This window comes from Phocoena sinus, chromosome 1, assembly GCF_008692025.1.
Source record: "Phocoena sinus isolate mPhoSin1 chromosome 1, mPhoSin1.pri, whole genome shotgun sequence".
NCBI classification, from domain to species: Eukaryota; Metazoa; Chordata; class Mammalia; order Artiodactyla; family Phocoenidae; genus Phocoena; species Phocoena sinus.
Window position 1 is genome coordinate 26,354,022 of NC_045763.1, and position 122,704 is coordinate 26,476,725.

Consider the following 122,704-nt stretch of genomic DNA (forward strand, 5'->3'; position numbering starts at 1 on the left):
ACAAATTACAAATGGACAGATTGGATTATGGTTTGTTTCTTTTTACCTTTATCGATTCATTCAGTTAGCATACTGAATGTGCCTATTATGTGCCTACTATGTACCAGGTAATGAAAAGAGCTAGTGAGGCAGACTTAGACCATGGCATCCAAATAAAGGCAGCTCAAAGAATGACTTAAAGAAAAGTATAGCCAGTTTGTTTGGGTGCCTCTCCCATCCTCTTACTGTCATCTTTTCTTGAGGGCTCCCTTTGAGGTTTCTGCCATGGCCATCCTTATCTACCCCCTCCCATTCAGTAGATGCTTATTCTTAGGAGGACTTCAGTCATTAATTCACACTATGGTGCAAATGACTACAGATCTCTCAAAGAATGGATCTCAAATGACCCCTCCTGTGAAGGCGACTGCCTACTGAAAGTCTGTTCCTAGCATAGAAAGCAAGAGTGTTCAAGGCAGAAGAGCCCAGAGAAATCATTCAGTCTGAGCCCTCTCAGTTCACAGGTGGAGATCAGGCCAGGCCGATGTGACCCTGGTCTCAGCAGGAGGATCCAACCGAGGACTTCCAGCAGTTATGTGGCCAGGCTGGGTGGGGAGCAGAAAATGGCTCTTGCAGACTCCATGGTCACTGCTCTATACCATCTGTGCGCCGAAGATGCTTTGATTAGGTTGTGCAGGGTGCCCTAGGGAGATACCGATGCAGAACAAGAAGTGCCTCTGGCTTTCAAGAAGCCTAAAACCTGACAGGGGACATGAGCACATATGTAAGGCCAAAAGCTCTTTGGCCCCACTGATTTGAAATGCTGCCTTCATTGTGACCAAATTCTCCAATATGCACAAGACTGTTCTAAACTCTGTTCTGTTCTAGCACTGTCTTTTCCTGCACCAGCACCATGATGTTTTAAAGACCATAGCTTTATAAAATATCTTGATGAATTGTAGAAGACGTCCTCTTCTTTTTTAAGAATGTCTTGGCTGTCCTTGCACAATTACTGTTTCAGATGAACTTTTGTATTACCTTTTGAGTAGCATAGATATTGAATCTTCCTCAGCACTCTTTTTTAAAAAAAATGAATAAGGGGCTTCCCTGGTGGCGCAGTGGTTGAGAGTCTGCCTGCCAATGCAAGGGACATGGGTTCGAGCCCCGGTCCAGGAAGATCCCATGTGCCGCGGAGCGGCTGGGCCCGTGAGCCATGGCCGCTGAGCCTGCGCGTCCAGAGCCTGTGCTTTGCAATGGGAGGGGCCACGACAGTGAGAGGCCCGCGTACAACAAAGAAAAAAAAAAAAAAAAAAAAAAAAAGAATAAATTTATTTATTTATTTATTTTTGGCTGCGTTGGGTCTTCGTTGCTGCGTGAGGTCTTTCTCTAGTTGTGGCGAGCAGGGGCTACTCTTCGTTGTGGTGCACGGGCTTGTCATTGGGTGGCTTCTCTTGTTGCAGAGCATGGGCTCTAGGCACATGGCCTTCAGTAGTTGTGGCATGCAGACTGAGTAGTTGTGGCATGCGGGCTTAGTTGCTCAGCGGTATGGGATCTTCTGGGACCAGGGCTCAAACCCGTGTCCCCTGCATTGGCAGGCGGATTCTTAACCACTGCGCCACCAGAGAAGTCCCAGCACTCTTGTTTTTGCCAGGCCCTGGGTGTTCTGAGGAGCCAGGCACTCAGTTGCTGCCCTTGGGAGCTCACAGACTAGCTGGGAAGTGTAACCAAACAAGAAGTGTAAAGCAACAACAGGAATCTCACGCTACGGGTAACAAAAGCCAAAAGAGTGAGGAGTCCACACAGATATAAGTGCTGTGAGTTCCATTGTTCCTCTGGCTAGGGAAGTCATGGGAAGCTCAACAGGGGAGATGACATACTGGACTTTGATGAATGTGCAGGAGCAGGAGTTCAATAGGTATAAAAGAGAAGAAACGCTTTGAGTTGAGGAAGTCAGAGAACGCTTCTTGGAGAGGGAGACATTTTATTTGAGAGGTAAGAGTTTGCCTGATCCAGAAGATGGGATGAAGGGAGGGATTGCCCTGAGCTGGGAAAGTCACAAGAAGGATCTTTGAAGACATTTCATCTGGGTTTTGAGTTGGAGGATGCTGGAAGAGGCAATTAAATAAAAATGATTTTATTAGAAAAGTAAAACAAGGACATCTCCTGGGCCCATTTGACCTGGGCTTCCCGGGATGAGTGGGCAATTCACCAGATCAGAGAGGAGAGGCACCGTCGAGCTGACGTAGTCACAGAAAAGCCTTCCCAGAGCAAATAAAAAACCTCCTGGCTTCCTGCCCACTCTCCAAGATCTAATAGCCAGGAGCTAAGCGTCCCACCGCGTAGACGCTCGGGGTTCTGAGCTAGCAGGCCTGCAGTTGAGATTTCCCAGCGTAGGGTAGCGGCGGAGGGATCTCGGTAGGACTGAGGATCACGTTTGCGGAGCCGGCTAGCAGGGTTGAATGCTTTATGTCGGAATCGACCAATGGGATGGTGGCACCCAGTTGCCAGGGCTACGGAGGGGGGGCCGAGCGGAGGAGGGGCCTGAGCGCCAGGGGCGGGGTCTGGAGGGGCTTATATAAGTGAGCGCCGGGCAGAAGGCGTGGCGTGGCGTCGGTGGCTGCCGGGCCCTAGCTGGGGGAAGCTAGCGAGCGGAGGCGCGGAGGTGCCGTTTCACTCGCTGGGGGGACCTATGGGTCGAAGCCGTGTAAATGCGTTTTAAGGCGAGTGCGGGGGAGAGGCTTGGGGAGCCTCGGGAGCGGGCGTTCTTGGCTCCAGTGCTGACCTGCTCCCTGGCCCCTCTTGTCTCCTCTCAGCAGGGGCCTCGGCTCCGCAGCTGCCACTCCTCCTCGGGGTGCTGCACAAGTTTCGAGGTCACCGGCGACCCCCCCTAGCAGCGTGCCTGACTCTGGCCCCGCGAAGGAGCACGGGGCTTGGTAAGGGGGTTTGGGGGTGGGCGGGACCTCGGCCCTGCACTCAGGAGGGCTCACCGGGACAGAACCTCAGCCTTCAGTTCTTGCCCGGGAGCCCTCGGCCATCACCCACCACGTGGAGCCCCCACGCACGCTTACCGTCCTAGCACGTCAGGACCATCCCGGCCCCTCTTTACAAACGGTTAAACTGAGGCTCCGAGAGGGGACGGGGCCTACCCAGGGTCACGCAGCAGAGAGCGGACTCGAACCTCAGCTCTCAGGCTGAGACTCTTTGGTGGGACCACCTGCAGCCACTTTAGGTGGGCGTGGTCAGGATGGGGGGGTCACCTGGAAACTTCCCCACTCGGCTTTCCTGCTCTTTCTCTCTCATTCTTTCTCTTTAAACCCAAACCCTAATTTCAGAACTGGAAAGGATCTCCAAAACAATGCATCCATTTTACAGATGGGGAAACTGAGACTCGGAGAGGCAGTGACATCTAGGCAGATAATGCCTTGTCCCAGTCCAGGATTCCTGATCGTCCTCCTCCTTCACTCCTCCCAGTGAACCTAAGCTCCCCAGGCTTGTGCTGGGGGCAGGGTGTGACAGGAGTGGGTGCCCTGGCTTGGGGAGGTGAGGGGTGCAGCTGACGCCAGCCCCTCAGCGGGACCCTCACTCTCCTCCAGAAGTGTGTTGCATACTTTCTAAGGCACCGGAGGCAGCGGCAGCTCCATCCAGCCCATCGGCTCCTCCGCGGCATGGCTGGCCGCCTGAGTGAAGCGGACTTCGTGATGGTGGAGGAGGGCTTCAGCACCCGAGACCTGCTGGAGCAGCTCACTCTGGGGGCCTCACAGGCCACCACGGTGAGGGCCTGGGAGTGGGGATGGGTCTTCTGTTCTCCCAGCAGGCTCAGCTGCCTCCTAGGGCCCACATCTGATTCTTTCACTTATTTGGTATTCATTCCTTTCTGTTTGTGAGAGACGTCTCATTTTTTCTCCAAATTCCTGGTCCTTGCCCCCAAACCTGCCCCTCCTGTGTTCCCTGCCTTCATGAACAACACTACCATCATCTACGCAGGCCTCTAGGTCAGAAACTTGGGAGTCCTCACTGCCCCTCCCACACCTGGGCACCCCCAAACTCTGTGAATGCAGCCTCCTGGAATTACCCTTCAGTACGTTCTTCTGGGACCTCACTGTGTAGTTTAGGCCTCATCTCTGTAAAACTCGCCTAACCTTTTCCCTGCCTCATCCCACCCCTTCCAACTCTATCACAGCCCTGCTCAAAATCAGAATTCTTTGGCAGTTTCCCACTCCCTACAGGATCCAGGTCAGATCCCCTCTGCCTTCATAGCCCCATTCCTGGCTTTTCCCACCGTATGTATTATGCTCCATCAGAGCTGAAGTACCCTGCTCATATATCCCGAGGATTCCATGTGCTCCATTATCACTCCTTTGCCCAGGCTGTTCCCTCTTCCCTTCTCCCAGCCTCTCTTGCCTCTTACCTATTTCTACTCATTACTTATTACTCATCGTGTCACCTTTTCCTGATTGCCCCAGGCAGATTTTGTACTTTCCTTCTCCATGGCCCCCTCTGCATTTTGTAGAAACTCCTGCTTAGCATTGATTGAATGGGCTTGTAATTGCTTAAGGGGTTCTTTTGCAGGCCCAAGCATACTTAGCATACTTGCATAGGTATGCTTGGTCAGACACCAGGTGGGCATCAGTAAAAAAGTGTTGCATAAAAGGGAAACAGTCCCAGAAAAGGTTTAATTAATGTGGTCTCACCAATGGCCTCATATGTGTTCAACCCTCAGTAAACAGCTGTCCTCAGGCATGGGTTGCAGTAGCAGTGGGACTACTTCAAGTCTTCATTGAACACCTAAATGTGAAAGGCAGTGGCTGTAGGCTGTGGGTCTTCAAGGAATTTATCTTTTTTTCTGGAGAAAACAGTTGTCTATATACACAGAGTTCTGATACTTTGGAAGCATGTGCAAAATGCAGTGGGAGCATTAAAGGCGGAGTTGCCTTATTGGTTTGGGGGAACGTGGCATTTCAGCTGGAACTTGAAGGTGGATTAGGAACTTGCCAGATACATGTGGGGGAAGGATATTCTGTATGGAGGACATGGTGGGAATAAAGGCTGGGAGGTGGAAAATGATCTAGGATAGAGCTGGAGTTTGAGCTGAAGTGAGGGAAGGGACTGGAGCTGGATCACAGAGCCTCGAATGTCCTGTAGGCTTGGGGATCCCCAGAGAATTTTAGAGCAGGGTACTTGGGAGGACTGTGGATGGCACGCACTAGGAGGAAGCTGGGTGTGATCTCATATTCACCCTTCTTGTTGTGCAGGAAGAGGTCGCTGCCTTCTTTGTGGCCGACCTGGGTGCTGTAGTGCGAAAGCACTTCTGCTTTCTGAAGTGCCTGCCGCGAGTCCGACCCTTTTACGCTGTCAAGTGCAACAACAGCCCGGGTGTGCTGAAGGTCCTGGCTGAGCTAGGACTGGGCTTCAGCTGTGCCAACAAGGTGAGCCCCTGCCCCCCACCTGCACACTGACCCTCACTGCCTACTGAACGCCCACATGGCCCAGCTGCAGCTGCTGTGGGTGGACCTGGGGAAGCAGGAGTGACCTGTAATTGGCCCCTGCCCTCTGGGAAGGGCCACCACATGCAAGGGGTGTAAGGGATGAGGGTGGAATTTGCCAGCCTTGAAGTTCCACATTGGAACCACGTGTGACCCTGGGTAGGTGAGTCACCTTTTTAATGGAGATTTTCAAACTTCTTGGCATAGAGCTATATGTGATATTCTTCTAATTAAAACAAAACAAAAACACCGTTTTATCATTGGTTTTATTTTTTTCTTTTATAATTTTAATAACGTGTGACTGTACATTTTCTTAACTAATCCTTATAGAATTTTGTTGCCAGTTCTGCTGCCTTTCCGATTTGATTAATGCTGTTGTCTTAATTCCCTCCTGCTCTCTTTAGATTTGTTTATTACTGTCATTCTCTATTCATTGAACTCTTGCAGTGTGCTAGACACTGTTCTAGGTAGGGCTGGCAATACGGTGTTGAGTAAAACAGACTCTGTTGTCCTTGAGTTGAATGCACGGCTTATCTATTTCCATTCTGTTCTTACTTGATAAGTCTTTTAGCTATAAAGTTTCCTCAGAGTACAGCTTTGGACATCGTTATTCATTCAGCAACCTTTATTGAGCTACTGGGGGGTCAAGTACTTTTCTAGGTGGGGATTTAGCAAGTGAACAAAACAAAAAAAGTCCCTTCGTGGAGCTTGCTTTCTAAAGAACAAACAAGTGAAACAATGAAAGTCTATGGTATTTTAGATGGTAAATGCTGTGGAGAAAATTAAAGAGGGAAAGGGAAGTAGGGAAGAGACATGGATGTCGAGAAAGAGGATTGTACTTTTAGATGGTTTGGCCAGGGAAAGCGTCACTGAAATTTGAACACAGATCTGAAGGAAGCAAAGGATCCAAGCCAGGTGGATAACCAGGGGAAGAGCATTCCAGGCAGAGGGACCAGCAAGTGCAAAGGTCCTGAGGTGGGAGCGAGCCTGTGGGCATTGGTTTGTCATACTGTTATTACAGTTATTTAAAAGTGTTTAGTAATGATTGTTTTGAGGGGGAATCCCTTTTAAACCCTGGTCAGCAATATAGCTGGGTGTTGTGCGGAGGATTCTAGAAAGGGATCTGGAGGAGACAGGAGGAGAGCTCATCTGGGTAGGAGGCTGGAGGGATTCCAGGTGGGAGAGAGGTGCACACCATGGTGGATGGTTGGAACGAGCAGGTTCACCTTTATCAGAGATGCATGTTAGTGTCCTTATTGGTAGGTGAGTCTCCCTCATGTCACCCGTGAAGCCCCTTTGCATCAGCTCTTGTTTTGCACGCCTGGTTTCACGCATGCCCCACATAAAGCCCCATGGAGTGCCTAGGAGAAGAGATTGCCATTTTGCAGTTGAGGAACTGGGGGTCAGCTTCACACAGCTTGCTGGTAGCAGAGCCAAGACTTGCCCCCTGCAGCATGCCGGGTCTCTGCTCTGACCGAGGAGGAAGGGGACCCTTTTCCATAACTCTTGGTCTAGGGGTGAAGAATAGGACCCAACCTCACTGACTAGAGTCCTCTGCTTCCGGAAACCCAGAGGTGGGGACCTGTGCTGGCCCTCAAGCCTCAGGACTGGCCTCCAAAGGGCAGAGTTGTGGGGTGTAGGGCTTGAAGTTGGGGGGGGGCGGGCGTTTGCTGAGGGCTCCTGTTGTGTCATGTGCTTTGCCAAGCGTTTTCTGTACATGAACTCATTTGACTCTTGAAACAACCCTGTGAGGTAATTATTATCACTGTGATTTTGACAACAGCCCCATGAGGAAGCAGTTCGTGTATAAGGAAAGGAGGCACAGAGGTTTGAGGGATGCCCTGGGAAGGGGCCGCTTGAGTATGGCAAGGGGTCTCTGACTTTATCACTTCTGTCTTTGCCAAGATCCCTGGGGAGGGGATGGCCGAGCTGAGACCCCACCCGGTAGGTGGGATCATGTGGCCCTTGGGTGCATTTCCTGAGGGCTGGCACAGCTTTTCTTGCAAGGCCAAGGCTGCCCTCTTCTGGTTGGTTGGAGCTGGTGGCCACGCTGTACAGCACCATGCTTTGGAGGCCACTGACCTAGGGTCAGGCATGAGCTGGGGCTCGGTGTACAGATATGCATCAGACAGGCTCCAGGGTCAAGAGCACCAGCCACGGAGCCTTACACGGGGCTCTGGTCCACCCACCCACCTTCCCAACGACCTTATGTCATCTCTCCTACCCCATCCCTTGCCCTCTCTGTCTCCCTCAGCATCCTCCCATCTTAAAATGCCTTCTCTGGACACCACATCGTCCCCCAGCCCAATCCCTCGCTCCCTCTTCGTGGCCAGACTGAGTTGTTTACACTTGCCTGTCTGCAGTCACTTGTCTCTTTCCCTTAGCACCCAGTCCTTAAGCCACTGCTTCCCGACCTCCACTCATCATTCCGAGGAATCTCCTCTTGCCAATGTCCCCAGCAATCTCCAGGATCCAGTGAGCACTTTATTCTAAACATTCATTTTGAATTATTCAAATAATACGTTGATTCATCTGCAAAAAAAAAGTAGAACGTCAGCTTTATGTCTCCAGAGATAATCAGCATTCTGAGTTTGAGTTGGGTGGCTACATGGTATTTGAAAAATACTTACAAATACGATCCATAGGAAACATACAAAATATCTTGTGATTTTGTAACAAAATATAAGATGTTCATGTGGTAGGTATTGTGCCACATAGCTTTATTTTTATTTTTTTAAATAAATTTATTTATTTATTTATTGGCTGCGTTTGGTATTCATTGCTGCGCGTGGGCTTTCTCTAGTTGTGGCGAGTGGGGCTACTCTTTGTTGCAGTGCGCAGGCTTCTCCTTGGGGTGGCTTCTCTTGTTGCGGAGCACGAGCTCTAGGAGCACAGGCTTCTGTAGTTGTGGCGCGTGGGCTTTAGAGCGCACGCTCAGTAGTTGTGGTGCACTGCATGGGCTTAGTTGCTCCACGGCATGTGGGATCTTCCCAGACCAGGGCTCGAACCCGTGTCCCTTGTATTGGCAGGTGGATTCTTAACCACTGCGCCACCAGGGAAGTCCCTTACAGTAGCTTTAAGCTCAGCAGATTTTGGAGATCTGTCCATGTTGATGCTTTTAGACCTTGTAGGGGACACTCCTTGGTCCTCCTAGCTTTTGATCTCACCGTGAAAAAGTGTGTGTGTGTGTGTGTGTGTGTGTGTGTGTGTGTGATGGGAACACTTAAAGTGAGATCTACCCTCACAAATTTTTAAGTGTTTAATAAGGAATTATTAAGTATAGGCAACATGTTGTACAGCAGATCTCTAGAACTGATTCCTCTTGCAGAACTGACACTTTATACCCATTGAGTAGCGACTCCCCATTTGAAACATTCTTTATTTTTTAGTATTAAAAAAATTTTTTTTTCTTAATTTTTCTTTATTTTATTTTTGGCTGCATTGGATCTTTGTTGCTGTGTACGGGCTTTCTCCAGTTGTGGAGAGCGGGGGCTACTCTTCGTTGCGGTGTGCGGGCTTCTCATTGCGGTGGCTTCCCTTGTTGTGGAGCACGGGCTCTAGGCACTCAGGCTCAGTAGTTGTGGCGCACAGGCTTAGTTGCTCAGCAGCATGTGGGATCTTCCCAGACCAGGGATTGAACCCGTGTCCCCTGCATTGGCAGGCGGATTCTTAACCACTGCGCCGCCAGGGAAGCCCTAAATTTACGTTTTATTGAAGTAGAGTTGAATTACAATTTTGTGTTAATTACTGTTGAACAGCAAAGTGGCTCAGTTATACATATATATATTCTTTCTCATAGTCTTTTCCATTATGGTTTATCACAGGATACTGAATAGAGCTCCTGTGCTATACAGCAGGACCTTGTTTATCCATTCTATATATACCAGTTTCCATCTGCTAATCCCAAACTCCCAATCCATCCCTCTCCCACCCCTCTCCCCCTTGGCAACCACCAGTCTATTCTCTATGTCCCTGATTCTATTTCTGTTTCATAGATAGGTTCATTTGTGTCATATTTTAGATTCCACATGTAAGTGATTATCATATGGCATTTGTCTTTCTCTTTCTGACTTACTTCACTTGGTATGATAATCTCTAGTTGCATCCATTGAAACACATTCTTTTTTTTTTTTTTTCCGGTACGCGGGCCTCTCACTGTTGTGGCCTCTCCCGTGGTGGAGCACAGGCTCTGGACGTGCAGGCTCAGTGGCCATGGCTCACGGGCCCAGCCGCTCCGTGGCATGTGGGATCTTCCTGGACCGGGGCACGAACCCATGTCCCGTGCATCGGCAGGCGGACTCTCAACCATTGCACCACCAGGAAAGCCCTGAAACACATTCTTTTTAAAAACACAGGCCTAGCCTAGGATATTGTGGGTTGGGTTCCAGACCACTGCAGTAAAGTGAAGATCACAATAAAGTGAGTCACACAATTTTTTTGGTTTCCCGGCGCATATAAAAGTTATGCTTACGCTATACTGTAGTCTATTAAGTGTGCAATCGCATTATGTCTAAAAAAATACTTGAAGTAAAATGTACATACCTTAAGTAAAAACTATTTTCTTGCTAAAAAATGCTGACCATCATCTGAGCCATCAGCGAGTCGTAATCCTTTTGCTGGTGGAGGGTCTTGCCTCCGTGTTGATGGCTGCCGACTGCTCAGGGCGGTGGTTGCTGAAGTGTGGGGTGGCAGTTTCTTAGGAGAAGACTCTTCCTTTCACTTGAATACCTAGAGGTCATTGTAGGGTTATTAACTGGCCTAATTTCGATATGGTTGGGTTGTTGTATGTCAGGGAATAGGGAGGCCCAAAGAGCGGGAGGGAGATGGGGAATGGCTGAGGGGTGGAGCAGTCAGAACACACATTTATCCATTAAGTTCACGGTATGGGCATATGGGCGTGGTTCGTGGCACCCCAAAACAATGACAATAGTAACATCAAAGATCACTGACCACAGATCACCAAAACAAATACAGTAACACTGAAAACATCTGAAATATCACGAGAATTACCAAAATGTGACACAGAGACATGAAGTGAGCAAACACTGCTGGAAAAATGGTGCCGATAGACTTGCTTGATGCAGGGTTGCCACAAACCTTCAATTTGTAAACATCGCAATATCTGCAAAGCACGAGAGAGTGAGGCGAAATGAAATGAGCTACGCTTGTACTCAGCAACACGTGCTCTTGGTTTTAAAGACTTTAGAAACATATTCAGTGAAAGTGGACGCTGCTGGGAGCCTGCTCCACCCTCCTGGGGTGCCTCTGACAGTGGAGAGGTCTCCTTCTGCACAGATGTGAATTGCAAGACGGGGTTTGCTTTGACAGGAATGGCATAAGAACCTCTGCGTTGTTCTGCCTCTTCTGGGGACGCTCTCTCCTCCCCTCGGTCCTGTACCGGCTCTTCCTGCTCTCTAGCTGGGAGAGTTCCTCTGGATTCTGGCTCAGGCTCCCTTCTCTTATAAACTCTCTGTCTTTGTAGGGGATTTCATCTCCTCCCATGGCTTCAAATACCCCTGATATGCCACCACCTCCCCTGTTTTGATCTCCAGCCCAGACCCTATGTATCCAGGTGCTGACTTGTTCACAGGATGCCTGGAACCCAGTGTGTTCAAATGCACTCATGATCTCCCCCTCGAGAGGGGCCCCGGGTCTGCTGGGCGAGGAGTCCCCCCCAGACATCTAACCCCACATCCCCACGTGCAGTCCCTCACCAAGCTTGCCAGCCATGCCTACAGATGTCACCACCCCCCTTTCTCTGCAGCCTGTCCTGTTTCCCAGGGAGGTTGTGACTGTCTCCCAGAATTCTCCTAGGCCCTTCCTTGGTCCATTTTCACACGGTAGCCAGAGTGACATGCATTTAGACCTTGCGTTCAAAATGCCCATCTAATCATGTCCTTTTCCCTCTTGAGACCCCTCAAACTGTTTCCCACCACTGGCAGGGTCAGATATAAATCACATCGGCCTTCTTGGTCTCCCTGTTGGCTCTGCCTGCATCCCTGCAAGCTCATCGTCCCCCACCGTGGTCACCCTGCCCAGGCCACCCCAGCGTTCTCTGTTCCTCCCTCAGGCTGAGTACATTCCTGCCTCAGAACCTCTGCACAGGCCACTTCTCCTACCAGAAACATTCTTTCCTTCCCTTTCAGCCTGGCCCAGGCCTCCTATGGGGCTCAGCTTAAATTTCTTTTTTTTTTTTTAAATTGAAGTATAGTTGATTTACAGTACTGTGTTAGTTTCAGGTGTACAGCAAAGTGGTTCAGTTATACATATATATGTATATATTATATTCTTTTTTCAATTCTTTTCTAGTATAGTTTATTATAAGATACTGAATATAGTTCCCTGTGCTATACAGTAAATCCTTGTTGTTTACCTGTTTTATATGCAGAAGTATGCATCTGTCAATCCCATACTCCCAGTTTATTCCTCCCTCCCTTCCTTCCCCTTTGGAAGCCATAAGTTTGTTTGCTATTTCTGTGAGTCTGTTTCTGTTTTGTAAATAAACTCATTTGTATCATATTTTAGATTCTACATATAAGTGATATCATATGGTATTTGTCTTTCTCTGACTTATTTCACTTAGTATGATAATCTCTAGGTCCATCCATATTGCTGCAAATGAAAGAATTTCAGTTTTTTATGGCTGAGTAATATTCCATTGTGTGTGTGTATGTGTGTTTGTGTGTGTGTATATATATATATATATATATATATATATATATATATATACACACCACATCTTCTTTATCCATTCATCTGTTGATAGACACTTAGGTTGCTTCCATGTCTTGGCTGTTGTAATGGTGCTGCTATGAACATTGGGGTACATGTATCTTTTCAAATTAGAGCTTTTGTCCTTTCCAGATATATGCCCAGGAGTGAGATTGCTAGATCATATGGTGACTCTATTTCCAGTTTGTTAAGGAACGTCCATACTGTTTTCCGTAGTGGCTGCACCAATTTACATTCCCACCAACAGTGTAGGAGGGTTCCGTTTTCTCCACACCTCCTCCTCAGCTTAAATTTCTGACCTTCAGAAAACTGTCCGTCACCCCCTCACATCCAGGTTTCCCCATCCCACATTCTCTAGTATCCGGTACTTTTTCTCCATGGCTCTTATCCATCTGTAATCCTATTATTATTCAGTGTTCATTCATTCCTCCCCTTCTTTCCCATCTGCCTGAAACCTCCTCAGGGTCAGAGACCCTGTCTGCTTTACTCACCACTTGTTTTCATTAGCACCTGTCTCAAAGCCTGGCAACTCAGTAGATGCTCGAGATACACTTGTCAATTCAACATCAAGGTGTCTTCTCCACTGAAGTGCTGTGGTTAAGAGCTGGTGTGCTAAAGTCGGACGGTCCTGGGTTAGAATTATAGCAGTGCCACTTGTAAGCCGTGTGACTTTGGACAAGTCACTTAAGGCCTCTCTGAGCCTCTGTTTCCTGCCTCATAAGATTAATATGGCGATGAAATGAGAATGTCTATAAAATATTTAATGCAATGGCTGGCATACAGTAATCCTTTAATGAATGACAATGGTTATTATTTAAATAATTTTAATCAAAGCTAAACCACAGGTCCCCAAAGTGTTACCATTGCTGCTTCCTCTCACCTCTTGGCTGAAGCAGGGAGCGAAACCACATTTTCATAACTGCTCAGACGTGGGGTCTTTGGAAGCAAGCTGTGATGACAGCAGTTCCAGCTCTGGAGGTGGACCTTTGTGTCTCCCTCTGCTACTCACTGGCTGTGTCACCAAGGCAAGTGGGTTTCTTTGAACTCAATTTGTCCTCTGTAAAATGTGGCCGATAAATATTTCATAGGATAGTTATAGGCATTGCATGAGGTAATGCACATAAATACCTCGTGCTGAAAAGTTGCTACATTAAAATCACAGTCTTATTACAAACTTGGGATGGCTGAAGATGGCCCTGTGTCTCCTACCGTGCTTCCAAACTGACACCTTCTTAATCATAGAGGGTCAGGCTTGAATTTGAAAGTTGGTTCTGCCTCCTACTTGCTCCATAGCCTCTCTGAGCATGTTTCCTTCTCTATAGAATGGCGCTAATACCATCTGGTGGCATATTGTAAGGAGTAAATAAAAGAGTGAGTCTAAAGCAAGGGTTGGAGACTTCCCTGGCGGTCCAGTGGCTAGGACCCTGTGCTTCCACTGCAGGGGGTACAGGTTTGATCCCTGGTCGGGGAGCTAAGATCCCGCAAGGTGCGTGGCGAGGCCAAATAAATAAAAATACATACATACATACATAAATAAGTAAAGCAAGGGTTGGCAAACAATGGATGATGGGACTTGTAGAGTTTTATTGGACCACAGCCATGCTCATTCACTTATGCATTACCTGTGGCTGCTTTGGTGCTACAAAGACATTTGAGTAGTTGTACAGAAACTATACGGCCCACAAAGCCTAAAATATTTACTCTCTGGCCCTTCATGGAAAAAGCTTGCCAACATCTGATGTAAAGCCTCTCGTTCAGTGCCTGCTTGTGGTAGGTGCTCTGTGAGCACGGGTGCTTTCACCATCATCATGATCAGTGTCTGGGTCATTAATGCAGCAATCAGGTGGAGCACTGTTCTGAAAAGGTGAGGAAGAGGAGGCCCTGTGGGGAGAGGGCCTTGCCGGAGCCGCCCAGCACCACGCCATGCACAGAGCAGGTGTCTGGATGTTGGATGTCCTGTGTCAAAAAGATTATTGGTCTGGTGAACTTTCTAATATATCAAGTGATAGTCTCTAAACATTTAAATCTGCCAGGAAAATGTGTCAGAAACCTGTCTTCAGGGCTACCATGAATCTGTAGAGTGCCTTTGTGTGAATTAGAAAATGTATCCCTTCCTTAAGACACTTAATTGTTGTAAATAAATATACTGATTTTGTTAGAGCAAGATGCTTTACTGTTAGGAAGTCATAATAAACATACAAATCTACCATGTATTCTCTGAACGGGACCCCTCCCTCCCTAGGATTGTGCAGTAAACCACCTACACACCTGTACACGGCAGCCCTGCCTGTCAGTGGTGAACCAGTGTGCGTACTGATTTTTGTATACCTGTTGTCTAAAAGTGAGGCCCACTTTTTATGGACCTCCCCAGGCACAGCTATGACTTTGTCCCTCATCTGTGCTTCCTTGGCCTCCGTGGGCCCAGCAGGCTCTGGTGCTTCCTCACCACCACCTTTGGGATCCCACAGGCAGAGATGGAGTTGGTCCAGCATATTGGTGTCCCTGCCAGTAAGATCATCTACGGCAACCCCTGTAAGCAAATTGCACACATCAAGTATGCTGCCAAGCATGGGGTCCGGCTGCTGAGCTTTGACAACGAGATGGAGCTGGCAAAGGTGGTAAAAAGCCACCCCAGTGCCAAGTAAGCTGAGAAGCACTCATGCGGGAGGCTGGGCTGCGTGTGAGGGCAGAGGGAGTGGGAGGAATGGGGCCGGGGCTGAGGACCCTGCCCTGGACCTGGCCAGAGTCACAGGAGGTTGGGGCAGGTACTCCTGGACTGGACCCAGGATGCAGAGCCTGAGTAGGACAGAGGTAGAAATGATGGCTTACAGGCCAGGCAGAGCAAAGCCCACGGTACTACGGAGGTCAAAGTCACGGCAGAGGAAGCAAGAGGGGGTGGTGGTTTCACAGAGGAGATGGCATTTAAAGTTTCACAGAGGAGGTGGCATTTAAGGAGGGCCTTGAGGGGTGACCAGCATCTGGGGAGGGCATAAACAGTGTGTCAGAGTGAACTGCGTGAGCAAACGCATGGAGGCCAGAAGCAGCATGGGGCATTTGAGGGATAAGCAGAGATTTGGTGTGGCTGGAACATACCATGTGAAGGGGGGAAGGAGAAGTGAATGATGCTTGTCACAGGGCAGGGACCCCAATGCACGTGGGCTTTGGGAGGGGTCAGGGCTGCACATCTTGCTCAGGCTGTGCCTCTCACCTGGTCACTGGACACCCTGGGGAGCCAGGTGGCGGGCCACTCTAGTTCACCCAAAGCAGCTTCCATTTTGTCTGTTTTACATATTGGGGATATCGGGGTTCTCAATAAGACTGTTTAAAAAATGGTCCCCCCGATACAAGAGAAGTTGGAAAAGCCTGGCTGGTGTTAAGGCTGATTCAGAGAAGTGGGGCTGCCCAGAGGAGAACTGGTGAGGTTGGGACCAGGGCAGGGGCCCCAGGGAAGGGCCCAGGGACATTTAGGGAATGGATTGGACAAGACTCAGAGGCTGACTGGCTGTGCAGGGAGAGGAAGGGGTCCAGGGGCTTGTGGGGTTGGGTAGCTCTGAGCCATGAGGGTTCATGCCTCTTGACTTAGAGAAGGCTTGGTCGGGGGCGGGGTGGGGGGTGAGGCATGGCGCCCCCTGCAGAGGTGCTGCGTGTCTCCTCAGGATGGTTCTGTGCATTGCCACCAATGACTCCCACTCCCGGAGCCGCCTGAGCCTCAAGTTCGGAGTGTCGCTGAAATCCTGCAGACAACTGTTTGAAGATGCCAAGAGGAACCACATAGAGGTGGTGGGTGTGAGGTGAGTGCCCAGAAGCCCCGCCATCACCACCCACGCCCACTGCCCACTGCCTCTTTTCCCAGGACTTAATCAACTCTGTGTGAGACCTCCCTCAGGGTCTCCAAGGAAGGCCTGTCCCTGGGCCTAGAATTCTGCCATTTGAGAGCTTCCTCCCTTTGGAAAGAAGTTTTGGAGTGTCCCACTGCCCCAACCCCACAGTCTGCAGAAGGTCCTGTCCCAGGAGGTTCCAGGAGGGACCTGGCTTTGCAGGAGTTTTCCCAGCCTGAGGCCAAAGGTCATCCTGGCACACCTTGGCTGTGCCTCTTTTCTGGTAGGGGATATGGAAGAAGCAAGAACTATGACGTAACAATATAGCTTTCCTTTTTTTTGGACTTAGGATGGCCAGGCACTCTGCTAAATGCTTCATGGACACTATCCCATAACTGTGGGATCTTATCCCCTCTTTATAGGTGGGGAAACTGAAGCACGGCATGTCAGACTGCTGAGTGAGATGTACATCAGATCTGGCTGAATCTGGGGCCCTAGCCCTCACCCCAGAAGGCTCAGCCCCAGGGGCAGCATGGAGGGATGGGGGGGCGCCAAGTGCCAAGGGACCTTGGATCTAGTCTCCTGTCCACTCCTCACTTGCCACCTGGCCCTTGGTAGCCCATTTAACCTTTTATGCCCACAGTCACTACATCTGGAAAATGGGCACAGCAACCAGTGTGCTCGGCCAAGGTTGCTCCTGGCTGGGACTGAGGTGGTGGTACTTGGGCCCCTGTGTGTAAGCCGAGGCTCTTCCTCCCTTCCCAGTTTTCACATTGGCAGTGGCTGTCCTGACCCTCAGGCCTACGCTCAGTCCATCGCAGACGCCCGGCTTGTGTTTGAAATGGGTGCTGAGCTGGGCCACAGGATGCACATCCTGGACCTTGGCGGCGGCTTCCCTGGAGTGGAGGGGGCCAAAGTGAGATTCGAAGAGGTAACCCTGGGATTGCAAGTGTCACACTGGGCTTGGTGGGGGTGGGGATGGGGGCAGGGAGGGTTATAATGATCCCAGGAAGCTCACTGTGAGTGGGTCCCATGTGCTACGTGCTGTGCTTAGTGCTTTACCTGGATTATTTTATTATTAACCCTGTGTTACAGCTGAGCAAACTGAGGCTCGCAGACGTTAACTTCACTTCCTGAGTCCATGGAAGAGCTGGCTGTGCACCCAGCTCTTCCTGACTCCGTCCATGCACCTATTTGAGGCTTAACCAGGCCATATTTGCATAAGTCATAAGGCTTTCTGAGGGTCTGGGTGTGCCCTATTCACCCTCCGGCGGACTGATGAGAAGTCAAGTGGGCAGGGGAAGGAAAAGCCAACCTTCTGTCCACTCCTAGTCCCGTCTGTCTCCTTCCCATCTGGAAGGTGAAATCAGGAAAAAGTGTCATTGCAATCCCAACTTGAACCACTAGGGGTCGCTTTTTCTTAGTAAGTGCCTGGTCCTGGAATATTCACATCTTGGAACTGAATTTAAGAAAATAATACGTGATGGACACTAAGAATTAGCTTCAAAGATGAGCATTGCAGCATTCTTCATAACAGAAGTCCAGTGGATTTCCTTGGTGCCTATAGCACTCAGGGATTGGTTAAATTATGGTATATTCTTATGGTGAAAACATTTACACACATGGGGAGGTCATTCAGTTTATTGAGTGAAACAGTTTATAAAAACATATATACTTATAGCCCTATCATGTTTATAATAAAAAAATCGGGTTTTTAGGTTTGTATAAAAAGGAATTAAAGGAGCTACTCCAAAAAGTTAACACTGGTTAGGTTAATCTGGGTAATAGAATTAGGGGTGACTTTGACCTTCTTTTTCCTTCTCTGTAGTTTCTATTAAAAAAATGTGTTATTTAGCATATTGGTTATTTAGGAAAGAAAAATCCACGTCAGGGCTTCTGGAATCTGAGTACCAAGTCTTAGATTAAGAGTGTCTTTTCCCATTGTAGGGTCATTGAAGGGTGATTTACACAAGTGTGAGGGTCTTGACCCAGCTCTGTCTCTGCCTACCTTCTTGTCCAGCTGTCCGTGGTTACCAGCTGGGGTAACCTGAAATCAAAGAAGCTTTCAAGAAATAGACTTGGAGCTGCAGCAAGTCTTCAGCATAAACCCCACATTTCAAACATGTAATTGTCCTCCATCCTCTCAGATTTCTTCTGTGATCAACTCAGCCTTGGACCTGTACTTCCCGGAGGGCTGTGGTGTGGACATCCTTGCCAAGCTGGGGCGCTACTATGTGACCTCGGCCTTCACCTTGGCAGTCAGCATCATCGCCAAGAAGGAGGTTCTTCTGGAACAGCCTGGCAGGGAGGGTAGGTGCCAGGTGGGCAGCGGAGCCCCATTCTTCCCTAAAGCCAGGGACAGTGGCTGGCTGAGCTGGGTCTGATTTTAAGGGGTGGGGGAATCTGGAAAATGGGTCCTTGCTTTAGGGACGTTTACAATCAAGTATTCTCACCCCAAGACACTCTTTAGCATCTTTTTTTTTCCTATGCGTTTATATTTTATGAAGATTGAGATCAAAGCAACCTTAGGGAGAATAGATGCTTTATTAACGCTATCGTACAAATGAAGAAATTGAGAGCCAGAGAGAATACAAGTGAATTGCTTAATTGCTAGTAAGTGATACAGCCTGCATTTCACCCCTTGTTTGTCTTCCCTCCAAAGTACAGGCTCTTACTCACCCTACTGCTTCTCACAACATATTGAAAGTAATTAATGACAACTTATATTTGTCTAAGCCCACTTTATAGACGACAGAACGTAGGCACGGAGAGGTTGAGTCACTAACCCAAGGTCACACAGCTCATAAGGGGCAGTGCCAGAATTCAAGTCCAGGCTGGGCTGACTCAAGGCTCCTCTGTCCACACTGCCAACATCAGCGCTCTTCCCTGACCTTCCAGATAGATCAGTCGTCCCAGCAGCCTCTTGAGTGAGAGGTCTGACTCTGATCTTGGGGCTTTTTTCTCTGCTCTGGGACCCCCAGGCACGAGAGCCTGAGGTCAGTGTGCTCTTCCTCGGAGAGGGGTGGTGGGCTCCAGGTGGAAGGTCTTCTGTGTGTGTGTGTGTAGGGATGGAATTCTGGCCTCCTTTACACATCTGGGGGATTATACTTTCTAGTCCAGCCGGGAGACCTGGCTTCTCATTCCAGCTCATGTGCTGCCCCATCGTGTGCCTCTGAGCAGGTGGCTTAACCTCTTGGGGTCTTGAGTGTGGGTGGGCTGCTCTCCTGCCTTTGCTGGGGCATTGAGGGGCTCAGGTGCAGTCAGGGAGTGTGTCCTGGGCAGGGCTGCTCAGCTGCAAGGTGTTTCCAACACAGTAGTGAACCTCCTCTCACAGGAGGAGGCTGGCCACCTCATAGCTGAGGAAGGGGCAGCCCTCTTGCTTCAGTAGCTTGTCCCCTTGCTGAGCCCGCCACAGTTCCAACCCCTCATGTGCTGCTTGTGCTACCCCGCCCCCTCCCCTCCCTGCAGAGGAAAACGGTTCCGCCCCCAAGACCATCCTGTACCGACTGGGTGAGGGCGAGTATGGAATCTTCAACTCAGTCCTGTTTGACAACACCTGCCCTACCCCCATCCTGCAGAAGGTGAGCCTACCCCACTGGGCCTGTTTTCAATTGGGTGGGTGCATTTAAATAACATTTGTGTGTGTGTATTGTTATCTAATTTAAAGAAACTAAAACATTCATTGTGGAAAACAGACAATAAGAATAAAGAACGTTATCACCCATAATTCCACCACAGAGACTCTCTGAACATTAGATTTCTTTTCAATCTTTTAAAAAATGTATTATACTTTTTTTCCATAACGTTGGGATCATATCAATTTGTAACCTGATTTTTTCCCCACTTAATATGGGGTGTAGCTCTTTGCATGCCATTAACCAGTCTTTGACAATACGCCTCTTGACGACTACATAATATTTTAGCCAATCTAACTCTAGTGATTGTCCATTTGGTTTCCTGATTTTGAGCTTTGTGGGTCTATCTTGACATCCATCTCTGATCACTGCTCTGGGATAAATTCCTAGAAGTAAAAATTCATCTTTAATGAGTTTTCCATGTTAACAAGGGAATAGGAATAGACAGAACATTCCTTCTAGCCTCTGCAGAATCCAGCCCAGGGCTTCTGGCAGCTTTAGCGGGCGTTGTTAAGAGGGGAAAGGAAATCAGACACACTTGTAAGATTTTCATATCTCCAGGCCTTTGTGTGGTCTTGCTTTGGGAAGGAAACTTAAGTGCCTAACTAGTACCTAGACCATCGTGAGCTTTCAATGTGTGTTTTTGTTTTTCTTTCCGTTTCCATGCTGACTAGTTTTTCCAGAGGCAATCAGATGTTAGCTCCTCTTTGTAGCTCTTCCTGCCCCTCCTCTACTGCTGGCAGAGGGAGCCCCTCTCTCCTCCAGGCGCCCCTACCCCACCCGAGACTTGATGGATATTCATTCCATAGCTGCCTTGTCTGAGTAAGCCTTCCCAACGACGTGCTCAGGAATTCAGTTTTCTACGGTGATGCACTAGCATTCCCTGCATTCCTGTGGTCTCCCACATCCTACCACACAGAGGAAGCACCAGGCCTAGGCCAGCCAAGCCCCAGGCTACACAGCAGGCAGCAGCTGCTTCCCAGTTACTCTCCCTTCCAGTCACCCTCCCAGTCCCGGTTCCGCTCCCTTCTTTCTGTTGCAGGCGGTCCCTGGTCCACTCCCCATTCCCTTCATCAGCTCCTCAGAGGAGCGAGCAGGGCTGTAGTCCCAGCCCAGCCCCATACCTGCTCCAGGAGCTCTGGCTGACCAGTCTCTAGTTGGTGTTCCTGACTTGGGCACCAGGATGGTACTGACCCTCTCGGTGGTCTGTGCTGCTCCTCCTCTGGTGGGTGCTGAGGTTTCTTCTTCAGGCTGTCAACCGCTTAGGAGTCCTGCCACGTGACCATACCCAGGGTGGGGCCCGCGGTGTGGCCGTGGAGACAGACACCGTGTAGGTGACAGCACACACAGTCAGTTAGCTACAGTTGTGCTGGGAGTGTGTCAGAGGGACCCAGCCTGGCCAGGAGTATCTGCACTTCTTCCCCAAGGAAGGTGCGCCTCACTAGCCAGGATGGCAGATTTGTACCCTGCTCTTCATGCCCAGGCACTTTGTTTTTGGACCTCAGGGAGAAAAACTCATATTAAACATAATCCTTGGTTCAGGGTTTTTTTCTCATCATTGGAATATGCATGGCTCCTTTTTGTTTCTTTTCTTTTCTTTTTTAAAAATTCAACAAATATTTGAGTACCCTCCAAATGCAAGGCATTGTGCCGAGGTCTGCAGAAGACAGTAGGTGAGGAACAATTGCCTGTGTCTTTGAAATACAATCCTGCTGGGTAGAAACATGTGTGTGTGTGTGTGTGTGTGTGTGTGTGTGTGTGTGTGAGAGAGAGAGAGAGAGAGAGAGAGAGAGAGAAAGTAGTACGCAAACTACAACAGTGTCATGAGAAAAGTACAAAAACTACAGAACAAATGTTATTGAACTTTTTTCAAAAATATTTTAGTCATTGTCACTAAAAGATAAGGACTTAAAAAAAGAACACAGTAACATCACCAAACTAAAAAATGAGCAGTTCCATAGTGTCCCCTGTCGTCTAGTTAGTGTTCAGATCTCCTCTCATAAATGGTTTATATAGTTGATTTTACAGGTGAGAAAACTGAGGCATAGGGTGGTGAAGCAACTGACTCAAAACTCACACAGTTGATAAAGGAATAAACTGTAGACCCTTGGGGGCAGAGTTCATGTCTTATTCATCTTTGATTACCTGTGTGCTGCCAAAGAACAAGCTCTTGACTGTTGATACTTACCTATAAAATGATGGCCTCTCTATAAAATCACCGCCACCTTGTAAAATCTTGCCATTGTTGGGCATTTGGGCATTGCTAATTTTTGTTTATTCTTATTCATGTTTCTATGAGTACTCCCTCTGCCTAGAATGCTCTTTGTTAGTCTCTTTGTATGCTGGCTCAATGCACATGCTTAAAGTATATTCCCTTTTAAAAACTCTTTTCTTTTCTTTTTTTATACATCTTTATTGGAGTATAATTGCTTCACAATGCTGTGTTAGTTTCTGTTGTACAATAAAGTGAATCAGCCATATGCATACATACATCCCCCATATCCCCTCCCCCTTGAGCTTCCCTCCCACCCTCCCTATCCCACCCCTCTAGATCGTTGCAAAGCACTGAGCTGATCTTCCTGTGCTATGTGGCTGCTTCCCCCTAGCCATCCATTTAACATTTGGTAGTGTATATATGTCCATGCTTCTCTCACTTTGCCCCAGCTTCCCCCTCCCCCACCCCCATCTCTGGAATAGGACTACCGGGTAAAATGATTTGAGCATTTTTATGCCTCTTGATACATATTGTCAGATTGTTTTCCTCAAAGCTTGGACCAATATTTATTACCATTTGTACCATTTCACAATAAGCTCACCAGCATTATGTGCTGTGACCATTTTCTTTTTTCTATTTTTTCTTTTTATTTAAAAAATTAAAAAATTTTTTGGCTGTGTTGGGTCTTTGTTGCTGTGCGGGCTTTCTCTAGTTGCGGCGAGCGGAGGCTGCTCTTCGTTGCGGTGCGCGGGCTTCTCATTGCAGCGGCTTCGTGCGGAGCACGGGCTCTAGGCGCGCAGGCTTCAGTAGTTGCAGCACTTGGGCTCAGTAGTTGCAGCGCATGGGCTCTAGGGCACGCGGGCTTCAGTAGTTGTGGTGCGTGGGCTCGGTAGCTGTGGCTTGTGGGCTCTAGAGCGCAGGCTCAGTAGTTGTTGTGCACGGACTTGGTTGCTTCATGGCATGTGAGATCTTCCCGGACCAGGGATTGAACCTGAGTCCCCTGCACTGGCAGGCGGATTCTTAAGCACTGTGCCACCAGGGAAGTCCATGACCTTTTTCTTGTTGGCTAATTTATCTGAACTGGTATACCTCAATACTTCTTTTATTCTTGTTTCTTTAACAAGGATAAAGCTTTTTTTTTTTTGGTTTATTTTATTTCCTTTGATGTCAATGTCTTTTTTTTTTTAAGTGATCCTTTTTTTAAAAAATAAATAAGTTTATTTATCTATTTACTTTTGGCTGTGTTGGGTCTTCCTTGCTGCGTGGGCTTTCTCTAGTTGCGGCGAACGGGGAGTACTCTTGGTTGCAGCGTGTGAGCTTCTCATTGTGTTGGCTTCTCTTGTTGCAGAGCGTGGGCTCTAGGCGCACAGGCTTCAGTAGTTGTGGCACACGGGCTCAGTAGTTGTGGCTTGCAGGCTCTAGAGCACAGGCTCACTAGTAGTGGCACACGGACTTAGTTGCTCCGCGGCATGTGGGAGCTTCCCAGACCAGGGATTGAACCCGTGTCCCCTGCACTGGCAGGCGGATTCTTAGCCACTGCACCACCAGGGAAGTCCTGTCAATATATTTTTATATCCTCTGTTCGCCTAATTTGGGAGGTCTTAAAGTTTTTTTTTTCTTGCCCATGAAGATGAGCCTGCATATGCATGTATGTATGTATTTAATATAATATTTGATACATATATTTTTACTTAATCTGATGGTTTATTATTTTAGTCTTGTGATTCTTTGTTATTCTTTCATAGAAGTTTCAACACACTATCATATATCTTAACTAAGTGTGCTGCAATTAATAGTAAGGAAATTTGTCTCTAACTGCTCTGCAGTTTATAGATTACCATATATATGGTGTATATATATAACAAATAGAACATTTATTGGAGAAAAATTTAGCACAAACAGTAAAATAAAATAACCCACTAATCCCACCATTCAGAGACAACTATTGTTAAAATTTACTTTCATTTCTGTTTTTTTTTTAAAGTGTCATAGTGCACATTGTTTTTAACTTAAAAAAAATTATATGCTATGAGACATGGTTTTCTTTACTGATACGTTAGGTGGACTCTTTATTTATAAACATTTTAAATGTTCACTGAGTGGTCTAAAGTGACATATATTTAGGGTATAAAGATGCAATTCAATAAATGGGTATTAGCACTTCATAAATGCAAGGTATAGTTAGGTGTAGGGAGGTACCCAGAGGGGGCAAGTACCGTGGGAGTTTTACGAGAATCTTGGGAAGCAAAATTCAGGGTACAAGCTCTAGTTGCCCCACTCTGTACAGAGACACCCCCCTTGAAAAGATTGGGCTTTCTTACTTGTCATTGTATTTTATTCTAATTATTTATGGTTTAAAAAGTGTGAATCCGTATGGAATATATTGCAGTAGTACTTGTCAGGTCTGGATCTGGTTAGTTCTTGCCTTAACAATTCTTAAGTAATGATTTCTAACCCTTTTTTTATTTCTGCTTTGCCATACTGTACATTAATTTCATATTTTTTCAATGATCTCTAGTTTTTATCCCATTCTTTTGACAACAGCTTTGTGCTATGTTTAGAAAACTGGTAGGGTGCCTTCTATTTCCTGCAATGTGGTAGACTAGATACCCCAAACAGCCTCCCCACTGACAACAAAGAAAACTGTGTCCTGACTTAAGAGATAGCAGGGAATCTTCAGAGGTCAAAAAATAAGTGAAAGTAGGAATCTCCATTTCACTTAGAGTAAATGCCAGTCAACTCACCAGCCTGAGGGATCCTTTTTAAATGTAAGTCAAATCATGTCTCTTTTCTACCTAAAACCCTTCTGTGGCTCCTGTCTCACTCCATATTAAAGCCAGAGCCCTTACAGTAGCTCCCGCAGCCCTTTGTGATCTGACCCTGTTTCCTCTCTGACCACCTCCCCCACCCTCTTCACCTTGCTCACCCCACTCTAATCATATCAGCCTCCTTGCAGTTCCTTGAACTCACCCAGCATGTTCCTGCCTCAGCATCTTTGCACCAGCCTTCCCCTCTGCCTGGATCACTTTTCTAGGTACCACACTGGTTCACTCCTCACCTCCTTTAGGTCCTTGCCCTAAAGGAGGCCTACCCTGACACCTTACACCTTATTTAATATTACACCTGTACCCCCGACCTGGTCTGTTGTTTTTTAATTACTTTGTAACACAGTATATAACTTCTTTATTTTGTTTTCCTCCCTCCTGCTAGACTATAAACTCCATGAGGACAAGGATCTTTGTCTATTTTATTCACTAGTGTGTCCCAAGCACATACAACAGTGACTATTCAAATATGTGTTAAGTGAATTAATTAATCCAGAGAGAAAACCTAACTCTGAAACTGGCTTTCTCTCTGGGAGGTGTATACCACATACTTTTAGCACTGATCTTCAGTTTTCATAGTTGTGTGTGTTCCTAGGGACTAGTCAAGATAGAGAATATGATAGGATCCCTCACATAAAGCTGGGAACCCTGAAAAAGTACATAATCATTAGTGTAAGAGAATATTAGGAAAAACTCCCACAGAGGAGGACAGCAAGAAAACTTGTCTGTTTTGATCTTATTAGTAGTTGGAAGAGAGCAAAAAAATGAGAATTTGAAACCACAAGCCAGCCTTTTCTTGGGTTTGTTGCCCAAATTCATATTAACTGTGTGGTCTGAAAAACCTCAAGCCTAGAATTCATTTTATCTTGCAGAAGCAAACACAAATTCTCTCTGGAGGAGGACTTCTCAACCTAGGCTTTAAAAAATTCTCACAGAGGGCTTCCCTGGTGGCGCAGTGGTTGAGAGTCCGCCTGCCGATGCAGGGGATATGGGATCGTGCCCCGGTACGGGTGGATCCCACATGCCGCAGAGCGGCTGGGCCCGTGAGCCATGGCCGCTGAGCCTGCGCGTCCGGAGCCTGCGCTCCGCAGCGGGAGAGGGCGCAACGGTGAGAGGCCCGCGTACCGGAAAAAAAAAAAAAAAAATTCTCACAGATAAAGTTCCAAGGTACATGAGATCACAATATAAAATCACAAAACACAAAAGAAACAAGTCACCATGAGGGGGAACCAGCAGAAGCAATAGACAGCAGATTCAAACCTGCAATTACTACACGTACTGGAATTATCAGATGCTAGAAATAAAAATATTTACAATGTTTAAAGAAAAATTGAAAATATGACCCAAAAGCAAGCAAATATAAAAACATGAACTAGCAGATTTTTAAAAGGACTAAATAGAACTTCTAGAAATGAAATATATGAAAATTGAACTTATGCACAGGGTAAGAAAGATATTAGAGACAGTTGAAGAGAGAATTAGGGAATGGGAAGATAGAGCTGAAGAAACTATGCAAATGTAGCACAAAGAGACAGAGATAGGAAAGAAAATAAGAAAGGCAAAGGAAGTGGTAGATAGAATGAGAAGGCGTAATGTCTAAGCATAGTTTCAGGAAGAGGTTGTATCAGGATACAGAAACGAGACAAGTAATTTGAACAGGGGAATTTTAATATAAAGAATTGCTAACTTTAAAGATGGTTAATTACTAAAAAGGATAAAAGCAGTTACTACCCCTGGTAAGGTAGAGGGAAAAAGGAAGAAACTTAGAGGAGGGCTTCTCCCTCCAAGGCTGAGATTGAAACCTTTAAAGAGAGACTGTGGCTATTACAAGGATGTGCAGCCTACCAGTGGCAAAGAAATTTTCAGAGGGTTCCCAACACAACTGCATCACAGAAGCAGCCTGCTGCGGAGTGGAGGGAAGCTTGTTGGACTGTGCAGGCCAAAGTTGAACTGTGGGGGCCACTGAAGTGAATGCAACCAGACCCTCATACCCTGAAGCAGAGGTGGCCACACAGAAAACATCAGGCTAAAAGGAGGAAAGTCCCTTCTTCCTGATCTGTTCTTGCAGTGTCTTTCCAGCAACTTCTATTGACAAAGCCTAACATAGAGATGGATAGTAAAGAAGAAATGTCTTACTCCAGCATCACAAACCAGGGCAAAGAACGGTGGATTTGGAGCTGAGAGGCAAAATAAATAAATTAAAATTAAAAAAATTAATAGCTGGCAGAGAGTTAATAAAATGTAAGAGAGGAACACTTATTCTTAGATTTGGGAAATCCAACAAATTCCAAGTATGTTACCTAAAAATAAATCCATACTTAGACAACATATTAGTGAAACTGAATACCAAAGACAAGGAGAAGATCATAAAACTAGTGAGAGGAATGAGACAGATAGAAGAATACCTGTAGAAGAATGTTAATTAGACTTAACAGCTTATTTTTCTCCTGTGACAATGGAAGGCAGAAGATAGTGGAATAGCAGCTTCAATCTATCAACCTAGAATTTTATATCCAGCAAAATTGTTTTTCAAGAATGCGTATGAAACAAAGGCATTTTCCGACAAGCAAATACTGAGAGATAGATCTTCACTAAAGGAAATTCTAAAGGATATATTTCAGACATAAGGAAAATTATCCAGATGGATGGTCTGAGTTGCAAGAAGGAATGATGAGCAAAGGTAGGTAAATATGCGGGTATATTTAAAGGATCACTGACTGGCACCAGCATCACCACCAACAACAATTATGTGACTAGAACAAGACACTGAAGTTTATTTTACTCTTATGCAACTGTCTGGATGCAGGCAATTCAGAGCTGGTATAGTGGTTTCATATTCACATGGAACCATATGGCTTTCAGTTGTACCTGTTTCTAGGTGTTGCCCCCATCTTGGTAGGTACAATTTGAAGCTCCAGCCATTATAGGAAATAAGAGAAGTCCCTCTGCCAGTTGTCTTTCAAGGAAATTTCCTGAAAGTACTTATGCTTTTATCTTATGGCCATAACTACCTGCAAGGGAAGTTGAGAAATATAGTCTTTATTCTAGGTGGACATGTGCCCAGCAAACATTGAAGATTGGAATTGCTGGGGTTAGGCAACTAGCAGTCTCTGTCACAAACAAGATAGACTAAAACACTGGATAGCAATAGAATGTAAGTTGGGAGGTAGAGTGACCAAGCTGGTCTTCTAAGATTTTGAATTGTTTGAGCAGAAGGTAAAGATATCGATTAATTTTAGACTTTATGTTAGGTATGCATGTTAAAATGTAAATGTCTAGAGTAACCACTAAAATAATAGAAGTTTATTAAAATAGTTTGGTTTGGAGAGTGGCATAAAAACATAGACCAGCAAAACATAGTTGAGAGCACAAAAAATATCCACATATATCTGGAAACTTGATTTGACAGCACTTGCAAAGCATATCGTTGGGAATTGTTTAACATATGATGCTAGACCACCTGATTGTCCATATGCAAAAAATGAAACTGGATCTCTATCTTACACCACACATATATATAAATTCCAGAGACCAATATAGGAGAGTGTCTGTTTGGCCTTGAAATAGGAAAAAACAGTGAAGAGTATCTTTAAAACCAAAAAGGAAGACTGATGTTTGTCTACATTAAAATGAAGAGCTTCTGCTCATCTGTTCGTGAAAGGAAGGAGGCAATCATAAAGTGGGAGAAAAATACTGAAGCACATATATAATTGATAAGGGATTAGTAGAGAGAATATATGAAGGATTCTTAAAAAGGAAACAGAGACAAGAATCTTACGAAAATAAGGGGGAAAAAGTGAAGCAGAAAGCAATAGAAATAGGGGCAAAAGACTTTAACAGGCAGTTCACAGAAGAGGAAAGACAAATAGAAAATGCAAAGGTGCTCAACCTCATTGGTAATCAAGAAAATGCAAAGTAAAAGGAAAACAAGATACATCTTCTACCAGCTAGATTAGAAAAAAATTTAAAGCATGACAATATCAAGTGTTGGTGGCATATAGAGAGTTGGATCTCTTAGATACTGCTAGGTGGAGTTGGTATTTCTACTTTGGGAAACAAGTTGGCATTATTTAGGTAAAGTTAGACATGTGTACACTCTCCCAGCAAGTTCCTAGGTATATATTGCATAGAAACTCTGGGCATGTGTATTTGAAGAGATTTCAGAATGTTCACAGGAGCAATTTCTATAATACAAAACATTGGAAACAACCTTAATGTTGTCTTGATGCTGGGTAGTAATCAAATAAATTACAGTGTATTCCATACAATGAATTCTATGCAGCTTGTTGTGAATTATATCTACATGCATCAGTTGGATGAATCTTGGGAATGTAAGTTTCAAATAAACAAAAAAGCAAGTTGCAGAGATTACATACCCTATATTTCCAATCATATACATTTAAAAAAGTGCAAAATCAAATTCTAAATTGTTTAGGGTTAGGTATACTCATGGAAAAAAGTAAAGCAAAAGAATAATGAAAACAAAATTCTGGATAATGGTTACCTCTGGAGGAGTTTGGGAAGGGACATGTCATTGGGATGGGGATTTCAAAGATAGAGGAAATGTTCTATTTCTTTAGCTGGGCAGTGGGTACACATATTCATTTTATCATTATTCTTTTTATTTTACACGATACAAATATCCTTTTGTATGAATTAAACATTTAACAAAAAATTGAGTCTGTCACTGCTACTTATTAATATTCTGTGATAGGCTCATGTTTGTTTTTTGTCATATTGTTTCTAATGTTTAGAAAGATATCCTGGGAGTTTTAATTAGTCGTAGCATATTTAATCTATTAAACTGGAGAGAATTCGTTTTTGCTTTACTCAGCTTTTCTAGCTAGGAGAGGGTAGAGCTCTTGTATTTTATCTCTCCTTTTAAGGTTTTATTATTTTCTTTGAATAAGTATTATTGTGGCCCAAGTACATCCCTGAATTTAGTAATGCTTTCATTACTGTCGTGAGTGAAGACGGTCCCCTGTGTGTTTGAGCTGAGACACTGGCTTGCATGCTGAAACTCACTGAGCTCTTCTAGTAACTACCTCTCTCCCCTTTGTTTGCCAGGTGGGCAAGTGTTATCTGCAATGTGATATTTTATTTCTTCACTTTCTCTATATTGTTTATTTTTTCCCTGCTAGCTATTGCCAGCATTTCTCATGACAGAAAGCTTCAGACTTGGAGTCAGAAGATGTGGGTCTGAGTCCTGGCTCTGCCATATAGTAGCTGAGTAACCTTAGGCAAATTACTTAACCTCTTTGGGCCCTGTTTCTCTCATTTCTTCATCTGGAAAATGAGGGGGCTTAACTTTCATTACTAAGGTTGCTTCTAGTTCTGAAATGAAGCCATTCTAGTGTATCTCCATTAAGTTAGAGTTGGCTCCTTATTTTAAATAGTTTCTCTTCGTTGTGGGGTTTCGTTTTGTCTGTAGTTTTAATCAAGAAGAGATGCTATAGGCTATTGAATGCCATGTTGACATGTATTGGGAAAATTTAATTTGAATTGTAGGTCTATATTTTCCATATTATGATGAAGCCAGTGATTGCCTTGCTCATATCATCCTTGCCTTCCATTTAGAGACAAATTATCTGATCATTGAAAGTGATTCTTTGAATATGAGTGTGGATTTGATTAGCTAGGGATTCATTTTGGATTTTTGCCTATATGTTCACGAGTGAGATTTTGATCATAGGCTTTTATTCTGTTTCCTCTTTTTCCTTTTTGTGTGCAGCCCTTGCTCATGCCATTTTTTTCCCTTTGAAAATATTTCTGTATACTTTATGCAGTATAGGAGTTAATTGATTTATTGTTTAAAAGTTGGGGAACTATTTAGGGATTCCATCAAAGCCATGTGCCATTCTAAATGTTTCACCTTGTTTCATCTGTGGATCTGCTCACCTACTGGGTGTCTTTGAGGAAAGCAGCCATTCAGGTGCAGCTAGGAGGCACCTTGTCGGGGACCACCTGAAGTTCTGCTGCTAACCCCCTCCAGAACCTGAAGCAGGTCATTTCTTCTGAGTTTTCTCATCTGTAACATGGGAATTGCAACTGCCTCCCAGATGAGGTGTGAAGTAGTGGTGGGCATGCTTTGTAAAGTAGGAACCCCCTGCCCTCTCTCTCAGAGGGGGCCCTAGTAGCAGACTGGGCATCTTATATTTTTACAGGTGCCTGTCCATTTCCATTCAGTTTTCCGACTCATAAACAGAGCTGAGACTTACAAGCCTGTCCCCACATGCTTTTGGAACATTTATCTTGCATATTCCTTTTTTGTTTCCTTTTTTTTTTTAAAGGTTTTAAATGATAATTGCATTATTTCCTGTGAAGTTTTAAAATCTTTCTTTTCCACCCATTTTTAATTTATACCACTACTAAGAAGTGAGAGAACTCTGATTATAACTCAAGGGTTCCTTTTTATCTTATTGTGGAAGAATCTTTGGAACCTATTTTCTTAAGGATCCTCATGGATACAATTATATAGCATTTCCTCTCACAATTCTTTAAAGGTTAGCTTATTGTTTTTTTTGTTTTAAGTTTTTTAAAAATTATTTAGTTATTTGGCTGCGTTTGGTCTTCGTTGCTGTGCGTGGGCGAGCAGGGTCTACTCTTTGTTGTGGTGCGTGGGCTTCTCATTGCGGTGGCTTCTCGTTGCGGAGCACAGGCTCTAGGCGCGCGGGCTTCAGTAGTTGTGGCATGCGGGCTCAGTAGTTGTGGCTCGCGGGCTTAGTTGCTCTGCGGCATGTGGGATCTTCCCGGACCAGGGCTCGAACCCGTGTCCCCTGCATTGGCAGGTGGATTCTTAACCACTGCGCCACCAGGGAAGTCCCTAGCTTATTATTTTTTAAGAACTGGAGCTAAGGGAAATAATTCAGAGCAACTAAGATGAATTTTACTCATTAACAAGAAGCTTGTGAACAAGCTTGTTAAGTTATATGAACAAGGATGTATTGGTTTATCTTGCTTTCCTAGAATGTGAGTTTCATGAGCACAGGAACTTTTGTTTTTTTGTGTGTGTGTTCACTGATGCATCTGCAGCTCCTAGATCAGAGCCTGGCATATAGTAGGTGCTTAATAAGTACCTATTGAATGAATTAATGAGTATAGGATAGTTCTCATGTTTGATTTTAATAACGTGCGTGTTTTCTTTATTAATGAGACAGTGGCTTATGCATTACCCTTTTGTCAACTCTGAGTATTATTTCTGCTTATGGCACCCATGACTCTTCTCAGTCTGACTCATTCCTGCTCCTGGCTGAGGTACTGAAACACCTTTCCGTCATCCTGCATTGGTTTCCTCCGCTGCCTCCTTCTAGGCTCTTTGATGGCTTCCATTCGTACCTTCTTTTTCTTTCTTTTTGGCTCTTCCTCTTTCTCATCACTCATGTATTCCCTATTCATTTATTCATTCATTCACTTAAGAAATATTATTGACAAAAGCACCTACTGTATACCAGACTGCTAGGCTTGGAGGAGATGGGGGTAAACAAGACTGTCGTGATCTCTGGACTCATGGAATTTATAGTCTGACAGGGAAGACAGGCCTGGGTGATACATTTCATAAATATCTAATCATAAATCATAGTACGTGCTATGATGACAAAGCTTGGGGAGCCTTAGGAAAGCTTCCACGAGGAAGCTGAGATCTAAAGGAAAATTAGGAATTGGTAGGTTTGGAGCCTCAGGGAATAGCATGGGGATGGCTGGGGCTGGGGGAAGGGAAGCAGGGTTTACCTGGGGAGCCCAGAGCAGCTGGACTAACTGGAACGAGGGGCTTTCAAGGGCACGATTCAGCCAGGATTCACTCCTGTCCCTCTTTCAGTTATGACTCCTCCTCTAGGACCTGCCTGGCAGGATCCCTACACTGTGACAAACTGCAATGATATCTTGGTTGTCTGCAAATGGCCTATGTTAGATTTCTTTCCTGGATTTGGAAGTCACTTAAAAAAAATTAAAAATTTTATGTCATTGTTAGCTGTGTCTTTGGGTAAGTCACTTAACCTCTCAGAACCTCAGTTTCCCTGAAATGGGAGTAATTCTATCTACCCTGTGAGGTCCTCTGTGACCTCTGGCAGGTCACCCTGTGACTGTCTGTGGGAGGCCCGTCTTCCTCACCAGACTGAGAGCCCGAGGGAGGGAGGGAAGGAGGGTCTAACTCACTGGTGTGCTTCTAGCTCCTGTTACCAGGCCTAGCATGGAAGGAGGGGATCGTGGAGGCCTGCATAGAAGAAGGAGCCCCAGGGCTGGGTCCAGAGGACAATCTCTGATTTGAGGGAGGGGGTAGGGCTGCAGAGGGGGTGACCCACCCAGGGTCTGGAAAGTGGCAGACACACCAGTGAAGGCCCAAGCCGGGAGCTGACAGCAACACCAACAATAATAAAGATAGTGCTAACTTACTGGGCCCTTGCCATGTGCCAGACACTGTTCTACATGCTCTACCTATACTCATTTATCCTTTCAGTAGCCCTGTGAGGTAGGTACTGTTATTATTCCCATTTTACAAATGAGCAAACTGAGGCACAGAGGGATAAAGTATCTTGCCCAAGGTCACACAACTAGCAAGTATTGGAGTCTGGATATAAGACCAGGCACTATGGCTTCAGAGTGTAGGAAGCAATGAATGCAGAGAAGTGGGAGGGCCTTAACTGCAGGCTTAGAGGCCCATCAAGTCTTTATTCTATTGGCTCTGGGAGCCATGCAGGCTTCGGAGGGAGGGGGTGCTCAGGCTGTGCATGTATGCCCAGGAAAGCTGACTGTTGTCATCCTTCTCTCCTGCAGAAACCATCCACGGAGCAGCCCCTGTACAGCAGCAGCCTATGGGGCCCAGTGATCGATGGCTGTGACTGCATAGCTGAGGGCCTGTGGCTGCCGCAACTACATGTAGGGGACTGGCTGGTCTTTGAGAACATGGGCGCCTACACCATGGGCATGGGTTCCCTCCTCGGGGGTGCCCAGACCTGCCGCATCACCTATGCCATGTCCCGGGTGGCCTGGTAAGGGGGCCCTGCTGGGAAATGGAGTGGGGGGAGAAGGGAGCAGCCTGGGCAGAAGCAATAAGGGGAACCCCGGGTCTGGGTCCCTGCTCCTGTGTAACCCAATGTGACAGGTAGCTCTAGGCTGCTGATTCCCAGTGAGGCCTGTGCTTGGCTGTGGCCATGAGAGAGACTGAGCTTCCCTTGAGGAGCTCAGAGTCCCGTGAGAGACACAAGCAGACAGACACTCCTGATAATGCAGTGCTGGAGGGAGGCGGGCAGGCTCTGGAGGCTTAGAGCCCAGCCCCCAACCCAAGGCCCAGATCTCCCTCCCTGAGGAAGGAAGGATGAAGCCAAAGCCTGGTGGACGAGTGGGAGTTAGGTGGCAGGAGGGGTGGGAAGCAGGTTCCAGGCAGAAGGAACAGGGAGCGAGCATAACTTCAGGAAACTACACGAGGTTGGTCGGGGCTGGAGAAGGAGCAGGGTTGGATCTGGGAAGGGACTTGAAGGAAGTTGAGAGCTTTGAGCAGCTGCAAGCAGGGACTGGTTCGAAGCCTGAGAGACCGCTCTAACTACTGGGTGGATTAAGAGAAGACAAGGGCAGATGTAGATAGAGCTGACCACTTGGGTGGCTGCTTTGTGACCTGGGAAAGACAAAGACTCGCCTGCTCACTGAGCTCGCCCACGGCAGGCCAGCAGTGGGATCCAGTGAGGCCAGATGGAAAGAAAACTAACTCTAACCCTAACCCTAACCCTAACCCGTTGAAACTTTCTGTCAGGTCCTACCTTAGGCACCTTTTGACGATTTCCTTTTACCCACACAAACAGAGGTCACTTGCTTGAGGTCACACAGCTGGTCAGTGATGAAGAGGCCCCCTCTTTGGGGGCTGGGGCTGTTGGGAGGGGCTTTTATAATGGGGCCTCAGGAATGAGTGCATCCTGCGTCCCCAGGGACATGCTGGGTTGTTGAGCCTCTTCCCTGCACCCCCCACCCCCGCCCACCCCCGCCGGAACAGTGCTACCAAATGCCAGGCCTGACGGGGCTCAGTATCAAAGTTGCATGTCATTTATCCAGTCAACAAACCTGTTGTTTCTACTCCCTGCAGGGCCACAGGATAGGCTGATGCCACCATTTTGACATCAGGGGTCTGTTTTGACAAGGCCTAAAAAACAAAAGTAAAAAAAACAATAATCACACAGACTTCCTTATCCCATCCTGGCACCGTCACCAGCAAACACAGTTGGATGAGGCTGCAGGGAGTCAGATGCACTCATTACTTAGGAACACAAAATTCTGATGTGTTGAAATGGCCATGTCAAAAAATTTCCCGTATTAAAGGGGCCTCATCAAAATGTCCTACTTTAGAGTCTGGCTCTGTGCTGGGTCCTGGTGGGTAAAAAGAGCATCTGAGAACGTGGTGAGCCAAGTCGCGGACCTGCACACACAGACCCTGGCATAGAGAGTGCCAAGGTCACTAGGGAGGGAGGGCCAGCGGGCTGGGGAGGGTGGTCAGGGCTGCTTCTCAGGAGGCCTGATGGGTAAGGAGGGCCAGGCAAGCTGACAGGAGGGTGGTCTGGGCCAGGAAGGGTAGGGGCTTCAGAGTCTAGTCCATCCAAAGAATTTTTAGTAGCTCTGGCTGGCTGGAGTGGACTGTGGGGAAGAATAGATCAAGAAGGACCTTGGAGGCCCAGGTTGGACTTGATCTTGAAGGCAGGAGGGAGCCAGTGAGGGGTTCTAAGAAACTTATCTTTCAAAACCCATTTTGAAAGATAAGGAGACAGAGGCTCAGACAGAGGGTGCTTGGCCCAGAGGACCTCCCACCTGAAAGGGAACGGCCTGACTGGACTCTGCAAAGATACTGACTACTGATTTGCACATATCGCCAAAGAGGGAGGCCTTCCTGCAGGTGGGGGACCAGAATAGGCTGGAAGTATGCAGGGAGGGAAGGGAAGATGTAGGTGGAAGAGGAAGGGTTTTGTGGGGAAGCAGAACTTGGCAGAAGTAAAGGACAGGCTGTCCTGCTGCCCCTACCCCCAGGCCTCTTGACACTGAACCCAGTGCTCTTTCCCTGTCCTCCTACCCAGCGTCCACCCCTCCTCACCAAGTGTTTACCATGTACCAGCCTGCTGTTGGGGCCACTAGGCAGTGAGTAACTCAGACATATCCCCTGCCCTGCTATAGGTGGAGGAATATCAGGGAAGCAGGCATTGAACCCTTGTTGCTATGAAGGAGTACACTGGGCTGTGGGACTCAGCGAACGGTTGATGATGCAGGCAGAGGCCGGATGTGCACAGGCCTAGGATGAGACGTGAGCCCAAAAGATGGCTGCTGTGGCTGGCAACCAGGCAGCACTGTTGTGTGTGATGGGAGAGGCTGGCAGGGGCCGGATCCTGTGGGGCCTGAGAGTGGAAGGAAACTGCTGGCGACTCAAGAGAAGGGGTTTGCGTTTTGGGAAGATGAACGTGGGTCAGAATTGTCCGGAGGGGGCAAGACAGATCAGGGAGACTGCACTTTCCCAGCTAGAGATGGTGGTCTCAGCGGGAATGGAGAGAAGCAGGTACCTTTGAGGATGCTCAGGAACTAGGCTCAGCAGGGATCTACTGGGTGTGGGAAGAAGACAACGTGTGGCAAGAGCACGAGCCGTTCATTAACGTGGGGATGTAGGAGAAAGAGCTTGTAGAGTTTTTGAGGGGAGGCAGATGATTCTTTTAAAGTACTAAGCTTGGGATATGAAGAATGTGGGCACTGAAGTGAGCATTGGGTTGAGTCCTAGTTCTGCCACCTTCTAGGGTAGAAGATGTGACCTTGGGGCAGGTAACTTCTGAGTCTCAATTTCCTCAGAGTAAAATGGGGTCGATAATGTCACCCTTACAGGGTTTTGGGAGGATACTAGATACTGTAAGCAAAGTGCCTGGCCCAACAGTGGGCATATCAATGAACGTGGGTTCCTCTCCCTTGTGGGGGTAGACTATGGGGGAGAAGGGAGCAGCAGAGGAAGAAGGGGCAGCAGGCCTTCCCCTGCCCCTGGGTTCTGCGGCCCCAGTGGCGCCAGGTCTTCCAGTGCAGCGGCCAGCAGTGCCTGGCCTGCAGGCCCCTTGCTGGCTGCCTCCAGGGACCCCCTCTCACTTGCAGGGAAGCCCTGCGAGGGCAGCTGCTGCCTGCAGAACAGGACGAGGACGCCGAGGGCACGTGCAGGCCTCTGTCCTGTGGCTGGGAGATCACAGACACCTTGTGCATGCGCCCTGTCTTCACCCCGGCGAGCATCATGTGAGCAGGGCCCGTCCCCCCGCCCCCGGAGAACCCCAGCGGGGCCGCAGAGACGCCTCTGGGAGCAGAGGGGAAGGTGGCGATCAGGAGTACCCTCTGGCCAGGACTCCAGCGCTCGCTCTGCCGGCCCCACGCTCCCCCTGCAGTGTTTCTGTCCTGTAAATAGGACCAGTCTTACGCTCCCTGTAGTTCAAGTATGCAACATAAATCCTGTCCCTCCTAGTTGTGTCTGCCTCCTCTGCAGCGCCAGGGGCCTGGTCAGCCAGGTATGGGGGTGTTCTTGGGGGTCTCCCTTGGTCTGCTTCCCACCTTTGTAAATATGAAGCGAATAAATATTTAGGTTGTTTAATACGCCAGTGGAACCTGGCGGTTCAGTCCACGAAGCAGCCTGGGTGAGGCCAGGGCCGAGACTTCCCCACCCTACTATGATAACCCCATGCCCTCTGCTTCGGTCCTGACCCGCTGCAGTGTGGGCACCTCCCACTGGCACCCAGCTTCTCTAACTCATCTCTCCCGTCTTCACAAGCTTCCATGCCTGGCTTCGTGAGGAAAGGGGAGCTGTCAGGGTCTGGGGTCGGGGTCACGGTTGTCTCTGTGCGGCACCGGGGCTGCAGCTCATGGCTGGTGAGGGGCTTCTGTGTGAACCCAACAGCCAGCTTAAGTCCCGGCCCAAAGTGGGGAAAACTGAATATTTGACACCGCTTTTGGAAATTCATACCAAAGATAAAGAGCAAAGAGGTGGGTCCCTGGGAGGTTCTGAGGAGACCCCATACCCTTCCTCTCCTTGCAGGTCAGCAAGGCAATCAGAGTAATGCAAATATGTGCTGGTTGGTTTTGCTTATTCAGGCAGTAATTGTTAGAACATGGTTGGCCACAGACTACTGCCACATCCAGTGCCAACGGCTCTGATGCTCATGTCTCCTCAGACACTGGCAGTTCTCTTAAGGACTTCACATTGCTAGGGTCTCAAGCTATGCAACTGGGGTGTGTGAGCCGCTTAGCAAAGGAGTTCAGATTTTAGAGTTCCCCCAGCTGCTACTGGTGACCCTAAAGATTTTTCTTCTGCAATTAAAAAAAAATTGAGATATAATTCACATGCCTTAAAATTCACCCTTTCAAAGTGTAGAATTCGGTGGTTTTTAGTATATTCACAGAGTTTGTGCAACCATCACCACTACCTAATTCTAGAACATGTTAATTACCTCAGTAAGAAATCCCATATCCACTAGCAGTCACTCCCCATTCTCCCCTCCCCCAGCCCTGGCACCCACGAATCTATTTTCCATCTCTGTGGACTTGCCTGGTCTAGACATTTCATTGCGATTGTTTTTATATCTTCACTTGAGCTTCTCACTGGGTAAGCCTAGTACAATGTTTTTATTTTCCCACACCACCAAGCAATTCTCAGACACCAGCCGGGCGTCCTACAACTCCACTCAATTCTGACACTACCTACGTAAGAGATAGAATAAGATCCCACAGGTTAAGGGCTCAGTCCTACAAATCGAACAACAGAGCAAGGAGTCTGAACTTAATTCTGCAGGCAGCAGGCAGCCCTATATGCTTCTGGAACAGAAGCATGACAGGGCCTTTGAGAGGATAATTGAAAGCGTATTCAAAAGGGGCCGAGGAAGACCTAGTGGGCTGGTGGTAGCATGCACTTCACCCTCCTTCATCCCCCATCCTGTTTAAGGCAGGCAGCAAGGGAGCCTGATGGGGGTCCAAGTTGTCATCTCTGTCCACCCCTGCTCAGGAGGGGGATTGTGGCTCTCTGGGTGTCCCCGGGTGTCCCCCGCCCCCACCCCCGGCCACTCATTCCAGCTGTAAAGGGACCATACGGAAGGCAACAGGATGTGAGTTCCCAGTCAACCCTTTGCTCCATTTTAAACCCTCTTCCTGGCACCTAGGGGATGAGTAGCTAAGCCTGTGTAAACTTAACCTACAAAATTATCTGATATAGGCTCCTAACAGCCAGAGGGATCTTTTTGAAACACGAATCCGATCTTGTCAATCCTCTGCTGAAAATCCTCCAGTGGATTCCCACTGTGATGCCAATGAAAGTTAAATTGCCTGAGATCTCCGCCCACTTTCCAACCTCATCTCCTGCCACTCTTCTCACCATGCACCGGCCTACTGGCCTCTTTTCAGTTCCTCACGTCTACTGAGTTCTTTCCTGCTTCCAGACCTTTGCCCTTGCTGTTCCCTCTGCCTAAATAGTTCTTCTTCCAGCTTCTCCAGGGCTGACTCATCCCTATCTTAAAGGGCTCACGTTAAATGTCACCTTCTCAGAAAGGCCTTTTCTGTACACCCTATTTAAAGTGGCCCCCCAGCTAATTATGTGGAGTCACATTTTACAGAAATTAGATTCTAAAGGCAGTATTTAAGGCAAGAAACACACAGTCAAAGTTGTCACTGAAAATCCCTGAGAAAGCTATCATATTGGAGGCAGTACATCATTCCTCTCTGTGTTCCTCTAACACACCAGGCGCATTTCCTTATGACCCCAAATAGCTCCATGATCTTTCTCCCTCACACCTTCAGATCTTTGCTCACGTTACCTTCTCAGTGAGGCCCTCCTGACCACGCTCTTTACAACTGTGATACTCCCAACCCAGTATCCCATGATCCCCTCCGTAGCCTCACCTTTTACTCCTGCACCCCACAGCTCATCATCTGACATGCATTTTACTTAGACTTAGGCTCTTAAGGGCAGAGATATGTTTGTTTACTGCCGTGTTCCTAGTGCCTAAAGCACTGCCCACAAACAAATATTCAACAAATAAGTTGAATGAACCTTTCAAGTCTCAGCTTGCGTATCTCCCTTTTCTCTTACTCTCTGCCTGGATATTGCACCTCTGTGCTTTCACAGCGTGCTGCATTTACCCATATTAAAGAACTGTTGATTGCAATGTATTGTAATCTTTCTACACGTCTCCCCGCAAATCTGTTAATTCCACAAAGAGAGGGAATACTTCTCCTACTTGCCAGTGTCATCTGGAGCCTGGGTTTGTGTTTAGCACAGAGTAGGTGCTTAGTGTCTTCGAATAAACTAGTCTTGGAGGATGGTGGCGGGGGGGGGTTACCCCTGAACCTCAAGGCAGGGGTATCTGATCCCTACTCCTCAGCTCCTGAACAGCAGCCTAGATCCTGCGAAGGGCAGGCCACTAACTGGAACGAGCTGGGGTCGCTGCAGGCTTCCAGGGTTGCACCCAGGAGGGGCGCGGGTCCACACACTAGTGAGCCTTAAGTGGGGAGGCATACAGGATGTCTCAAAAGCTCTTTCTGCTCTTCCACTCAGCTGGGTGACCGTGAGGTAGGATTGCCATACAAAATATGGGACGCCCAGTTAAATCTGAATTCAGAAAACGACGGCTACTTTTTCAGTAAACGTATGACCCATGACTATTAGGCGTATCCTTATACTAAAACACTGTTGTTCCCCTGAACTTCAACTTTAACTGGGCGTCCTGAATTTTAGCTGCTAAATCCGGCAACCCTACCCTGTAAGTCCCTGTCTCTCTCTGGGTTCGTTTACCCCATCTGTGCAATGCGGGTATTCCTGTGACACTTGCCTCAGGGACTCCTCAGGCGGAGCAAACCACCCCAAGGCCGTTCCTCCGCTAAAAGGAGTCGTGTGCGAAGCGCGCTGGTCTCGGGAGAGGTTCTCGCTGGGTGAATATGAACAGGCCTCTGTCTCCAGGGGCTCACTTTTCTCATCTGAGCCTCCGAGCCTAACCAGCGTGGAAACGATGCCCTCAAACACCTCCTAACGTAACCTTACACGCTCAGCTTTCAGCCGCTTCAACTACCCGTCACACCCCGGAGTCCCGGCGGACGCGGATTTCCGGCGGCGTGACGTCACTTCCGTGTCAGAGAGCCTCCCAGGCTTCGAGGCCCGTCTTCTGGCGCCCTCTGCTTGAGCGGAGGAGGACTTTACCAAACAGCGAGAAGAGACAGCCGAGTCCGTTGGCTGAAGGACGGACAGACGCCCTCCGCGGCCTCCACCAGTGGAAAATCAAACCTTCGCCGAGGGCGGGCCCCCACGAGCAAGGGGTCCTGTTGGCACGCAGGAGGCAGGCAAGGGGGCTACCGGGCCCCTGCCCGGCTACAAAGGCCCGCAGTAACACCGGAACTGGGCTTTTGCCCACCAGCTACTTCCGCTTCCCCTTACAAAGTAGGAGCATCCCTGAGTAACGGGGCCAGGGAGCTGTATCGATCTTGGGAGGCTCGTCCCCGGTGTCCTCCCCACTCATCCATTTCATTCCCTACAGGAGACACCCGATGAATTCACGCAGAAAATCATGGGCTTTGAAAGAATTCTTGCAGGCCAAGGTGTTTCACGTTTTAAAATAATAAAGAGTACTCACTATGTGCCATGCCCTGCCCTCGACCTTGATTCGCACTTTTTCGTTTAATCCGCACTAACCTGTGAAGTGGATATTATGACACAGACTCCGACTCCTCAGTGCCTGTGTTGGAATCCTGGCTCTGCCAGTTATTACCTGTGTTTTCTGTGCCACAGTTTCTGCCAGCTGTAAAATGGAGTAATACACCTACCGCATATCCTAATTCTAAGGATTAAATAAATTAACATATTTAAAGTGCTCAGAATAGCAGCTGATCTGTGGTCACCATAGGAACCACTTAGGTTATTTCCATTTATAAATTAGGAAACTGAGGCTTAGATATGATGTAACTTGTCTAGAATAGATAGTAGCTAGTGGAGGCAGGTTGGGAAGCATCTCTGCCTACTCTGGAAGAACCTCTCAGTCATACTCACCCAGCCCTCTTCCTATGGAAGCCTGTGTGGACCAGAATTGCCTTTAGAGCAGCACATGTGTTTATTTAGTAGGACACTATTACAAAATGACTGCTCTCTGGGCATTTAATAATGCCAGTTAAGATGGTGAGATTCTATAACTAGTTCTATACATCTCCATTGAAGATGGTGAGGCTGCAAGATCCATCTCCTGCTAAATTACATTGATATAAAAATCAGCAGAAACGAACTTCTGAACATGTCGACTTTGAGATCCAAGTGGAGATAATTATAATTTGGTGTGCTAAGTGGTGTGTTAGTGGAAAGCACAGGGTGCCAAGGGAAGTCTGATTAGGGATAGACGTAACTGCCTGCTCGAAGTTAGGATGGACTTGGCAGAAGCAATGGATGGAAGCAGAAACCTTGATGGGTGAGTAGGAGTTGGCCAGGTAGAAAAGTCTGGGGAGGTGGAGGGAAGCATTCCAAACCAGGGAAGTGGCGTGTAAAGGGATAGAAGTGCGATAATTCAGAGCTCTTTCTTAGGAACTGGAGTACAGGATGGAAGATGAGAATGAAATAGTGATTGAGGAATATTATGAAGGGTTATGTCCTAGTATCAGCAAGTTAACAGAAGTTTCTGAGAGAGGGAGAGAAGAGATCAGCTTTGCACTTTAGGTGGCTCACTAGGAGGCAGTGATGAGGTTGTGGCAGGCAGGCTCTAAGATGTCCCCAGTGATCCCAAACCATAGCGTTCACATACTGATATGATTCTCTCTCCTTGAGTATGGACTGGGCTTATTGATTCCATTCTAATGAATAGAATATGTTAGAAGTGATGGGTTACCGTTTCTGAGATTAGATTACAAAAGGACTGTAACTTCTGTCTTTGGCACCTTCTCTTTCTTGCTCACGTGCTCTTCGGGAAGACATCTGCCATGTTGCAAGCTTCCCTATGGAGAGGTTTAGGTGTCCAGGAACTGATGTTTCTGTCCACTAGCAAGGACTTGAGGACTTCTAATAGCCACATAAGTGAGCTTGGAGGTAGATCCTCCTCCAGGTGAGCGTTGGCATGACTGTAGCCCTGGCCAGCACTTGGTGGCAGCCACGTGAGAGACCCTGAGCCAGAGGCACCCCTAAGCCATGCCCAGATTCCTGACCCACAGAAACTTTGAGGTAATAAATATTTGTGGTTTTAATTTTTAACAAAAATTTAAGGTAATTTTAATGCAGCAATAGTTAACTAGCTAATAGAGAGGGATTAGAAGCAAAGAGAAATCGGGAGGGGGGATTAGGAGGGGACACTTGTTCTAGGTCAGGGAAGAGATGATGAGAATCTGGATTGGGGCAGCAGCTGTGGGGGTAAAGAGCAGGGAACGGATTTGAGATAGGTCTGGAAACAAAGGAAAGACATTTGGCAATGGAGCTGGATGTGGGAATGATGGAGGAGGTGCAGGAGAGAGCAACACCAGTGTTTGGTAACACAGGGGGTGGTGTTAGCTAGAGTTGCCAGCATGCAGGCCACTGGGGATGAGTTTAAAAAGTAGCTCCTTGAGATTTCTGGCAACAACAAGATAGATCAACAAGCAGACTCTAGGTTGGACAAAGAGAACAGTCACTGCGGTCTGGGGAAAAAGTACTGCAGAAAAATAGAATCAAGGGAGTAAGAACTGGAAGGAACTCTCTTCCCTGAATTAGGTTTTCTTGTCAAAGTGTATGGTATACTACTCTCCCCTTCATCCGGTCATTCATTCAGCAAATATGTATTAAGTGCCTTCTCTGTACCAGGCACTATCCCAGGCACTGGGGATGTAAAAGTGAGCACAAAAGTCTCTGCCTTCATGGCATTCCTATCTTCATTGCAGGAAGAGAAACAAGATTTTTGGCTTCTGGTTCTTGCTCTCTCCAACATTGCTTCTGTCTTAATCTTTGACGATTTCAATATACACAGAGATGATCCTTCCAACATTGTTCTCTCAGTTTCTTGCTTCAGAGATCTTGTCCTCTCTGTACCTCAGGCACTCACTCCATGGTCATACCCTAGACCTTATCATGAATCTAATGCTCTAAACAATACCCCATGTCTTTCCAATTATTCTCCCTCCTGTTCTGACCCCATCAATCCTTCCATGCCAGGAAGTGAAATCTATTAATCCTACATTTTGCATTATCTCTCTCCCTGTTAATGTCCTCTCCTCCAGTTATATCAGTCAGGATAGGCTAGGTACTGCTGCAGTAACAAATACTCCCAATATTTCAGGCTTATATTTAAGGCTTACATTTTAAGCTTTAATACAACGAAGAAAGATTTATTGCTTTCTCGCACAACTTGAACATCGTGGGTCAACAGAAGGCTCTGCTTTTCATAGTCAGAAACCCAGGGTGATGGAAAAGCCACCATCTCAAATAATGTTGGTCACTATGGGAGAAGGAAAAGCCACCATCTCAAATAATGTTGGTCACTATGGGAGAAGGAAAAGAGAACTCTGGAGGGTCATGTTGGCAATTAACTGCTCCATCTAGAATCTGTAATCTGATTGGCCAGAACCAGTCACATGGCCATACCTAGCCTCAAGTGGACCGGAAAGTGCATTTCTACCCAAAGTCCAGAAGCAAGCGGTGAGGTTGGAGAACTGGAATATTTGTGAATAGCACTTAGAGTTTCCCATGCCAGATGAAATTCCATGGTTAATCTTTATCATCACTTCCTTGCATTCACCCTCTACTTCCTTGCCTCTTTTTCATTTGTTGTATGTGTACTCTCTTAGGAAAACCACAACTCTGGTTAAATATAACTTTCCACCTTCACCCATGAAGCTGAAAACTCCTCTTAGAGTTGCCAGAAACTTCTCAGGACAGGATCTCCAGCTTACCCTAGATTGGGCCAATATTCCTGCCTTTCATACTTCAGGATTGGAGGTGAGGTGTGGGCAGGAGCATTCAGAGAAGACTTCATTGAGGGAGGAAAGAAACATTTGTGAATTGATCTCCTACCGTGGACCACTGTGTATGCATAACTACCCTGGACTATGCCTTAAAGATTGGGGAGGATTTGCCTCTTTGGTCACCAGAGAGGAAAGGAGGAAGATATGTCGGATGGAGTGATGGGGAGGAGATACCCAAAGATGTGCAGGTGGGAAGTAGATTTAGTGTGTAGGGGCAGCAATGATGATGAGACATGTTGCTCCTGCCTCCTAAGCCTCTCTTGAGTTCCACTGTATCTTAATATTCCTGCTGCTGCTGCCAAAGTCTACCGTCATAATCTTTACCTCTCCTCTCTCTTCAACTCCTCCTAGCCGATCTCCCTAACCCTAGCCTCAATTCCTGTCCAGTCCATTCTTTAAGTGGAAGTTAGAGTGATCTTCCTAAAATTATCTATCTATATCTATCTATCTATATCTATCTATCTATCTATCTATATCTTATCATGTTACTTCCTGGCTTGAATCTCTTCAGGGGATGCCCACTGCTTTCAGAATGAAGCCAGGACTTCTTAGCAGGTCCTTTGCTGCCTTGAAGGTTCTAATCTGTGCTGTCCATTATGTTAGCCACCAGCCTCATGTGGCTATGGAGTACTCAGAATGTGGCTAGTCTGATTTGAGATGTGCCATAAATGTAAAATACACCCCAGATTTCAAAGACATAGTTCAAAGAGAAGAAGGTAAAACATCTCATTAGCAATTTTAAAATATTGACTATATACTGAAATGATAATATTTGCCTATATTGGGTGAAATAAAATATTATTAAAATTAATTTCACTAATTTCTTTTTACTTTTCAAAATGTAGCTACTAGAGAATGTAAAAGTACATATGTGGCTCACATTATACATATAGTGGACCATGCTGACTGTATACCCCACCAGTTTCATCTCTCTGCACTAGGTTAATTTTAGTTAAAGTTTTTTCATTAAACTGAACAGAAACTGACTTTGAAAGGAATGAAAATTAAAAGTTTGGGGGAATGGATTGCAAGGGGCTTCAGAATCAAAGGGATTATTGATGAATGGGTCTGGAAAGGAGCAGGGCAGCTCTAAGGGCCTCAGCAGCAGAGGTTCACAGACATTGATGTAATTCAGCTCCATTTCTGGGTCTCACATTCCACATTTCAAGTTCCTAGGAAGAGAGAATCTGATTAGATCAGTTTAAATCGGTGTGTCTACTCCTGGATCACTCCACTGTGGCTGAGGAAAGAAGGACTCATTGTGAGCTGACTACTGCACAGTTCCCACCCTCAACCCTCCAGCTACTATGTTCCTAAAAGGCGGTATAAGCACTCTGGCCTCTAGGAGTCAGTAAGCTTTTTCTGTCAAGGGCCAGATAGTAAATGCTTTATGCTTTGTGAGCCACAGCGTCTCTTTTTTTTTTTTTTTTTTTTTTTATTTTTTTTGCGGTACGCGGGCCTCTCACTGTTGTGGCCTCTCCCGTTGCGGAGCACAGGCTCCGGATGCGCAGGCTCAGCAGCCATAGCTCACGGGCCCAGCCGCTCCACGGCATGTGGGATCTTCCCACACCGGGGCGCGAACCCTCATCCCCTGCATCGGCAGGCGGACTCTCAACCACTGCGCCACCAGGGAAGCCCCACAGCGTCTCTTTGACAACTATTCCACTCTGCTGTGTAGAGCGAAAGCAGTCAGAGACAATACGTAAGTGAATAGACATGACTATATCTCAATAAAACTTTACTTATAAAGCTAGAAAGTGGTCCATAGTTTGCCAGCACCTTACCTTGTACTTCCTGTTCCCTCTGCCGGTACTGTCCTTTCCCACCTTCCTTCCAGCAAGCACCTAGTCATCCTTCAGCTGTCAGTTTAGATGCCACTTCTTGGAAACTTTCCTTAACCCTCCTCCCCTGGCTAGTTAGTGGTCTCTTCTTTATGCTCCCCCAGACTCCTGTACCCCATCCAAGCGCTTCTCATACTCTGTTGTCATTGTTCTGTTACGGCCACTAGATTATTAGTCTGGGTCTCATTTGTTGTTATAAACCCAGCACCTGGCATGCCCGGCACATGGTACACACCTGAGTGTCACTGGATGAATGGAAGAAGCCGTGAACCTGCGGCTGGCAGACAGAGCAGATATCCTGAGATCTTAGGGCAGTGGTGAGAATTCTGGGCTTTTGTATTAGCTGCATGAAACCCATTTCCTCACTTTGTTGCTCCTCTGAATCCCAGGGCTCAGGCGGTAGACAGGGAGAGAGGAGGCTCCAGGCCGGGCAGGGGTCCAGGGATCAGGCAATTTCCATGCCATCCAAGCCTTGCCTGTCAGGGGCCTTAGGGCTGTGTTCCCCCTAAGAACCATGTAATAAGCTGAAACACCATGACCTCAGGAAAGCACTGGTGATGGGAGTGTTTAAAAATATGAGAAGTGGAAAGTTCTAAGGACTGCAAGCCTCGGATGATATGATAAGCCACACCCCAACTGGGTGAAACCGGGAGTGCTCTCATCCAGTCCCTGGAGGAGGACTTCCTGCTCCTTGGTCAGGTTCCCTGTGGAGGCCCCACGAGGCAGGGGGCATCACAGGGAACTAGGGGGGCAGTGTGTGGCCAAGGGTAGCCTTGGTCTCATAGTTAATGAAGGCCACAGTTCCTTGACCTGAGAGGTTGATGAGTAATTTCCAGCAGAACCTGGACAAGGGTACAGGAGACTATGAGGCCCCACACGTGGTTGTGGCCTCTGTGAGGCTTCATCAAGCTCAGCACATCATCCCTTGTTGCCTCAAGAGAGTAAGGAGAGTTTCTCCTCTTAAGGAAGACAAAGAATAAAGCTGAAATAGAACCTCTCTGTCCTTATGGTCCTTGAGTGACTTACCTGGGCCCCTCATGTGGATGGCAGGCTGGGGTGGGTGACCCGAGACCATCGACGGCAGGTCTTCCATAAGATGCAGCTTATGACCAGCAGAGTGGACGAGGAGAGCAGGGTTGGGATGATGATCACTGCAGCCTGCAAGCCACCCACGTCTGGCCGAAGGGATGGAGGCATCAGGGCAGCGGTAGTAGACTGCTCCCCAGGGGCAGGCTGTGCCCCTGCCCTCAGTAGCTGTGACCCACACAATACTGGGCTCCCAGGTCTGGAGGAGGCATGGTACAGAGCAAGAACAGGCTTGGAGGCAAAGATTGAGTGACCTCAGACAAGTAGCCAAAAGTACTTTTCCCCAGTGTTTGGCACTTGTTGCTTGGTACGTGTTTGTGGACTAAAAGGGAGAGAAGTGATGCTAATAACACCAGGTGCTTCATATACCTTGACTTATACAGGTTGGCAAGATGCTATTCCCATTTACCAGATGGAGAAGGTGAGATGCAGGGGCTGCCCCTTTGCCTCATATTCAACCCTTAACCACATGACCTCATTTCCGGACTCCTATCCCTAGCACATGCTGTTCCCTCTTCCTGGAACACTTTCCCCAGCTGTTACTCATGCTGCAGGTTTCAGCTTCTGTGGTACCTCCTGCAGCAGGCCCCTCTTCTCTGAGTTCCTGCACCTCCCCTATTGTTCTAGCCCAGCCCTCCGCACGTGTGCTGTGACTGTCTCGTCACTGTTGGCTCTTTGCTGGAGACCTGAGGTGCACCTGTCCTTGCTCATCTCAGTGCTAGCACACCGTAGGCACTCAGTAGGGATTTGTTAGGTAAGTAATTGAATGGGAGAGTGAGGGAGTGGAGAGGACAGTGGGACTCTCTAGGAGGAAAGCGGGGATGGGGCTCCTCTGGCCCAGCCCTCCCCCACCCACAGGTAATGCTACCTTTTCTCCTTGGGGACATGCCCAAAGTCAACACTTCCCTGGAAGGAGCTGGGGGAGGGAGGACCCAGGCTGGGCTGAACAAACACGGCCTTCCCCACCTGACTGCCCCACCCCCAATCAGTTCTGGGCATTTGACTCCAGTCCAAGGACTGTTTCTGGTTCACCAGCTTCCCTCTGTGAAAACTGGTCAGTGCTATGTAGGAGGTGAGGGTGGGCTGGGAGGCACAAAGCCTGGATTCACCTAGCTCTGCCATGAACATGCTGTGTGACCTTGAGGAATTCACCTCCCCTCTCTGGCCTCAGTTTCCTCAACTGTAGCTAGGGAAGAATGATCCCTGCACACATCACAGTGGTATGGGTATGGGAGGATAATAACGAGTATGGGTTTGGGAGTCACACAGCCCTGGGTTCGAATCTGAGCTTTACCACTTAATTGGAAAATCATCTTAACTCTCTGGACTTAGTGTTCTCATCTGTAAAATGGGAATAAAATGGTACCTCCTCTCGGGCTTGTTGTAAGGATTAAACGAGATGACAGCTAATAATATGCATTCTGTTAATGATCCTTCAAGGCCTGGCGTACAATTAGGTTTAACAAATCATAAGGGTGTTCGGGGGCTTGGAGAGAAAAGAGAGCATTCGGAAACGTGGGTTTGAATTGGGTTACAGAATTTTAGAGCTGGGAATGTGCCTTAGGAACCTTGTGGTATGTCGGTGAGGAGACTGAGACCCACCCCTAAACTTGCCCCAGAGTGGAGGAGTCTTGTCCAAGATCACACTTAATTCCACACTGTTTGGCTGGTAAATTCCTGGGGAAGAGCATGGGCTTGGGTTGGGAAATTGGGTATTTGCTTTGGAAAACTTTCAAGTGGCTCAGCTCCTTCCCCCACCCTCCCCCCACCTCCATCTGCCCCCGTTCCTCCCCCAATCTGGTCAGTATGCGGGAAAGCTGGCTGAAGAGCTGGCTGAAGTGCAACGGCAAGTGGCACTCCTCCCCTCACCCCCCACTTGATTCCAGAGGCCCTTCTCCACCTCAAGGTCAGGATCACCCAAGTCCCCTACCCCCCAGGATTGGAGGATCCAAGGGTCCAGGAAAGCAGCCGAGGAAAGGGCAAGGCAGGTGTCTACTTACTGCACCGGTGGGCAGCAGTGGAGAAGTTACAGGGGGGCTCTGAGCCCATCAGTGAGGTGTTGGGGCCTTCGCTCAGGAGGGGTGGAGGCAGCAGGTGCTCAAGGCCTTCCTGGGCCTTCCCTTCCTGAAAGTAGGGGCAGGCCAAGGTTACACCCTGGAGCAACAGGTTCTGGCCCACTGTTGTAGCAGGCTCCCTACTCAGAATGGGGCTTAGAAAGAGCAAGCGTCTAGGCGGGCCCTCAAGGTCAAACAACCTGACTGTATTAAACTGATGCTGTAGAAGACTATTTAACAGCATGGAAAAAAAATAAGTGGAGAAAAAAATAGGCTATGGAACAATAGGAGAGTGTGCTCGATTTTGGTAAATAATACTCACATGGAAAATAAAAACTGCAGACCTTATCACCCAAACGCTAGCTGTTCAGAGTGGTTATCTCTGAACAGTGGTTGATGGGTAATATTTACTCTGTGTGTCTTGACTGTATTTTCCAAATTTTCTACGATGAACATGTTATAAGAAAAGAATTTACTTAGGAAAGCAGCACGTTTCAAATGAGCAAGCCTTTTGACCAACAAATTCTATTTGTAGGAATTTACAGAACTCATAGGAAATAAAGGGTGAACATATTTTTGTAAAAGAAAATTCTATTTTTGTTTATGCATGAGGAAGAATGTCTGGAAGGACCTGCACCAAACTGTAAACAGCTGTTGACTCCTGGGAGTGGGATGGGGGGATTTTCTGTTTTATGGTCTTACATCTATTTGAATTTTTTGCAATAAGCAGAAGTTATTTTATAATTGAAAAAAGAAAAAGACAAACAATCAAACAATGTCCCTGGTCTTTGCCGGCTCTTCCTGGTTCTTTCTGTTCACAATCTGGCTGGGGGTGGTCAGTGTGCTCACCCTGGGCATCTTTAGGGAGGAGCCATCCCGAGTCTCTAAGCTCTCTCCCAACTTGGAGATGGAGTGATGATTCCAGCTTGGGCCCTAACAAGTTCCAGCCAGCAAATATTTTCTGAGACACTCTCTGCACCCATGTCCCCGGGGAACAGGATCCCTGCTTTGGGATGCTCATGGTCTAGTGGTAGTGGAAGACCCTAAGTGCTACAAGGGTCCAGAGCATTGAGTTCTGCCGGATCTGAACGACCAGGGCAGCGTCACCTTGAATGGGACGTGAAGGATGAGTAAGATTTCAACAGGAAGGGAAAGGAGGGCAAGGGCATTCTAGGAGGCGGATGGGTATTACAAAAGCGGAGGTGTTAAGGACCAGAATCTGCTTAACATTTTCCATTTGGGATCCTAACATTCTGAGTGCTCTGATTCTAACATTATATGCACCATGTTTTTCTCCTCCACCGTGAGACCCCCAAAACAGAAAGGCAGTTGTTGTGTCACCATTAGCCTGCCGGGTATTGGTGAGGGGGAATGAGGGCTGAAAGCTTGGCCAAGAGTAGGACTTGGATCGGTTCGGTGCATGGGAGCCACGGTCATTTCTTGCTGGGTCTGTGCCCACACAGTAACTGCTGCCCATATGGAGTCGTAAGAGTTCTCCTCTGCCTTCCTATCCCTATTATTATCTTTCTCCCACCTGCTTGGTGTGGTGCCTGGAATCCCACCACTAGCAACTCTTTAAGAGAGGTTTCTGGGACTTCCCTGGAGGCACAGTGGTTAAGAATCCACCTGCCAATGCAGAGGACACGGGTTGGAGCCCTGGTCCAGGAAGATCCCACATGCAGCGGAGCAAATAAGCCCGTGAGCCACAACTACTGAGCCTGTGTGTCACAACTACTGAAGCCCACGCCTACAGCCCATGCTCCACAACAAGAGAAGACCACAATGGAAAGCCCGTGTGCCGCAACGAAGAGCAGCCCCCACTCACTGCAACTAGAGAAAGCCCGCACACAGCAACAGACCCAATGCAGCCATAAATAAATAAATAAATTTATTTATTTATTTATATTTTAAAAAGAGGTTTCTCTTATAAATGTGCATGGGTCAGGGAGGGAGGCATTGCAAACCATAAGTCAGTTACCCCGAGGAACACAGGAGGGTAAGTTTTGTTGGAGGAACGAAAGGGATGGAGGAATGCATTCCAGAAGTGTGACAGAGGGAGGCCCTTAAAGAAGAAGGGGTGGTGGTGAAGGGGGTGGGCACTGCTGGACAAACTCCATGAGGCTGCCTCGAGTTAGAACCTTAGAACCGGGGGCTGCCCCGTAGCCCAGGGCCACCCATCTCTCTTGTTGAACCAACGAGGAGTGGGCACCCATAAGGTGGTGGTGCCAGGAGCTGTCCAGGGTCACTGGTGAGTCAGGCACCAAGTCAGGGCCCCCTCCCAATTTAGCAGGTTTGCCCAGATCTCAACCCTCAGTCTGCATCTGTGGGATGCACACACCTCCAGCTGGTCTCTGCTTTTTCTGGGACCTCCTGGGGCCCTTATCTGCTTTTCCCAGTGGCAGAGGAGAGCTTCTGGGCCCCAGGGCCCCACTCCTTGCTTGTAGATCTGGTAGCTTAGTCATGGAGGGGCTTTGCCTGGGGTGTGCAGTGGGCAGAGGAAGCAGGCCCAGGGGCTCAGCCTACAGGGAGTGAGGGAAAGCCACTTCTCCGGGGAAAAAAATTCCAAATCCCCGACCACCTGGGGTAGCAGGGCTGACAGTAGTGCCATGGAATCAGGGGATGCCCTCGGGTCTGTGTCCTCACTTACCTGCGACTCCCCGTGGCTCCAGTAGCTGCCCAGGTGGCTTTGTCCCTGCTGTGGCTAGTTCTGGCTCTGGCTCTGCTGCCAGAAAGGGAGGTACCAGGTGTGGGTAGGCACCGACTGACTCTGCCCTGGAGGAGGGGCTATGGAGGCCCAGGCCAATTCTCCATTCTCTTCGGGGAGGAAGATGGAGAAAGGTACCCACTGTTGGTGCCTGGAGCTGCAGGGACACAAGCCACTCCCCTTCTCCTTCTGCTCTGATGCCAGGTTCCCAGGGGGTGGGAGGAGGCATCAGAATCCACAGTGGGGAGATGAAAGGTTGTGTGGAAAGAGCCGATGGTTGTGAGCCTGCAGACCTGGGTCTGGGCTTGGCTCTGCCTCACGGGCTGGTGACTTTCCTTTTGGGCCTCAGTTTTCTTACCTGTGAAATGACGGCCATCGTGGAATCTGTGATGCTGGCTAGCACGCTCAGCTGGGCTAACTCCACCCCAGAGAGGGCTTCCTGACTCTGCTTTGCTCCTCTTCCTCGCCGAGGAGCTAGAGCCACCACTCTGAGGGCACCCGTACACCCCGCTGACCTTTTAGTTATGGGGACCCTTCTCCTCTGAGCACCACCCACCTCAGCCCCGCCCCTGCCCCCTCCCACCTGGCCCTCTGTGCTCCTTTCTCTTTCCTGGGTGGGAGGCCCTCTCAGCTGGCCATTCTCCCTCCTCAGTGACTGGGAGCCAGGACACCTGGCTTCTGGCCTTGGCTCTGCCATGTGCTATATGACCTTGAGCTAGAAACCAACTCTCTCTGGGCCTCTGGATTGGGCTGGAGGAGCCCCAAATCCTCCAGCATTCAGACTTGATCACATCATGACCCACAGTTTTGGGGAGCTCACCAGGGCCTGGGTTTTGTTCCGCTGGCTCCAGCCTCTTGAAAGGCCCTCCCTTGTCGTGACACCAGAGTAGGAAGCCCCTGGTTCTCTGGTCCAAAGTGTCCACTCTTCCCCTAGTTCACTGAATTCCTAGGGTGAATGGGGGGCATTTTGTAATAGAAATATGATAGAACTGTCAAAATTTTGAAAGAAGATGGAAGACTGTTCTTTTCTCTATCTAGGGTAAACAAAAATCCACATAATTTAATCCAGACAGAAAAGAAAAACAAAGGAAACTGAGCATATTTCAGAATAAAAGTATCCCCCCCCTGCTATTTTTTTGGAGGCTGTGCTTCCTGAATGCATCTCTAGTTCTCTCTCCTTCCCTCTCCCTCCCCCCTCCCTCTCCCTCCCCCTCCCCTCCCCCTCCCCCCCTCACTCCCTCTACTTCTGATTTCTGCTCTGCTTCCCATCACCCCTTGTTCCCCAGAGACACTGGCTAGAATTGTAGGTGTCCCAGAGTAAGGAGAACTCATCATGCCCTGGTGGCCAATGACAATTCAGCACCTTGGCCAGCACACCACCCCTCCCCCGACCTCACCACTCCTGGCTACCTGCATTTAAGCCTGTGACATGGTCCTTTGCGATGGACATTCTGGTGGAACATTTGAGGATAGCGAACAGGGCAAGAGTCAGGCGGGAGGGGAAGAAGCCAGGAATTCTGCCCAGGTGTGAGCAGTCAGCCTCCCAGGATGTCCTCTCTGGCAGGAGGGAAGGCCCATCCCTAGAGCCCCTGAGCTGAGACTGCTGTCAAGAGACCTTATTTCCTCTCTCCATCTTCTTCTCCTTCTCTCTCTCTCTTTTCCCCCACCCCACGTTGGGCCCTCTCCCCCTCCCTTTCAAAGCTGAGCTAACGGGAGACTGTTTAACCTCACTGTTTCTATAGGAGCCTGTTGTAGTTTAAGTCCCGCACACCAGTAGCTGAGACAAACAAAGGAGAGACTCCAGGTCCAACTATTCATCCTTTCTTTGCACTTTAAAAAAAAAGAAAAAAACACACAAAAAAGAGACCTTATCTCTGTTTCTTGTTCCTGCTGCCTGCTGCCACCCCAGAGAGAAAGACCCAGAGCTAATGGCCTTGTTAGGTGCTGAGCAGGCCAAGCCCTGGGGCCAACATTAGACTTAGAGAATCCTGGATCATTAGAGCTAGTACCTTGGCAATCAGTTAACTAGATCCCTAGCCCCTCTCTAATAGAGATGGAGAAACAGAGGTCGAGGAAGGGAGAGGGACCCGCTCAGGGTCACATAGTGCCTTCATGAGTTCACCTCTGACCTGGGAAGTACATGAGGCGGAGCCTGCAGACGAGACTTGACTCACAATTGTGTAATTCTTTTTTTTTTTTTTTATGGCAACGAATGTTAACTACATTTATTATGGTGATCATTTTGCAATATATACAAACTTTGAACCATTATGTTGTACACCTGAAAGTAATATAATGTCTTATGTCAATTATACATCAATGAAAAAATAGTTGGTTTCTCAACCTCATGACAGCTAGGTTTAATAATCTTAACTATTGGCATGAATCGACTATACCTAACAGTTTTAAATGTCTGTACATAAGCAATCTTTTGTTTTTTTTGTGGCACGCGGGCCCTCTCACTGTTGTGGCCTCTCCCGTTGCGGAGCACAGGCTCCGGACGCGCAGGCCCAGCAGCCATGGCTCATGGGCCCAGCCGCTCCGCGGCATGTGGGATCTTCCCGGACCGGGGCACGAACCCACGTCCCCTGCATCGGTAGGCGGACTCTCAACCACTGTGCCACCAGGGAAGCCCCCATGAGCAATCTTTAAAGCTATATTAGTCTTAGGCTCTGCCTCCATTATTCATAATTAAAATGATGAGCAAGATCTTCAAAAAATAGGAGGCCCATTTAAAGCTCTGCCTTTTACTAAATCTTTGCTGAATATTGGAAGTCTAGCACCAACAGGCATACCATTCTTGACAGGCTTCTATTATGAAAAAAGGACAACGGAAGTAAGGCCAATCTTTCAAAAGTTCTTTACATTAAATAGTTGAAGTAATCTTAATCGAAATAATAAACACTAGCTCTGCTCCCATATGGGCTTGTTAAGGTAGCAGAGCCTGGTACAATTGCACAATTCAATGGTGTGCAGCCTGGGTTAAGCTCCCATCTTGAATCCCACGGGGTTCACAGTTCTGGTGGCTGCTGCCTGTCACTGAAGCGGTCCTCGAAGTTGAAAGGCATTTCCAGGGAGGTGAGTGAAGAACTGGGCTTCAGCTTTGGACAGGCCTGGGTCTGATTTCCAGCTCTGCTGAGTACTGGCTGAGGGTTCCCCAGCAAGTAGTGTTTCCCAGCTCAAACACTGAGATAATGATACCAACCTCATGGGCTTGTCTTGACGTTAGAGAAGGTGCAAAAAGTACCAGCGCTTTGCTTGCTGACCATAAACAGGGATGCAAATGGGGGTTTCTGTCATTCTATCAATTCTTTCCTGCCCTGGGGAAGATCTTTCCTGATCCCTCCTTCCTCTCCAAGGCTGTGCTGCTTTTACCTCCCCTCTTTGCTTACCTGTTCAATGTGGGGTTCCTGGTATTAGCCTGATAATCCCAGATTCTTTCATCCAGGATTTCTCTGGACACTTGAAGATACCTCTTAGAGGTACCCTGATTTCCCAGAGTTCCCAGTTGTGTGTTCAGATTAGGTCCCTACAGTTACTCCCAGACACTTGGAAACTGGGAGTGAAGACTGGGCAGCGACCAGCCTTTCTTGGACCTGGTGCTGAGACTGAGTGGGGGAAGGCGAAGGAAGGAGCATGGATGGGGTGCTTCTCCTCCAGAGGACAGATCCACTGAGCAGAAACAGAGGGGTGTGGCTTTGGGGGAGTCACAGGGATCTGAGAGCATGGAGCTGGGGGGTGGAGATACTCTAGTTCCAGTATCAACTCCTACAACTTCTCTGTAAACTGGGGTGTTCTCCATCAGCCAGTCAGAGACCTCTCCCTCTGCCCTTGCCAATGGCCCCTCCTCCTCCTTGTTCATGTCCCTCTTCTTAGAACTGCAAACAAATCATGACTGGGGTTGTTCCCTCTCTTCCCTTCCCCGCCTCCTTGTATAGGTGAAGGTCCACCTCAGAGAGCATCCAGTATAACCTCCCTCATTCTGCAGGTGAGGAGACTGTGGAAAGGACCCTCACGGTACAAAATGAGTCAGCACAGAACAAAGACTAGGCCCGGGAGTCCTGTTTCCAAGGCTGCTGCAGTGCACAACTGCAGGGGGTCCCAGTGGCCTTTCTACTTACAGTGTGAACAGCCTTTGTGTCCACATGCAGGGCCCTGTCTCCTGGCCAGGCTGCTTCCCCATGAGTCAGAGGTGGGATGGACCTCCTTCAACCCAGCAGACCTGGGGACCTTCCTGGCCTAGGTGGTCCCACACCCCTCACAAGGCACAAGGAAGAAGATAGACTGCTTAGGGGCAGAACCAGCCCAGAGGTTCAGAAAACCCACACAGTTCCAGGCACTGATTCTGGGTGGCAGCTGGTGTGAGAGGCAGGTCCTCCCTAAATGCACTGCACTTTGCAGCTTCTCCTCCAGAGGACAGAGCCGCTGAGCAAAAATTATGTGAGATTGGTGTGATTATCCCCATTTTCCATGTGAGAAAACTGAGGTCCAGAGAGGTTAAGTCATTTCTCTAAAGGCATCCAGTGACGGAGCCTGGATTTAAGCCTAGGTCTGTGGGGTTCCAGTGACTAGGCTCTTGCCACTGTCTCATAATCTCCCCTCTGTCTGCTCCCAAGGCTACCATCATGCCCTCCTCCAGGCAAAGACTGACAGTCTTCCCCGACTGGTAAGTTCTGACGTGAGTGCCTTGGGCTCACTCAGTTCTAAGCTCACTTACCAGGTGTGGGACATGGGACTGTAGGCAAGTCATGTCCTCTCTATGAACCTCATTTTTCCCCCTCTGTAAAATGGGCATAATACTATCTACCTGGTAGGGTTGCTTTGTGGTTTAGCCATGCTGATGTATGTATGCTGCCTGGGCCAGGATAGATGGGCCTCTGTGTGTGTCAAAATGAATGGAACTGACAGCTCACAGCCTGTAACTTTAATTTAATATAAATTCATCATAACTCACAAAATGGGCAACATTTAAAATAAAAATACTGCTGGGGGTGGCCCAGATTCTGGTAGCTGAATGGTTGGGGTGAGTGAGACTGAGGATTCCTCCCACCCAAGGGAGGCCCCAGTGGGCAGCAGTTGTGAGGTGGGAGCCCCCCCAAGTTCAGCTAGTCTGGCTCCTTTGAGATGGCGGTGGTCAGAGACGCCAAGTTCAGAATCTAGGCCCCAGGACTAGAAAGAAAAGCTAAGGCCTGGGAGACATTTCAGCTTGGTCCTGCAGGCCCGCTCCTGGGGCTCCTGTCCTGGACAAGGACAAAGCCACGGAGCAGGACAACTAGAGGCTCTGCTGCTTCAAAGCCAAGGCCTAGAGGTGGATTCCAATGGCAAAAACTGAAGGTGGGCTTGTTCAACATCCATTCTAACTTTCTTCTATTGTGCCTTTTTGTACGGATGAGGCTGGAAAGAAGAAAAGTACATTTCCCAGACTCCCTTGCAGCCCAGGTTCTGGATCTGACTTAAGTTTCCCCACACAGAATCCCTCGTAGACATTTGTTTTTTGTTTTTTTGCAGTACGCGGGCCTCTCACTGTTGTGGCCTCTCCCGTTGCGGAGCACAGGCTCCAGACGCGCAGGCTCAGCGGCCATGGCTCACAGGCCCAGCCGCTCTGCGGCATGTGGGGATCTTCCCGGACCGGGGCACGAACCCGCATCCCCTGCATCGGCAGGCGGACTCCCAACCACTGCACCACCAGGGAAGCCCCCCCTCGTAGACATTTGGATCTGGAAATTGAATTGAACGGGGGGAGGCAGCCCTCAGGACATCCACTGACTGGCGCGGACAGTAGCAGAGTCAGCGCAGTTCTGCAGCCAGCAGCTTCTTGATGCAGGGGCTTCCTGCAGATGGGAGCAGTATTCCTGGTCTCAACAGACATGATGAATTTGGCGGCTGGGAGCTGTTCCTGGAAATTCAGCAGAGTCTGCTCCTCCAGCCCTTCCAATGATTTTACAAAGCCACTAGGGACCTGGTAATAAATCCTTGTCTAGAGCTAAAACAGCTCTTGTTTTCTGCAACAGGATCCCAACTGAGACAGATGCCAAGATTGATGAGGGGGGCCCAGCTGACACCCACCCCAGTGCTCAGGGCCTGACTAAAATACTGCTCCCCACAGCCTCGCTACACCCTAGCCTGATCACAGAGGCCTGGCTGGACCCTTGTTTGGAGCTGCCGGGGACCTCCACCATCCAGTGGTGATTGTCCTACGTCCGGGTGTGACATTATCTGGCCTTAAGACCTGTGGGCAGGAAGGTGGTGGCACAGTGACTGTAACATGTGGGCTTAACTACTGACAGTCTTCCCTGGCTGGTAAGTTCTGACGTGAGTGCCTTGGGCTCACACAGCCTGTGCCTGTGGCTTCCACAGGCCACAGCATCATTTCTACCCACAGATAAGTGGGAAAATCGTGAAGCTCTTGGTACAGGGATGGAAGCAGAAGGTGGTTCTCAGGCAACCCCGGGACTAGCTACCGCCTGTGTCCACTGTGGGCTGGGATTGAGGATAAAACGGCCCTTCACTAGCTTGATCAGGGGCAAGTCTTAGGCCTGGAAGCATAAGAGGGTTCTGTGTCTCTTTCAGGCAGCCAACTGCTGGCAACCACTGACACATCCTGAGCTTAGGGCATGTGGGCAGGAGGGAGACATAGGGACGCAGTCCTCTGCCCCTGAGAGGAGGGGCATGAGGGCTGGGCAGGGGCTGCCCTGAGGAGAAGCCGTGTCACACGGCTTGGACCAAAGCTGCATCCCCAGTAAGGTCAGAGCTACAGAACATCAATGCTGGAAGAGCTTCGGAATCGTGGAGCACAACCTCCATTTTACAGGGAAATGAGGGTAAACAACAGGCCTGAGATATCAGGTTGGCCCGGCTGGGCTGGAGTCCCGGCCTCCGCTCTCCGGGGCAGGGCTCTCGCTGGCGGCCATGCTCAGGTCTGCGGTCTCCCTCCGCAGCACTAGATGCGGACCGTGTTGATCCGCAGCGGCTGCACGTTCTTGCCATTGGCGTGGCTCTGCCCGGGGCTGAAGTAGGAGCAGAGCTTGCCGGGGAACTTCTCGCGGAAGGTGTACAGCCAGGACATGTCATCGGCGTTATAGAAGATGAGCAGGCCTTGGTCGTAGTCCAGGAAGACTCCCACCTTGTCGAGCTTGTCGCGGACATTGAGCCGCGTCCAGGGCTCGGTGCAGGCGCTGTACTGGTTGCCGTCGTGCATGACGATGCAGTAGAAGCCGCGGCTAGGCTGGATCTGGATGCTGCCCTTACGGCTCGCGGCTTCGTGCGCCAGCCCGATCACCCACTGGGTCTTCTCCGCCACCACCACCTCCCAGTAGTGGACGCCGCCACTGAAGGCCTCAGAGCCCAGCACCGACACCTCCACGTCGAAGCGCTTCGGTGAGTCCTGCAGCGGCTGTGGGTGCAGGTTGCCGTAGGCCACGATGGTGCAGTCGTCGGACAGGATGAGGCGCTGGTGGGCGGTGCCCGGGTCCAGGGTCAGGGCGGCTGGCACTGCCGGGGATGGAGGAGGAAGAGAAGATGAGTGGAGAGAAGGCGGTGGACCCACTCTATGGTTCCTCCCTGAGGACAGGTTCTGGTTGGCCCCCAGGAGGCTGTGTGATGCTGAATACAAGCCTGCCCTCCCTGGGCCTCAGCTTCCTCCTCTGTAAAACGGAAGGGTGACAGCTAAGGTCCTTTCAGATTTTAACCTGGCTGCAGGGGACAGGAGCTATGGCTGCTTGTTCATTGATGGTGTCCTGGGGCAAGGTACACAGTGGGCACTCCACAAAATTTGTTGAATAAATCTGAATGCGGTCCAGAATTGGGTCATTTCAGAGCTGGGAGGGAGCTTAAAGATTATTCGGGGGTTGGATAATCACCCTAAGGGGTGCTTTGGAAATTTGTTGGGGTGTTTGGGTTGTCTCAGTAGGTGGGATCCAGGGATGCTAAATGCCCTGTATGAAATGCACAGGGCGGTCCCATGCCCCCACCGATGAGGTTCAGACGCTCCACCAGATATTCACGGGGATGAAAAATCTTCACAATGACCTGAAGCTACAGCTTAACTCCATTTTACATATAAACATGAAATAATTTTTGTACAGTTTTAATATATACTTAATGTTTCGCAATGCAATTACCATATAAACTGGGGGAAGACGGAATTTGTTTTGTCTGGAATGTCACTGAGAATTGTTCACTTTTTTGGAAAATACTTCTCGAAGAAGAACACCGTTGACCAATAAAACCTACCTATTTAAGACTGCATTTGAGGCAGAATGATATTTTAGCTATGGTGTGAGCACCTGACTCGTTCATTATGTTTTCTAGGGTGGTTGTGTGTGAGCATCTACATATTGACATATGCAATTTTTATTATAAATAATTTCCTTCTATTTTTCCTTTATATCATAGAATATATATACACATATACATATATATGTATATGTGTATATATACTTGAAATTGTGAAAAGGTCATACTATCTTTGAGACATTACAAATTATTTGTTATGAAAAGTAGATGATGAGTCTGAAAAAGTTGAAAACCACTGATTCTAGGCCAGCTCTCCCATTTGACAGATGGGGAAACTGAGACCCAGAGAGGAGATGTGACTAGTCTCAGGTCACCAGGCAAACACTGGCAGAGCCAGGTCTAATCAAGACCATGCGTAATCCAGCCCCAGCCCTCTCTTCCTGCCTACCTCTCACTCAAAACCCGCCACCCCACTCAGGCCCAAAGCCTTCGCCCAGACTGTTCCCTCCACCGCCTCATCTCTGCTTGTTGTAATCACACCCCATGAGGCTCAGTTCCAGGGCCCATCCTCAGGGAAGCCTTCCTGGTTGCCCAGCAGGTATGCTCACTCCTTACTCTGAAATTCCTTAACTTTGTTTGTGCCCCTCTCCTGATACGTGGGGTAGTCTTCTGTGCCCATATCTTACCCCCATGTACACCAGGAGGGCAAGGACTGTGTACTCTCCTACCAGGCCCTCCCTGGTGGGCCCAGTGCCCAGCACACAGCCTGGCGCGCGGAATGTTTCCAGAAAGGCTCACCGAATTAAACTGACCCCGCTTGTGTTGGTCTCTGGGCAGGCAGCACAGGCTGGGGCACCCGGTTCTGGGCCGGCCACACTGGCTTAGCAGGTCTGGCTCTCAAAGTCTCATGAACTCTTGTCAAGGACTCTGTTTACTCTTGCCTCCCTGAGGGAGCTGATGCTCAGCCAGAAGGAGGAACCTAGAATTGGCTCTCATTAGCCTGGATGAGCATTTCCAGGGCAGAGTAAGGCAGAGGGGAGAAAAGGAGAAGGAATCCTGTCACTGGTTCCTTGGAGCAAAGAAAGGACTCCTCCAGCTGGCTCTCTGGTGCTTTCCTTATCTGGCGGAGCGGAGGCATGACTGTACGTGGCAGGGGCATCATCACCTCCTGCTGGAGCCACCTCTGCTGGCTGCATATACACAGGGAAGTAAAATGCCTCAGTGATGGCAATCATCTCCACAGGGGGTGACAGCCCGTCCCTGAACTGTGCTCCTGTTCACAGTCCACTGACAAAACTGGCCATTGACTTGCAGCAAGCTCCTTCCATGAGCTCTGTCAGGAATAAATTTAGTCCTGAGTTCTACATTCTTCTTTCCTGTTCTTAGAAGTCAGAGGGCTGTATGGAAACAATTAGCCCTGTGACTAGAGGGGTCAATGGAAACACAATTTTCTATCCAGGGACATAGAAGAGGGGAGCCGTGAGAAGGAGTTCATACACTGAGTCAGCGTATGAACGTTTCGCCCTGTCATCTGGTCACAGCGCAGCCTGTCGGGCCAGAAGGCTCCTGCCATGTGGAATGTGGGTGTTCCCACAGTGGGATCCAGAGGTAGGAGGTGGAAGAGATGTAGGAAGTATGTGTGAGGGGGAGCTCGGGAGAGAAGAATCATCTAATCAGACACACATGGGGCCACTCCTACTGGCTGTGGAATGTGGGTCATACTCAGGTGTCTATGGCAGAGGGGCAAGAGGGACAGAGCGGGCACATTGCCAAGGTGTGGGCAGCTGTGGTTGAGTGCCTCACGGGAAACTGGGCCTTATGTCTCAGGTGCCCAGGATGATTGGAGGAGACCAGCGACAGGCAGAAACCGAGGTTAGAAGGACCAGTGGGGAGACTAACACGCAGGCAGGGGGGCTCAGCCCCATACTCTTAAGCCTAACTAGGGCAACGTGGGCCCTTCCAGTGCCACTGATGAGTGGGGAGGACACCCTAGGAGGCAGGCAAGTGGGCTTTCAGTGGTTCTGAGTTTGGGCCTGTAGGACGGAGGAAATCCTCACTGCACTGAGGGCTAACTCCTTGGCGTGGACCCACAGGCTTGAAGCCCAAAGGACTTACCGGAGATAGGACCTGCCACTCATTGGGTGTGCTTAGGGGCGGCGTCTGCCGTTCATTGGTCAGTTCTGGCAATAGAGGCAGGGCTGGAGGGGCGGGACCTGATCCACAGGGGGCAGGGCCCAACAGCCCATAGGGTGAGGCTAGGGGCAGGGCCTGGCATTCTTCTGAGGCAAAGGGTGTGGCTTGATGCTTAGGAGGCTTTTACACCCCAAAGGGTGGGCTGAGGTCCCCCTCCTCATAAACAGACTTCCTGTCTTCGGGCCTCTCTCAAGTCCTCCCAGGGGCTAGGGCTGACAGAAGTAACAGCCTTTAGGCCAGAGAGGTACCCAGCTGGGGACATGGCAATACCTTTTCCCCCTCTGAGAAGTCAGTCCCTGTGCGGGGACTGGCAATCCCTCCACCCATCCTTTATTCTCAGGAGAGGTGACAGACTCGTCAGACAGACGCAAAACAAATCCCGTCCCCTGGGGTTCACAATTGTACAGGTCAGAGCTCTTTTCTAGGTCCTGGGACACTTTTATAAAAACAGAAAGCAGGCACTGAGGCAGTCCATCTGGTCTCCAGGTGTGTTCTCCATCCATTTAAGCCTCTCTGAGACCTCCAGGTCAAAAGGCAAGGAGCGTGGACTGCGGGGGGGCCCAGGAACTGTCTCCTGGCCACCATCAGCCACATACCGCGGTGGCCCAAGCGGCAGAGAAACCCCAAAGTCCAGCACCATCACTTGGCAGCGAGTGGCTTGTGCCTCTTTGTTCTCAAGGACAATCAGCTCTTTCCTCTGGCCAGGCCTTTAAGAAGTCTGGCCCCTCAGTCCTCCTGCCTTCTCAGGCCCTCATGGGACCAGTACAGCAGCTCCAGGAGCACAAATTACTATACCCATTTTCCAGAAGAGGAAACTGAGGCTCCAGGGAGACTTCTCTGAGTTAAGTGGCTTGCTCAAGTTGCCACTTTGGGTGGAAGCAGAGCTGGAACTTGAGCTAATATCTTTCACACCATGTCCTTTCCTTTATGTGGCCCTAGAAAGCCTGTTCAGCAAGACTGAGGAACCATCTGACGATTCACGATAATCATAAGAAACGGGTCTCAAGCATTTACTAAGTTCCAGGATTATTATCACAAATAAATCATCTTATTTAATTCTCCTACCTACCCTGGGAGACAAATCACACCTTCCGCATCCCTGTTTTACAGGTGAGGAAACAGGCTCAGAGAAGGCAGACGTCTGCCCTGCGTCGCACAGCTAGGCAGTGAACATGCTGGAACCCAAAATGATTGGATTCAGATAAGCAGGAGGAGGAGAGAGCAGCCCAGGAGAGGGAGGTGGCCGAAGCAAAGGAAGTAGTGTCTGGTGTCCTCTGGACAATGGCCACCTGGCCTGGGTGGGGAGGAAGTTTGTGCCTAGGAGCTGGGGCAATCAGGCCAGGCAGTTGGAGGAGAGTTTCCAATGTCAGCTGAGAGGTGGGGCAGGGGTGTGGGTGGTGGTGGAGAGTGGAGGTTCCAGATCACGGGAGTGACAGGTGTTCTATGGAGTTCTCAGGTGACCCAATAGGGAGGCTGAACTGGAAGAGGGGCAGGCAGGAAGCTGCTAGAATCCAGGGCTAGGTCCCTGGGGGCACCTGCCCCTCCCAACTGGACAAAAAGAACCTTGGTTTTGGTAGAGGAACCAGAGTGACTTCACAGGTCCTACAGACAAAGGAAGGGGCCCAGCTAACCAGGTCACTGTTCTCCGAACCCCCAGGGGCCGCTGTCCTTGGCAGGATGTTCAGGGCACACCCTACTGCTCCCTCAGCCCCTCTCCTACAGGCAGCTTTCCCTGGGGCAGCGGTTCTTAACTGGGGCTGATTTGCCCCATAGGGGACATTGGGCAATGTCTGGAGACGAATTTGGTTGTCACAGCTGGAGGGGGTGTGTGCGGCATCTAGTTGGGTAGAGACCAGGGATGCTGTTAAACGTCCTACCATGCACGGGACAGCCCCCAAGACAAGGAATTATCCAGCCCCAAATGTCAATAGCGCTGAGGCTGAGAAACCCTGCCCTGGGGCAATCAGCAAATTCCCCCATCCACTTGTTCACTTGTGAGGGAGTCAAGGAGGGAACACTAGCACCCTTATAATACAGAGGAGGAAACTGAGGCTCAGAGGGAGGAAGTGACTTGTCCGAGGATGTGCAGCAAGTTCCTTCATTCAACAAATAATTATTGAGCACATACTTAATGCCAGGCCCTATTCTATTGGGTTGGCCAAAAAGTTCATTCGGAGTTTTCCATATGTAAAGGACAAACCTGAACGAACTTTTTGGCCAACCCAATAGTAACAGAACTGAGAGCAGGACTCGTTCATTTCTTTATTCATTCATCCACAAACATTTACTGTGCTGGCTGCTGGGGATGCATAGTGATGAATCAGACTCAGCCCCTGACCCCTCAGAGCTCACGGTCTAGTAAGAGAGACAGTCATGCAGACATTAACAAAACAGTGAGACCAGGAAAGCCCAGGGCTACCTGGAGAAATCCAGGAAGGCTTCCCAGAGGAGGTGTTTATAAACTAAGATGTGAAGGAGAGTAGCAGTTAGTCATCAAAGATTAAGGTTTGTGTCGAGTGTTCTTGGCAAAGGGAATAGCATGTGCAAAAGTGTGGAGGAGAGGGAATATGGCTCATGTAAAACCTGAAGATGGTTCAGTGTGGCTGACTGTGATACAGAGGGGAGAATGAGAGGATGGCTGGGCCCAGATCTCATAGGGCCTTGACTGTCAGGCTGAGGTGCCTGGGTTGCCTCTCTGAGCTGTGGCAGCTGTGATAAATAGAGCTCCTGAGACCATCTGCCTGAGGGGCTTCCCTGGGTCAGGGGAGGGGACAGGACCCTTGGAGGGGCTTCTTGCCTCCTTCAGTTATGCTGCTTCACCCATGTGTGGCCCTCACCCTGCTGGGTCCCAGTGTGCAGGTCTCTCCAAGGCTGGGAGCACACAGAGACCCACAACCCCAGGAGGAGAGCCAAGAGCCCCACCCAGTCGGCTGGAAAGTGGGCCCTTCGCCCAACTACTGCCCCCTTTGTCAATGAGGGCACAGAGCCAGATTTAAGGGTTCTAGGAGATGTCCCTTCACTTTTGTGCAATTGGTCATGATGCATCCATCCAATGAGGTCTTCAGTCACCGGGAGGGGAGCCCCATCCCTGTTCAGCATTCACACCCTCAGTGATTGTCCTCAGTCCTTCTCCATCTGTACCTGAAGGCCAATCGTGAACATCCTGGGATCATTCACGCCCCTGCCCTCCCCACCGCCTTTGCCTACACAGTTCCCAATGCCGGGGATTGTCCTAGGCACCTCCAGGCCCCACCCTTTCCTGAGTGGGAAAGCCCTCAGTTTTCAGTGCTCAGTTCAAACATCATCTACTCAGTGTTCCCCTGGCTCCTCCCTCGCCCCATCCAGAGCCTCCTGTTGTCCCTCTGGGCTCCCATGACCCCATGTAAGTCCCTCATCATGGTCCTGGTCCCACCGGACTATCAGGGTCTGTTGTCCCATCTGTCTCCCCTGATTCTGAAAGTGCCTCGAAGGACTTTCAGTGTTTGTAGATCAAAAGAATGAATCCAGATAGGTGGAAAGAGCACTGATTGCTGTGTGACCTTGGGAAATCAGTGAGCCTCTCTGAGCCTCAGTCTCCCCAGCAGTCTTCCTGGGTTGGTAGTATGAGGCCAGAGAATGCCTGGTTAGTTTAGTAGGTAAGGGCACAGGCTCTGGCATCTGACGTGTCTGGGTTTAAATCCTGGCTATACCATTTACAGGTTGTGACCACGACAAGTTCCTAACAGCCCTGTGCCTCAGTTTCCTCATCGAAAAAATGATAATAACAGTGTCTACCTCTTAGGGAGAAGTCTCCTCTATATCCTTGTCTCACCTCTATCCTTGTCCCGCAATGTCAGGGACATTGCGCCTGACTCAGGAACACAGAAGGTTCCCTGCTGCCAATAGGTTCCACTCTGATGCCCTTGCGGGTTGTGTGATTTCGGGAAGGTGTTGACCTCCCAGTCCCAGGGTCTACTAACTCTACTAGAAACCCATTTCAGACTTTCTCCTCTCGGCAGATTTCCCATGACCTCCTCTAGCCCATCCTCATCTCAGCGGATGACCTTGCTTCCTGCCTTACTGGGAGAGGTGAAGAGAATTCCCGGGAGCCCCCACCACTGCCCGCTCTGCTTCGGGGCCCATTCATTCTACCTTTTCCTGGCTCCTAGCAAAGGCAGAGGCAGGTCCCACTCGTGGCGGTCACCCCGGCACCTCTCCCTCCTTCACCCTCAATTCTGCCTTCTGCTACTGGATCTTTTCCATGCCCCCCACCCCTCCCATATATGCTGCCATTTCTTCTACCTTAAACAAATAGCCACGGCCATATTCTCTCTCCTTCCCTTAAATAAAACTCATTGAAAGCACTGTCTCCACTTCCTCTCTCATTTTCTCTTGGACGGTCTCCAGTCAGGCTTTTGCCTCTATTGCTCCACCAAAGCAGCTCTTGTCAAGGTCACCAAGACCCGGAGAACAGTCAGTTCTGATCCTCCCACACTTGGGGTCACAGCTTTGCCACCACTATCCACTCTCTCCTCCTCGAAACACTTTCTCCACTTGGCTTCCAGGACAGACGCAGGTCTTCCTCCTATTCTCTGGGTCCCCCTCCTGTCCTTGACTTCTAGGAGCGGCCTAGGGCTCCATGTGTTAGAGTGGCCCTCTCTCTTTTCTCTCTACCCCCACTTCCCAGGTGACCTCATCCTGGCTCATTCAATACGGTCCACATGTAGACAACGCCAGCCCTGACCCTCCTCCCGTACTGCAGACGCGTCATTCCCACTACCTTCTCCATGTCTGCACTGAGACTTCTAACTGGCATCGCGAACCTCACATGATTACAACTTCATCTTCCCAGTCACCTCAGCCAAAATCGTTGTAGTCTTCCTTGTCATTTTTTTTCTCACACCCGAGATCCAATCCATTAGCAAATCCTGTCGGCTTTCTGTTCAAAATAGATCCTAAATCCAATCACTTCTCACCACCTCCACTGCCACCACCCTGCTCCAGGCCACCATCATCTCTCACTTGCATTGTTGCAGTGGTCTCCTAACCTCTACCCTTTACCCCCTGCAGTCTATTCTCAACCCAGCACCCAGAGGGATACTTTAAAAATTTAAGCCGGCTTATGTCGCTTCACTGCCCCAAACCTTCCAATGGCTCGCATCTCACTCAGCATAAAATTTAAAGTTTTCATATGGGCCTCCAGGCTCTCATGGTCTGGCTACTGCTACTGACCTGACCTCCTCACCTCCACCCTCCCTCTCACTCATTCCACTCCAGCCACGTGAGTCTCCTTACTGTCCCTTGAACATGCCAGGCTTGCTCCTGCCTCAGGGCCTTTGCACTTCCTATTCCCACTGCCAGGAACACTCTTTCCTCAGATACCTACATGGCTCATTCTTCTCTTTCCTCCCTCAGGTCTTTACTCTACTGCTTCCTTCTCAGGGAGGTCTTCTAACTGGATCCCCTACTAAACGTTCAATCCTACCTCAACATCCCTTAGCCCCTTTCCTTATCTTTTATCATTATCTAAAAAACTGTGTATTTTACTTATTTAATTTTGTTTTCTTTCTCCCTCACACCCTAGGATGTAAGTAAGATGTACGAGGGTAGGGATTGTTGCCTGTTTTGCTCACTGCTATATCTCTAGTTCCTAGAATAGTGCCTGGTGTGAGGTAGGTGCTTGATATATCCTGTACTCATAGAGTGAATGAGTGAACCACCCAGGGCCTCAGTCTCTTCATCTAGAGAATGGGTACACTAGTAGAACCTACCTACTCTTGTGCTGGTGCCCAGCACAGGCCCTGGAACATAGTAGGTGCTCAGCAAGGCACTCTTCTCATCCCTCTGCCCTGCCCCCATGGCATGTGTAGAGCAAGGGGTGGGCTGGGCCGGGCCCCATCTAGCTCCAACCCATGATAATCCTTGCCTCTTCCTGAGCCGTACAGGAGAGTGGCAGGAAGGGCCTTACCTGGGTGGATGTCCTGGAACAGGGACTTCCAGATGGTGTACTGCAGGGGACCTGTGTACTTGGAGGTTGGGAAGTCTTCGTAGGTCAGATTGGTCTCATGGATTTTCCCTTTGAGCCTGGAAGGAGAGCAAGAGAGCAGGCCACATTGGGGGCTGGATTCCTGTCCCAGCACCTCAGGGAAGCTGGCATAGGGCGAGGTCATGTGTGGGAAGTCTGCTGGACCCAAGCACCGACTCAAGTGCCTGCTTGTGCCACTTCCTAATTCTCTAGCTGTTGCCCTCAGTTTCCTAATCTTTAAAATGGGTACTATGATAACACCTGCTTCCTAGGCTTGTGAGGATTACATGGCATAATGTATGTAAAATGCTTAGCATGGTACTTGGCTCAAGGTCAACACTGAATACATGATGTTAGCTATCAGTATTGGTCATTAATGAACCAATAATTAAGTGTTATTATTATTAAAGGCAGCTATGGAACTAGAGAGACCTGGGCTTGAATCCTGGCTCCCCCACATACTAGACGAAGGGTCTTGGTCAGTTGCTGTAGCTTCTTTGTGTCTCAGTTTCTACATGTGTGAAATGGTGATGGCAGTGGTAACTACCTCCAAGGGGCTATTAGGATTATAATAATTTACAGATTATTATTTATTATATATAGTATTAATGTTATTATAAATAATAGATAATGTAAAACACATATTTGTAATATAATATAAAGCACAAAAAACAAGTAATATCCTATATGATTATAAGTATTATATATAAAATAATATGAATACATAAAGCTTTTACCCTAGGCTCTGGCACATAGCAGATGTCCTGTGTATTTGATGGAGATTTGAATGAATGAATTCTCTGCTAACCACGCCATCTGCCTCCAATCCCAGCATCCCACAAGGGCCAGGGAGGGGATACCCCCTGGAGAAGACCCACAGCAGGTGGGCACTTACCGCTCAGACAGCGAGGCCACCCCGGCCAGGAAGGTGTGCCGGTCAGTTTCAGCCAGCCGCTCCTGCAGGATCTGGGCCCCCTCCTGCACCTTGCGCAGCTGCTGGCTGTAGCGCTGGACTTTCTGCTCAATGTCAGTCAGCGTGCGGGCCGTGTCTGCCTCTAGCTCCTCCAGCATGGCCTTCTGCCGTTCCCGCAGCAGCCGGTGCAGCCGCTCAAAGACCTCCCCAATGGTGGTCCGCAGGCTTTTGGTGGAAGACTGTGGAGACAGTCATCCGGGGTCAGTCAGGGAGAGTGGATGGGGTGATCCCTGGGTGAGAGGAGGAAACCGAGCGTCTTGGCACGCACAGAGGAAAGGTGGGAAAGGCATGTCGGTGAGGGGATGGCACATGCAAAAGCATGGTGGCAGGAGAGAACTGGCATAGCAGGGACAGCAGATAATTGTTCTCTGTTAGGAAACTAATGAAATGGTCCAGGTGAGACAATGAGGCTTGAACTAGGGGAGCAGCAGATGGACACGGCTTGAAAGATATTTGTAGGAGAGCCTCTTTGACCCTGGTGACCAACTGGCTGGCTGTAGGGGTACAGGAGAGACAGGTGTAAGGATGATGTCCGGATTTCTGGCTTGGGGTCGGAGGGATGGGGAAGCTGGCAGGAGACGTGGGGGGCAGGGAGAGGATGCTGAGTTCAGTCTGGAAGACGGTGAAAATTTTATTTATTTATTTATTTGGCTGCACCACATGGCTTGTGGGATCTTAGTTCCCCAACCAGGGATCGAACTTGGGCCCACGGCAGTGAAAGCACAGAGTCCTAACCACTGGACTGCCAGGCAATTCCCTTAAATTTTTATTTTTAAAAAAACCACTCATGGGGCCCAAGCAAAGACGACAAGATCACAGATGTTAAAGAGCTTTATAAATGGCAACGTGCTGGGCAAAGCTTGGTGGTCACTCGCCCTGTCCCGCCACCCCGAGACCCTCTGGGAACAAGAGCTGGGGGGTCAAAGCCATCGTCACAGGAGACAAGCATGGACTTTCGTGTTTCTCTCTGCCCCCAAGGGTACTGCCAGGCCCAGGAGGGGTTGAGTGGTAAAGGGCACAGCTTTGGTGCCCAATGGCTCTGGGTCCCCAGCTGTGGCAACCTTAGTTGCCTGATATCTCTGAACCTTAGTTTTCTTATCTGGGAAAAGGGTATACAGCGACATTGCAGGGCTATGGTAAGTGAGGGAACATTCACAAAGTGCATGGTATTGTTTGAGGTGCAGACCCAGAGGCTGGTTATTAAAACACTGGAACAGGACATCCTAGAAGTCTTCGTGGAGAGATGACTTCTGAGCTGGGGCCTGAACGACGGGCAGGATGTCAGCTGGGCGGTGCGGGCAGCGGGCCGAGGGAACAGCACGAGGCAGGGTGACACTGGGCACACAAGTGCAGCTCGGCCGCAGCAGCAGCGTGTGGGGCCTGCCTCTGCAATTTGACTTTGTGGGATCCTGGCTGGGAGTTCACGGAGTCAGAGACCCTGCTGTGTTCAGTGCCCAGGGCTCTGTGGGAGGCTCCACAAAGGCTCAATTAGGGCCTGTTCCCTCCCAGTCGTCGCGGCTGCGGGCTGCCTGTGGCAGGAAGAGCTGCTGGCAGTGGGCCAGCCTCCCTGCGCATGCCCACCCAGTATGCAGGGCAGACAAAGGGGGTGGCGGAGAGGCTGGGGATAAAGGGCCAGGCTGCCTGTGGCCTCCCGGAGCCCCCTCACCCAGGGAGGGCCAAGGCTCCGGCAGCGGCAGGTCACGGTGGGGAAGCTGGGGCCTGCCCTCCCTGCACCGTCCACCACTGCCCTCCAAAGAGCCCCAGATCTCATGGCCACCCCTTCCGGCTGCTCATCGGCCAATCTGCAGCAGCGTTTGGCCCAAGGGCCACCCTCTACTAATAGAAACTTCTGGTTTGCCTCCCACCTCTGTGGCTGCTCCCTCCCTGCCACCCCTGTTCCTGAGGACTCGTCCAGGCTGGCTCCTTTTTTCACACCCCACAACTCACACTGCTTCGAGGATGGCTTCCAAGTCCATTTCGAAGGTCTTACATGTCTCCTGAGCGCCACAGTCATCTCTCCACCTGCCTCCTCCACGCATGCCCCTGGGTCCCACCAACTCACTGATTCCAAGTGTCAACTCCACATCTTTGCCAACAAACTTGCTGCCAGAGTGATCCTTCTAACGTGCAAACTGGGTCACAGCCAACCTCGTCTTTAGGAACCCTTCTTGGCTCCTTGATGACTAGTATAGTGCTAAATTTCTTAGCCTGGAATTCAAAGTCCTTAATCTGATCCCTGCTAACCTCTCTAGTGCTGCTGCATCATAATTCCACCTGCCGAGAGTGGACCCCTCCGCCAGCAAATGCTTTATTCAACTGACAAACTCCTACTCATCCTGCAAGACTCAGATCAAAAGCCACCTTCTCTGTGATACCTTCCTTAACTTTTCCAGGCAGTTAAATAGCTAAATGTTCCCAGAGCATTTTGTAAATATTCTGAATATACTGCCCCACATTTTATGTGGCTTCCCAGTTAGTGGATGAACCCCTCCCGGTAGGAATGACATCTTCCTTAGCCCTGCATCCCAGAGCCTGGCACAAGGCTGATGGTCAGGACCTGCTTGAGAGGTAAAGGAGGGAGGGGTCTTGCCCAAGATTGCTCCGTAGAGGTGGGTGCAGACTCCATCTTCTCTCTCAGGTAGGGGTCCAGTGTCCCCAGGACAAGAGGAGAGAAAGAGGCTGGGAGAGGGCAGCTCAGAAGTGGAACATCAGCCACCCCAGGAGTCCGAAATATGTCCGTGATGGGTTCTCCAGGCCTACCCGGCTTGCAGCCCACAAAGCCAGAGATCTCGCTGAGGACATTCCAGCATGAGGCTGGAATATGCACTAGGCTCAGACAGAACTGGACAGTAAGGTCTCAATTAGCTACTTATTAGCTGTGGGGCCTTAGGCCTGTCCCTCAACCTCTCTGGCCCTCAGTTTCCTTGGCAATAAAATGGAGACAACAACTATTCCTACCTCAAAAGGTATATCTTTTCCCCCCACTCATTTGTTCCACAACTATTTACTGTGTGCTAGACACTGTGTAGGTTCTGGAGAATCCTGCAGTCATGGAGGGGACATTCTGTGTGGTTCGGCGAGACAATGAATGGGGAACACAGTTCCCAGCACAGAGAAAGGTTCAGCTAAACCGGTGCGTCCCATTTACTCTAGTTTTTTCTAGGGCAGAGCCAGCCCCGCCCCACTCCCAATCCCTTCAGTCACAACTGGGAGAGCAGCTCCCACCCTGACCCACCACATCCCTGGGAACACACTGGGGCCTGGAAGAGCTGGGGCCATTTCAGAACAACACCCTGCCAAGAATGCGTCACTCGGTCAGGGCCGACCAAGGAAAACATTGGGCTGGGGGAGGGAGATCAGACGGGCCCTCAGGCCGGGCCATTGGAGGGGCAGGCGCCACAGGAAAGCCGAGTCAGGCACCAGGTGAAATATGACCTCCAAAGCATCCATAGGCATTTCTTGTATAAACATCCCAGTCCAGACAGGAAGCAGGGCTGGGGGAACTGGAGGGGAAGGTGGCCCCAGAGGACACCCCAGAGGTAGACAGATGGACAGGAAGGCAGGGGAGGAAAAGGTCAGTGGAGAAAAACAATGCGGGTGGGGAGTGGAGAGAAGAACAGAATGCTGGGGAGAAGAAACAGACCATAATATTCCCCTCTCATCCAGACAGAGGCTTCCATTTGCTTCTCTTCACCTGAGAGGTGTGGGATCACCAGGCAGGTGGGGAAAATGAGGCTGTGAGAAGCAGAGAGGCCAGAGTCCTGTGACTGCTTCCCATCTGATGCCCACTGAGGGTCCTGCCTGGAGGCACTCCAGAGTGTTCTCTGAAGAAATGTTCGTCATGACCTCCCTAAGACCCCACAGTGGGTTGGTGGCCAAGGTGGGGCACAGGTCTGGATCTCCAATGGCCTCTCCAGGCCTCAGGGGGACCTCTGGAGGCCCAGAGCATTCCAAAGGCTCTGCTTCAGCTGCTCCTGGCAGTGGCACCCCTGCAAATGGAGTGGAGCCACACTGAAATCACCCAAGAGCTTAGCAGTCAGGCCTGGGTCCCCAGTGCTTGGTTCCAGAAGGAGAGCAGAAATCAGAGCAAACCTTGCCCAGTTAGGGGTATCTGTGGGGGACTTGGAGGGAGCCCCTTGGAAGTGTGCTAGAATCCAGAACATCACAGCTGGAAGGAGCCTGGCAGAGTCCCTACAGCACGGATGGGAAGACTAGGGGCCCAGGTAAGTATGCAGTTTACCCAAAGTCACACAGCACGGTAGTGGCTGGATCAGAACCCAGGGCCTTCCTCTCAGGTCAAGAAAAATGGCTTTTCTTTTCAAACCACTGTGGCCAGAGCCTGCAGGGTTTGACGCTACTTTTCAGAGTCTATATCTCCAGTCGGAGTTGAAGAGAGGAGCTGATACCAGGGCTGAGCCACAAATCATCAGGAGGGCTTCGAAGGAACATTCTCAGGATTGGTTCCTTGGGCAATGGGTGTGTTTAGCAACGGGAGAAAAAAAAAAAAAAAAGAGACTAGGTACATTCTTCCAGCCCCGCAGGACGCCAGAGTTTTCCAAAGAGTCCCTGGTCCCACCTCAACTTTCACCCAAAGCAGGAAGGGAGAAAGGATCCCACTTGCCCTCAGTCATCTTGGAGTGGGTCCCCGCCCCATTTACCTTCAGGGAAGCCCCAGCCTCCGCCCCACCCCCATGCCCCGGCCTAACACCTGGAGTTTGGACCCTCGAAGCCCCGCCCCCACAGCAGGCCCAAAGCCACGCCCCTCAACTTCCCAACTGGCCCTGCCCCCACGAAGCCCCGCCCCCACGTCCCGGCCGGGCTTACCTTGGTCTCCGCCAGCTGTCTCTTGAGCAGCTGCAGCGCCTCCGTGTGCTCCCGCTCACTGTCCTGAAGGGCCTGAAGCTGCTCCTTCAGCTCCCTCTGGAACACAGACAAGATCGGGATTGGGGCGCGGGTCAGATCCGGCCCGGGTTTTCCGTGGTGATGCAGGGCCCAGGCCTGTCCACTGCGGGCACTGGAAGCTATCCTGGCCCCGTCCGTCTCCTGCCCCAGCACCCGCCTCCCTTCACAGTTTAACAACCACCACGTTCCGCAGAGTCTGTCTAACTATCTCCAGAGTCTGTTCCCATCTTCCATCTGGAGTTTTGCAACAGCCTCCTCTCCGGCCATCCTAGGGGCTCTGGTCTCCCTGTTTCCAATCTACCTCCACATACTTTCTGACCCACCCTGATTTGCTGGCCAAGACTCCTTGCTTAGAATCCTCTGGCAGGAACCAAGGCTGTACTGCTGTCCAGGGCTATGACTGACTGCCAACATCCCCTGAGCGCTTCCGGTGGGCTAGGCACTGTTCTTAGACCTTGGCTTGTCATTTAATCCTCTCAATAACCCTGAGGTAGGCACTATTATCAGCCCCCTTTTCCGATGGAGACACTGGTACAGAGAGGTCGAGAAACTGGCCCCGAGGCATACAGCTAAGCATGCAGGGGTAGTGCCAGAAATGGAACTCAGGAAGTCTGGTTCTGGAAACCATGATCGTGACACCAGGTGACATGTTTTCTATAGTGATGACACCCATGACAAACAACAAAAATCCATGACAGACAACAGGTCAAATTTTTAAATAAGGACAGGATCGGTATTACTCATTTTTCCTTTGCATCTGGTTCCTATATGGCTCAGCATGACACTGCTAGTCGTCTTTATTTAAAAATTTGATATTTTGTTCATCATGGGGGTTTTGGCATTAATTTTGATTTTTAAAAATTGCATTAGATATTATCTTGATTACTGAGCTTTGGGGCGCCTGCTTCAACCTTGCACCTGAAGCAAGAGCCTCAGTCCCCTGTCCCTAGTCCCACCTCTGTCTTCACCATCCTTCCGCCATCACTCCCAACCAGCCAAAGCCGTCTTCTTCCTGTGCCTCATGCTGGGCTTGTTTCAGCCTTATGACTTTGCACTTGCTGCTTCCTCTGCCTGGTGCACTTCACTCTCAGATTTTGTCCCTGTGATTCCTTTGTATCATTAACGTATCAACTCAGATGCTGCCTCCTCGGAGAGGTCTTGCCTGACCAGCCCATGCACAGCAGCATCCCTTCCACCCTCTTGTTTAGTGGTCTCCATAGCACCTCCTGCTGTCCATGATCTTGCATATTTATTTGACATTGTGTTGACTGTTCATCTCCTCCATTGGCATGTGAGTTTTATGAGGGCAAGAATCTTGTCTGGCTTGTCCACTGTTCCATCCCCAATGCTTAGAATAGTGTCCAGCACACAGTAGGGTCTCAATAAGTATTTGCCAAATGAATGAATGGGGTATGGAGGCTGGTGGCCCCCAGTACTTCTGGACTTTCAGCCTATTGTATCACAGCTCGTTGTTCTTCTGGCTGTCCATTATCCATCCCCATGAAGGGCAGGTCCTCCCTACCGTTTTCTCTCTATATCCCCCGTACCCATCAATGGCCTGGCACTGAGATGGGGCTCAAGGAAGTTTACTTTGGGAGTGAATTTCCAAGGAAAGAGCCTCTGAGCAGGGCCCGGGCTCCCTAGTCAGCCTGGGCTGTGAGTGATGCCAGGGAGTTGACTTCCCTGTTCACACTCACCTCCTGCCCACTCATCCCGTCAGAGCAGGGAGGGCCCTCAGAAAACATCTAGTCCAACTAATTCTACAGACTAAATAGCAACATGAGAAAATGGTCGTGATGACACACTAAGGGAAGCATGTAGAAAACAAAATGATCTGTGCTTACTATCCCTTATTCACTCAACAAGTATTTACTGAGCAATTATGATGCACCAGGCACTGTTGAGGCACTCGGGACACAGCAGAGAACCAGACAGATGCAGTCCCTACTAATAGGGATCTTCCAGTCTAGTGGGGAAGACAGATAATAACAAGGAAAATAATAAAAGAATCAGAGAGCTACCCATTATGGTCTATGCTCTAGAGAAAATAAAGCCGAATGGGATGGGTGGTGAATTTAGGTAGTGTGTCAGGGAAGGCTTCTCTGTGGAGGTCACACCTGAGATGACAGCTGAAGGATGAAGAGGAGGCAGCCTTGAAAATACGAGTTAGATAGAAAAATTGGAATAGCTGGTTTTGTGGGAGTAGAGAGCTTACACAGACATAATGACTGGAACTCTGGTAGCCATCTCAGGCTGTAAGGCAGCCAGAAAGATGGATGTGACAGGCTGAAACCAGAGAAACAGAAGGAAGATGCAGCCTGGGTCCCTGATGGGGTAGCCACACCATCACTGCACTCAGTGATATGCTAGGAAGCTTGCCCTCTGGAAAAAAGAAAAACAGCCCCAATTTATAGTGTTGGCCAATTTCCTTGGTGTAAAGGCTCCCTCCCAAAGCCAATTTGAAGCTCTCCACGTGAGGTCACCGGATGCAGAGCTGGGAAGAGATTTGCACAACTAGTTCTCAGGAACTGGGACAAGCTGGCTCTGGCACACCACGGCCTGGGGTCCTGTCCTATAGACCTGTTTTACGTGGGAGAGAAATACACCCCTATCTAATTTCAGCTACTCTGGGCAGCTCTCTATTACTAACAGCTGGAAGTCATTCCTAATAGATTCATGTGCATCAGAGCCACTGGAACAGACGGATCGTGTTCACCTAAGACTACTCCTCTCTGACTGCCTGGGGTCTGTCCAGCTTGGGACATAGTCTGCTAGAGGCACAGATTTTGAGGAGATGAACCAAATGCTACAACCCTTCCCCTTGGTGGTCCTTACAGACCCAGCCACCCAGGCAGCTCTTCAGAGTCTCTGAGAAAACTGCCCTGGAGGCCACGTTCCTCATATCACTCAGGGCACCCCAGGGACACGGTCAAATTCCTCCCTGCTTTCAAGGCCATGGAACAACGGGATCCCGGGAGTAATGGAACACTCATTCGTCCATTCCGCAAACATGTGCTGAATGAGGCCTCCTTGGGCCCCACATGCATGCTGTGTCTATGTCCCTGTCTCCCCGCCAGCGACAGGGAGAGGGATGGGGTATGAGTCTCAACCCATGATGCCTCAGGAGGTGTGCGGATGGGCTGGGGGGAGACAGGGACATAGACACTCAATCACAGTTGATGCTGGAACAGTGGTACAGGACCCCAAAACTGCCCCTCCTCCACGTTCCCCATCACAGTGAAGGGCACCCCCCACCCCCGCTGCCATCCAAGCCAGAAATCTGGGGGTCACCCTTGACATGGCCCACGCTCCCAATCTAATCAGTCATCAAGCTTGCCCTGGAATTTGTTCTCTCCTCTCTATACCCACCACCCTGGTTCAGTTTTCATCACTTCTTTTCTGGACTGTGGCCCCAGGCTCCTCCCTGCCCCACAGAGCAGCTGGGGTAATCATTTGACAGGACAGATGTGTCCCTGCCTCTCCTCCCTGGGCCACTGCAGGATTTCTACATTGTCTGGGAGGAAGGGCACGAAGCCTGAGTGTGGCATTCAAGGCCCTTCACTACTGGCCCCAAATTTCTTCTCCAGCCTTTTCTTTTCATCCAGACCTGTACTATTCAATACAGTAGCCACTAGCCACACGCGGCTATTGAAATTCAAATGAATTAAAATGAAATACAATTGAAATTCAGTTCCTCGGTTATACCAGTTGCACCAGGTTGCACATTTCAAGTGCTCAATAGCTCCAGGTGACCAGTGGCTACGGTATCAGCACAGATGCAGAACACTTCCATTATGCCAGAAAGTTCTACCGGACAGCGCAGCTCTAGACGCACTAAACAACTTGCAGTGCTCTCCGCCAGGCCTTTGCACATGCTGTTCCTTGTCTGGAATGCTCACCCACATGGTTTTCTCACTTGTCAGGCTCATGCTCATCTCGTAAGATCTAGATCAGACATCACCTCCACTGAGAAGCCATACCCCAAACTCCATTCTGTCCCCAGACAATCCTCTGTGTACAGAGCCTTCCCTCATACTATCTGGCGCACACTGTATTTTAACAGCAAGGTGACCTGTCAGTTTTCTCCATGAGATATGGGCTCTTAGGCCAGGGACTGTGTCAGATAGATTTTCACACTATCAGTACCTAGGACAGGGCCAGGCACAGAGTTTACGGAATGAATCTGCCCACGGAAGAGTCTGGGCTGGGTCAGAGCTCACTTCCAAAAGGGTAGGAGGAGATCCCAGGGAGGCAGTTCTCCTCAGGTGGGCTACTGAGCCTGAGGGAACAGCTAACTTAGGAAAAACAAAACCTAGAACCCACAGAGCAACACTAGGAGGCAGCCTGCACTTTGTCACCCCCTCTGTCTTCCCTCCTTCCAGGCCTGGGACCAGACCTGATTCCCTGGGTTAGGAGACTGGCTTTGCCACCCACTAGCTGTGTGACGTTGGGCAGGTACCCTAACCTCTCTGTGCCCCAGTCCCTCGTCTGTGAAATGGGGATAACAATACCTCCTAGGGTTGGGAGGGTGAAATGAGATAACAGTAAGAAGTGTTTAACCACAGTGGAGAGCCTGGCCACACTGGCTGCTCGGGAGACAGAGAGGTCACCATGTCCCACATGAGGCTCCCGGGTCACTTCTCCACGTCCCCACCGTTCACTATGTCCTGGCCCCTTCTTTCCTCCTCAGATGGCCAGAGCAGGAAGGAGCCCCAGGGACCATCTGGTCCAACAATCTGGATTTCTAGAACAAGAAACTGAGGTCCAAGAAAAGTGACTGAGTGGCCCATGGCCACACAGCTTTACAGAGAACCGACTGGAAAATTTCCTCCCAGCAAAGATCAGACAGGAAACAGGAAGCTGTTGATAAACTCCTAAGCAATAGAGCTGACTGTGAGGAAGGACACTGGCCATGCCGGAGGCTCAGAACCATGTCTGGAGGTGGTATGGTTTGGGTTTGAACTTCACAGGCATCACGTCACTTAATTCTCACAACAGCCTCACAACAACAATAATCACCTCAGTCTCACAGAGAGGGAAATGGAGGCTCAGAGAGGTCAGGCAGGTTGCCTAAGGTCACACAGCTCATAAGAGTCAGAAGTGGGGATTTGAGTGACTCCAAAATCCATGCTGGAAACCGCTCGGCCTCTCTGCCTCCCGCTCAGTTCAATACAGCCATCACGTCCAGGCACCCACGGTCAGGCGGAGTGCCAGCCGCTCCGAGTCTGCAGGTTCTAGGGGAGGCAGAAATGCGGATAGGTATACTGTAAGGGAGAGCAGGACAACGCAGAGGGAACACCAGGAAGCCGGCTGTGTGTGTGACGCCCTCCCTCCCACCTCAGCTTCCAAACCTATGAAGTGCAGCTAATGACAGTGCCAGCTCTGTGGTTGCTGTGAGGATTAGGTGACTTAAAACCTGACCTGAAGTGAGGCACAGGAAATGCTCGGTCATTCGTAGTTATTGTCATTACCATCACGCTAATTATAATTGTATGTGAGGGCTTCCCTGGTGGCACAGTGGTTAAGGATCCGCCTGCCAATGCAGGGCACGCGGGTTCGAGCCCTGGTCCGGGAAGATCCCACATGCCGCAGAGCCACTAAGCCCGTGTGCCACAACTGCTGAGCCTGAGCTCTACAGCCTGCGAGCCACAACTACTGAGGCCCGCGCGCCACAACTACTGAAGCCCGCGCGCCTAGAGTCTTAGGCGCGCAACAAGCTCCGCAACAAGGGAAGCCACTGCAGTGAGAAGCCCCTGCACCTCAACGAAGAGTAGCCCCTGCTCGCCACAACTAGAGAAACCCCGCGGGCAGGAACGAAGACACAACGCAGACAAAAACAAAAAATTAAAAAAAAAATTGTATGTGCAATAGGGACTCAGAACTGTGGGAGCTTCTTGGTGAGAGTTTATTTCTGATGGGAGGGTCAGGGAAGATGGATGGATGGATGGATGGATGGATGGATGGGCAGGGTCACTTCAAGTCTCCAGGGCAGGGCCAGAGCATTCCAGGTGGAGAGAACAGGAAGGGGGGGGCAGTTGGGGATGGCGGGAGCCAGGTATGTGGGTGGAGTCACAAGCTGGAAAGGCCAGTGGGGCTAGCAGGGGTGAGGGCAGTGTGGGTGGGGTGGAGGATGCCTTGGAAGTCAGCCTGGGGAAGCTGGACGCAGCAGGCCCCATCAACTCTGGGGCAGGGCAGGAATCAGGGATGGGAGGAGGGCCCTTCTGAGGGCAGAACCATAGCTCTGTACCCCTCCCTCTGGAGAGAGGTCAGAGTCAGGGCTGGTGCAGACCTAAGCACACAATTATGCAAATATGTCAGCTGAGAGGCTCTGGGGCTTGGGCAGCCACTGAGGGGGAGAACAGAGAGCCAGGGCACATGCCCCAAAGGCCAGACCTCCCCTCCTACAAGGCCATCCCTCTCCCGGCCCAGTGGAAAAAGCTGTTGCCGGAAGCCATCTCCCCTGGCTTCAGGGACCGACACCCTCTCCCCAACGGCCCCCGGTCACTAAGCAGTGCTGCCCAGTGGAAATAGCATAAACTTGGGTGTCAGAAAAACCTGGGTTTGAATCCTGCCTGTGTGCCCTTGGGTAGATCATTTCCTCCCCTCTCAGTGTCCACCTCTCAGAGCCTTATCTATAAAATGAGGACCGGAGTCACTCGCAGGGGTGCGATGAGGATTAAATGAGATGACACCCTTGAAGGGCCCAGCACGACGTGGCACACAGTAGGTGCTCAAGGCCCCCTCCCCTTCTCCGTGCCCAGTTACTGCCTTCTCTTCCCCTCTCTGCCCCAAGGGGACGCCAAATCTTCACATGGCAAACTGAACTTGCCCCTTTTCTCCTTTCCCACAATCTCTCTTCTACTCGCAGCCCTCTGATGTCCTGGTCCTCCCGACAGACCTGAACTCTCATACATCTTCTCTGCCTCTGAGCGCCAACCCTGTCCACTCTGAGCCTCGCGGTCTCTGGCAGGCAGCACCTCATGGCTGCTCCCCTTCCTCCAGGCTGTCCCCCACCTGTCCCACCTGCACGCTGCCCCTCAGTGCACACCGACCAGGCCAGCCTCACCTGCTCCAACATGTTCCTGGCTTCCCCGAATCTCCAGGGTCAAGTCCAAGCTCCTTGGGTAGGGGTGGCACCTTCGAGGCCCTTTATGAGCTCGTCAAGCCTCACTTTCCCACCCCTTCCCCTGCAGCTACAACGAATCGCTGGCTCCCCTCCATGCCTGCCCCTGGCTGACTCAGATCATCTGAGTCTGAGTTCTAGCTTCAGCGACACTTATTGGGTATGTGGTCTTAGGCACAGTGTCTGAGCCTCAGTTTCCTTATGTATAAAAAAGGGCAATGAGGGGCTTCCCTGGTGGCGCAGTGGTTGAGAGTTCGCCTGCCGATGCAGGGGACGCGGGATCGTGCCCCGTTCTGGGAAGATCCCACATGCCGCGGAGCGGCTGGGCCCATGAGCCATGGCCGCTGAGCCTGCGCGTCCGGAGCCTGTGCTCTGCAACGCGAGGGGCCACAACAGTGAGAGGCCCGCGTACTTTAAAAAAAAAAAAAAAAAAAAAAAAAGGGGGCAATGAGACCCACCTCCTAGGGCTGCTGTGAGGATTAAACGAGAAAGGGTGCCTGCCCCCGGCACTCCCTGCACCCAGGCAGTGGGGCTGTGGATGTTGTTACTCCCTCTGTCTGTAACGTCTCCTTTCTCTGCTCTCAGGATTCAGCTCTGTTGTCAGCTCCAGGGGGACCTGGGCAACCCTGACGTATGGCCAGAGGAGCCTAGGACATGACCTTGCGGCTTCTGGGCCTATCCCCCAAGAACCACTGAAGGGTCAAGCTTGTTCTGCTCTCTTCTGGGCCCAGGACCTGGCCCTCAGTTAGCTACAGCAGGAGTGTCGACTGAAGAAATTATTGAATGAATCCCTGAATCCAAGATAGAACCATCTCCAAATCCTCCACACCTGCCCCAGTGTTCAAGCAGAATTCAAGGTCTGCAAGGTAAATGATGCTGTGAAAATAGCACTGGACTGAGATTTCAGGGAGCTGGACTCTGGACCAACCTCGGGCAAGTCAGTTTCCCCATCTGTAAAGTGGGGAGAGGATGGAAGTGGATGGTTTCTGAGGTCCCTCCCCATTGGGATGCTCCCTGAGGCAGTTAGGGTTTTGGTGAGGAGGTTGAGTTCTGAGCCAGACAGACCTGAGTCTGAATCCCAGCTCTGCCTCCTGCTCGTGGTGTGGCCTTCGGCAAGTTACTGAGCCTCTGAGCCTCAATGTTTTCTTCTGTGAAATGGGGCTGATCCTAGCCCCACTGGGGGAGTAGGGAAAGGGAAAACGGCTGCTGTGAGGATTCAATGCCCGTAACAGCACCTGGCACATAACAAGGGTCCAATACCCTCTGACTAGAGTTTTTTTTAGGGTTGTTACTGTTTCTGTTGTCACTTCCTATCAGATCCTTTTCTCTCTAGAAAATAAACATCCTGGGGCCCCAACTTCAATTCTGAGTTTTGACACCGTGGCCTGTGCTTAGCCAAGGTGTCCTGGATGAACAGGCTTTCCTGGCTGCTGACTGACAGACACCTGTGAAGAGGGAAGTAGAGATGCTAACAGCAGCCCAGGGTCTGACTCATCGCCAGCCTCGCCCCTACGGAAGCTGCTCTTTGCACACAAATCCTGCCCTCTCTTGGGAAAAGTAACATCAGAGGCCACTTCCCCAGGACACAGACAACCTGGCTGCCTCCCTGTCCACAGTACAAAATAAAGCGCCTTCACATCAGTTGTCTCTGGATAGGCAGCAACTCTCTCTCCCTCTTTATACATTAAGTGGACAGTTTTGTTCTTATTTCCACTTCCCAAGTTGGGAAAGGGTGCAGAGAAGGCAGCACCTTCCACTCAGCTGGAAGAAGCCAGCACCAGGATTTGAATCCAGTCCCCCAGCTCTGTTCTTTCCCCGTGTGGCTGCCTCAGTGTCTCTGAATCCCTATGCCCAACTCCTCAGGGCTCCCATCCAAGGCTGATCCACTGCTGTCTCCCTTGGCACGAAGGAGGCCTTGGGAAGGGCTCCAGTGGTCACATGAGACCTGGAGCGGGTGGCTGGGACTGCATCCAATCCCTCCCCTGGAGGTTAGGAAGCTGAGAAGGCCAGAGAGCCGGATGCCATGCCTGAGCAAGATGACAGCCAGCACCTGCCCTCGGTGCATCAGCTGGCACGGGCAGACTGTGTCCTTAGCCTGACCCTGTGCTGAGTACACTTAAAATACAAAGACAGACAGGGTGCGGGGGAGACAACTACCCAGCCCTCAGAGGCAGCTCCGAGGCCATGTGTGGCCGGTTAGCTAAGCTTCAAATCCTGTCCCTGCCATTTACCATCTGGGTGACCAAACAAGTCACTGAATTCCTCTGAGCCTCTGTTTTCTTATCTGTAAAAAGAATAAATTACAGTACCCACTCGACAGGGTGTTATGAAGATTAAATGAGGCAGTGCTTAGTATAGTCCCAGGCAGTGGGCTAGGGCTCAGTAAGTATTGGCCGAGAAGCCCCCAAACCCTTCTGAGACGGGGCTCCTTCCATCCTCTTTGCTCTATGGTCCAGTGCTCAGCAGCGAAAAAAAAAGGGAAGGTACATACACATGCGCACACACACACACACACACACAAAACATGCTCACATGCCATTTACACAACAAAAATTCTGTAGAACTATAAAGCAAATCTTTAAGAAAAAGACCATGTTTTTCCAAGCGGTAGAATTATGGGGGATTTTAACTTCTACATTATATAGCTCTGTTTATTATGTTAATTTTATAATCAGAAAAAATAAAGATATTTAAAAATTGTCGTGTGCTACTGTGTGCCAGGCACAGCATCAGGCACTTTTGATACAGCCTCCCTAACCCCTACAGCATCCTTCCCAGGAAGGTCATGTTATCCCCACGTTCTAGATGAGCCGGTGGAGGCTTAGAGAAGTGAAGTGATCTGATCGAGGACACACAGATTACCAGTGACGATGCCAGGATCTGACCCCAGTATTGGAATCTGGGGTACAAAGCGATTCTGCCTGGCAGGTCAGGGGAAGCCTCATGAAGGAGGTGATATCTGCGTTGAGCCTGGAAAGCTGAGTAGGACTTCTGTAGGCCTGGGTTCTCAGCCAGGGGTGATTTTGACCCTGGAGGACATTTGATGAAGCCTGGAGACATTCTCGGTTGCCAGAGCTTGGGGTGGGTGGTGCTACTGGCATCCAGTGGGTGGAGGCGAGGGATGCTGCTAAACATCCCACGGTGCATAGGATTGCCTTGCATAACAGAGACTTATCTGGCCCCAAATGTCAATAGTGCCAAATATGATGTAACATACTAGAGCTGTCATTTATCGAGTGCTTACTATGTGTCAAGTTCTGTACCAGGTTCTTGCAAATGTCATCTTACTTAATTCAACCCCATTATTCCCATGCTGTGAAAGAGGGACCTGAGGCTCAGAGATGATAAGGAACTTCCCAAAGGTCACACAGCCAGAAAATAGGAGTGCAAGATTCGAGTTGCCTGAATACAAAGCCAGAGCCTTTAACCTTTCCGCTCTGCTGCCTCCAGGATTTATAATAAATGAAAAAAGCTCCAGGCCAACTGCTAAGCGGCGGGGTGTGAGGAGGAGTAGCCTCCTCTGGCCTCAAGGCCTTGGGAAAGGTCCCCCCCTGCCCCGGGGCATTTCCCCATCTGTCAAATGAAGTTTGCATCAGGCGATCTCCAAGGCCCTGCCAGCTCTGAGTCTGTTATTCTCCAGGAGAGGGGTCCAAGGCTCCAGGAGCCCTGGGGACAAACCACCAGCTGCTGGGAGAGGAAGGGGTGTGATGGGCAGGCTCAGCCTCATTTCCAGTGCATAACTGCTAATGAGCCCCACTTCCCCATGAAGAGAGAGGTTGGGGTGGGGAGGGTGGGGAGTGGCTTGAACCTCACCCAGGAGCTTAATTCTCCAGGGGGAGGCATGTTTCTCTGCTACTTTCTTGCCAAGCCCAAAGGAGGCACCAAAGCAAGGCCTCCTGCTCAAGTGAGAGGCAGCTCTGGGCATTTGCCCAGCTGGGCACATGAGTTCTCAGAGGTAGAAGGAGAAAGAATGGGAGCACTTGCCGATCCAGCCCCTACCAAGTGCCAGGCATCTCAACACAGGTTCATCTCAGGTCAGCCTCATGAAAATCCTGGTAGGAAAGAATCACCCTGACCCCAGTTTATAGGCGAGAGAATCAAGGTTTCCATGTGCTGATTACGCAGACAGTGCTAAAGGAAGGTTTGGAACCCAAGTGTGACTGACCCCAGGACAGTACACTAGAGGGTAAGTGAGTGGCAGTCCTTTTTTTCTTTTCACCCAAGAATGACAGTGTTTCAATAACATTTGGGGAAAATATATGTTCATTTTCTCCTGCCTGCCCCAGGTCATGGAATGGACTGAAAAAAACCACAACACAATAATTTGGATTTCCTGGTTTGAGGACAGGGGAACCAAGCCTTGGAACACAGAGTCCTCTCCAGCTAGCAAGTCAGACAGGGAGAGGAGGGGGTGAGCAGGAGTGGCGAGATCCAGCCGGGGTCAGGCTGAGCTTTCCTGGCCGGTGCTCTCACTGTCTGGCAGTGTGGCTTTGGGTAAGTCACATCACCTCTCTGGACCTCAGTCTGCACATCTACATAATGAAGAGGCTGGGCAGATGGTTTCAGACAGAGTCCCTTCAAACTCACGACCTGCACCTAGTCCTGTCCAAGCTTCTCTCCTCTTCCCTGTTTATGTGATTTCATAGATGGGGAGATGGGGATACCAGTGCCTGACCTTGGTTTACAAGGGGCTCTGGGGGTGGACGGTCAATGCCAATCTTGTGCAAGCTCCCAGAGCCCCCAAATCTTGCTCTCCATCCTCAAACAGCCAAAATGGAAGGGAGTCAGTGGTGGTTGGGGATTAAAGGGACAAGAAGCGGGTAAGGTGAACATGGAGTCATTTCTCCTAATAGGGCCAGGGCATCTGCTGGTGCAGGCTGGCTCACAGAGACTCATGTATAAGGGTGGGGGGGGGTGACCCCCTACAACAGGGAAAATAGTTATTTCGCTCCTGCTTAGGGAGTCAAAAACCTTCTTCTTCCGAAGGCTCCACAGCCTGGGCCAGCTCAGGTCAGGACTAGTCATTCATTCAGCCTTTACTGATGTTCACTGTGGGCCAGGCCTTGTGGCAGGCTTTGGGGCCATAGATATGATGACTAAGAGACTTCTCTTGGGGACTGTGTGCTAGCCTGGTATCCCAAGGCCAAACACACGGGGCTACTAGATTTAAATGGTTTAGCCTGAGAAAAAGATTCCAGGCTCAAATAACCTTGGGAATCATTTTATTAAACACAGCAAAATGTGTTTCTTTGCTACAAGATTTCTCCAAGCCTTTAATATGCAAATGTACACTGAGAATCCTCCAAGGAGGGTATAGAGAATATACTATATATCCCAAATGTAGCTAATCTTGGAACACTGTTTTTTTTAAAAAACATTATACTTATTAACAAAGATTGGGAAGATGCAGCTCTAATGCTATTGTTTTGGCCAGTGGAGCTTAGAGAAGGCTTACACAGAGAGGGCATTTGAGCAGGGCTTTGAGAGTTGAGTAGGAGTTAGTCTGTGAGGACAGGAAGGCTTAAGGGAGACCAATTACAGTCCTAGGCTGACTATGTTCAGGTTACCCTGCATGTACTGTTTCATTTAGTCCTCAAGGTCCTGATGCTGGTGACAGAGCTAAGGAGGTCACCAAAAGTCCCTGGAGACTTCTAGAGGTCCACCTCCCTCGCTTTTCTTGAATCACCTCACCTTGGGGCCTTATTCTCCAAATCTTGAGTCTTTAAGTCCTGTCCTCACTCTCAACTTGGCCTCTACTGTGATTTAAACCCAGAATGGTCTTTACAGTATCTGAACTTGATCCCAGCCTTAGCCCCTCATACACCTTGGCCTAGCCCCTGGCACCAAAACCTGCTCTCTCAGCAGTTTGCTGACACTCATTTAGACCCTCTCTTAGATTTAACCCTGACCTGCCCAGAGCGATCTAGCCCACGTACTGCTCCCCAGGCCCTGATGCATACCTGATTGAACCCCGGGTCATCATGCCCCAAAGCCTGCAGCTCAGCTACTCCGTATAGTCCAGACTCATCCTCGGATGGCGGCCCCACCTCCTGTCTAGCCCCGACTTTGTCCCATTCCCCATCTGTGTCTTTGTCTCCAACTCAGTCCTGAACCCTTCTTACGTGGGTCCTGTCTCCAGGTCCAGCCCCATGACCCCTTACAGTGGCCCTGCCCTTGCCCAGCTCTGATTCGGCTCCGTCCCTAACCTTGTCCAGGCGGTACCTGGTTCAGCTCTGATTTCATCTGTCCCTGCCGTTCTACTCCATTGGTGATCTCTCCCCAACTATGGACCCACCCACCCCCCACTTCAGGTCTCTCTGAGACCCCGCCTGGTGAGCACTGTCCAAGGCCCCACCCTCAACACCGCCTCCTCGCCGCGGCCCCGCCCCGTCCTAATTCTGATAGGGCCCTGACCCTGCCGGCGGCCCCGCCCCATGGCAATTCTGACTGGGCCCTGCCTGCGGTCCAACCCTGACCCCGCCCCCGGACCGGCCCCGCCCCCGCCCCAGGCCCGCCAAGCGGCTCACCTGCAACTCCTCGAAGGCGTCATCGATGCCCGTGACTTGGTGCTGCTCATGCAGCGCGGGTTCATCGCAGAAAAAGCAGAGCAGCGCGCGGTCCGTGAGGCAGAAGAGCTTGACCTTGTCGTGTGCCTGGCAGGGTCGCGCGGCACGGCGTGCACTGAGGATGGCGTCCAGCGGGAAGGCGCTGTAGCGCTCCACGATGTTGGCCAGCTTGAGGCTGGGCGCGAGCGCGGGCTCGGCAAACGTGCGCCGGCACTCGGGGCAGTCGCGGGCGCCCTGAGCCTCCTGCCTCACCCAGTGCTCGGTGATGCAGCGGCGGCAGAAGTAGTGCTCGCAGCCCAGGCTCACCGGGTCCTGGTAGATGCTCAGACAGATAGAGCAGAGCAGCTCGTCCTTGAGGCTGCACGCCATGGCGCCGGGGACGGCGGAGAGGGTCCCCCGAGATGCAGGGGGCCGGCTGGAGAGCGCGACGCTGTCGGGGACAGCACCTAGGGATGGGTGCGGGGAGCAGGCCCGTTGAAGCAGGAGCTACAGGAGAAGGAATGGGTGCTGTCTGGGAGTGGGGTAACGCGAGTAAGAGGTGTGGGGTAGAGACTACCCGGGAAGCGAGCCCAGGAAGGTGGTCTCGAGGCAGAGGGTGAACTGGAGCGATGGGTGCTGGAGGGAGGGAACCGTAGGTGTCTGAGGGAAGGTGCACCTAGCAAGAAGCTTCTAGGGAAAGGGGCAGTCGGAAGGGATGTGTGCTGGGATAAGGGGCTCTAGGAGGGGGGCGGAGGCCTTGGGGGTCTGTAATACCGGTATGGGTGCGGTGGGGGGAGGGGGAGAAGCTGGGGATGGGGAATTCAGGGGGAGGGGAAGCCCGGCAGAGCCTCACCTCGGCTGTGCCTGGCAGAGGAGAGGAGGGCTGTGAGCACGCTCAGCTGCCCGATCCCGGCCCCAAGACCCGGCCCCGCGCGGCCCCTTACCCCCGCCGGCTCAGCGGCCACTGCTCCGGTCCGAGTGCAGCCTCCCAACCCGGAACCAGCCGAGCCTGAGTAGCCGGCGGAGGCGGCTCCCTCCCCGCCCCCGAGGGCGGGGCCTCAGCGACTCCACCCCCGCAGCGGGCGGGGGAGAGGAGGGGCGTGGCCCGGCCTGCAGCCAGCTGACCCCCTCCCCGCCCCCACCATTCTCCAACTCCCGGGGGTGCGAAACCCAGCTGTTCCTTCAGGGTGTGCACTTGGAACAACATCCAGGTCTCGCTTGGGGTCCCTGCGGCGGATGGGGGCTGGGGAACAGCTAATTTGAGAGGATAACGAATAAAGGAGGCATATCTTGTTGGATCATCAATGTGAAGATTTGGGAAAAATATTTTGTATTAAAACAAACACGGATATGTTGTTTAATCTGCATAGAATACAACTTTTGCATAAGATATAAAGATAAAACTCGAGAAATACCCTGCTTGCTTAGAGCAATTTCAAGTCCCTCACACTCCGAAGCCCTGGGGTCCCATTTCCTCTTCACTTTCTTAAGGAGTGCTAGCTGGAGAAGTTGGAGAGCCCTGGCCCTGACTAATGTCTGACCCAAGGAGTTGTCTCCACTCAGCAGACATTTCTGGAGTGCTATATTGTGTGCGTGGGGGTGGAGGTGGAAGGGGGAGGAGGGAGAAGGAGAGAGGGAGGAAGAGTAATAGGAGACCTTGACTTGTATGCCAGATGGAGAGGGGATAAGGGATTTCTAGGCAGAGGGGGCAGCATGTGCAAGAGCATGGAGGTGTGAAAGGGGAAGGCACATTTGGGGAAGTGCAAGTGGTTCTCTACTGTTAGGGGTGGGGTGGGAAAGGGGCTAGGGTGAGGTGGAGGACATTGAGGGTCATGGTGATGGATTTCCTGAAAGCATTGGGCTTTCAAGCAGGGGAATGAACTGGTCTGATGTGGGTTTCAGGAAGCAAGGAGATGCTCATTATCCCACCAGCAAGATGAAGGCGGGGACGCTTTCTGATGTGTCTGTATATGTGCAGCGCTCTTTGAACGGTGAAGGTATGTCACTGAATAACAGTAGCAAAGATGTGGATTTCAGGAAGAGAGACTGGGCACCAGTAGATTACCATTGTCATAGTGCCTGCGGGAGATGAGACTTGAACTGGGGCCATGAGAGTGCATAAGGAGAGAAAACCAGGGCACTGAAAATATAGACACTACGAAATTTTGTAATGGATTGAATACGGGGTGAGAAGGAAGGAGGCATGAGGGTGGCTCCTCCAAGTTTCTGGCTCCTCCAGCAATATCTTCACTGGAGTTAAACTTTATCAAGGCACAATTTAAGAAAAAGCTTGAGGTTTATGCCTCTGCTGTTTATGTGTCCTCCATCACATCATTGTCTGGTTCCATGTCTCCATCATTGCCAGAAACAAGTTGGTAGCTCATGCAGCAACCATTCATTGACTTTTCCTTGCAGTCAGAGCCTTGATTTTGTTCAGGTGGCCCCCTTCCCCACGTGAGGAAGGAATGGCTGACCTCAGCCCAGCTCTAGCGGTAAACCCCATTTGGTCCAAGTCTGTCATGGTGGTTGCATTCCTCTTACCAGTGATGATTTTTTTTTTTTTTTGAAATTGGGTAGATTGTAATAGATTTGTATCCTAAGAGACCATTAATTAGCATGAGTTAATCATTTTTCTTTAAATCTTTTTTTTTTTAACATCTTTATTGGGGTATAATTGCTTTACAATGGTGTGTTAGTTTCTGCTTTATAACAAAGTGAATCAGTTATACATATACATATGTTCCCATATCTCTTCCCTCTTGCGTCTCCCTCCCTCCCACCCTCCCTATCCTACCCCTCCAGGCGGTCACAAAGCACCGAGCTGATCTCCGTGTGCTATGCGGCTGCTTCCCACTAGCTATCTACCTTACATTTGGTAGTGTCTATATGTCCATGCCTCTCTCTCGCTTTGTCACAGCTCACCCTTCCCCCTCCCCATATCCTCAAGTCCGTTCTCCAGTAGGTCTGTGTCTTTATTCCTGTCTTACCCCTAGGTTCTTCATGACATTTTTTTCCCTTAAATTCCATATATATGTGTTAGCATACGGTATTTGTCTTTCTCTTTCTGACTTACTTCACTCTGTATGACAGACTCTAGGTCTATCCACCTCATTACAAATAGCTCAATTTCGTTTCTTTTTATGGCTGAGTAATATTCCATTGTATATATGTGCCACATCTTCTTTATCCATTCGTCCGATGATGGGCACTTAGGTTGTTTCCATCTCCGGGCTATTGTAAATAGAGCTGCAATGAACATTTTGGTACATGACTCTTTTTGAATTACGGTTTTCTCAGGGTATATGCCCAGTAGTGGGATTGCTGGGTCATATGGTAGTAAATTTACAAGCAGCTCATGCAGCTCAATAACAAAAAAACAAACAACCCAATCCAAAAATGGGCAGAAGACCTAAATAGACATTTCTCCAAAGAAGATATACAGACTGCCTACAAACACATGAAAGAATGCTCAACATCATCAATCATTAGAGAAATGCAAATCAAAACTACAATGAGATATTATCTCATACCAGTCAGAATGGCCATCATCAAAAAATCTAGAAACAATAAATGCTGGAGAGGGTGTGGAGAAAAGGGAACTCTCCTGCACTGTTGGTGGGAATGTAAATTGATACAGCCACTATGGAGAACAGTATGGAGTTTCCTCAAAAAACTACAAACAGAACCAGTGATGATTTGCATTTAGACCTGTGATGCAAGTCTGGCCTGAAAAACCAGAGGGGAAGCCTGTGTCAGGGAGGTGGCTTTTGCAAAGGGTCTCTTCCCTTTCAAAAACAGTCTGCCCCCTTGGCTGGATGTGGATGTGTTTGGTGGTGATACTTGGAATTGCTCCCAGTCTGAGGATGCAGCCAACACGTGACAGAGGTGGGGAGAATCCTGGGAAAGAGGAGCTAGTGCACTGATGCAGAGCCTAGACTTTTGGATATATGAGATGGTCCATCTTATTGCTTAAGCAGGTTTAATAGCAGTGTGCTGTCTCTTGGCAAACATAAGAATCCCAAATGATGCACTGATATGCACTTCCAATTTTTTTTTTGTAAAGAAGGCAGGGTCTAAATTATTGAAGCCTTTGAAATGAAATGAAAAAAGGCTTGATGATGGATGAAACAGTGGGTTTCATTTAATTCAACATGTAATCCACCCTCCTCTTCTATAGCAATATAGTACCTGGAGAACTGGCTAGTCTACGAGACACTGCATTTTCCAGCTGCTCTTGCAGTTCAGTGTGGCTTTGTGACTAAATCCTTTCCAGTAAAAAGTAAATAGAAATAGTCCTTAAGGCTTTTGCTCTTCCGTGCTCCATTTCCTTTTGCCTCGAGTTGAAACACAGATGTGTAAGGAACCCAGCTTCAGTAATGCTTCAAAGAGGCTGACAGAGCAAAGATAAGGAAGGAACCTGGGTTCCTGAATGACTGCATGGAGTGGAGCCACCCACCAACGTGGATTAGAGAATGAGAAATAAACTTCCATTTTCTAGAAGCCATTGTATTTTCGGGCTCTGTTGCAGCAGCTTAGTGTACCCCATGCTACTCTACAGCTGTTTTTAGAAGAGACTTTGGTACCATTTTATGCTATTGTCTAAATCCTTTCAGTAGCTAAGTTCCTCTTAATATCCAGCACCAATATCTTCTGAAGTGTAAAGAGCATGGGGTTTTTTTTGTTTGTTTTTTTTGTTTTTGCAGTACGTGGGCCTCTCACGGCTGTGGCCTCTCTCGTTGCAGAGCACAGGCTCCGGACGTGCAGGCTCAGTGGCCATGGCTCACGGGCCCAGCCGCTCTGCGGCATGTGGGATCTTCCCGGGCCAGGGCACAAACCCGTGTCCCCTGCATCAGCAGGCGGACTCTCAACCACTGCGCCACCAGGGAAGCCCAACAGCACGGTTTTCTCTGGCTGAAAGTCACAGTCTCTTGGGCCCTTCACAATACTTTCCAGCTTTTAGTCTTTTCACCCTTCTAGCTGTTCTTCTAAACTTACCCCATCTCCATTAAGATGCTGAACACTACACTCCCGCAGACTACTGGTTATACTTAAGTTTGGCAAGTCGTTGCCCTTTCTGGATCTGTTTCCCCAACCTGATGTGGTTGAGGGGTCTGAACCAAGACTTCCTGATCCTGACTGCAGTGTATGCCACCCACTTCTATTCATCTCTAAAAAAACCCTCAGGAGTTAAAAAAAAGTTTTTTTCACAGCTATCCAAGAGATGTTGTTGAGTGAAAAGAAAAAGGGAGACCCAAATACACCCAGAAACACAGACATGGACACATGCAGTCCTACCCATGCTCACAGGCATTATTGTGTATAGCAAAAATCTGTAGAACACTACAGCAATCCTAACCGTGTTTATCTGTGGGCTAGGGTAGGGGGAGGACTTTAATTATGACACTGTATAGCTCTGTTTGTTTATTATTTAATTTTATAATCAGAAAAAATATTTGCTGCACAGCAGAGACTGGTACAACACTGTAAATCAACTATACTTCAATTAAAAAAAAAGAAAAAAGACACACTTGACTCTCATTATTCATGGACTCTGTATTTGCAAGTTTGCCTACCCCTCAAATTTACTTGGAACCCCCAATCAATACTTGAGGTGTTTTCACTGTCATCTGTGGACATACACAGGCCCAGGGTGGCAAAAATTTAGATTGCCCAACACGCATGTTCCCAGGAGAGGTGGAACCAGGGGACGTTCTGCCTTCTTCTTTCAGCTCTCATTGTCAACTTTTTGTGGTCTATTCCATGCCACGTTTTTCTCACCTTGGGGCTTTTTGTTAGTGATTTTGCTGTCTTAAAATAAGTCCCAAGGGCTTCCCTGGTGGCGCAGTGGTTGAGAGTCCGCCTGCCGATGCAGGGGACACGGGTTCGTGCCCCGGTCTGGGAGGATCCCACATGCCGTGGAGCGGCTGGGCCTGGGGGCCATGGCCACTGAGCCTGCGCGTCCGGAGCCTGTGCTCTGCAACGGGAGAGGCCACAACAGTGAGAGGCCCGCGTACCGCAAAAAAAAAAAAAAAAAAAAGTCCCAAGCATGGCACTGAAGGGCTGTCTAGTGTTCTCAAGTGCACGAAGGCTGTGATGGGCATTGGGGAGAAAATATGTGTGTTTGATAAGCTTCATTCAGGCGTGAGTTATAGTGCTGTTGGCCATGAGTTCAACGTTAATGAATCAACAACATATATTAAATAAGGCGTCTTTAAACAGAAACACACATAAAACAAGGTTATGTATTGATCGGTTGACGAAAATGTGGCCAGAGGCTCGCAGGAACCTAACGCTGTATTTCCTCAAGGGGCAATGATTCAGTATTCCCTATTTCAGTCTCTGCAGCAACTTAGTAAAACATAACTACATGAATGTCGAGAGTCACCTGTATTTAAAGTTGTGTCTAACAGCAGCCATCAATATGAGGTACCAACCCCCATGCCTCCTTCTGTCCAGGTAACATTGATTCAGTCCCATCCGTCCCATCCGAGGGGGAAGGGCAAGAGAACGAACACGGATTGAGCCACTCCTGTGCGCCAGATACTGCCCTAGGTGCTTGGTGTCCGTGGCTTTATTTAATCCTCACACCAGCCCTCCAGACTTGTCATTTTTCTCCCCCTTTGCAGATGAGGAAACCGCAGCTCAGAGGAGTGACATGACTTGCCTAAAGCCAAAGCAAGTAAGAGGCACGGGCTTCTCCACCCCCAGCTGCTGGAGAAGATTCCACAGTTGTGGACCTTGGAGCTGGGCCAAATCTGGGCCCTGGGCTCCATCCAATGGTCTTTATAAACCATCCATAGCCCCCCTTCCTCTGTCCCTTCCCCATCATGCCAAACCTTTGCCTGTCTCCTCAAGCCCCACAGACACACCCCTACTTCTTTCTCAGTGGGGGACCTTGTGTCCCACACCAGGAAGAAAATCCCTCCAAGGGGACTTCTCAATGGCCACTCCCCTCCAACCTGTCAATCCTTTGTGAAATGACGCTGAGTGTAAAATAAACAAACGGATGAAGTCAGTGCATTTATAACTTTATTCCTCCTCACCTCCCTTCCTCTGGTTTGACTTCTGTTCAAAACGAATTCCTCCACCTGGGTCTGGGTCTAATCCTCTCAGGCCTCCTCTGGGACCTGACTTCTCGAGTTCTCCCCCTCTCCATCTGTATTTTTGTTTCCTTCCTTGGCATTGGCTACTTGCCCTCAGCCTATAAACAGGCTCGAGTTTCTCCTAAAACAGCCCTCCCTCCACTTCCCCCCACTTCAGCGGCCACCTCATTGCCTTTCTCTAGCCCAGCCTCTTGAAAGAATCGTCTACACACCCTCCCCTGCCATTCATCAGCCACAGCAGCCTGGCCCTGCTCCCCACCACTCCACTGAACTCATTAGTAATCTCCTAATTGCCAATTAAATATAGCGGCTAATACATAGTGGTCGCTGCAGAAAAACGAAACACAGAGACGAATTAAAAGGAACTTTGAAATATTCATGATTGCACCACCCAGAAAGAACTAGTGTTAATACTTGGTTTATATCCTTATAGGCCCTTTTCACGTATTATCCATGCTTGTGCGCGCGTGTCACACACGCAGGGGAGGAGGGGAGAAGGGAGGGGGAGGAGGGAAGGGGAGGGGGGGAGAAGGGAGGGGGAGGAGGGAGGGGGAAGAGGGGGAGAAGGAGAGGAACACGCAGAGGGAGAGGGAGAGAGATTTTTTAAAAATAGAAATGAGGGCTTCCCTGGTGGCACAGTGGTTGAGAGTCTGCCTGCCGAAGCAGGGGATACGGGTTCGTGCCCCGGTCCGGGAAGATCCCACATGCCGCGGAGCAGCTGGGCCCGTGAGCCATGGCCGCTGAGCCTGTGCGTCCGGAGCCTGTGCTCCGCAACAGGAGAGGCCACAACAGTGAGAGGCCCGCGTACCACAAAAAAAAAAAAAAGAAAATAGAAATGAGTTCACTCTCTAAATCATTGCTCCTTTTGAACCACATGTGTCTTTAGCATAGGTCCTTCCAGGAGATGACCTGGAGAAAATAGCGTATTTGGGAGGTATAAGCAACACTGCAGAGAAGTGGGAAAGTGATACAGGGAAGGGGGAGGCAGCCCCCTAAGGCTGCACTATTAAGCCAGCTAGCACAGAGGGCAAGTGAAGATTTCTCCCATAGGGAAGCCCTAGGAAGTGGGATAAAACACATGCCTCAGAAGGATCCCAGCCAAAGGACAAAGGAACTGGGCATTTATACATCACCTCTGAGTGTTGAGGCTGCTCCCCGGCACTTGTGACCTGTGATGTATGCAGTCAGCTTCCTGCAGTCCTGGGGAAAAGATCCCTCAGCCATGATGCAGATGCTGGCAGCTGAAAGTCTTGGGGGCACACTGATGGGTTTGAAGGACAAGGGCAGGGCAATGACAGTATCTGTTTCAGTCCTCCCTTGTACCTGCTCTGATCAACTTGCACCCCACATTGAGTTTCATGTCCTTCCACTGCTTCTTCAAGGTGGTGGCCTGTCACTATATTTTAAAAAGGAAGACAATAGGGTTAGTGGAACAAGCCAAAATGCCACTGCTGTAGTTGGTCCTGAGACTAAGTGATGTGCACCATCTTCCTTCTCTACCACCCATTCTAGATGACCCTCACCTGGGCCACCCGGGATCACTTACCCTTGCCAGTTCTGTAACCCCTTTTTATGCCTGCTGGTCTCCTGGCATGAGAAGCTCAAAGTTGCCAGGAGGCACATATAATTTTAGATTTAGTAAAACCATTACTGTGTCCTCTGGTAGCAGTGTTCTCCCCTTACCCTCTGGGAACTAGTATCTCTAGTCTAACAGAGCCTAAGCATTTGGGGAGAGGAAGCATAAATTTACCAAGTGGGACACTGGGATTAATGGTGAGAAGGGCCACTTCCATGGTTCCCAGAGCTGTATAGTCTACTGATCAGGAATACAGCCTGTATATATATAACGGCTATTGGCTGAAGGTATATAAATATATCTTAAGGACAGCACCTCGACCTTACCTTCTAGCTGATGCCTTAGTTATACCTTCAAGTGATTATTCCAAGATTTCCTCAGGATGGCAGCTTCTGGTTGCTATGGCATATAGGAGGACGGGGGATAATATGGTCATGCCCACTTCCTCCATGGTCGTATTATTGGGGGAATCCCACGATGAGAAATTAGACACTCTGAAAGCCTTCAGATAGCAGTGCTAGCCAAGACATTATGAATTGACAAGACAAGCCTGTATCAATCCCATGAAGTCATAGAAGAATCATGGCCCCTCTGGAATGGTTGGGTTCTTTGTAATCAACCTGTCACCCTGTGGTTGGGTGCTCTCCTTCAGGGGTGGTACCGTACCAAGAGCTTGGCATCATTCTTTGCTCTTACAGACTGGACTCTGAGTAGCAGTAATACCTAGATCACCTTTAGTGAGGGGAGCCTATGCAGTTGGGCCATGCATGGCTTCCATCCCTGCCGCCATGGCTGCTTGGTTCACTGGCCCATTGCGCGTGCTCTGAGATGAGAGGATGGCTCATTTCCACGGGATGAATCATGCTATCTAACTGGCTGTTCGGTGCCTCCTCTGCAGTGAGCACTGTCTGGTAGACATTGAAATGCGACCGAGATCCACACACTTTGTACCTACCCTCAGAGGTCAATCCACAAGCTTCTTCTCCAGATTTCCTTAACTCCAAGTTCTCAGTCTTGCCCTTTGCAGGTTCCTGATTAATCAACCAACCCACCACAACTGCCCAGAAGTGTCCTTTACTCGGGCCACTTCTCATTTTGAACCAAGATCAGAACTCCAAGGTTTATTAGCGAAGATTTGGATCTGTGGGTAAATGTCCTTTGGTAGACTTTCCATCCACCTTGCCTCTGATGGTTAAGTGCTGCCGCCTGGCCTGTGCAGTTCTGGAATCCCACTGTCACACCATTAACAGACACGAGGGGGTCCATGCGCATAGCAGCCTCCCCTACTATCCTCTTAGCTTAGAAAGGACAGCCACCACCGGGCTGGTCCATGATGCCTTCACACACTCATTTCTTATTGCTCCAGTGAAAGGAGCTTGCTGAGAAGTTCTCAGCTGGAGGGTCCTCTGGTTTTAGGTAATACTTTTCTTCTAGAGAGTTGACTTCTCTGAACCTTTTGAGTGCTTCCTCCAGTCTTGGCAGTTCATGTGTTGCTACATCATTGTTTGCAGCTATTCTTTCTGTCAGTTTTTAAGCTATTGCCTAAGCGCTATACCCTGTTGTTTAGTGCTGGAGCCAGGACTCAGAAAATCATATTTCAGCATCTCCAGTTGCTCCCCGTTATGTCCTGCCAATAAGGAGTGCAGAAGGGAGTTGATAAGGCTAAAGCACGAAGGAGGGACTTGCTTCTTCCTATTGGCTTCCTGTCGGCTTCCTGTTCCCATGAGCATCACCCTAGTGAAGCTTCTTCACCCTGGCGCAGCAGTGACTTCCCTTCACGGCAGCTGAATCCGTTTTGCAGTTTTCCCAGTACTCTGCAGCACCAGTTTCCAACACTTTGGTGCCCCTCCTCAGAGATCGGAGTTTTAGTTTCTTGGAATCCCTCCTCTAAGCTTTTCAATTTTGGTAAGTCCACCCTCTTACCTTATTTCACCAGCCCTGGGTATGGCATCTGCTCCTGTAGTTGCTGCCTTTGTGACAACTTAGCGATCACTCTTTTTACCTTTTCAGTTACCTAGTTAATATCGTTATACCTACTTAATACTTTACATTAGATTCTATTTAAGTTAGTATTGTGGATTCTGTCTCCTGACTGAACCCTGACCTTGCTTTTTGTTCCTCCAAGTTTCAAGGAGTCATCCCAGCTCCAGGTGCCCTTGCCGGGATGATAAATCGAGAGACCCAGGAAAGTACCTCCATCTCAACAAACTTCTCTAGTCCAGCCCCATGTTCCATCCCTCTCCTCACCCAACACCCTCAATATCCCTTCCCAGGTATGTTCTCTAAATTTCTCTTGCTACTTATTAGTCAGATCCTGCGGTTCTTTTTGTAAAAATCCAATTTCTCTAAGCAGAGATAGTACCTCCTCAGGGGTGCCATGCTGGGACTTGACCTTAGGGATTAGTCTAGAAGTCACAAGAGAACGTAGTAGCAGGCCTTGAAGAGAGCAAGTGTCCTCTCACAAGGTATCTGCCTTAGGTGAGGCCTCTGCCTGTTCTCCAGGCAAGGAGGGGGAGCCTCTTCCCCTCCAACAAAGGTGAGTGGGACACTTCTGCCACTCTAATCGTTGGGTCCTGGACCTGGTTGTCAGCCCTTTCTTCCCTCCAGCTGCAGGAGATCAGGAGATTTTAAATGCTGTCATAGAAGTCGTTTGCTTTTCATGCCATGACCTAGCTTGGTAGTTGGCTAGTTAGTTACAGTGTATCATTTTCTTCATTTACCACATTAATGGTACTTAACAACAACAAATAAACTCCACAAGTTCTTTTAAGTACCATTGCCTCCGTATCTCTCAGATGTTAGAGAGGCTATATAAACCATCACATCCCCTTACACTTGTATCCTAACCCCCACTCACCACAAGTGTCCTTATAACAGAGCTTCTACGACATGTCAAGGACTGTCAACAACGGGGTCTTTCTGCCATTGACTGGCAAGTGACCCAACTCTAGAATTCCATCGTAAGGACCTGCTTCCTAACACCACTTCTGGTACAAGCTGTCCAGATTTGACAAGGATTTGAGTTCACTTTGTTTATTTGAGAAGTGTCAGTTACTTTGGGAGAGAAGTGGGAGGTGATGAAGGAAAGGAAGACAACCAAGGAGAGTGTACTATTAAGCCAGCTACCGGGACTTCCCTGGTGGCGCAGTGGTTAAGAATCAGCCTGCCAATGCAGGGGACATGTGTTCGAGCCCTGGTCTGGGAAGATCCACGTGCCGCGGAGCAACTGAGCCCGTGCGCCACAACTACTGAGCCCACGCGCTGCAACTACTGAAGCTCACGCACCTAGAGCCTGTGTTCCGCAAGAAGAGAAGCCACTGCAATGAGAAGCCCGCCCGCTGGAACGAAGAGTAGCCCCTGCTAGCCGCAACTAGAGAAAGTCCACGCGCAGCAACAAAGACCCAATGCAGCCAAAAAACAAACAAAAAACAAACAAACAAACAAAAAAAAAACACCCAGCTACCACAGTTGGTTATCAAAGCTTCATCCATCAGGGAATCTCTAGGAAATGGTACCAAACGCATGCTTCAGAAATAACCCATGCGAGGGGTGAGGGAGCTGGGGTGTTTATATACCAACTCTGAGCATCATTGGTTAGGTGTGGAACTGACAGCATCTACATCTGAGCCATCTGATTACTTGTTTAAAATGCAGATTCCTGATTGGGGGAAACTATGAAGAGCATATGTGACTTCTCTGCAACTTCCTGAGAATCTATAATTATTTCAAAATTAAAAGTTAAAAAGATAGATAGGATGACCAGAGAAACCAGTTATATGGAAAACCAGTTATATGCAATTAACAGACTACATCATATACTTAATGTGTGTTTTGGGGTTTCCTTTCTGTAAGTGTGGGATACTACGGTGAAGAAGAAGCCCCTTTCGTATCCCACTGTAAATAAATAGATATGGTGGCTAAAATATAACAAATGTCTTTTTAAATATATAGCTGAGATCAAAAGCTGTAGGTAGAAAAGAGTCACCTGAGCATAATCGTAATCACAGTTTGTAACAGTGTGGGTATGAGGGCTAAGTTTGTAATAAAAATGCAATGGTGGTGGTGGTGGTGTTTGGGGGAAACCTTAGCCAAAAAGTTGAAAGAAAGTTTGTCATGGAACAGGTTAAGCGAATGGAGCTTCTTGTGAAACTACCCGTGGCACTCCTCTGCTATTTAGGGCCCGTGGGGCTCCTTTAGAAACAACTCTCACTAGTAAAATATTACAAAGAATGAGAAGAGAAAGACTTCTAGGAGATAAAGTCAGAGGATGAAACAACTTGGATAATTCACATGTTGTGCTAGTTGGGTCCTCCAGAAAATAAATGCAGGGATGGAGTTAGGAGTGCAAGGGGTTTACTGAGGGGTAATGCTTGTGAAGGATAAGAGAGGAGGAAGCAAGATTGGGCAGTGAGAGCCTTGGATGTGATGCAGATCTGACAGAGTCTTAGCTAACCCAAAAGGGAATTACAGAGCAAATATTGCCCATTAAAGAAGTCCCATGTTGGGCGAAAATGGCGAGACTCTAGTACCCCGTTCGTAACCAGTCATTGCTTGGAGACTGTCAAGGAAGAGCATGGCCTCAACTCAAAAGCCAAGGCAGATCCTGAAGGTACTAACATCCCTAGGTTGTCAGCGAACTGCACCCCTTGTGGCTGAATGGCAAGTTTTTTAATGAAGGGAGATCTGAATGGTGCACAAGCCAAAAATTAGGGTAACAGAATAATCTTAAAGACTTTAATAGAAGTATGTTTAAAGAGATAGAATTAGGAATAGAAGGCATATGGCTCATGAAGAAAAGAACCAAATAGACATAGTAGAAATAAACTATCAGAAACTCATTTGATGTTTTGAGAAGTAGACTAGATAGTAGAAATAAACCATCAAAATCTCATTTGATGTTTTGAAAAGTAGACTAGACATAGGCTGGAGTGAGAATTAATAAACTCAAATTGGTCTGAAGACATCACCCAGATTGCAGCACATAAAGCAACACAAAAAGATGAAATTATGACAGCTAGTATAGAATATTAGCGGAGCGCATGGGCTCTGAAGCCACACACCTAGGATTAAACTTCAACTCTATTACTTACTAGTTATAAGGCCTTAGGTGTGTGTGTGTTGTTTTTTTTTTTTTGCGGTACGCGGGCCTCTCACTGCTGTGGCCTCTCCCATTGCGGAGCACAGGCTCCGGACGCGCAGGCTCAGCGGCCATGGCTCACGGGCCCAGCCGCTCCGCGGCATGTGGGATCCTCCCGGACTGGGGCACGAACCCGTGTCCCCTGCATCGGCAGGCAGACTCTCAACCTCTGCACCACCAGGGAAGCCCGTTAGGTGTGTTTTTAAACCTCTTTGGGTCTCAGTTTTTCCAAAGGTAAAATGAAGATATACTAGTACCTACCTCATGGTATTGCCATTAGGATTAAATGAGTTTATAGTTCCTATCAACAAGTTATAGTTCTTATAGCACATAGTAAGTACTCAGTAAACATTATCTAATATTATAGAGGAATGGAAAATATGAAAGATAAATTAAAAGTCATGGTGGAGAAAACGAGAAGTTCCAACACTTATCTAATCAGTCCCAGAAGGAGACAGTAGGGAAGAAGCAGCATTTGAACAAATGATGGTGGAGAATTTTCTATACATGAAGAAAAATGAGCCCCTAAAATGAAAAACACTAAGTTCTGAGTAGGTTTTTAAAATGTCATCCCTAGAGATGTTGTAGGGAAATTAAAAAATCATAAAGATAAAGAAATCAATCTGAAAAGCTGCTATAGAGGAAACAGATTATCCACAAATGAATGACATTTGCCTGAAGCCAATTTCTCGTCAGCAACAATAGATGCCAACGGAATAATAGCCTCAGAGCAATCAGAAAAACAATTCGAATCCTACATCCAGCTAACCAGCATGTAGGCATGAGTGTAAAATAAAGAAACATTCAGATATACACAGACTGAGAGATAAGGGAATCTTTTTTTTTTTTTTTTTTTAAATCTCATTATTTTATTTATTTATTTATTTTTTGCGGTACGCGGGCCTCTCACTGTTGTGGCCTCTCCCGTTGCGGAGCACAGGCTCCGGACGCGCAGGCTCAGCGGCCATGGCTCACGGGCCCAGCCGCTCCGCGGTATGTGGGATCTTCCCAGACCGGGGCATGAACCCGCGTCCCCTGCATCGGCAGGCGGACTCTCAACCACTGCGCCACCAGGGAAGCCCAAGAGATAAGGGAATCTTATCTCAGACTTTTGCTCCAAAAATGTATGAAGGATGAACTTCAGCAAGAAGAAAATTAAACTCAGAGGAAAAGACTCCTCTACCAATCAAGATGGAATAACAAGAACCAGACTTACGTTCCTACCTGGAACAACTTGAAAAGAAAAGAAAAGAAAAAGGACGAAATATATGAAACAGTGGTTCTCAAGGCATTGGACATCAGACAACAAAGGGCAGTGATCTCTGAGAGATGGGAAACAAACAAAGTGAGCCTTACAATTGCTCTAGCTTACTGCCTAGAGAAAGTTTCCAGGTCACAGCGCAGGGAGAGGGAACTCAGACAGACCCTGGAGGTCTTCCTGAGATAAGGAGACAGAGCTGGGAGTCCAAGGAGGCCAAAGAAGTTAGAGTTCGCAGGACAAATTACCAGGTGGGGAAGAGATGCACAGTACCGCATATGAGGAAATGACCCAAGGCTGGGGAAAGAACCTCCCAGAGGGATTAGAGGAAAAAATTCTCAGAGTTCACATATAGCCAGGAATTGTGCCATTCCCACCAGCTAGAGTGGAAAATATCACTGAGTAGTCAAAAGGGTTTTGCCTCAGTAGTGGGGAAAATTATCTCTAGACTAAATGCTACTCTGGTCCTGCCAAAAGGGTTTAAAAACAAGACTTTTGAAAGAGTCAAATTAGTCCCAAGTAACTTAACCATATCCAGAAAAAAGCTAAAGAATATTTATAGGAATACAAAAATTATTCAGCATCCAACAAGGTAAAATTCACAATGTCTGACATCCAATAAGAAAGTACCAGGCGTGTAAATAAACAGGGAAATACTACTTATAAGGAAGAGAAAAATCAATCAAAACCACCCAGAAGGACTTCCCTGGTGGTCCAGTGGTTAAGACTCCACACTTTCAGTGCAGGGGTTGCAGGTTTGATCTCTGGTTGGGGAGCTAAGATCCCACAAGCCATGCGGTGAGGCCAACAAAAACAAAAACAAAACCACCCAGAAATGACACATGATAGAAATAAGAGACAAAGACATTAAAACACCTACTATAACTGAATCCCCTATGTTCAAGAAGCTAGGAGAAAGATTAAGCATGTTAAGTAGAGTCATGGAAGTTATAAAAAAGACCCAAATCGAATTTCAGGAGATGAGAACTATGTGTCAATTATATCTCGATAAAACTGGAAGAAAAAAACGTTTCTAGAGATGAAAATTACTATGTTTGGGTTGAAAAATACACTGAACGGGATTAATGACAGTTTTGATGTTGCAGAAGAAAAGATTTGTGAACTTAAAGACATAGCTATAGAAACTAACCAAAATAAAACATAGAAAGAAAAAAAAAGGACTGTAACAAATGAAATGAGCGTAAATAAGCTGTGGGATAACTTTAAAGCAGCCTAAGATATGTACATTAGGAGGGAAAAGAGAGGAGGAGGGACAGAAAACAATCTGAAGAAATGTCTGAAAATTTTCCAAATCTGATGAACACTATAAACTCACAGATCCAAGAAACTCAATAAAACACAAACATAAGAACCGTAAAGAAAAATACACCAAGACACATCGTATCAAACTGCTTAAGACAAGCGATAAAGAGAAAATCTTAATAGCCGCCAGAGTAAGGAGACGCACTGCATGCCGAGGAAGAAGAATAATGACAGCCAGTTTTGTATTTGGAAACAATGCAAGCTAAAAGGCAACGGATCTTCAAAGACACGTAAGGTACTGAAAGAAAACTCTGCCAGTCTAAGTTTGACAACTTAGATAAAATGGACAAATTCTTTGAAAGATATAAACTACCAAAGTCCACTCAAGAAGTAATAGATAACCTGAACAACTCTACAAGTTTTAAATAAATGGAATTTATAGTTAAAAACCTCTCCACAAAGAAAACTCCAGATCCAAATGGCTTCACTGAGGGATTCTTCCAAACACATAAAGAAGAAATAATACAAATTCTACACAAAATCTTCCGTAATATTGAAGAGGAGGGAATACTTCCTGATGCATTTTATGAGGCCAGCAAATTGAATTCAACAATATATAAACAGGATACTACATGACGGTCAAAAGAATAATACATCCCAGCAGTGTAATCAACATAATTCATCATATTAACAGACTGAGAAAGAAAAGCCGTGTGACCGTCTTAATATGGAGGAAAAAAAAAACATTTTACAAAAGCCAACATCCGTTCTTTTTTTTTTTGAAGAAAAATTAAGTCTTACGTATTTTTAAAACCAAACCACTAGGACAATATATCACAGTCTTGAAACAGCAAACAGACAGGCTATATTATCATTTCAAGTAATAAGTTGGTAAAAACACAAGGTCCTTAATAAAATGATAAGGTGCCAGAACTGGGGCAGAACAACGCATGTCGCAAAAGTGGTATTTGGTAACGGAGGGCTGTCCCGTTTTTTGCTCTAAAGGAGGCACAGCTTGCCCCTGAGTTGCCGACTTTTTCTCCTTTGACCTTCGTGCTGCCAAGGGATTGTTTCAACAGAGCTCTGTTATCACAGGGGGCAAAGTAAGCGATACTGGGTTTAGGCTTTCATTCTATTTTGTTTTATGAAAACCAGATTTTTCCAAAGCCAGTACTTCATAACTCTCTTAATTAAGCAGCTAACAATTCCTCTTTCACTGTTCATTCTTGAATACTGGCATATAGCACAATCAAAATCCCCTTTCCCTTCAAGGGTGAGTGTCACTGCAAGATTGTCTTGTCACTCGCTGACTCTGCTGCTGACAGCCTCAGGGCTCATCATGGCTGCCAGTCAGAGGGAAGGTTTGCTTCCCCTACCAGTGTGATAGCGCTTCTTATATTTTTGCAGGGTCTCCAGGCTGAAAGATGTCATGTGTGAGAATTTTAAGAAATGCTCATCCACATCCTGACGGCCAGAAATGGATATCCGCAAGGACCCTTTCAAAGTTTTTATCCAAACTACCTCTCCCAACTCTACATCTTAAAGTGACTTCATGTCCTTGTATATAAAACAAAACCACGCAAAACAAATCCCCAGAGGCCCCCTTTCCCCTTCTAAATTAGTGACCTCATGGATTTTGTTTTATTTCCAGTTTGTGGGAAACGTTGTAGTGATCCTTCTGGTAAACAGGAGGTTGGCAACAAACAGAAACACCTCTCCTCACACTCCACCAGCTCATAAGCAGGTCAGATGAACCTGCCAGCCTGTTGGTATCTGTGTACTAAGAGAATCTGGTACCTTGGAGGGCTCTGGTTTGGTACAAGGGAGGCTCCCTGTTGCCAGGAAAAGCACTTGCCACGTGAAGTTCAGGCTCATAAAAACTCTCCTGTGCTATCTCTGACCCAAAGTTTAGCACCAGTTTTTTTCACTTTCTAGGATTCAAACACAAAGGAACCAGTGTCCAGAGGCAAGTGATATAGACCTTAAACTTGCTGCCATCCTTAATTTCCTCATTCATAACTTTCCTTAGAAAACCCAAATCCCCATTTCTCTTTTTAAATAGACTCCTGCCTTCAGCCCCGATGGCCAATAGCAGACATCTATTTCCCAATGGATGAAAGAGACTCCTTCATCTTCTTGGTCATGGTTGGGATGAGGTTCATGTGGTCATCTACACACGTGGTCACGCAACTCTCCAGCTGCCGCTTCACCTGAAGCTCTTTACTCCCCGCATCTATTGAATCTTTGGCTTTGTCGCTGCAATGCATAGTGCACCGGGCCAAGCGGTCCTGGAACTTCTCCAACTCGCTGGTCACCAGGGCCTGGGCTTGAGCCAGAGATGCATGGCAATACTCAATGCACTGGTGCACTTGCTGCATGGACGCCTGGCTGTCCTCACAACAGCCGGCGCTGGACCGGAACATGAGACCCTGCATCTTCCGGATATTCTCTCTCTCCAGACTCTTCACCATAGAGTCCACCGCCTCCCGCACCCGGAGCTGCTGCAGCTCCGCCTTGGCGACACGGCGCTGCTCCGTGCTGCGCCGGCGCCCACATGGACTCCCGGGCACGAGCCCGCCCCCTCGCCGCCTCTTCCCAACATCCATTCTTGATTAAAACTCTCAGTGCTCTAGAAATAGTAGTTCCTCAACTTGATAAAGGGCATTTATGAAAAACCTACAATTTCTATCATACTTCATGGTAAAAGACTGAATGCTTTCCCTTAAGATCAGAATCAAAGCAGAGATGTTAGCACGCATCACTTTTATTGAACATTATACTAGAGATTCTTGCCAGTGCTACTGGAAAGAACAACTGAGTTTAGTAAGGTTTGACACAAGGTTAATATGAAAGAATCCATTTTATTTCTGTTTATTAGCAACAAATAATCAGAAATTAAAACATTATTTACAATATAATAAAATATATGAAATACTTGGAGATGAATCTGACAAAAGATGCGTAAGACCTATACACTGAATGCTGCAATGCATTGCTAAGAGGAATTAAAGAAGACCTAAATAAATGGGAAGCTATGTCATGGTCTTAGATTACAGGACTCAATATTGTTAAATGTCAATTCACCCAAAATTCATCTATAGACTCAACACAATCTTAATGAAAACCCTAGCAGGTTGTGTGTGTGTGTGTGTGTGTGTAGAAATTGACAAGCTAATTCTGAAGTTTATATAAAAATACAGAGGACATAAAATAGCAAAAACAACTTTGAAAAAGAAGAGGAATGTTGGAGGATTTACTATAAAGCTACAGTAAACTAGACAGTGTGGTATTGGTTTCAAGAGAGACAAACAGATCAGTGGGACAGAATAGAGATTCCAGAAATAGAGCCACACTTAGACAATTTGTTTTTGAAAAGATATGAAGGCAATTCAGTTGAGAAAGGATTATCTTTTCAAGAAATAGTACTAGAACAACTGGATGTCCATAGGCAAAAAACAAGAACAAAAATAAGACTCAAAATGAATCACAGACTTAAATGTAAGACATAAAACTATAAAACTTCTAGAAGAAAACATAGAAGAAATATTTTGTGTGTCTTGGATTAGGCAATGATTTCCTGTATACAATACTGAAATTTTTAAAGATTGGATATAACACACAAGAAAAAATTGATAAATTGGATTTCATCAAAATTAAGAAAAATCTATTCTTTGAAAGACACTGTTACAATAATGAAAAGACAAGCCACAGACTGGGAGAAAGTTTCTGCAAATCACATCTCTAATAAAGGACTTTTCCCGTTGTGGAGCACAGGCTACGGACGCGCAGGCTCAGCGGCCACGGCTCATGCACCCAGCCGCTCTGCGACATGTGGGATCTTCCCGGACCGGGGCACGAACCCGCGTTCCCTGTATTGGCAGGCAGACTCTCAACCACTGTGCCACCAGGGAAGCCCCTAATAAAAGACTTTTATCCAGAATATAAAGAACTCTGAAAACTCAATAATAATAATAAAAAAACATAGCTCCCCACCAAATGGGTAAAAGATTTGCACAGACTCTTCACCAAAGGATACATGTGGATGGCCAACAAGCATGTAAGAAGATATTCGACATCGTTAGTCGTCATTAAAATGCAAATTAAAACCACAGTAAGATACTATAGTGCACCTATTGTAACATCTAAGGCCATTCAGAGTGCTGGTGAGGATGTGGAGCAGGTAAACCTTTCTTATGCTGCTGGGGAAATTGTCAAATGTACAACTATTCTGGAAAACAGTTTAGCAGTTTCTTAAAAAGTTAAACATACACCTGCGACATAACTCAGCCATTCCACTCCAAGGTACTTAAGAGAAATAAAACCATCGTTGCATAAAGATTTGTACACACATGTTCATTGCTGCTTTATTTATAATATCCCAAATTGGAAATAACTCAAAGGTCCCAAATCAACAGGTAAATGGATAAACGAAATGTAGTAGATCTCTACAATGGGATACTACTCAGCAAGAAAAAGAAGAAGCTATCTATATATGCGGCAACACAGCTGAATCTCAGAATAATTATGCTGAGTGAAAGAAGATAGACAAAGAGCACTTACTGTTATGATTCCACTCAAATAAAATTCTAGAAAATGAAACTAATCTATAGTGACAGAAAGCAGGTCAGTGCTTTCCTGAGGATGGGGTGGGGCAGGGAGTGGAGGGAAGGAGGGAGAAATTACAAAGAGGCACAGGGAAACTTTTGGGGTGATGTTCATTATCTGGACAGTGGTGATGATTTCACAGGTGTATATATATGTCAAAACTTATCAAAGTTGCTCACTTTAATTTTTTTTGTATAAATTTATTTATTTTTGGCTGTATTGGGTCTTTGTTGCTGTGTGCGGGCTTTCTCTAGTTGTGACGAGCGGGAGCTACTCTTCGTTGTGGTGCGTGGGCTTCTCATTGTGGTGGCTTCTCTTGTTGCGGAGCTCGGGCTCTAGGCGCGCGGGCTTCAGTAGTTGTGGCACGTGGGATCTAGAGCACAGGCTCAGAAGTTGTGGCGCACGGGCTTAGTTGCTCCGCAGCACGTAGGATCTTCTGGGACCAGGGCTCGAACCCATGTCCCCTGCATCAGCAGGCGGATTCTTAACCACTGCGTCACCAGGGAAGCCCAAAATTTCTCACTTTAAATATGAGCGTTTATTACATGCCACTTATACTTCGATAAAGCTGTTAAAAAGAATCCCAGAAGAAAAGTGTGGGAAGCAAGAGGTGAGGATGAACAAAGAAATTGGCAAACGTGTTAGTGAATCTAAATGAGCAATAATGATAATAATTATAAAATGGATTGAAAACATCTGATTTTGTATTGGTTGGTAGAAGTAAGGCAAGGGATTTTTACTCAACTCTCAATTTTAAGTGTGCATTATGTATGCTTCATTTCCATGCTAGCTGAGAGAACAAAGAAAGGGGATTTTTGAAAAATCAATTCAAAAGAAGATGTGAAATAAGAAAAATGAAGTAAAGAAAAAGCAGGAAGTGACTGAAGTCACAGGAAAGGAGGTAGGAATAGTTTAATGCACTTCCTTAAAAATTCTTGTGGGAGTCCAGGAAGGCTTCCTGGAAAGGGAGACATTTATTTAAGATGGTGTTTTAAAGAATGAGCAGAAATATTATAATACATAGAGGGGGTTGCATAGCAAATGCACAGGGAGGTAAAAAGACATGCTAGAGGGACTAAAAAAAAAAAAAAAAATTCTAGAGTCAGCACATAGGCTGTGACCCCGGGGGAGGGCTGGAGGGGATGGGCAGGAGGCTGCAAACATGGTTTGGGGCCACTCACTGAGGGCCTTGAATAAGGGCAGTGAGGGACCACAGAAAGATTTTCCAATCAGAGGTGACTCTGGTTGGAGGGGTGTTTTTGACGCATCCCTTGAGGGTGGTATAGAAAATGAACTATCGCGGCAGTACTGGAGGCAGGGAGGGTGGTGAGGACGGTTGAGGGGAGGCCATGGGGACAGAGGGAAGAGGTCATTTCTCATTCGCCTACAACTCAGCTTCCTGGTCACCATCAGTGACAGGCCTTTCGGTACAAAGATGTTTCCAGGGAGCTGTGAGTTCCAGGCTCACAGATGAGACTAAGGTGAAGAAGATTGTTCTCCCAGCAAATCAGTGGCAGCACCATATCTGTGGAAACATGCTGTTTAAAAGTGACCTAACTTCTGGGAATTCCCTGGCGGTCCAGTGGTTAGGACTCAGCGCTTTCACTGCTGTGGCCTGGGTTCAATCCCTTGTCAGGGAACTAAGATCTCACAAGCCATGCGGTGTGGCCAGAAAAAAAGTGACCTAACTTCTGACCTCCAGATCTGCCTTATGAAGTGAGCACAGCCAGCAAAGAGTCCTGGCCTTGAGTCTGAAGGCCTGCATTCTGGTGTCTGAGTCAGCACTGGCTCACTGTCTAACCTTGGCCAAGTCCCTTGCCCTCTCTGAACACCACCTAATCGATCAACTCCTGCCTCAAAGTGAGGGTGTTAGACCAGCAGGCCATCCTTTGACCTTCACAATGGGCCAGCAGATCTGGCCCCGGTTCTGTCTCTCCTTAATGTCCCAACCCAGTAGCATGCCCTCCTAGTAGGGTCATACCCAATCCCACCACTGGGCTCTACCTCTTGGAGAAGGAAGACCCTCTGATTTCTTCCTTTCCTAAAATGAAAATAACATTACTCTTTTTTTTTTTTTTTTAGCATTACTCTTTTCATTATAACAATGACATGGGTTCATTGTTAAAAATTTAAGCCATAAGAGAAGTATAAAGGAGAAAGTAAAATTCAAGTGCAATTCTATTACACAAAGGTAGTCACCATTAAGATTTTGACAGCAATCTTCCAGACAATTCCCTCTGTTCACACACACACACACACACACACACACACACACACTTTAAATACCCACACACATAACTATGTGTAAATGAGATCATAGTATTGATATTTTAACTATGCTGCAATCTAATCTAAAAAATCTAATTTTTTTCATTTAATAATATGTCTTGGAATCTATGTAAAAATATTGTTATTAAAGTTTTTAAAAATGTTGATTACATACTCACATACAAATATACCATTATATTCATGCAAATGCATAAATGTGATCAGCCCGAACATGGGCAAACCCTAGTCACCTCTTTAGTTTTTGTGGCTCCCTATTTTTCTCTGTCAACGAATGGATCATGAACGCTACTACAATGAACATCTTTAAACACATGTCCTTTTGCATTTTTAGCAGAAATATTCAGATGTGGAATTGTTGGGTCCAAAATGTGAACATTAACGTTTTTTACGTATATTGCTCATCTATCCTCCAAAAATTAGTACCAGTTCTCTCTTCTCCCAACAATACGAGTGCCCATTTCTCAACACCCATCTTTTTTTGGTAGGTGGCAGTTTTCGTAAGCAATGGAACTTACACACGAGGCTTGCCTTGGTCAGAAACCTTTTTTAACAGAAGGCATTATCCATTTCTAATCTAATAGGTGAACATGTCACTTCATTGTTTTTATTTTCATGCCTTGGGTTATTAGTGAAGTTGATCATCTGCTTATTAACTAGTTGGATGGTTTCTTTTGTGAAATGGCCTGTTTATGTCCTTTATCCATTTTTCTGTTGGGTTTGTCTCTTATCGTTTTTTAAGAGCTCTTTATATATTAGGGATTTAACCTCAGACCACCTGGTTTTTCAGGGTCCCTAGAGTTGGGCAACATGGTCCCCTGCAGTCAGATTCCCAAGAGACTGGAGCAATTCTGCCTCTGGTCAGCGGAGGGCAGCAGTGGGCAAGATTCACTTCCAGTCTGGACACACACACACACACACACACACACACACACACGCTCTCACACACCACGAAGACCCTTCCCGAGAGCTTCTTGGTCCACTGACTCTTAAGGGCCCCCCAACACAGATTATTTCCCCTCAGTCTCTGGAGACAGCTGTGAACACTGAAGAGAATCAGGCTGTAAAGACTGGAGTTCCAAACCCATCTCTGTCACCTCCCAGCTGTAGGTTGGGTGCAGACTTTGCGACCTCCCTACCTCAGTTTCCTCATCTGTAAAATGGGTCCAGTGATACCCACCTTCCCAGGGTGTGGTGAAGGAACAGTGAACAGAGGAATGTTGTAGTCTGGCACGCATAGGTGCTGGGAGATTACAGCCCAGCCCACCCAGCCCACTCCCCCCACTCCCCCCACCCCCACGCCGGGCCCATTCACTCTCTGGCTGAACAAAGGGAATCACTGCCTCCTGCTGTCACGGCTGGGTTTGCTTCTTCCCAAGCCTGCCCCATGTTTGATCAGTTCTGTGTCTAAGGAAGATGCCCCGTGGGCTGGCTGTGTGGAGACAGACTGCAGGAGAGGAGACCAGTGAGGAGGGGGAGAGCTAATGAGGACCCACCCCAGGGCAGTGGGGAAAGACTTGTAGGCACGAGGGACCAGTGAGAGAGAGGCAGAAAAGGTCAGCACCTGGCAACCTGTGAGATGGGCTGGCCAGAGGAGGGGTGGGGTGGCGGCTCCCAGGTGTTCTAACTGAGGGACTGCAGCGACGGCTGGGGGAGGTGCGGTTTGGTCATAGAGAAGAGTTCAGCGTGCGTTGTGCTGAGTTTGAGGTGCTAGAGAGACTTCCAGGACCACCCCCTCAAGCAGTGGGAAATCATGGCTCTAGCCTCTCCCCTCCTCCCTGCCTTACCTCCTGACCCCTCAGGCCTGCAAAATCTGGGTTCATCCCTGTTCTAGATCTAATTCAGGCCAAGGGGAGGGAATCATCTCCTTCCTTGCTTCCTTTCCCGTCTTTCCCCTCCCCTTGCTCTCCCAGCTCCCTCTAGGTCCCAGGTCTGGGGAGAGGGACAAGAGGGAGACCTTTATTTGACCCAGGGTCCCGTACCACTCCCTTATGCTAGGAACAAGGCAGGGCCCAAGGGGCCCCCGACTCAGGAGGGGAAACCGGAAAAATGGGTTTCTGATGGGAACAACTGTGGCCTGGAGCTGGGATGAATCATCAGAGTCATTAGACAGAGAAGGCAGTGAGCTGGAGAGGGCTGGACCCAGGCCCCTAAGCGGCAGGCTTCTGGGGGAGGAGAGGTGGGCAGGTAAGAGGCAATGAGGTCCTGGGACTCTATAACAGCGGCAGGGTTAGAGGGGGTCTCTTCAATCTCCAGCCTGGTCCCACGGCTGAGACAGGAATTACAGACTCTTATTCCTTTGTTTCTATTAATGATGATGGCAATAACATCATTTATAGATTGCTTACTATGTGCCCAGCCTCCTTAAACTCTTTACAAACGTTATTTTATTTAATCCTTGCTTACCTTATTGTCAATCTCCATTTTACAGATGAGGTCACCGGGGCTGAGAGAGGTTAAACCATTTGCCCCAGGTCACAAGTGCAGAGTCAGGGAGAGTTAGGGCACAGCCCTCTGTTTGACCCCAGAGGCAAAGAACTCCTCTCCTCTTTCTCCACCACCCTCGGTTGGACTGTGTCCCGCACCCATCAAGATCATTGGGTTCCCACCTGGGCCCCGGGCACGCAGAGTCCTCGGAGCTATCATCAAGGTGAAGATGCCTCGAGGGTGATGGGTACATTTGTCCACCATTAGGTCACACTAGGCACGGTTTCCCTAAAGCCAAAGGATTTTGAGCATGTTTTTAAAATATGTGGACTTGGCGTGGAGGAAAGGATGAAGCTGGTTGGTGCTACCTGGGGAATGTGGTGAGGCCCCCCACAAGATTGGCAGGGCCAGGGTCATCTGAAGAAGTGTGCTGGGGGCTCTTTGGGGCTCCTTAAAGCTGCACTGTCTGTGGTTCTGGGAGGAAGGGGCAGGGGCGTGTGCATGTGGAGGGGGGTCCTGGCCGGCAGCCCCTGCTATGTGGAAGGGGAAGGCCTGTGCTCCTCTCCTCTCCAGCCTGAGGTAGGCAGTGGGTGGTGGGCGTGGCTTCCAGAATCCTATCAATGCCTCAGGAATGCATGTGGCTTTAGCAAACCCCAGCCGCAGGCAGAGGAGTGGGGTACAAGCCAGGGCTTGTCCTGGCTTAGGGTGGGGACCATGGAGAGTGTCCCCACCAGGCAGGCTTGGCCTGAGGCCAGGTTTGGGCTGGGGCTGACCAAGGAAGCTGCGCAGTGAGCATCAAGCATCCCTGCCTGCTGCCCCTAGCTGGCTTCCCTCCCCTGCTGCCAGGCTCCACTCCAGCTTCACATCTCCCCACCCATTTCTCTAAAATCAAACCCAGGGTGGGTGCTACAGCCTTTGTTATGTCCTCATTGATCAAACCACAGAGTACCTGAACTGTACCAGCATTTCTCTTCAAGATCTTATTTAATCCTCATAACCTATCCAATTATACGTTTTTAATCATTAGATGAGGAAAAATAAGCCTCAGAGAGGTTAAGTGACTTGTCCAAGTCCATACAGCTACTAAATGTCAGAGCCTTGTGGCGTCCAGGTGTCTGACTCCAAAGCCGATTCACTTTTCATTTTACTAACCTAGAGGTTCAGAGGGAATAAAAGGTGGTCCTTACCCTTGAGGGGTGTCTAGTTTGTTCCTAGAGGGATAAACAGATAGGTAAGTAATCTCACACAGTGTGAGTGATCGGGCAGTAGAATACAGTGATAGGAGCACAGGCGGTGTGATGGCTGCATTGTCTCCTGCTGTAGACAGTTTCCTCAGTGAGAGGGGCATGGCTGCAGTCACTCAAAGCTTAAATCATCCCTCAAAAGGAGGGGGAGGAAGAGGGAGAGAAGGAGGAGGAGGAGGAGGAGGGAATAGAAAGATAGAAAGTGCGTGTGTGTGATGATGACAGAGCGTCTGGATCCAGCTGTTCGTGAGGGTATATTTCCCAAGAGGGTCAGCCAACGATCTCCTATTTTTACTTAAGCCAGTTTGATACTTGCAACCAAAAGACATCAACTTAATGCCACTTGTATAGCATGTAAATGGCTTCAAAATGGAACTCTTGACTTTTATCCCCCAAACTTATACCTTTCCTGTACTTCCCCATCTCGGTATATGGCACCACCATCCACCCTAGCCCTTGTCCTCCCACCCTGTACCTAAGCCAGCAACAAGCCCTGTCAATCCTACCTCCAACATATATCTCAAGTCCATCTATTTCTCTTTATTTGCACTGCCACCCTAGTCCAGGCCACCATCATCTGTCACTTGGATCACTGCAAATAGTCTTATCAATGGTCTCTCTGCTTCAGTTCTTGTTCCCTCATAAATAGCAGCCAGGGTAATCTTTCAAAAACATGAATGATCATGTCACTCCCTTGTGTAAAACTCTTCAATAATTTCCCACTGCACTTGGAATGAAATCCATGCTCTTTGCCAGGGCTGCTAATATCTGACACTTATCTACCTTGTAATGTCATCCTGTCTTCTTTCTATTTCACAAAGCTGCCAAATTCATTTCTATCTCAGGGAACTTGCATTTGCTTCTCACTCCGTCTGGAAGGACCTACGTCTTCACATGGCTATTTCCTTCTCATCATTCAGGTTGGGCCTCACTATCACCTCTCACAGAAGCCTTCCTTGAGCACCCTAGCTAAGGAAACATCTACCTCTCACTCCAATCCCAAATTGCTCTCTATCATTCAGTTTACCTCCTTCATGGCATTTTTCATGTAATTTTGAGTGAATCAGAAATAGACTAGCCATCATAAGCACTGTAGACCAGCTTTGGGTAAGCTCAATCCCTGCTTGCATTAAGGTGATCTGCCTCTACTACTTGTCAAAATTGAAAGTATATTCTTTCTTGAGAAAGGCAACATGAGCCAGAGCTTCAAATTATCTCTACATTTTTCATACATGATGCCAATTTTAATAAAAAGTTTCCAAACATACAAAGAGATATGAATTGACCAACAAAATCAAGAGGAAAAAAATGTATATTAGAAAGAGACCCACAGGAGACCCAGTTATTAGCATTATCAGACTTTTCAATAACAGTGATTAATATGATCAATAAATTAAATGAAAAGATATATTCAGCAGAGAAATGGAAAATTATTAAACATAAATTCTATAACTTAAAAATATAAAAATTGAAATTGAGAACTCAACAGATGGGTTTGACAGCAGATTAGATGCAACTGAAGTGAGAATTAGTGGGTTAGAAATAGGCAAAAAGAAAACATCCAGACTAAAGTAAGGAGAGGCTAAAGGATGAAAAAATACAGAAAAGAATGTAAGAGACATATGAAACACAGTGAAAATGTCTAAGTTATGTGTAATTAAAATCTCATGAAAAGAAAGAGAAAATAGGTCAGATGCAATATTCAAAGAAATGATGGTTGAGAATTTCCAAAACCAAAGAAAGACATCAAGTCATAGGATGCATGAAGCACTATGAACTCTAGACAGAATTAATACAAAGAAAACTGAATTCACACACATAATAGCAAAACTTCCAAAAACTAAAGACAAAGAGAGAATGTTAAAAACAGCCAGAGGAAAAAATATTTTATCTTCAAATAATATGCAATAAGAATTATAGCAGACTTCTACACAGAAACTATGGAAGCTGGAAGACAGTGAAATGAATGAGAATCTCAAATTGCTGAAGGAAAAAACTGCCAATCTAGAATTCTATATCCATTACTACTATGACCTCATCTTCTACTCTCCCCTTTACTTATTTAGTTCCAGTCATACTGGCTTCTTTGTTATTCCTTGTATATTCCAGACATGTTCACACCATAGGTTCTTTGCATTGGCTGTTTCCTCTACTTGAGTCATTCTTCCATGAGATATTCATATGGCTATTGCCCTTATCACTTTCAAGTCTTTTCCTAAATATCACCATTTCAATGAGGCCTACCTTGAACACCCTATTTAAAACTGTAATCCACTTATTCCTGATCTTTCTTCCCTGAACTATTTTCTCTATATATTATTACCTTCTGATAGATTATATACTTTATTTATGATTTTTTGTCTCCCTTGACTTAAATATAAGCTGACAAATGTAATTGATTGGTTTAAAAATATATTTAAAATAGCTCCAGTTTTTTTAAAATCAGGAGGGTCATTAAGGATATTTAGTATGCCACGATGTCAGAAACAGAAGTCTCCCTTCATTGCTTGTTTACCCTTGTTCTGATTTTTCCATGTGTCTTTTATTATAAGCTAAGACTAATCCTCTCTGGAAGTAGATGGGAGAGATAGATAGACAGATGGATTGAAACTGATAGGTGTTTAAGTACGGACTTTTTCAGTTGCATGTTACAGGAAACCTAGCTAAAGTGACCTTAAAGAAAAAGGGTATTTATTATCTTACACAAGAAGTCATCCAGAGGCCAGCCTTCTCCTGTGTCAGTTCAAAACTGACATCAATTTGCTTTCCATTTTCACATTTGATCACACTCAGCAGGCTGGTTGCTACAGTTTCACAAGAAGACATGAAAATATCTTGCTAAAGACGGATAATTTCTTCTTCTCCATCTCTTTTTAAGGGCTAAGAAACTCATCTTCTGCAGGACTCCCAGCAGGCCTCTTTCCTGTTTCATTGACCAGGACTGCATCACTAGGCCATTCCAAAACCATTTGCAGGGAAGGACAATGAATTATTGTGATTGGCTTAGACTGATCATGATTTGTCTGCTATGGTAGGAGGGGCCCAGACTCATGAGGCCCCATGCTTTGATACCTGACGAAAATCAAGGTTCTGTCACCAAGGAAGGGAGTGCAGTTGGATGGGCAACCCATAGGATTCCTTACATAGCATCCCTCAGATTGTCATTTTAATAGTCACTTTACATCCTTGTGCTCACTCATCCTCACCGGTCCAGGGGTATTTTATCGTTGTATTTTTCAGATGAAGGTCACAGATGTTGGGTGACTTGCTGAAGGTCATAAAGCTAAGACATGTTAAGATCCTGTTTGGGGTCCACCCATGGATGTCCTGTCTGTGGGTCTGTGATGGTTTAAAAAATTGGCCACAAAACTCATAAGTGAATGTTCATGGCAGTATTATGCATAAGAGTCAAAGGTAGAAACGAACTAAATGTCCATCAGCTGATAAATGGATAAACAAAATATGGTATATACATATAATGAAATATCATTTGGTCATAAAAAGAAGTGAAGTTCTGATACATACTGCAATACAGATGAACCTTGAAAACATTATGCTAAGTAAAAGATGTAAGTCACAAAACAAAACATATGTGATTCCACTTATGTGAAATGTCCAGAAAAAGCAAATCCACTGAGACAGGAAGTAGATTAGTGGTTGCCAGGGGCTGGGTAGAGGGGTGGGAATATTGGGTAAAGTGAAAACTGAAGGATATAGGGTTTATTTTTGCAATGATGAAAATGTTCTAAAATTGGTTGTGGTGATGGGTTGAACATATACTCAAGGCCAATGAATTTTATACTTTAAATGAGTGAATCGTATGACATGTGAATTTTATCTCAAACTATTACTAAAGAAATTGGCTGCAAATTGTTTGAAAAATCTTCCTATGGAAAGGTGGGGTCTATGTCACCTACCTTGTGACTGCTTTGACCGATAGAGTACGAGGGAAATGACAACACGTGACTTCTGAGGCTCCACCTTGTAGCAGTTTCCACCTGGCTCTTTCTAGACACTGGTTCTTGAGATGTTCCCTCTCAGAACCCAGCTGTTATGCTGTGAGAAGCCCAAGTCACATTGAGAGGCCACATATAAGCCCTCCAGGTGGCATTCCCAGTTAAGCCCAGCCTTCAGCCATCCAAGGCCAGGAGCCAGACGTGTGAGTGGAGGAACCTCCAAATGATTCCAGGCCCCAGCCACTGAGTCTCCCCAATTGAGGCCTCAGACATCCTGGAGCAGGGACAAACCCTTCCCACTTGCTCTGTCCAAATTCCTGCCCCCGGAATCCATTAGTGTAACAAACATGTGGTTTTATCCTACAAAGTTGGGGTGGTTTATTATGCAGCAATAGAAAACCAGAGAGACACCTTCCTCCTCCCAATTCTACAAGCCCCATCTCTGTCCCATCTGATTCCTTCTAGGTCCCTCAAGAGTCCCTCATTCAGGTGTCCCGGAGAAGCAGATGGTGCTCAGAACTGGGGAGGGTCCTTCTCTTCCCCGCACACAGTTCTTTCCTGAGAGCGTTTCCCTCACATTATGTATGGTTGACGGCTTCACCTGTGGGTTCCAATTCCTGTTTTGATCCCCAGAACACCTGCATTGACACCTGTTTGCCCTGGCTCTGGGAATTGGGGAAAGGGCTCAGGTTTGTATAGATTTGCATTATTTTAATGTAAATTTGCTGGGCTTCGGTTCGGCTCTGTCTCTGTCTCCGGCCCAGACCTCTCTCCTGAGCTCATGACCTCAAGACCCGACTGCCCGCCAGGCCACTCCCCGTTCCTCGTGATGTCCTAGAGCCACTCAGACTCAGTGTGTCCATAGAGAACACATCGTCTTCCCTTCAAAATCTGTTCCTCCTCCCGTGTTCTCCATCTCTGAAAGAGGAAAACCAGCCATCCAGCAACCCAAGCCTGAAACCCAGTAATCATCTTCTCTATACTCACTCTTGGACCTTCTCACCCAATACTTGGGCTTTAAATGTCACCTGCACATTGACAACTCCTAAATTTTTGCCTCCAGCCCTGACCTCTCCTCTGAACTTCTTTCCAGCATGTTCACCTGTCTCCTTGACATCTCCACATGGATATCTGAAAGGTATCACAAACTTAATGTGTCCAACAGCTGCTCCTGGTTTGCCTTCCACAAATCGGGTTCTCTGGCAATGTCAACTCTATTCTCTCAATTGCATGGGCCACAAATTTGGACTTAACCTTGACTCCTGCACCGCACATCCAGCAAGTCAGGAAATGCTGTTGGCTCTAATCAAAGTATATTCGGAATCCAACGCTGCTCAGTGTGGCTCTACCACCCTAGAAGCCAATGTCATCTCTCCTCTGGATTATTGCAAAGGTGTCCTAACCAGGTCCCCTGCTTCCAACTTTGCTGACATCCATTTCCTACATAGCCACCTCATGATCTTTCTGATGAAGGCCAAGCCTGTCATTCCTCTGCTGGAAACCTCCACGGGCTTCCCGTCTCACTCAGAATAAGAGTCCAAGTCCTGAGGGTCGCTGACATCATTTGAGCCCCTTATCTCTCCCTCCCATCGCCTACTGCTGTTCTCCTCCCTCTTTCCAGCCACCCTGGCCTCCTTGCTTTTCCATGACACCCAAGACGCTCTTGTCACCAAGTCTTTGTGACTGCTGCTCCCTGTGCAAGAATGGGTTTCCTCAAGATACGTGTAAGGCTTCTTCTCTCGTTTTTCTTTCATTTCTGCTCAACAGTTTCTAAAAGAGAATCCTTCCCTAGCTGCCCCACACCCCACCTTGGCACTCTCGGTCCCCCTTGCCTGGCTTTGCTTTTCTCCATAACTCTTAACACCTGACTTCTCAGGCCCTGCTTGTTTATTACCTTCCTTCTCACAGTTGAACGGAAGCTCCATGAGCTTAGGGTTTTATCTGTCCTGTGCAAGCTGGTTCCTAGAACAGCTTCTAGATCACTAGTAGGTGCCTTAATAGTCATCTGTGGGATGAAGGAATGATCCCACCAGCTCCCTCACCCATGTCCAGTCAGCCACAAAGTCGTTTCTATCCCTCTGGACCCACCGCTTCCTTCACACCCCTGAGTCAGTGCCCTGGTTCTTCCCCATCAACTATTGCAGCTGTCTACTAACCAGTGTCCCTCCCTCTGCTCCCCACCCATTTAGGCTCTTGCTGCAGCCGCTTAAAACATTAATTTTGATTATTTTCCCCCAGTATAAAAATAATACATGTTGCCAATGGAAAACGTAGAAGACACAGATCAATGAAAAAAGAGGGGAAAACCCCCACCCATATCCCTACCATTTAGAGATAAGCACTATTTACATGTTGAAGTGTTTTCCTGCCAGTCTTTTTTGGTGGGCACAAGCGGTTACATTTTGGACATATAGCTGTGCTTCTGCTGATTCTTCGGATTAAGGCTCTACTTTGAAAAAACCTATCATCATGGCAGCTAATTTAAATTTAGTGTGTAACTTTAAGCAAGTTATCTCACCTTTCTATGCCTCAGTTTCCTCACCTGTAAAATGGGAATGATATTAATACCTACCTTCTTGGTGGGTTGTGAGGATTAAAGCTGGAAAGTGAAACTGGTAAGTGCTCAGTAAGCATTAGCTCTTATTATTGTTGCTGCTTCTGAGTGCTTATGCTGGACGAGGCACCTTTCCAAACATGCTGCAGGCACAAACTCATATAATCCTTACTCTCACCCTGTGAAGTAGGTGTGGTTATAACATAACACAATTAACTAAAGAGGCTTCAGTGGCTTCACAAAGGGAAGGGAAAACAAAGATGGTGAGGGCTCTCTCCAGCTTACAGGAAAGTCTGATGCTCCCACCATCTGGAGGGTATGTAATATCAAAAACAATAGCTGGCATTCCCTGAACAGTTAACATCCACTGGGCCCAGCGCTAAGTGTTTGCACGAGCAAGCATTCCTCCACAGCGCTGGTTTTCATAACCTGAGCTGCGCGCGGCTTGGTGGATCAATTAGGGAACACAATTTGCATCCCGAGGCTTGCGATTGGTTACACGCCACCGCAAGCTGGAAGCAGCCCAGAAGCTGCAGCTGCGTCTGGCTGCTGGCTGGGTATTGCTTTGTTTATCCTAACAATGGTTGCTTCTCAAGGTGTGTTACTGATGGTGCTGGAGGTGATAGAAATAGGAAGGCCAGTACTCAGGAGGAAGATGGAGATGTAATCAAACCCACAGATGCTCAGGGATGTTTAACATTCACAGCCGTACACATACTGCTAGGACAAACACCTTTATCAATAAAATATCAGTAAGAAAAATGACTTTGCATTGCTAGACTGAAAATCTCTAATCCGTCCGTGTTTTCACATTCGTTTTTATGAGTAATTTCAAAACAACAGCACAGTAATAATAATGATAATAACCTTCATCCACATTTCTTGAGCTTACTACGTGCCAGGCCCTGTGCTAAGAGCTTTACATACATGATCTATTTAATCTTTACAACAACTCTATTTGTTATTGCTATTTTCCAGATGGGGAAACTGAGGCGCAGAGAGATGTGGCAGTTGCT

The 122,704-nt window shown here is 48.4% G+C and overlaps 3 protein-coding genes across 12 annotated transcripts; 1 reads left to right on the forward strand and 2 right to left on the reverse strand.

The window, feature by feature from the left end:
- Positions 1 to 2,570: 2,570 nt before the first annotated feature.
- On the forward strand, positions 2,571 to 41,443 carry AZIN2 (antizyme inhibitor 2). 8 transcript variants are annotated; one of them, XM_032608557.1, is made up of 12 exons: positions 2,608 to 2,696; positions 2,790 to 2,909; positions 3,593 to 3,746; positions 5,229 to 5,402; positions 14,660 to 14,832; positions 15,827 to 15,982; positions 16,775 to 16,940; positions 18,157 to 18,319; positions 19,478 to 19,590; positions 33,457 to 33,671; positions 36,784 to 36,918; positions 40,708 to 41,443. In XM_032608557.1, the coding sequence occupies exons 3-12, from the start codon at positions 3,642 to 3,644 to the stop codon at positions 40,772 to 40,774; spliced, it is 1,467 nt and encodes a 488-aa protein (XP_032464448.1). In that variant the 5' UTR covers positions 2,608 to 2,696; positions 2,790 to 2,909; positions 3,593 to 3,641; the 3' UTR covers positions 40,775 to 41,443. The 8 variants fall into 8 exon arrangements, with proteins under 8 accessions (XP_032464424.1, XP_032464431.1, XP_032464458.1 ...); XM_032608533.1 differs by lacking the exon at positions 40,708 to 41,443 and having other exon boundaries at positions 2,571 to 2,696; positions 3,570 to 3,746; positions 15,848 to 15,982; positions 36,784 to 37,270; XM_032608540.1 differs by lacking the exon at positions 40,708 to 41,443 and having other exon boundaries at positions 2,576 to 2,696; positions 15,848 to 15,982; positions 36,784 to 37,139.
- Positions 41,444 to 57,218: 15,775 nt separating this feature from the next.
- TRIM62 (tripartite motif containing 62) lies at positions 57,219 to 89,290 on the reverse strand. Of its 3 annotated transcripts, none has more exons than XM_032602960.1 (6): positions 89,224 to 89,290; positions 88,262 to 88,746; positions 74,534 to 74,629; positions 69,632 to 69,888; positions 68,680 to 68,795; positions 57,219 to 59,795 (listed from the first exon to the last, which is right to left on the reverse strand). In XM_032602960.1, the coding sequence occupies exons 2-6, from the start codon at positions 88,667 to 88,669 to the stop codon at positions 59,245 to 59,247; spliced, it is 1,428 nt and encodes a 475-aa protein (XP_032458851.1). In that variant the 5' UTR covers positions 88,670 to 88,746; positions 89,224 to 89,290; the 3' UTR covers positions 57,219 to 59,244. The 3 variants fall into 3 exon arrangements, with proteins under 3 accessions (XP_032458851.1, XP_032458859.1, XP_032458867.1); XM_032602968.1 differs by having other exon boundaries at positions 88,262 to 88,786; positions 89,224 to 89,262; XM_032602976.1 differs by lacking the exon at positions 89,224 to 89,290 and adding an exon at positions 89,133 to 89,217.
- A 17,277-nt stretch (positions 89,291 to 106,567) lies between these two features.
- On the reverse strand, positions 106,568 to 107,222 carry LOC116755413 (protein FAM136A-like). Its single transcript, XM_032634889.1, has one exon. It carries the CDS (start codon positions 107,220 to 107,222, stop codon positions 106,716 to 106,718), a length of 507 nt encoding a protein of 168 aa, XP_032490780.1. The 3' UTR covers positions 106,568 to 106,715.
- Between the last annotated feature and the right edge of the window lie 15,482 nt (positions 107,223 to 122,704).

Coding starts and splice junctions, on each gene's coding strand:
- TRIM62 (XM_032602960.1), bottom strand. CDS start 88,669: ATGGCGTGCAGCCTCAAGGACGAGCTGCTCTGCTCTATCTGTCTGAGC. Junction 74,630..88,261: donor ACGCCTTCGAGGAGTTGCAG/GTGAGCCGCTTG, acceptor TCTGTGTTCCAG/AGGGAGCTGAAGGAGCAGCT. Junction 68,796..69,631: donor GTGGCCTCGCTGTCTGAGCG/GTAAGTGCCCAC, acceptor CTCTCCTTCCAG/GCTCAAAGGGAAAATCCATG.
- AZIN2 (XM_032608557.1), top strand. CDS start 3,642: ATGGCTGGCCGCCTGAGTGAAGCGGACTTCGTGATGGTGGAGGAGGGC. Junction 18,320..19,477: donor GGAACAGCCTGGCAGGGAGG/GTAGGTGCCAGG, acceptor CCCTCCCTGCAG/AGGAAAACGGTTCCGCCCCC. Junction 36,919..40,707: donor TTCACCCCGGCGAGCATCAT/GTGAGCAGGGCC, acceptor TTACACGCTCAG/CTTTCAGCCGCTTCAACTAC.
- LOC116755413 (XM_032634889.1), bottom strand. CDS start 107,222: ATGGATGTTGGGAAGAGGCGGCGAGGGGGCGGGCTCGTGCCCGGGAGT.